The sequence below is a fragment of the Pholis gunnellus genome (genome assembly GCF_910591455.1).
Source record: "Pholis gunnellus genome assembly, chromosome: 17".
NCBI lineage: Eukaryota > Metazoa > Chordata > Actinopteri > Perciformes > Pholidae > Pholis > Pholis gunnellus.
Window position 1 is genome coordinate 10,716,750 of NC_136544.1, and position 140,041 is coordinate 10,856,790.

General features: G+C 42.4%; 15 protein-coding genes across 16 annotated transcripts; 7 read left to right on the forward strand and 8 right to left on the reverse strand.

Moving 5' to 3' along the window:
* Nucleotides 1–1,101: 1,101 nt before the first annotated feature.
* Nucleotides 1,102–5,933, forward strand: LOC306709552 (C-signal-like). The gene is made up of 6 exons (XM_079177732.1): nucleotides 1,102–1,261; nucleotides 4,117–4,171; nucleotides 4,339–4,526; nucleotides 4,612–4,773; nucleotides 4,892–5,002; nucleotides 5,765–5,933. The coding sequence occupies exons 1-6, from the start codon at nucleotides 1,118–1,120 to the stop codon at nucleotides 5,876–5,878; spliced, it is 774 nt and encodes a 257-aa protein (XP_079033858.1). The 5' UTR covers nucleotides 1,102–1,117; the 3' UTR covers nucleotides 5,879–5,933.
* Nucleotides 5,934–7,467: 1,534 nt separating this feature from the next.
* Nucleotides 7,468–11,406, forward strand: gipc1 (GIPC PDZ domain containing family, member 1). The gene is made up of 7 exons (XM_079178322.1): nucleotides 7,468–7,674; nucleotides 8,094–8,653; nucleotides 8,755–8,940; nucleotides 9,017–9,197; nucleotides 9,306–9,418; nucleotides 9,529–9,610; nucleotides 9,709–11,406. Exons 2-7 carry the CDS (start codon nucleotides 8,354–8,356, stop codon nucleotides 9,858–9,860), a joined length of 1,014 nt encoding a protein of 337 aa, XP_079034448.1. The 5' UTR covers nucleotides 7,468–7,674; nucleotides 8,094–8,353; the 3' UTR covers nucleotides 9,861–11,406.
* Nucleotides 11,407–12,048: 642 nt separating this feature from the next.
* Nucleotides 12,049–14,499, forward strand: LOC306709510 (E3 ubiquitin-protein ligase TRIM39-like; the record flags this gene model as incomplete). The annotated part of the gene is made up of 6 exons (XM_079177688.1): nucleotides 12,049–12,594; nucleotides 12,794–12,889; nucleotides 13,288–13,518; nucleotides 13,601–13,623; nucleotides 13,722–13,840; nucleotides 13,933–14,499. The coding sequence occupies 6 exons, from the start codon at nucleotides 12,049–12,051 to the stop codon at nucleotides 14,490–14,492; spliced, it is 1,575 nt and encodes a 524-aa protein (XP_079033814.1). The 3' UTR covers nucleotides 14,493–14,499.
* Nucleotides 14,500–14,623: 124 nt separating this feature from the next.
* Nucleotides 14,624–18,452, reverse strand: LOC306709517 (C-signal-like). The gene is made up of 6 exons (XM_079177696.1): nucleotides 18,288–18,452; nucleotides 16,347–16,401; nucleotides 15,992–16,179; nucleotides 15,745–15,906; nucleotides 15,516–15,626; nucleotides 14,624–14,799 (listed from the first exon to the last, which is right to left on the reverse strand). Exons 1-6 carry the CDS (start codon nucleotides 18,429–18,431, stop codon nucleotides 14,686–14,688), a joined length of 774 nt encoding a protein of 257 aa, XP_079033822.1. The 5' UTR covers nucleotides 18,432–18,452; the 3' UTR covers nucleotides 14,624–14,685.
* A 1,421-nt stretch (nucleotides 18,453–19,873) lies between these two features.
* On the reverse strand, nucleotides 19,874–22,273 carry LOC306709224 (C-signal-like; the record flags this gene model as incomplete). The annotated part of the gene is made up of 6 exons (XM_079177291.1): nucleotides 19,874–19,987; nucleotides 20,586–20,696; nucleotides 20,815–20,976; nucleotides 21,064–21,251; nucleotides 21,417–21,471; nucleotides 22,130–22,273. 6 exons carry the CDS (start codon nucleotides 22,271–22,273, stop codon nucleotides 19,874–19,876), a joined length of 774 nt encoding a protein of 257 aa, XP_079033417.1.
* Nucleotides 22,274–25,790: 3,517 nt separating this feature from the next.
* dnajb1a (DnaJ heat shock protein family (Hsp40) member B1a) lies at nucleotides 25,791–29,865 on the reverse strand. The gene is made up of 3 exons (XM_079177695.1): nucleotides 29,269–29,865; nucleotides 27,995–28,578; nucleotides 25,791–27,875 (listed from the first exon to the last, which is right to left on the reverse strand). Exons 1-3 carry the CDS (start codon nucleotides 29,477–29,479, stop codon nucleotides 27,645–27,647), a joined length of 1,026 nt encoding a protein of 341 aa, XP_079033821.1. The 5' UTR covers nucleotides 29,480–29,865; the 3' UTR covers nucleotides 25,791–27,644.
* Nucleotides 29,866–32,880: 3,015 nt separating this feature from the next.
* tecra (trans-2,3-enoyl-CoA reductase a) lies at nucleotides 32,881–39,067 on the forward strand. Of its 2 annotated transcripts, XM_079177694.1 has the most exons (12): nucleotides 32,881–33,012; nucleotides 33,110–33,505; nucleotides 34,309–34,360; nucleotides 34,472–34,516; nucleotides 34,643–34,746; nucleotides 36,088–36,203; nucleotides 36,425–36,530; nucleotides 36,670–36,742; nucleotides 36,836–36,879; nucleotides 36,986–37,043; nucleotides 37,156–37,244; nucleotides 37,766–39,067. In XM_079177694.1, the coding sequence occupies exons 2-12, from the start codon at nucleotides 33,338–33,340 to the stop codon at nucleotides 37,937–37,939; spliced, it is 1,029 nt and encodes a 342-aa protein (XP_079033820.1). In that variant the 5' UTR covers nucleotides 32,881–33,012; nucleotides 33,110–33,337; the 3' UTR covers nucleotides 37,940–39,067. The 2 variants fall into 2 exon arrangements, with proteins under 2 accessions (XP_079033820.1, XP_079033819.1); XM_079177693.1 differs by having other exon boundaries at nucleotides 32,925–33,505.
* Nucleotides 39,068–39,123: 56 nt separating this feature from the next.
* Nucleotides 39,124–46,509, reverse strand: samd1a (sterile alpha motif domain containing 1a). The gene is made up of 7 exons (XM_079177691.1): nucleotides 46,049–46,509; nucleotides 43,155–43,509; nucleotides 42,766–42,908; nucleotides 42,595–42,655; nucleotides 41,360–41,441; nucleotides 40,995–41,109; nucleotides 39,124–40,446 (listed from the first exon to the last, which is right to left on the reverse strand). Exons 1-7 carry the CDS (start codon nucleotides 46,409–46,411, stop codon nucleotides 40,300–40,302), a joined length of 1,266 nt encoding a protein of 421 aa, XP_079033817.1. The 5' UTR covers nucleotides 46,412–46,509; the 3' UTR covers nucleotides 39,124–40,299.
* Nucleotides 46,510–50,616: 4,107 nt separating this feature from the next.
* prkacaa (protein kinase, cAMP-dependent, catalytic, alpha-a) lies at nucleotides 50,617–63,887 on the reverse strand. The gene is made up of 10 exons (XM_079177692.1): nucleotides 63,120–63,887; nucleotides 55,360–55,421; nucleotides 54,789–54,917; nucleotides 54,049–54,147; nucleotides 53,861–53,943; nucleotides 53,649–53,775; nucleotides 53,305–53,400; nucleotides 53,031–53,153; nucleotides 51,958–52,122; nucleotides 50,617–50,966 (listed from the first exon to the last, which is right to left on the reverse strand). Exons 1-10 carry the CDS (start codon nucleotides 63,163–63,165, stop codon nucleotides 50,841–50,843), a joined length of 1,056 nt encoding a protein of 351 aa, XP_079033818.1. The 5' UTR covers nucleotides 63,166–63,887; the 3' UTR covers nucleotides 50,617–50,840.
* Nucleotides 63,888–64,630: 743 nt separating this feature from the next.
* asf1ba (anti-silencing function 1Ba histone chaperone) lies at nucleotides 64,631–68,876 on the reverse strand. Its single transcript, XM_079177697.1, has 4 exons — nucleotides 68,515–68,876; nucleotides 67,501–67,616; nucleotides 66,035–66,211; nucleotides 64,631–65,310 (listed from the first exon to the last, which is right to left on the reverse strand). The coding sequence occupies exons 1-4, from the start codon at nucleotides 68,621–68,623 to the stop codon at nucleotides 65,119–65,121; spliced, it is 594 nt and encodes a 197-aa protein (XP_079033823.1). The 5' UTR covers nucleotides 68,624–68,876; the 3' UTR covers nucleotides 64,631–65,118.
* Nucleotides 68,877–70,118: 1,242 nt separating this feature from the next.
* crb3a (crumbs homolog 3a) lies at nucleotides 70,119–74,035 on the forward strand. The gene is made up of 4 exons (XM_079177698.1): nucleotides 70,119–70,373; nucleotides 70,950–71,155; nucleotides 72,471–72,517; nucleotides 72,615–74,035. The coding sequence occupies exons 2-4, from the start codon at nucleotides 70,984–70,986 to the stop codon at nucleotides 72,822–72,824; spliced, it is 429 nt and encodes a 142-aa protein (XP_079033824.1). The 5' UTR covers nucleotides 70,119–70,373; nucleotides 70,950–70,983; the 3' UTR covers nucleotides 72,825–74,035.
* Nucleotides 74,036–74,412: 377 nt separating this feature from the next.
* Nucleotides 74,413–78,382, reverse strand: tubb4bl (tubulin, beta 4B class IVb-like). Its single transcript, XM_079177690.1, has 4 exons — nucleotides 77,053–78,382; nucleotides 76,156–76,264; nucleotides 75,866–75,976; nucleotides 74,413–75,778 (listed from the first exon to the last, which is right to left on the reverse strand). Exons 1-4 carry the CDS (start codon nucleotides 77,107–77,109, stop codon nucleotides 74,730–74,732), a joined length of 1,326 nt encoding a protein of 441 aa, XP_079033816.1. The 5' UTR covers nucleotides 77,110–78,382; the 3' UTR covers nucleotides 74,413–74,729.
* Nucleotides 78,383–78,563: 181 nt separating this feature from the next.
* Nucleotides 78,564–81,742, forward strand: LOC306709511 (zinc-binding protein A33). The gene is made up of 6 exons (XM_079177689.1): nucleotides 78,564–79,123; nucleotides 79,312–79,407; nucleotides 79,499–79,732; nucleotides 79,825–79,847; nucleotides 79,929–80,047; nucleotides 80,150–81,742. The coding sequence occupies exons 1-6, from the start codon at nucleotides 78,728–78,730 to the stop codon at nucleotides 80,686–80,688; spliced, it is 1,407 nt and encodes a 468-aa protein (XP_079033815.1). The 5' UTR covers nucleotides 78,564–78,727; the 3' UTR covers nucleotides 80,689–81,742.
* Nucleotides 81,743–81,877: 135 nt separating this feature from the next.
* On the reverse strand, nucleotides 81,878–82,846 carry LOC306709226 (G-protein coupled receptor 183; the record flags this gene model as incomplete). The annotated part of the gene is made up of 1 exon (XM_079177293.1): nucleotides 81,878–82,846. One exon carries the CDS (start codon nucleotides 82,844–82,846, stop codon nucleotides 81,878–81,880), a length of 969 nt encoding a protein of 322 aa, XP_079033419.1.
* Nucleotides 82,847–116,475: 33,629 nt separating this feature from the next.
* On the forward strand, nucleotides 116,476–125,204 carry gcgra (glucagon receptor a; the record flags this gene model as incomplete). The annotated part of the gene is made up of 13 exons (XM_079176792.1): nucleotides 116,476–116,529; nucleotides 117,012–117,108; nucleotides 118,093–118,200; nucleotides 118,341–118,435; nucleotides 118,551–118,645; nucleotides 119,303–119,492; nucleotides 120,883–121,042; nucleotides 121,202–121,262; nucleotides 121,811–121,880; nucleotides 123,545–123,633; nucleotides 123,737–123,881; nucleotides 124,703–124,744; nucleotides 124,839–125,204. The coding sequence occupies 13 exons, from the start codon at nucleotides 116,476–116,478 to the stop codon at nucleotides 125,202–125,204; spliced, it is 1,572 nt and encodes a 523-aa protein (XP_079032918.1).
* Nucleotides 125,205–140,041: the final 14,837 nt, after the last annotated feature.

Here is a 140,041-nt window from a genome sequence, read left to right on the forward strand (position 1 = left end):
GCAAGTTCACGTTGCTGAGCTATTTTTGCCACAATACTTGTGTATCACACTAAATGGCTCTAATTCCTTGAGCGTAATGTCCCCATGGCTCACCGAAGACCACACAACACCGCTTTACACAAACCTTTATCTTATCTCATCGTATCTGTATTTTTCCTATAGCAGCACAAGGATAGAAATAACTACAGATAAATAGAGAAAGTAGAAAAATAATAAGAGTTATATCTCTGACACTACCTTCCAGTTCCAGCCGGACCACAGAGCTGGCCCCCATTACCAGCCTCTGAAGTCTGCCGGACTTGCCCCCAAAGCAAGGACCAGTGCTCTGGATGCTTCAGACTGGCAGAAGATCTGTAGGAGTCTGTTGCACGCTGAAAGAGTCTCCTCAGGAAGAGCAGTCTGCTCTGTCCCTTCCCGAAGACGGCTTGTTGTGTCCAGTCGAGTTTTTTATTGATTTGGACCTAGACTCTCACAGTGCATGAGAGAGCCTTGTGGGTCAGGAAGGTGACACCAGCAGTTAGTTGATTCTGCTTGACATTAAACTTCCTATATATGTGGCTGAGTGGAGCGCAGGGCTGTCTTTCAATCAGAGGGTTGGCGGTTCAAACACCGGCGCCACTGGTTGCATGTCGATGTGTCCTTGAGCAAGTCACTTAACCCCAAAATTGCTCCCAAAATTGCATACAGCCTACGGTATGATAGCATCTGAATTGTAAGTCGCTTTGGATAAAAGTGTCAGCTAAAGTAATGTAATGTAAGTTTGTGTGGACAACATGGAGAGTTTGTCTTTAACTAGAAGTCAGGTCACTGGACCTTTATGTTCGACATCAGTCCTTTGCTCTTTGTGTTGCTTTGCTCTATTGTTCTCTGAGCTTTAAAAAAGCCAACATGAACGGGATTCCACCAATTTATGGCAAGGTGACATTCTCTCAGCTCTACACATTCCTGACTTAGTGAGTCACCTAGTGAGTCACCCAGTTTTTGTGTTGGGGCTGTTGGATAGTATACACACTTTTTTTGAGATGAGAATGTGGGTGTGGCCAGGCTAACGGCCAAACATTGAACAGATGCTTTCTGCAAGAGCTCAGACGGAGAATTGCAAACTAATGAAGAGGAGATGGCAGCTCAAGCAGTCAGCGTGCTTATCACAGGAGCCAACAGAGGCCTGGGCCTGGAAATGGTTAAGCAAATGGTTGAGGGCTCCTTTACAGTAGGAAAGCTGTTCGCCTGCTGCAGGGAACCAGGTGGACCCGGGGCTGAGGTGAGTCTTGTAGTGGGTTTTTTTTCCCTCGTTGATGATCAGATTCTTTATTTTATTTTTAATTTATTGGTTTATTTGATATGGGATGGTGCACATTAATAAAAACATTGCTGTACATTTGCCAGAGTTAGCCAAGAGGCTATTTTTCATCTGTAGTTCCAAGGCAGATGTTACAAAGTCAACCTAAAAACTGAATATAAGTAATATAAATCATAAATAAAGTATACATTTACAAAGTTATGCAATATATACCCTTTACAAAGTCTGCAGAAACAATGAAATAAGAATATTAATAGAAGTAGTATCATCATTTAGGAGACTCTTACATTGTGAAGTACTAATGCAACACAGAGGCTCTCAAATCAACACATACAAAGCCAATAAAATGAGGGATAACTATATTAAATAGAAACATGGACTACAGACAAGATTAAGCTGCATTGTTAGACACTAGAAAACATCCATGTCAGAAGCCCAAAACACAAAAGCATGCAGAGTATGTGAAATATATATGTCAGTCTGAGCTAAACAACAATAAAACACATTCAAGCAGGTCTTTGACTTCATGTCTCATGTTAAAACTCAATACCTAACTGCTGGCTCAGTAACTGTTATCTGGCTCCTGGTGAGACACCACAGGATCTCACTATGGAACTCAGTAACAAACACCCGCAGAACACAAGAGAGATTGGATTTTCTTTAGTTCACGCAGATCTTTTTGCATCACAAATACAAGTAAACCGAGCTGTCCGTAGTCAACTAACTTCACAATAGCACCGTACATTACTTTATACCTCCATTCTGCCCTCTGAACTTTCACTGAGACAAGGTGTACCTTGGACATAACAGAGGGGTTTTTGATTAACCACAGTCTCCTTCCAAACTCGTGTTGTCCTGATTTCGCCTCTGGCAGCACGTCATAGTGACCAGCGCTTGCTTTCCCCTCCGTTGGACAACCTGCATTACTTATTTATCTGCTTCACCCCCCTTCTATCTTCACCCGGGCTCCTAGCCCGCTATACTAGACTCCTTGTCTCTTCCTAATCAACTTTGCACTACCTGCGTGTCAACAATGGATACAAAGCTGAGGCGGCCTAAAGAGCACAAACACCCTGCCTCAGTGACGTGAATTACATATGACGATGATACGGGCCAATATCACAGTATGGATGTGAATATACATGGATACATTTGATTGATTTTACACAAATACAATTTTCTCCCACAGTCTTTACTTCCTCTTTGACTCATTGTGCTCTTCAACATACAACAGAACAGAAAAATAAATCAGAAAAAGGTTTGCAAACCACAATGTTGCGTGAGTTAGAAGAAGCAAGAGTCCTGCGTCGATGAAAGCAGTGGTGGAAGACGTATTCAGATATTTTGCTTCAAAAGAAGCAAAAGTGTAAAAATAAAGCGAAACTCCTATTTCTATCAAAACTTGCCAAAAGTATTCATGCAGAATGGATTTTTTCTGAATAATATAGTGAGTGATTCATTAATCTGTGCATGACTTTAGTTCTGCAGTTGGTAAAGCTGGCGCTAACTTTAAAGACTTTTATACAGTTTGATTGCTCAAACTATTATAATACATTGCATTGGTCCTGCCATCTGCAGAAGTTCTCTGATGACTCTGCAGTGGTCGGGTGTATAAGGGACGGACGGGAGGAGGAGTACAGGGCAGTAGTGGAGGACTTTGTGGAGTGGGCCGGTAGAAATCACCTGCTTCTGAACGTGGCCAAGACCAGAGAGATGGTGGTCGACTTCAGGAGGAAGACGACGGCGCCACAAAAGCTGAGAGTTCTGGGAGTGGATGTGGACATGGTGGAGGAGTACACGTTCCTGGATGTCTCCATCGACTGAACTGGAAGGCCAACATCAACGCTGTGTACAAGAAGGGGATGAGTCGACTCTTTTTCTTGTGGAAACTTCGATCCTTCAACGTGTGCAGCAAGATGTTGGAGATGTTCTATCAGTCTGTACTTCTCCGTAGTCTGCTGGGGGAGCAGCATTGGAGCCGGAGACACCAACAGACTAAACAAACTGGTTAAGAAGGCCGGCTCCATTATTGGCTGCAAACAAGACAATCTGGAACAGGTGGTGGAGAGGAGGACACTGAAGAATGTACAACAAATCACCTCAGGCCAGATCACTCACCGCTACACTGTTGTTGTTTGCTGTTGGTTGAGCTTTGCACTACTGTTTAGTTTACCTAGTTAATTTAATACTATTCTATTTCATTGTATATACCGTGCATTTTTATTGTTATTGTATCGTTATTTTCTTTATATTTAATATGTTCTACTCTGTTATTTTATTGTATAAATTGTGCATTTTTCATTTTTCATACTTCATATTTTATTTTTACTCTGTTACTTCGTTTGCTGAAGTATATCTTTGCTGCTGTAACAAACACATTTCCCCCTGGGAATGAATGAAGTATCTATCTATCTATCTATCTATCTATCTATCTATCTATCTATCTAATACATAATTATGTATTAGTTGATTTAGGTTTTCTATTCATTTAAATCTGCAAAGTAATGAGGTGCTGAAGTTAGCCAATAAATGTGGTGGCGTATAGAAAAATGGTAAAGTATCTCAGAACAGTACTCGAGTATGTGCATTTCATTATACTTCATGGTGCTTTTGTGTGATTCTTTGTGGATGAACTCAGTTTTACAGATCTGCAGATTAAATTGACTAATCGAGCAGTTGAAATGTTATTTGATTAAGAATTTCTTTGGTCGAGGACAGCTGAACTTTCCACCGCTGGATAAAGGGGAGTGCAAGTGATCAACAGTGTGTGGGATTCTCTGCTGAATTACAAACTTGTCTTTTCTGTATATTTTAAGGCCTTGCAAACACTGGCAAAGAAGCATCCTGACGTCATCGTTGTCGTCCGTCTGGGTACAAGCTCTCTCTTGTGTTACATTGGGTTGAACCCTCCGTCCTGCTCCCATGTTGTCCTGGCACGCACTGGCCTCGACTCTATGAACAGCTCACGGCTCTGATATTTATCTGACTATCTGCTATTGACCACCTCTGATGCTCCACTTTCTTTCTCTCTCTGTCAGATGTCACTGACCTTTGTAGCATTAAACACTGTGCGCAGCAGGTGGGCTCTGTGGTTGGGACGGGGGGTCTCAACCTGCTGATTAACAACGCAGGCATGCTGGTTAAAGCCACCTTGCAGGAAACCAGTTCTGAAGACATGCAGAACAGCTTCAGCACCAATGTCATTGGCCCTATGAACGTAATTAAAGTAAGGGAGAGGAAGACCTGACACAGAACTCAAACACTGTTCAAGTTTCCTCTTGCTGACTTTCTTGCTGGTGGTCATCATTTAGGAGTTCCTGCCTCACCTTCGTGCAGCAGCGAAGGCCAGTGGGATGCCAGGGATGTCCAGCAGGAAAGCAGCCGTCGTCAGCATCGCCTCATTTCTGGGTTCAATGGAAAATGTTAAACAGTCATATGTCCTATTCTCTGCCGTCTCCTACCGTGTCAGCAAAGTGAGTGACAACCTGTTAACACTGTGACCTGCTACTCAAAGGCTTCATCTTACATTTAAGTGCAGCTGTTTACCCATCACCTCAATTGCTTCATCCGTGCCCCATCTTCTCTCTTCAGGCAGGTTTGAATATGCTGACACTGTGTGCTAAAGAGGAGCTGAAGACGGATGAGATCCTGTTTTCTCTGATATACCCTGGCTGGGTGCGCACTGACATGGGTGGAGAGGAGGTGAGTGAGCAAGAAACAATGTCGAGGAAGCTCTGAATGACACTTTACTTTATTAAAGCTCAACATTAACATCACGCCATATGATTTCATATTTCACCCCCACTTTTGAGTGTTCGTGTAAAGAATGGTGCAATCTCTACTACAGTGTTGTTTTTTTGTTCAATCAATACATTCCAAGGATGAAAACTAAGCAGTTCTCATGGTGACAGATTGTTTTACAAAGAAGCTTCATTCACATTTCAAGATTTTGAAGAGTTTACACACTGATGCGTCTAATATCTGATACCACACTGAGCAAGCAAAACAATACCAAAGACGTCACACAAAGCTGAATTATCAAGTGAAACAGATACCTGGATGAGAAAGACTTAATAAGATGCTGCTCAATATTAGCAATCATAAATATGACAGAATCCGATTCATAAAACGTATTCATTTTAAAGATTCATCCTACACAGCACAGGCTTGTTTTATTCATGCGTTTCACTTCTTTAAAATTCATTTTAAGCTTAACAGATGTCCTGCATGCTTTCACTTGCCAACATAGAGTGACATCAAAATAAGATATGGATCAGATATGAAAGTTTCCCAGCCGGTCAGAATGAAAATGGCCGATTGAGTATGTTTTTTTTTAACAAAAGATTTGAACCACTTATAGGTAGAGTCCATAACTGGTCTGCGAGTAGAAACATTCGATTCTTAACTCAGAGGAGAGATGACCTGTGTTAGCCTTTGTGTTAACTGTGTGTTTCCGACCACCAGGGGGAGATCGATGCTCCGGAGAGTGTGAAGGGGATGCTCAGTGTGATGGCCTCCCTGACTGAGGAGCAGAACGGAGCCTTCCTGACCTACCAGGGCAGTACCCTCCCCTGGTAGCTTTAAAGCAACCACTTCATAAACTGCAGTCAATCACTAAATTAAAGTGAAATAAACCAATACTTGTGCTCATTACTTTGCCTACATCATGCTCATTTTACACATAAGCATGCACTTAGATGAGTTGATACACTCTTTGGTGATTTCTTGAATTTGAAATACGCTTTGAGTTTTCTTTTGTTGTTTTTTTAAATCACCATGAGGCACTGTTCCACACAGCCACCTTGGCGGGGCAGATCTTAAGCGGGTTGTGGTTGTTCCCGTTGATGTTGGCTCCAGGGCAGAAGAAGGGGTACATCTTCTCAGTGAAGAAGTCGGTAAAGGCGTAGATGGGCGTCATGCTGACAGGGTTGGAGAAGGTCACCTCTCCGGCGTCGTAGTCCAGCTGCACCCTGACTCAGGTCAGATCACCTTGAGGATGCAGCGGGGTGCTGGGCCTCGTCATGGCCGAGTACTCGCCCTCGCAGTGCAAAATCATCCAAAACCCGCCCTCAGGATAGTGCTGGGCGGTATACTGGTTTTAATTTCCCGTATGATGTGAATTTTTCACAAAGTCATACCGGTGCATAGCCGGAACAACTGCTGTCACTCTTCAAAAAGCAGTGGTAAACGTTATTCACAGCCAAAGCAGTTGGGGTAGGAGCTAGTTTTCTTATGTGTATTGAGAGGGACCCCTAGTCATGGTTTATAACTTTATAACAACAATTAATAACCCACAACTAACGCTCTTTAAAGAGTTCAAGTTAAATCAACTTCTTCTACTGTCAGGCTCATCACACGTGTCAACACTATAGCCTATAATATTCACCCAAAAAAGTAGCCTTAATTAATTATCTGCATGAATCACATGCAGATAATTCCAGTGTTTGAGCCAGTTTGCAGTTTATTCACAATCAGTTGTGGGGAATTGGCAGAAATACGACTTTATAACAATTATATATTATGTTGATTATTCAGGCAATTTTTTTTATTTATTTAATTTAGCTTTCAGTTAAATTCATCCCAGAAGCAAACACGTTTGAAAACGCGCGACCTTTACTTTGAAGGCGAACTGTCTCCGTTGCCGGTATAGCAAGACCTCCGGTTACAACCTTCATAATAAGACTTTTACAGTAGACAGCAGTGTAGTTATGCATCGAGACTACCAGAGGGCAGTGTATATTCACTACTACTACTATTTCTACTACGACTACTACCACTAGTACTGCTACCACTAGTACTACTACTACTACTAAAACAAGATAAACAAGACAAACTAAAACAAGACTCTATAAAGCACTAAAGCAGACACGTTCATGTCTCTAATGAAAATATAGGATTTGTGACTTTCACGCAACACCTGAGCCACCTCTCACACAAACACACGCATACAAAAGTGCCCTAAAACTACCCAGACATGCCTCGTATTCACCCCCTCTTTTGTGCTGAAGCACGTAGTACAGATGATATCTAAAATGCCTCTAATCAAGTTCAGAGTTGTTGGCCAAGTCATATTTACGACGTTGGAACAGTCGCTCAATTGGGAACGGTTGGCTTTACGAGGGAACCTGAAGGCGTCATTGTTCCACCCCTGCTGGGCTAAAGCTAAACCTACAGCAGAGCGTTCACAGGCTCGGTACTTGTTACAATCTGAGCCAACCTGTCAGGAGCAGAGCAGCAACACATACTGGACTTTCTCAGTTTGCAAAGCAAAACGTTTTTAATTTTAATTATTTTGGACAACTCACAGCAGTACCGTTAGCAGGCTAAGCTAGCAGGACGAGCTAACGACAGTTGGCTAAAACTCCTGCTCCCTGGTAAGAATGACCCGGCCTGCCATGTTTACTCCCTACTGTTCACATTTAGAGGAAAATAGTAAAGCTAGCTAACTAGCTCTCTCATCTCAGCTACTCAACCACGCCAGAAACCGCCACGCGTGTAATTTAGGGATTAACTAGTCACTGGTTTATAGCTGCCGTTTGTAGAAGTGACAGGCTAGGCTGCTAGCTACGTGAGAGTTGTCAGTGCTTGAAGATGTGTGGAAAATTTGCCTCACTAGCAGCTAACATTAGCTCTATTTGTTGTCCTGACTGTCCAAGCTAAGGTATAATTAGCCAGTGCTAATAGAAACCAACATTATAATGGTATTACTATTTCGAGGGGAAGTAATGACAGCATGTTTACACTACTTTGTTAAATGCATGAAAATGAGAGGATTTCTGTCTCTGTTTTCCAGTTGAGGACCACCCACTGCAGGCTGCTGGACGTGACAGATCCAGCTATGTAAACTGCTCTGATGTGTGGACTTCTATATCCATTCAGGGGCCTGGTTGAGACAGCTTTCAAGCTGGTCTGGAGGACCACACTATTACTGTGACATAAACATCCAACAGACCTGCAGCTAATTTGGCTGAACAGAGGTGTATGTTGGTCTGATCATAGCGTAAACCTCCCACCTCAGCAGCCTCCTCCCTCTGCTCCCCCTGTAGCACTACTATGCCTCTGGGTTTGGGAAGAAGGAAGAAGGCGTCCCCGTTGGTCGAGAACGAGGAAGCGGAGCCCATCCGCGCAGGTCTCAATGTGCCGGGTATGGATGGCCTAGATGGAGGTGTTGTTGGGCTGGGCGAAGGTGCCGCCTCTGAAGGTCTGCCTCCTCCGCCCAGCAGCATGCGACCTCGCCTCATCTTCCACACTCAGCTCGCCCACGGCAGCCCCACGGGCCGCATAGAGGGGTTCAGCAACGTGCGGGAGCTCTATGCCAAGATTGGCGAGGCCTTCGGGATACCGCCGGCCGAGGTGAGTCACTGCTGATTGTGAGGATAATTAGGTTTGCTTGAGTTTATCAGGGGGAGAAGGCATTGTTGTAAATCCTTCCTGTTTGTTGTGTCCCTCCACAGGTTATGTTTTGCACACTGAACACTCACAAGGTGGACATGGATAAACTGTTGGGAGGACAGATTGGACTAGAGGACTTTATTTTTGCCCACATCAAAGGCCAGCGAAAGGAAATAGAGGTGTATAAAGGGGAGGATGCACTAGGGTTGACGATCACTGATAACGGAGCTGGCTACGCTTTCATCAAGGTGAGAAATAGTAACATGGAGGGATAGCGTGACGAGCTGGAGAGCGGATTATTTATCTGAGTTTTGCTGTTTTCAGCGAATCCGCGAGGGGAGCGTCATTCACCAGATCCAGGTCATCAGCGTGGGTGATATGATCGAGTCGATCAACGGCCAACGCCTGATTGGGTGTCGACACTACGAGGTGGCCAAGATGCTGAAGGAGCTGCCCAAAGGGAAGGAGTTCGTCATCAAGCTGGTGGAGCCCCTCAAGGCCTTTGGTGGGTTTGGGAGAAGTTGTCTGATGTTCCATCGCAGATGTTGTATGAACAGCCACACATGCTCCTCAACAAAGTGCTTAGGGATCTCTGTTTTATCATTCTGCGTAGATATGATCAGCCAGCGGTCCGGAGGGTCCAGGTCGGCCTCGGGGGTTCAGCTGGGGACCGGCAGAGGAACTCTGCGGCTGCGCTCTAAAGGTCCTGCTACAGTGGAGGAGCTGGTGAGTGTTTTTATAACACCTGTGGACTGATAATGGCTGACTGTATTGTTTAGAAAGCTTAATCCTGTTGTGTTGCCCGAGTCTTCTCATTGAATCTTTTTTCACTCCAGCCCTCTGCGTTTGAGGAAAAGGCAATTGAGAAGGTGGATGACCTGCTTGAGAGCTACATGGGCATCAGAGACAGCGAGCTGGGTAAGTGTATGAATGTTGGCTCCACAGGCGTCAGAATTAAAACTTGTGGCTGTTTTCATGTTCACTACATCTTCTCTGCCCTTTCTCCGTCTCCTCAGCGGCTACCATGGTGGAGCTGGGAAAGGACAAGAAGAACCCGGATGAGTTTGCAGAGGCTTTAGATCAAACCCTCGGGGACTTTGCCTTCCCAGACGAATTTGTTTTTGACGTCTGGGGAGCCATCGGCGATGCGAAGGTCGGGCGAGTGTAACCTCTGACGCTGTCGGAGCAGAGCACCCACAACATTCAGCACTACTAGAAAACACAACACTACCGTCATGAGTTTGTTTTTATTCCAGTGTATACTCCTACTATTTTTTAATTTAGAGTCTTATCCTTTTTTGGGAGCCTCTGCCTAGACAAAGAGGACAACGGCAGTTAATGGGAGAAGAAGATGACTCGTGATGACTTCCCAAGTGCTTTTATTTGTCTTCCGGGCTTTTTCCAGAAACTACGAGCACGCTGATGAGCTTTCCCTTTGACCGCCTCACGTGAACCTGCATGTCATTGTTGTAGTTGTTGGCAGTGGAACAAGCGGAGCACAAGTCTCTAATATGGGAGTGATGAGAGACAACAAAAAGTAGATCTTTGATACTTGGCAAAAAAAAAAAAAATGTGATTTTTCCACATTGCACTGTGTTGCGTGAACAGAGATCGCACTGTACGTCACCTGGTGAGTGGCACAGTTACTGCACAAAACAAGGCATCGGCCTCCCTGAGTCCCAGAGACGTCCTGAACCACTCGCTGTTACTGTTATGGATCAGTTTTACAAGCATGTGCTGTTATGTTTTTATCTTCATAAGGAATTATGCTGGTTTTATGTCCTTTTTTTTTTTTTTGGGGTAAAAAAAAAAACTAGTATTTGCAAAACTCATAGTAACATGTAGCTTGCTGACTAAAAGATCAGTGGTGTTTATTCACCTTTAAAACACTCCACGCTGTAATGAGGTTAACGTTCATACATTTGACAGTGTTAGAGAAAATCTGTGTTAATTTACCTTTTTTTTTGAAGGTGAGGATGAGGAGCAGAGTGGTTCTCGGTTTGTCGACTTTTTTTTTCTTCTTTTTTTTTACAGCTAGTGTTTTTATATAAAGTGATGTGAAGTCTATTTTAAAACAGGGTTTGTGTAATGGCTGAAGAATTTGATCTTGTGTTGCAACTACTTTTATTTTGAAGCATTACAGAAGGCAGTATTAAAGAAGAGAGTAACGAGATGGAGTAAGTGTGTAAAAAGGAATCCGTTGAGAACAAAATGCCTTCATTTCTTCTCATTTCGTGCATTTTATACGTTTTAGTTTGATGTATGAATTCTGGCGCATGGTGCTGCAAAGTAAAGTATCCTGTCATTGGAGCAGAATGATACCAAACTACTTCCATCTCGTGTTGACTTGTGTTGTTCAAAGAGAGAGAAAAAACAGGCAATGCTGCACCCACTACTCAGCGTAGGTAAACACATGTCTTAAACGTTTTGCTGTTAACCTTTTTCAGTATATCCAAATGTATGAAGCTATTTTGTAGTCTTGTTTCATTCTTCAGAGGTGATGGATATCTACATGTAATGAAACTGATGCTAGAACACTGTAACACTGAGAAGAACACGTTATTTTGATGGCTTTGTATTACACTGTTGTCAATGTCCAATTATAATGCAATAATAACATCGACATGGCAGTTTCTCCTTCTGTTTGGTCATTCCTAAGCTCTGGTATGGTGTGTAAAACATGTGCGTATAGATCAGATTATCGAACACTGTTGGCTGCTTTTTGTGCTGTCTAAAGAGGAGAGACTAAGCTGTGGTGTTGTTTTTTTTTCCAACATTCACACAAAGCTCCCCCGGGGTGTGTTTGCTTCTTCTAACCGGTGTCCTCCTGAAATATATATGACATTTAACTAGAAATCACTTGGCGTGTCAGCAGGTCCTAAGAGGTAATGTAATAAGATACACCTTAGTGAACTTGATCATGCTGGCCACGCGCAGCGGGGTCACCTCCAGGCCTTTGTCCCGGTTCAACACTAAATACCGTAGATTATAAATGTAGTTTTGAGTTCTGTTTACTAAAATCACTTGTGTCCAACCATCATAACTTATACGCATGTTGTTCTTTTCACTAACAAAAAAAAAAAAAAGAGCACGTTCAGCAACATTCATGTTTAAAGAAAACATGCGCTTTTGACTCCGCTTGAGACTGCCCTGTTTCTGTTGTGGCTGAGAGAAGAGGGGTGGTTACGTGTCCTTTATTTACTACAAGTCAAGTAAACCTGTTCCTCGAGTCCCTGTTGATGTCTAACCGTGGTTGCTCATAAACAGTGTCCAGATTACTCTTTGGCTGCATTCAGAGAGGAGCACTTCTTCCTTGCAGCTGTAAAAACAGCCTCCCTGCCCAACAGGAACCAGCCATGGCGTTGCGCCCACGTGCGTCATCCCAGCCCGGAATACTTTCCTTCTTCCAGAGTCCCAAGGTAGCTTCAGCCCTTCGACCGCGGGCCGTATCCTCGCGCTCGGGCTCCGTGCTGGAGGAGGAGCTGTCTTGTCCCGTCTGCTGTGACATCTTCAAGGACCCCGTGGTGCTCAAGTGCAGCCACAGCTTCTGCCGATCCTGCCTGCAGCAGTTCTGGAACAAGAAGAAGGCCAGACGCGAGTGTCCCGTCTGCAGGAGGAAGTGCTCGCTGACGGAGCCCACGGTCAGCCTGGCGCTGAAGAACGTGGCCGACAGCTTCCTGAGGGAGCAGGACCGCAGGACGGCCACAGCCGGAGCAGGGGAAGGAGCCGGCGGGGCGGGGGAGCAAGAAGGGATGGTGGAGGTGAAGTGCGTCACACACGGGGAAGTTCTCAAGCTCTTCTGTCTGGACGACTTTGAAGCCCTCTGCTGTGTGTGTCACACCTCCAAGAAGCATCAGGGACACAGAGTGTGTCCTTTGGAGGAGGGAGCGCAGGACTTTAAGGTAATGTGTTCATGTTTAGCTGCAGTTTGTAATGTTTTTTTAAAAAGGACTACATGCTTCCAATCATTGGCGGAAACTCACTGAAGGGTTTAAGCATTGTAATCACCTTTGTCAGATTTCACTGCAGTGAACAGTAGTTTTTTTTCCTGACCTCCCTTCTGTGCAAAGTCAGAAACATTTGTTTTTTCCCCCCCTTCAGGCAGAGCTGAAGGAAGATCTGATTCCTCTGAAGAAACACCTGCGTGGCCTGTATGAAGCCAAGCAGGAGTGTGATGACACAACTGTGCACATCAAGGTATCAATACACCCGAGAGGACCAGCATACCCGCTGACATGACTGTGACTGAAGTTGACTGTTAGTGTGTACACATGTCAGCCGAGTAGTTTTAAATACCACACTTTTTCCAGGTCTTAAAGACACAAGTTCTAAATCAGGATTGTTTGATAAATTCAGAACTAAAGAAGCCTTACGATATAGTATATTTTACCATAGCTAGCACAGGTATAATATATATTACACTTTTATAGGAAACAAGATGCACATAGGCAAGTTAAATCTAACTAAAGGTAGTTATTTATTAGAGATGTAGATAAACAGAGGCTCACATAAGGTGAGATAAAACTAGTTGACTCTATCAGTCACATCGCTGTACATTCGCTGTATTTCTTGAGCCTTACTTCTGTGTGTGATAGAACCAGACTCAGGCCACAGAAAAGCAGATGAGAGAGGAGTTTGAGCAGCTGCGGGAGTTTCTGCAGAAGGAAGAGACGGCCCGACTGGCTGCCCTGCAGCAGGAGGACGAGGAGAAGAAGGAGCTGCTGAGGAAGAAGTCCGAGAGCATCACCAGAGGTATCCTCACCTTCTCGCACGCCGTCATAGCCATTGAGAATGAGATCGCTTCCAGTAATGCTCTCTTCCTTAAGGTAACTGTTTTGTAAAAGTTTCTCTGAATTCATCTAACCATGCAAACAGTTTGTAATACTCCCTTGTCCCTCTTGATTTCAGAATTATACCAACACAAAGAAAAGGTAACAGCTTAATTATCTTCTGCACCTGGCCTGTATACCAGATTAAGCTTTCTAGAGGTTCAGTATTGATAGATTCCTGTGTGTGATTCTTCTAACAGAGCACAGATCCCACAGACTGATCCAGAACAAGTGTCGGGAGCTCTTATAAATGTGGCCAAGCACGTCAGTTCCCTCAAGTACCATGTGTGGGAGAAGATGGCGGAGCTGGTTCAGTACAGTAAGAACATTTGGTGGCACGTTTAGTATCATTTAAATTTAATTAAAATTTCAACACAATCACCGTCTGTTTTTTGTTTCTTTCCCTTTCAGCACCCATCAGCTTGGACCCAAACACTGCCTACTCCTGGTTGTCCCTCTCTCCAGACCTGACCTGTGTCACCAACAGCGGATGCCTCCAGAAGCTCCCAGACAATCCTGAACGTTTTGGCCACTTTGTGTTCCTGCTCGGCTCAGAGGGCTTTACTTCGGGCCGCCACGCCTGGGAGGTGGAGGTGGGCGACAAGGCGGACTGGATGCTCGGAGTGGTCAAGGAGTCCATCGACAGGAAAGGCCGGATTTCTGGGTGTCCCGAGGGCGGGTTTTGGATGATCTCGCACTACGAGGGCGAGTACTCGGCCATGACGAGGCCCAGCACCCCGCTGCATCCTCAAGGTGGGCTGACCCGAGTCAGGGTGCAGCTGGACTACGACGCCGGAGAGGTGACCTTCACCAACCCTGTCAGTATGACGCCCATCTACGCCTTTACCGACTTCTTCACTGAGAAGATGTACCCCTTCTTCTGCCCTGGAGCCAACATCAACGGGAACAACCACAACCCGCTTAAGATCTGCCCCGCCAAGGTGGCTGTGTGGAACAGTGCCTCATGGTGATTTAAAAAAACAACAAAAGAAAACTCAAAGTGTATTTCAAATTCAAGAAATCACCAAAGAGTGTATCAACTCATCTAAGTGCATGCTTATGTGTAAAATGAGCATGATGTAGGCAAAGGAATGAGCACAAGTATTGGTTTATTTCACTTTAATTTAGTGATTGACTGCAGTTTATAAAGTGGTTGCTTTAAAGCTACCAGGGGAGGGTACTGCCCTGATAGGTCAGGAAGGCTCCGTTCTGCTCCTCAGTCAGGGAGGCCATCACACTGAGCATCCCCTTCACACTCTCCGGAGCATCGATCTCCCCCTGGTGGTCGGAAACACACAGTTAACACAAAGGCTAACACAGGTCATCTCTCCTCTGAGTTAAGAATCGAATGTTTCTACTCGCAGACCAGTTATGGACTCTACCTATAAGTGGTTCAAATCTTTTGTTAAAAAAAAACATACTCAATCGGCCATTTTCATTCTGACCGGCTGGGAAACTTTCATATCTGATCCATATATTATTTTGACGTCACTCTATGTTGGCAAGTGAAAGCATGCAGGACATCTGTAATCATGTGGGTTCACTCGAGGGACCATAAGATGTTGCCAATTTCTTTAAAGGCTTAAAATGAACTTTAAAGAAATGAAACACATGAATAAAACAAGCCTGTGCTGTGTAGGATGAATCTTTAAAATGAATACGTTTTATGAATCGGATTCTGTCATATTTATGATTGCTAATATTGAGCAGCATTAAGTCTTTCTCATCCAGGTATCTGTTTCACTTGATAATTCAGCTTTGTGTGACGTCTTTGGTATTGTTTTGCTTGCTCAGTGTGGTATCAGATATTAGACGCATCAGTGTGTAAACTCTTCAAAATCTTGAAATGTGAATGAAGCTATTTTGTAAAACAATCTGTCAACACTCAAAAGTGGGGGTGAAATATGAAATCATATGGCGTGATGTTAATATTAAGCTTTAATAAAGTAAAGTGTCATTCAGAGCTTCCTCGACATTGTTTCTTGCTCACTCACCTCCGCTCCACCCATGTCAGTGCGCACCCAGCCAGGGTGTATCAGAGAAAACAGGATCTCATCCGTCTTCAGCTCCTCTGCAGCACACAGTGTCAGCATATTCAAACCTGCCTGAAGAGAGAAGATGGGGCAGAGATGAAGCAATTGAGGTGATGGGTGAACAGCTGCACTTAAATGTAAGATGAAGCCTTTGAGTAGCAGGTCACAGTGTTAACAGGTTGTCACTCACTTTGCTGACGCGGTAGGAGACGCCAGGCATGTGGACATATGACTGTTTTACAGTTTCCATTGAAGCCAGAAATGAGGCGATGCTGACGACGGCTGCTTTCCTGCTGGACATCCCTGGCATCCCACTGGCCTTCACTGCTGCACGAAGGTGAGGCAGGAACTCCTAAATGATGACCACCAGCAAGAACGTCAGCAAGAGGAAACTTGAACAGTGTTTGAGTTCTGTGTCAGGTCTTCCTCTCCCTTACTTTAATGACGTTCATAGGGCCAATGACGTTGGTGTTGAAGCTGTTCTGCATGTCTTCAGTACTGGTTTCCTGCAAGGTGGCTTTAACCAGCATGCCTGCGTTGTTAATCAGCAGGTTGAGACCCCCCGTCCCAACCACAGAGCCCACCTGCTTCGCACAGTGTTTAATGCTACAAAGGTCAGTGACATCTGACAGAGAGAGAAAGAAAGTGGAGCATCAGAGGTGGTCAATAGCAGACAGTCAGATAAATATCAGAGCCGTGAGCTGTTCATAGAGTCGAGGCCAGTGCGTGCCAGGACAACATGGGAGCAGGACGGAGGGTTCAACCCAATGTAACACAAGAGAGAGCTTGTACCCAGACGGACGACAACGATGACGTCAGGATGCTTCTTTGCCAGTGTTTGCAAAGCCTTCAAATATACAGAGAAGACAAGTTAGTCAATTTAATCTGCAAAAAAAAAGTGTTTTGACAAAGAATCACTCAAAGGCACCACTTCAAATCTTGCTTCTTGAAAATAGGTCATTCAGCATGAAAAAAGCATAAAAACAAATAACAGTGAAGTATAATGAAATACATTTAGTCGAGTACTGTTCTGAGATACTTTACCATTTTTCTATACGCCACCACATGTATTTGCTAACTTCAGCTACTCGTTACTGTGCAGATTTAAATGAGTACAAAACCTAAATCAACCAATACATAATTATGTATTATAATAGGTTGAACTATCAAACAGTATAAAAGTCATTAAAGTCAGCGCCAGCTTTACCAACTGCAGAAATAAAGTCATGCACAGATTAATGAATCACTCACTATATTATTCAGAAAAAATCCATTCTGCATGAATACTTTTGGCAAGTTTTGATAGAAATAGGAGTTTCGCTTTATTTTTACACTTTTGCTTCTTTTGAAGCAAAATATCTGAATACGTCTTCCACCACTGCTTTCATCGACGCAGGACTCTTGCTTCTTCTAACTCACGCAACATTGTGGTTTGCAAACCTTTTTCAGATTTATTTTTCTGTTCTGTTGTATGTTGAAGAGCACAATGAGTCAAAGAGGAAGTAAAGACTGTGGGAGAAAATTGTATTTGTGTAAAATCAATCAAATGTATCCATGTATATTCACATCCATACTGTGATATTGGCCCGTATCATCGTCATATGTAATTCACGTCACTGATGCAGGGTGTTTGTGCTCTTTAGGCCGCCTCAGCTTTGTATCCATTGTTGACACGCAGGTAGTGCAAAGTTGATTAGGAAGAGACAAGGAGTCTAGTATAGCGGGCTGGGAGCCCGGGTGAAGATAGAAGGGGGGTGAAGCAGATAAATAAGTAATGCAGGTTGTCCAACGGAGGGGAAAGCAAGCGCTGGTCACTATGACGTGCTGCCAGAGGCGAAATCAGGACAAGACGAGTTTGGAAGGAGACTGTGGTTAATCAAAAACCCCTCTGTTATGTCCGAGGTACACCTTGTCTCAGTGAAAGTTCAGAGGGCAGAATGGAGGTATAAAGTAATGTACGGTGCTATTGTGAAGTTAGTTGACTCCAGACAGCTCGGTTTACTTGTATTTGTGATGCAAAAAGATCTGCGTGAACTAAAGAAAATCCAATCTCTCTTGTGTTCTGCGGGTGTTTGTTGCTGAGTTCCATAGTGAGATCCTGTGGTGTCTCACCAGGAGCCAGATAACAGTTACTGAGCCAGCAGTTAGGTATTGAGTTTTAACATGAGACATGAAGTCAAAGACCTGCTTGAATGCGTTTTATTGTTGTTTAGCTCAGACTGACATATATATTTCACATACTCTGCATGCTTTTGTGTTTTGGGCTTCTGACATGGATGTTTTCTAGTGTCTAACAATGCAGCTTAATCTTGTCTGTAGTCCATGTTTCTATTTAATATAGTTATCCCTCATTTTATTGGCTTTGTATGTGTTGATTTGAGAGCCTCTGTGTTGCATTAGTACTTCACAATGTAAGAGTCTCCTAAATGATGATACTACTTCTATTAATATTCTTATTTCATTGTTTCTGCAGACTTTGTAAAGGGTATATATTGCATAACTTTGTAAATGTATACTTTATTTATGATTTATATTACTTATATTCAGTTTTTAGGTTGACTTTGTAACATCTGCCTTGGAACTACAGATGAAAAATAGCCTCTTGGCTAACTCTGGCAAATTTACAGCAATGTTTTTATTAATGTGCACCATCCCATATCAAATAAACCAATAAATTAAAAATAAAATAAAGAATCTGATCATCGAGGGAAAAAAAACCACTACAAGACTCACCTCAGCCCCGGGTCCACCTGGTTCCCTGCAGCAGGCGAACAGCTTTCCTACTGTAAAGGAGCCCTCAACCATTTGCTTAACCATTTCCAGGCCCAGGCCTCTGTTGGCTCCTGTGATAAGCACGCTGACTGCTTGAGCTGCCATCTCCTCTTCATTAGTTTGCAATTCTCCGTCTGAGCTCTTGCAGAAAGCCTCTGTTTTATATTTGGTCGTTAGCCTGGCCACGCCTACATTCTCAGTTCACAAAGAGTGTGTATACTATCCAACAGCCCCCATACAAAAAGTAAGTGACTCACTAAGTCAGGAATGTCTAGAGCTCACGTACTGAAAGGATCTCGCCTTGGCATGGAAGAAAGACACTCCCAGAAGGAAAACAAAACGCATTTAAAAATATAAGCAAATGGTAACGGTGCCAAAGGTGTGTTCAAATGTACAAGATGAAGTGGAATGTCATTCATCTGGCTTCTTTAAAGCTCAGAGAACAATAGAGCAAAGCAACACAAAGAGCAAAGGAGTGATGTTGAACAGAACGGTCCAGTGAACTGACTTCTGACACACTCTCCATGTTGTCCACACAAACTTACCCAACAGTGTATACAGGAAGTTTCATGTCAAGCAGAATCAACTAACTGCTGGTGTCACCTTCCTGACCCACAAGGCCCTCTCAAGCACTGTGAGAGTAGTTCTTCGATTTCTCCAGCCCTGCTGAGGGGCCGTTCCCCTTTGTCAGAATTTCACTGCAGTGAAATTAAGAACAGTAGTTCTTCCGGACCTCCCTTCTGTGCAAAGTCAGAAATATGACTTTTTTGTAAACATGTCGGCCGAAGTGTTATAAAAAAACAAACACCCTCTTTGCCTTTTGGGTACAAGTTCTCTGATTGGGTCTTAAAGACACAAGTTCTGTTTTTTAAATCTTAATGTTTGATAAATTCAAAACTAAAGAAGCCCCATTATATAGTAAACTTTACCATAGCTAGCATAAGAATAATATATTTAAACTTTTATAGGAAACAAGAAGAGGAGCTTGAGCAGCTGCGGGAGTTTCTGCAGAAGGAAGAGACGGCCCGACTGGCTGCCCTGCAGCAGGAGGACGAGGAGAAGAAGGAGCTGCTGAGGAAGAAGTCCGAGAGCATCACCAGAGGTATCCTCACCTTCTCGCACGCCGTCATAGCCATTGAGAATGAGATCGCTTCCAGTAATGCTCTCTTCCTTAAGGTAACTGTTTTGTAAAAGTTTCTCTGAATTCATCTAACCATGCAAACAGTTTGTAATACTCCCTTGTCCCTCTTGATTTCAGAATTTCACAAAGAAAAGGTAACAGCTTAATTATCTTCTGCACCTGGCCTGTATACCAGATTAAGCTTTCTAGAGGTTCAGTATTGATAGATTCTTGTGTGTGATTCTTCTCACAGCGCACAGATCCCACAACTCAAATTCAAGAAATCACCAAAGAGTGTATCAACTCATCTAAGTGCATGCTTATGTGAAAAATGAGCATGATGTAGGCAAAGTAATGAGCACAAGTATTGGTTTATTTCACTTTAATTTAGTGATTGACTGCAGTTTATGAAGCGGTTGCGTTAAAGCTACCAGGGGATGGTACTGTCGTAATAGGTCAGGAAGGCTCCGTTCTGCTCCTCAGTCAGGGAGGCCAGCATGCTGATCATCGACTGCACATTCTCCGGAGCATCGACCTCTCCCTGGTGGTCGGAAACACAGTTAACACAAAGGCTCACACAGCTGAGTTAAGAATCTAATGTTTCTACTCACAAACCAGTTATGGACTCTACAAGTGGTTAAAATCTGTTCAAAAAAAAAAAGTCGGCCATTTTCATTCTGACCGGCTGGGAAACTTTCATATCTGATCCATATCTTATTTTGATGTCATTCTATGTTGGAAATTGAAAGCATGCAGGACATCTGTTGAGCTTAAAATGAACTTTAAAGAAGTGAAACGCATGAATAAAACAAGCCTGTGCTGTGTAGGATGAATCTTTAAAATGAATACATTTTATGAATCTGATTCTGTCATATTTATGATTGCTAATATTGAGCAGCATCTTATATGAATGAAGCTTCTTTGTAAAACAATCTGTCACCATGAGAACTGCCTAGTTTTCATCCGTGGAATGCATTGATTGAACAAAAGAACAACACTGTAGTAGAGATTGCACCATTCTTTACACGAACACTCAAAAATGAGGGTGAAATATGAAATCATATGGCATGATGTTAATGTTGAGCTTTAATAAAGTAAAGTGTCATTCAGAGCTTCCTCAAAATTGTTTGCCAACTCACCTCCGCTCCACCCATTTCAGTACGCACCCAGCCAGGGTGCATCAGAGAAAACAGGATCTCATCCTTCTGTAGCTCCTCTTTAGCACACAGTGTCAGCATATTCAAACCTGCCTGAAGAGAGAAGATGGGGCATGGATGAAGCAATTGAGGTGATGGGTGAACAGCTGCACTTAAATGTAAGATGAAGCCTTTGAGTAGCAGGTCACAGTGTTAACAGGTTGTCACTCACTTTGCTGACGCGGTAGGAGACGGCAGGGAATAGGCTATATGACTGTTGTACAGTTTCCATTGAACCCAGAAATGAGGAGATGTTGACGACGGCTGCTTTCCTGCTGGACATCCCTGGCATCCCACTGGCCTTCACTGCTGCACGAAGGTGAGGCAGGAACTCCTAAATGATGACCACCAGCAAGAAAGTCAGCAAGAGGAAACTTGAACAGTGTTTGAGTTCTGTGTGTCAGGTCTTCCTCTCCCTTACTTTAATTACGTTCATAGGGCCAATGACGTTGGTGCTGAAGCTGTTAAGCATGTCTTCAGTACTGGTTTCCTGCAAGGTGGCTTTAACCAGCATGGATGCGTTGTTAATCAGCAGGTTGAGACCCCCCGTCCCAACCACAGAGCCCACCTGCTGCGCACAGTGTTTAATGCTACAAGGTTTAGTGACATCTGACAGAGAGAGAAAGAAAGTGGAGCATCAGAGGTGGTCAATAGCAGACAGTCAGATAAATATCAGAGCCGTGAGCTGTTCATAGAGTCGAGGCCAGTGCGTGCCAGGACAACATGGGAGCAGGACGGAGGGTTCAACCCAATGTAACACAAGAGAGCTTGTACCCAGACGGAGGACAACAATGACGTCAGGATGCAGTTTTGCCAGTGCTTGCAAGGCCTTAAAAACATACAGAGAAGACAAGTCAGTCAATTTAATCTGCAAAAAAAGTTTTCACAAAGAATCACTCAAAGGCACCACTTCAAATCTTGTTTCTTGAAAATAGGTCATTCAGCATGAAAAAAAAAGCATAAAAACAAATAACCGTGAAGTATAATGAAATACATTTACTCGAGTACTGTTCTGAGATACTTTACCATTTTTCTATACGCCACCACATGTATTTGCTAACTTCAGCTACTCGTTACTGTGCAGATTTAAATGAATACAAAACCTAAATCAACCAATACATAATTATGTATTATAATAGGTTGAACTATCAAACAGTATAAAAGTCATTAAAGTCAGCGCCAGCTTTACCAACTGCAGAAATAAAGTCATGCACAGATTAATGAATCACTCACTATATTCAGAAAAGAATCAATTTTGCATGAATACTTTTGGCAATTTGATAGTAATAGGAGTTTTGCTTTATTTTTACACTTTTGCTTCTTCTACTGAAACAAAAGATCTGAATACCTCTTCCACCACGCTTTCATCTATGCAGGATTCTTGCTTCTTGTAAGTCATGCAATATTGTAGTTTGCGAACCTTTTTCTGATGTATTTTTCTGTTCTGTAGAAGAGCACAATGAGTCAAAGAGGATGTAAAGACTCACCTCAGCCCCGGGTTCCTCTGGTTCCCTGCAGCAGGCGAACAGCTTTCCTACTGTAAAGGTGCCCTCAACCATTCGCCTAACCATTTCCAGGCCCAGGCCTCTGTTGGATCCTGTGATAAGCACGCTGACTGGTTGAGCTGCCATCTCCTCTGCATTAGTTTGCAATTCTCTGTCTCAGCTCTTGCAGAAAGTCTCTCTTTAATATTTGTTTGTTAACATGGCCACGCCTACATTCTCAGATCACAAAGGCCAAATCCCAATGTCCCCCCTAAACACTAATTGACGTCACCTGGTAAGTGATTGAGTGTGAGAGACTGTGAGGGCTTGAGATGGTGAAAATAGGAATGGGACAGCACTTTGCTGCAACATATCACGTTTACCATGAAAACAACAAAAAATACGATGTATAATTGTAGGTATTTATTTTATACTTTGTACTCCCTGACTTTAACGTCTTCCAGGCTCTTTCCTTACAAGATGAGAGGTAATTTTATATAATCTATTTACTCATTTTTGTCAAAACAGCTTCAATGACAAAATCAAATATTTGATGAATAAATAAATAAATATCTTCTAATTTCATTTTTATTTTTTGTTTTATTTTTAACCCTTAATGTTTCTGAGTAAATGTATTATGACAGGCTGCACACACGTGATCCGTCCTCTTTGTTTACGTCTCCATGCGTCCACTGGTTACCCCGTGTTTAACGTCACATTGCAATGATTTGTGGGTAATTCCCTTAGACTAAATCAGCTGATTTACGGAAAGGGTTCATAACAGGGACGTGCGGTCAGGGGAGGCAGAGCCTCACCTGTCATCATGAAAAGTAAAAAACAAATGATAAAATAAAATAAATAATATTTCTCAACTGATCTGTGCTATAAATGTAATTTATGTATGATTTCAATCATTTTAAGCATTTTTGTAGTCAAAATCGCTGAATTTGCTCATGTCTTGTTCAAACAGAGAGGAGACACGCAAGGTGAGGCAGCGACAAGCTGTGCCTCAACTCAGATTGCGCAATCCCTAACAAACTGGGTTGAGCGCGTGCCTTTTGCTTTCTCATTGTTTGTCACAACTGTAATATTTGTTGACACTTGTATTATATGTCCCTTTTTTCCATAGAATAGGTCATGTATTTCACGTATGTGTAGAACATATTTAGTCTTGCTGATCTGACATTAACCTGCAGTGAAGAAGCACAGAGGGGAGGCAAACAGTACCTCTGCCTCAATGAAGGGGGCGTGCGAGAGCCCACGGGTCTTGTTCATGCGTGTAGTTCCGTTACTCTTCTTCTACACTTCTCTTCTTCTTCTTATATTTTGCTTTGACCGCAAATATTGAAGATTAAATATCTAAGCTTTAACAATCTAAAAAAACAGGGACATATGACCAAATCAACAGCAATTCAACGTCGGACAGGTAAAGTAACCTCATATGTGTTTGTTGTTCTCTTTATAAATCCGTGGTTGTTTCAGATTATCGCGGGATCTCGCGATTTTCGCGGGTGGCGCCCGCGAGCCCTCCGCTTCTGAAACACAGGTCGGTGGGGCAGGTCGCAGAACACACGCTGCTGGTTATGAACCCAGACATAACTGCGTTTAGTTTTCCGGGATATCCGGGACTTCCACAACACGTACTAAGCAGAAATAGAGGTTATTTTTTCCACGGTTGATGGCGGACAGTTGAACGGCTTTCAGGGCGATAAGCCACGCCCCCTCTCCGGGGCGTGCAGTGTGTGTATCACGGTATTCTTTAAGATTCTGCTGGTTTCACAGTATATCACGGTATTTTTTTTTTACTATGTTTTTATATAGGTTTATAGTGGCTTACCCTACAGTCAGAAGTACATAGAATATACAAATATTTTAATGTCAGCATGTATAAAGGCTTTGCTTACTAAAGGGTTTGCTCGTTTGTTCGTATAATGTTTGGCCTCGAATCCAGTGTTTCAATCATTGCTCTGAACCCGTCTTTCTTGACTGTCTGTAGCGGGACCATGTCCTTGCATAGATTGGTTGTTTTTGCGTTCGTAATGTCGCTCCGCCGCTTGATTTTCTTGTCGTATCCAGTGCCTCGAGCAAATGCCTCTTCCAGCAAGGTGTGACACTTCGTCTTCACTCTTGCTAACGTTACTGGTTGACGGCCTCGAATCCGACGGCACAGCTCCTCTCTTGGGCACAGACTGTATCGGTGCATCACCGGTCTGTCTTTGTTCATCATGCATCGCTCTTTTCTGTTCGTTTATGTAACGTTACGGTAGCGACGGAGCCTCTCCCGTCTGTTAACAGACTGTTGTGCTACCGGGCTAGCTAGCGAGCTCTACCCAGCATGCCGTTCGGAGGTGTAATTTTATAAATGTACAATTATTAATGTTACAAATTGTTTATTTGTCACAAACTGTTGTGTCGTGGTGTTTTGCCCTGTCAATGCTTTTGCTGGATTATCCATTTAAGGATTGATCCACACCTTAGGTCTTCTGAGCAGTCCACTACCTACCTAGGCTACTTGGTCATACCGCTTCCACCCATATAAAACACATGAAACCTCTGGAAAAACAACACATCTGCACACCCTTTCAGCTTGACAGATTCTTCTGCACAGCAGAGACATACAAACAAACAATCAATCTACCTCAGGGGTATGAAATTAATGTTAAACGAGGACCAGTTAAGAGAGAATTTCCTCACGCAAAAGTCCAGAACATCTCAATAATGTCTAACTTGTGCTATGATTTAGTCCCATGTACTGTACATATTAAAGTAGCCTAGCAGTTTTATTTACACAAAATGAAATGAATAAAAGTCTCTTTCATAAAAGGGTTTATGTGAAAATTCTGCCTTTGACAACTTTGTAATTAAAAGACTGTTGGGTCTAGTCTTACAATAAATACATTATTGCTATTGATATTCATACTGCTGGTGTAGAGCAGAAATCCGGGCACTATTAGGGCAATTAATACTATTAGTCCAACCTTTGAAATGCAAATCATGCCCTGGGTTTATGTAAATCGCTGAAAGAAGGTAAGCAGTAGATAGTTGCACATCACAACTGTCCTTGAAAGCCTTTCTAATTATAACCGGCTGCTTTCCTCTCTTCGGTTACTCATTTTTAGCTTTGACAGTTTTATATAAGATTGCTACCACAAGTTGTCCGGCCCACAATACACCGGCTCCAGTGACAAGTTGGCCAAAGACGCTCTATAGTTGGACGCAATAGTTGGTCATAGAAATAAAGAGCCGATGCAGTTGCACACCGTGACTACTAGAGGGCACGATATACACGGGACTGTTTGAACCACGATCACAAATGGAGCTTGAGAAGCTCACATTTCTATTTTGAGAATTATCAGGAAAAGTAGTTGTTCTTGAGAAAGAAAGTTCTCTTTTTGTACAACACAGGTAGAATGTTAAGAGTGTTTGTGTATTTATATATATATATATATATATATATATATATATATATATATATATATATATATATAATGATAAATGTTGAGGTTACACTACAGTAAATGGATTTTGTTGCATACGACAGTTGGACCTTAATTAACTTTGAATCTCACCTTTAAGCGCAACCTAAATTTCAGAAAGAAAAAAGAAAAATCTTTTACAAGATAAAGGTCCTCAATAACTCAAACACGTCGGACATGATTGAGTAGATATTTGCCAGTCTCTTTAATGTGGAAATGCAAATCATCACAGCATAGGAAGAATCTATTACAAATGTCATATTCGTAAAAGCTTTGTTGTTAAAAAATCAAAACATCTTGAATCTCAACCTGAGGCATTTCCACACAACATAAACAGGAAGTGAAACAAGATAATACTTTACACCCTTCTCCCTTAAAAAAGGAACAAGTTTGCATGACAAAAAAGAAACATATCTTTTCTTTCTTTTTTTTTAAACAAGAAAATGTTACACATTACAGAGATTACACATCTCTACATTTCATGTTAAACCACATGTTAGACAATTAAAACTCCAGCAGGAGCAGTCAAAAACCTAAAAGTACTTCAAATGTGAAAATGAACTAACTGACCTACGAGCTTCTATCATCACTATGGTCAAAAGGTGCACAAAGCTGAATATGAATACGAGTTTAATATACTTTTTAGGATTCTTATGAACTGTGGAACTACACATTTCCAGATGCTGTAATTGTGTCAGGTAAGAGCTATACGACAAAATAAACAAAAATATATTCTGTAGGCCGTTAAACTTTCTATGCAATATTGCCATGTTGGGCAAAGAAAACAACGTACTGGCTTTAAGCAGTCAAACGGACATAATAACAATAATAATAAGGAACTGGAATATACACTAAGTGTACATTAAGCACCCTGAAAAGGGTACGAATGCAGTAAATAGCTTTTGGTAGTTTGTAAGACACACACACACACAACAGGATACACTCATGCTCTCAACATACACATATATTATTATATGGGGACAATGATTTGGCACAGAAAGTCTTCCCACAGTTTATTTTACATAAGCTGTGTACTCTCAGATAAAACGGTGTCGTAAAAGTAAACATTTTGCAAGGTGTGCCGTCTCAAACCCACCAGGGATAAACCAATCTGAATGTGTCCTCTCAATTAAATAATGAACGATACAAAGTACTTATCAGTGCTCTCTTCCTAAATTAATAATCTGGAACTCGCAGGAATCATTCTTACGGAAAGTCACATAATCGTGACTTAATATTTCCTCTGAATTATAACTGGAGACGTTGTCATTATTTTTAGGCTTGTGCATATTGCAACGATATTCTTCTGGTCAGTTTATGAGATTGTGGCAGATAGCCGTGACTGAGAGTAGACAACTGAAACATGGACAAGGAAAGTATATTTAACGTTGATCAGTTCCTTCTGGCTGATGATGATCTGCTTCACCTCTCAGGATCTACACTGTAGAAGAATAATCACGTCCTGTCGAGTGATGTCGTAAAAACTACAATCAAGCATGCGTCACTGCACCTGAGGTATTGTTAGCTGGCTGCGTGCTCCCTTAAAGCACTCCCAAAAAAAAAAACTGCTGCTGCTGCGAAAACAAATCCCCAGTTACTATATTACATTTCTAAGAGAACCTAACAAAAACTCTGGCTCTCACGTATCATTATCTATATACACACTTCATACATTACACTATCTACTTTCCCTCCTTCAATCTGATATTCTAGCAGGCTGCTACTCGACACTGGTACTCACTCAGTTTCCAAGTCATCCAACGTACTAGATGTTGGGTAAGAAAAAGCGATTCGGTGTTCAGAAGCTAAAATTAAACTCAGCTGGAACCAAATGTGCCCTGAGCCTCAATTGCACAGAAGAGTCGCACAGAAGAGCGCGCCGCTGGAAGCGTTGAAGGTGAAGTGTGTAGGATTTGGCGGCATCTAGCGGTGAGATTGCAACCGACCAAGTGGCCCTATCTAGAGCCCCCCTAAAATGCTACACACTGTTCCTTTAACCTCTTTTTTTAAATTTATTTTTGAGGCAAACTTATCATTCCACGTCACGGTGGAAGGATCTGCTTGAGTGCATCTCGTGTACTTTGGCCCAGTTTGTCCGGAAATTTCACGGTGAAATCCAGGACCATGTCGCCCCTCTTCTCGGGGCACTTGGATATGGGGAGCCCTTCTCCCGAAATTCGCTTTTTCATTCCAGGTCTGACAACGTCTCTGGAGGTCACAGTGATGGTGCGGCCGTCTAGTGTCGGGGCGTTGACTGTGCATCCACACAACGCCTGGAGAGAGAGAGAGACAGACGGAGAGAGAGAATGGATGATCAACACCATCTTCACTCAAAGTATTATTGGAACGAGCTAGATTTAAAAGTCTGAGTAATATCACAGTGGTCACTTACTTCTCTGAGTGATATTTTTGCAGGATAGATGATATCCGAGCCCTCTCTTCTGAACACCGGGTGGGGTTTATCTTTAACCACAAACACCACGTCTGCAGGAATGTTGCTGGCGGTTTCATCGCCCTCCTTGGGGAAGGTGATTTTCGTCCCCTCCTTCCAGCCGCGCTTGATGTCGACCGTCAGAATCTTGTCTTCGTTGCGTATGGTGCAGCCGTCCGGGTTCAGTCTCTTGCGGGAGATCTTCATCTTTTTGGTGCACCCTGAGAAAACCTCCTCCAGGCTCACCTTCAGCTCGTGCATCACGGGCGGGTCCTTCTTCCTCTCGCGCGCTCTGTGAGGAACTCCTGGGTGGGATTTAAAGGACCTGGGAAACCCGCCCATGCCGCCCATTCTCCCCATGCCAAATGGCGCAAAGGGATCGTTGATGTCCATGTTTTCCTCGCCGTTCTGTGCAAAGAAATGATCGAAAGGGCTGCGGCCACCGAAGAACTCCGCAAACATCGCGTGAGGGTCTCCATGGAAGGTGTAGTTGTAGCTTTGACCGCTGTGTCCTCCACCTCCACCACCGGCTGAACCCTTCAATCCTACAGCAAGCATCAGAGCGCACAATGAAATACAACAGTAACAAGACATTGCATTGTTTCACAAAGTGTTTAAATGAGTCGACAGTGATCTGTTTTTGTCATCAGTCGAGTAAAAAGTACCCAAATTTCGCTGGTTTCAAGTTATAACTTTACAGGTACTAATATTAAATGTGCTTGACTGTGTTTATTTATGAGTTGCAAGACTAGTAATGACCTCACGCTGCAAGCAATGAAAGTGTATAGATATAGTCAGTGTTTTTGTTTTTCAACGCCAAAAAAGTCACAAGTCGGTCTCCGTCTTTGCCCATAATAATGTGAACAGTAACAGTGCAGCTTTAAGGCACAAATAAGTACATTTTTGAGATGTTTAAACCAGAATTATCATTCCGGTGACAGACAAACAGGACAGGCAACCCGTTGTTTCCAGTAGGTTCTCCGGCGACACCTATTGTAACGTGACACACACACACACACACACATACACGCCTCCTCATTGTTACTAGTTTAGAAATATGCTAAAAACAGCAATGACCGATTAGGAGGATGCATCAGCATCTAACATCAAGACTCAAAGTGCAAATGCATGGTTTGCTAAAGATTGTAACGTCACAAGTTGCGTGTAAAAGTAACTTTCGTGGCACAAACTACACCACAACATGCACGCTGTGCGGAGAGTTCAGTCAACGTTACCTTCTTCTCCGAAGCGATCATAGATGTCCTTCTTCTTGGCGTCACTGAGGACATCGTAGGCTTCAGCGATCTCTTTGAATTTATCTTCTGCTCCGGGAGACTTGTTTTTGTCGGGATGAAAGCGCAAGGCCTGCTTTCTGTATGCCTTTTTTACCTCTTCTTCGGAGGCACCTTTGGCTATTCCTAGCACTTTGTAGTAATCTTTACCCATGTCAAGAACCGGTCACTTCTTCTTCTCCCACTTTATAAAGACATAGTCATCGCAGAAGCCAACAACACATCCAGCATGTCCAGTGTGTGGGTCCAGCTAACGGGATCCACCGCAGCTGTCGCTGATGCGAACGATAGCTAGCTAGCTAACTGTCAAGGTTAGCTTCCTTTACTTGTCACCGTCCGTAAACAACTTCCTACTGTTCTCTGAGATGAGGACATAAAACGTAATTTAACTTAAGCTGCGCAACATACAACGACGAGTTCATACTCGAGTGGCCGTGTGTCGCCGCCAAGCTGGGAAACCCGTGCGAAGAAACTTCTGGAAGGTGCTGCTGCTGCTGCTGCTGCTGGTGTGTCACAACTACCGAGTCAAGAGGATTCCCTGCTAACAACTTCCGGTATAGGTTGAACCAAAAGTAGTGCAGTAGTGGTCAAGAAGTGGCCAGATCTATCTTTAAATTAAAGACTCAAACTATCTGAAAGACTTAGCAGCAGCGCATCGGGGGGAAACATGGTCCTGTTTGGATTGCTGCTATAAATTTGCTTTTTGCATCAATCATCGACCCTTTTAGTACTATTTTCATATTAGTACGCATGCGCAGGTGTCGTTCCTGCTGCTAAGGCTGTCCACACGTCAGGCTTCACATTATACACTGTAGGCTGAAATCAGTATAGTAATCATAGTGGAATGTAACTGAGTAGGCCTACATTTACTCAAGTACCTTACTTAAGTAAAATTCAGAGGTAAGCCCTCTTTATTTGAGTAACTGTATTTTATGCTACTTCATACTTCTACTTTGTAGATTCAGGTTATTGATAGACAATATAAATCAACTCATCAATTATAATATATTATTAAAGGTCAAGTTGCCCAGCAGTAGTGACAATTAGCTCTACCTTTACCAGCTGGGACATTAAAATGAAGTACATAATAATGCATCACTAATTATTATCCAGTAATATAATATATATATATATGCTCCATAATGGGCCATAGTGCATAATAAATACTTAATTACTACTACTATTACTTTTTTGATGCTAACACTTTTGTACTTTGGACTTTTAGTAAACAGATTATGTTTACACTGAGGTAGCCTATTGCTACCACTTCCACCACTGAGTAAGTTATAAATAGATAAAAGTAATTATAATGAGATCAACTTTATCTGCCAGGTACACTAAGTTGCCGATTTATTAGGTACACCGAGCAACATTTTGTATTCAAACACGCTAGCCCTGCAATAAATCCTACCTTCACGAAGGTTAGTTATTTTGTTATTTTATTTATTTAACCACCCCTGGACGAAACAGCTCTCGCAACTGCGTATATGTTGACACATACAAGTAATTTGACTCTTGTTTCCAGTGGCTCTCAGTACACATACAGAGTGACAAGAAGACGGACACTGGAAGAAATGTAGAACACACGTGCTTAACAAAAATGAGCAAACTTAAACATAAAAATATCACATTATGCTACATCAATGGACAACGACCACACAGTATTTACCTTCTACAAAGACTGTGAACTATATGTGCACGTTTGTGGAATGATTAGCGCTATATTATATATGTATATATATATGTATATTTTTGTAAGAGTGCATCGCAGTGCAACAGTTCATATGTATGTACAGAGGTAGTTCATGTGAACATGTTGAAGAAGAATACACAATCTGCTCAGTAGAGGGATTTCATGCGCATGTCAATGTCAGTGCGTATAAATAATTTGTGACTGCAGTGGAGTGGTTTGGTGTAGGGTTATTATTGCACAGGTGGCTAAATGAACTGTTCGTGGGTGTGTTGGCTTGTGGAAAGAGACTGCACATAGTTGTTAACTGGTTGTAAAGTGCTCTGTAGCGCCCACCAGAGGAGGCAAGTTGAAATAAATGATGTCAAGAGTGCCTGTGTGGGGTCTGTAATGATTAACAGCCTGTAGACTCAGGACATGTGCACGTGCTGGAGGGTTTGGCCAGTTGGCATCAATTATTTTCTTATATATCAGAACTACGGACTCTTAATATGTGCATATGTGAAAATCAAAAGCTGTCCTCACAGAGGTATACTCTCTTTTCTAGGACCAGTGTGTTCATAATGTACACACCTGGCTGTTACTGCGTCCACCAGCTGCAGACGCAACATTAAAAAAATATATTCCCGAAATCAAATTTAGAGATAGAATCCCGAAGATGGTGAGTTCAAAGACGTACATCCAAAATCGATCTCTTCCTGTCATGTCAAATCTTCAATTACACGAGGAATAAGGCTGCGGTTTGAAGAATGTGACAATGTTGCAACGAGAGAGTAAAAATGAGTGACACCGAGGACAAGTGATCCCATGGACTCCCACGTCACAGCATTCCTCTCACGTCAGAGTCGAGCGTTGGCGCCTTCGAAAAAAGAAGTCAGTCCAGTTCAGCATGTATTTGAGATGGGTTTCTTTCACCACATACACACTGCTGTCTTTCTCTTCATCGGTGTGAAAATGAATTAGGTTCATCACAGGTTGTTTTTTTTTTTTTTCCTCATGTGAGACTCAAAAACGGTCTTGGAATGCAAACAGTGATATGGCCGCCTGCTGCTGGCTTGGACTGCTCCTGCTGGTTTTAAATAGACCACAGAATATAGATATGCAGTTGACCCTGTGCGACGAAAGGCAACTTTGATCTTCTCCCAATCCGCATTTTACGTTACACTACATTACATTACAGTCATTTCACGGACGCTTTTATCCGAAGCGACTAACAATAAGTGTATTCAACATCGGTAGTCAAGAGAACTACTAGTCGCCAGAAGTCATAAGTGCATCTCCCTTTTTTCAAACAAGCATCTAAGAGCATAAACCAGAGCCGAAGTACAGTGCAGAAACAAACAAATACAGTCAGTGCTGAGTGGAAGGCTCAGGGTAGTAGGAGGTGAGTTTTCAGCCTGCGCCGAAAGATGGGCAGCGACTCCGCTGTCCTGACGTCAGTGGGGAGTTCATTCCACCACTGTGGGGGCCAGGACAGAAAACAGCCGTGACCGTGAAGCGTTTCCTTTGCCCTCCTCCCACCACGAACCTCCTTGGAAGTATTTTAGAAAACAATGCCGTTCATTCGGCTCGCAAACCTTGAACCGCACAGGCCTTGAAATAACCCTGGTCCGTCTTTGTCACGGAGGTCAGAAAGAGAAAAAGAATATCAGCCACACAGGTGGTCTGGGGGGGAGGGAGGAGTGTTGTCTTTCACCCCATGGTTTAGGCTTTTAATGGGGGGGGGGGGGGCTCGTCACTGTGCGACACAGCGAGGAGCAGAGCAGACAGGAGACGTGTCTTATAGGTCTAATGAGAGCGCATTGGCATCTGTCACTGGGTAGGGCTGTGTGTGGGCTGCCCAAGGTTACCAAGCTGGTGCAGAGCAAATCAGGCGATTTATATTTAGCCTTGCAAATGGCGCGCTATGGATTATGTCTTGGGGCTCTCCGGTTTCGTCTTCAGTGCGTTTTGTAGCGTGAAGGGGGGCTGTGGATCATGAAGAGGCTGCTATTCAGGTGAGGAGCAGGTTCATTTCATATTCTTGGACCAGCGCTCCTTCCACTTCTTCTCAATTTCTTCCCCTCTCGCTTGTCTCCACTCTGTCACATACAGACAGTCCATCTGGAGGGGAAACGTGTTTATGGTCTCACATGCTTCTTCCGGAGGTGGAGGGCTATTCAGAGAGTCCAAAAGGCACCAAAGAAGACTGACAGTTGGACTGACAGTTGTGTAAAGGGGGAGCAGCGAGTTGTTTCCCAGACCAGCAGAGGACAACCAGTGCGATTGGACATATCACAGATTACTTCAGCGGGCCGCTGAGGTTGGGGATTAAACAGTATCATGGATGTGCTCGCCTTAGAGGCGAAGAGTGTAAATGGAGCAGAAGCTGAGAAGAAGTCTTCATCGAGGCCAAAACCGAAACCTCCCAAAAAGGCCAAAAGGATTGTTTACTTTGAGGTGGAGATCGTGGACTTAAAGACTAAAGAGAAACTGCTGCTGCTGGATAAGGTGAGCGTTTGGACGATGGAGGGTTTCTGATTACACTCGCCTTTTATATTGAGCGTAATGATTTTTAGAAGGCTGATGATACTTGATTCAACCGGCGCATGATGATCACACATGTTTAAGTCCTTGAAGACAAACGGCACAAAGAGTGCTTGATATCTCGCATTGCCATCGATTTTAAGATCAATTGGTTCAGTTTATCGCCTCCCGGTGCGTTCCTTTTTAAAGTTCCGTAATTTAAACATCTCATGCCCGTTCTAAAAGTAGCACAGGCCGACTCTGTGATCACTTTGCAGGGAAGTCAGGGGAAACATGTTTGTTTTAGCTCAAGAACAACGGGGTCATCGCTGTGAGCTGCCGGGTAATTTGACACATGTTCGTCTGCTTCACAGTCGGCCCCGTCGAGTGCAGCCATTATCAGTTACGTTTCGGTTGTACTTAGGAGGTGAGAATTCACTCTTCATCTGACATGACTACAGCTACAGGCCTGTGCTGCGCCGGGCACAACAGGCAAGCAGGCACACACACATGATCAGTAGCTGATGTACACAAATGTGCAGCAAAAAAAAAACCACGAGGGATCACATTGCTCGTGAAAATGGCAAAATGCAAGTGTGACAAAATTCCAAAAGAAATGAAAACGTCTGCAGTAAAGACAGTCATACAGATCTGACTTTTGTATTTTTTTTTTGTATTCCATGTCTTGTAAATTGACTTTTAAATGTCAACATGGCAGCCTGCACACTATATGTTGCTGATAATACTACTATTTAAAGTAAGGGGTCATGTCTGTATTGTGATTGCAGGTGGAACCGACGGCCACTGTTTTGGATATCAAAGCTTTATTTCAGAAATCATGTAAGTAAGTTTAAGACAACTACATTTTCATTTACTATTTCTTCCAATGTTAATTCTTAAAAGATAATCTCTCGAGCATGCCCAGAGTAAAGTTCCTCTCCGTTTCGACAGATCCAAAGTGGTATCCAGCCAGACAATCCCTGCGTTTGGATCCAAGTGCGTCTGCTTTTTTTTTTTTTTTTTTTTTTTTTACAACAAATACTGCATTTATATTATTTGATAGGTGTTGTGACGAAGTTACGTGACGTTGTCTGGTCTTATCTCGGCTGTGGTGTTATTTAGAGGCAAAGTGTCTCAAGGATGAAGAAATTCTGCAGACGCTTCCTGTGGGAACCACAGCCAGCTTTTACTTCAGGGATCTAGGACCTCAGCTCACATGGGGAACGGTGAGTCCACACCTGCACGGAGATGTTTGCTTTTTTTAAGTCATGCATGTTACTTTAAGCACATTTTTTAACCGACTATACAACTTGTTTTAAGACTGATTCCCACCTTCCACCTTTCTTTGGTGTCTCGTGATAAAAAAAACCAACTTAAAAAGATTTGGAGTAATTCACTTTTGAGTACGGTTTGAAATAATCTGCCTGTTGCTAATTTCAAGGATGCTCCAGCATTGAAGATCTTATCCTCTGAACAGCAACCCTCTGAATGCAAGAATTGATTCAATTCACATCAAGTCTAAGTTTGCATGCTTGTCTTCTGGATTTGTATTTTGCGTGTGTGTGTGTGTGTGTGTGTCTCATGGAAAGATGCTTGCTCTGCGTAATAGTCTACAAATTGTTCACCATTTGGATTTAATAGGCTGAAACATGCAACACCTCTGGTATGGCCTTTTAAGATTATTGTACATGAAATATAAACACCCACTCTCTCACCCACTCAATAACTCATGAATACAAATATCAACCCGCAGTGACAGATAGAGGTGATTTCCTGTGGTTCGTTTTACGCTCACCTCCTGCACCGCCTGTCCTCTGTCCTAGGACATATAATCTCACAGCCCCATTTCTCCCAAAGGTGTTTATCCCCCTGACCTCCCACTCGCCTTTAACTGGGCCTCTTTACTCACCCTTGCCCACCAAGTCTCTACATTCCCTGTCCGAACCAACCCCGTCACAACGCCCTGCACCCTGCCAGGCTGCAGACCGATGCCACTGTGGGTGCAAGGAGCGTGAGGTGCCCCAGCAGAGATCACCAGTAGCCATTGGTCAGGCGCGTGCTGACTGAGCCAGGGCTCTGCTGGGCTCTGCTGGGCTCAGCTGGAGGTGCTGATTCAGGCATCGATTTCACTGTCAGCTGTGCTGCTACGCTTGATCATTTGTGGAAAGCTGGTATTACAAGCTGCCTTAGTGTCTCATTGGCTCCATGGGCGCATGTTGAACACTATTATTGTTACACTTGAATGGTTGTAGAACTAGACGGACTCTTTCTTGTTTTAAGATGGACTTGACAGGGTTATTAGAGGAGACAGAGCCATACCGGTGTCAGTTGCACGCTCTCCCTTTGGCAGAGGGTTTAGACTGACAAAGTGCTTCTCTAACAGCAAGGACATGTTCTATTTCTACTAGTTTGTGTGTTTTCTATGAGAGGAGTTGATCATTAGAGATCTCAATTGTAATGCTGTTCATGTGTTCATTCATGACTTTTGCATAGTTTTGCACTCCTTCGCATGCAAACCAGGAAAAACCAAAATGAAAGCATTTCTGTCTTTTCTTTGCCGACTTCAGGTGTTCCTGACAGAGTGTGTAGGCCCACTGATCATCTACTTAATGTTCTACTTCCACCTTCCCTTCATCTACTCTCCGAAATATGACTTCACCAGCAGCAAGCACTGGGTCGTACAGTGAGTGTCCGCTTTCCTATGTTTTTTCGGGGATCTGTTGCAATGTCCAGGCTTTGCACAGATGGGCCCCTTCAACATGGTAAACACTAGTGAAGCAATATTTCTGTGGTGACACTGAGTCAGGGCCAAGTGTAATGGACTGCAGCGAGGCAGTGCATTAATCACAGCTAAATATGCAAGTGAGTGTGTGTCTGTGTGTGTGTGTGTGTGTCCTGTTGCAGCTTGGCCTGCATATGTCACTCCTTTCACTACATCAAGAGGATCCTGGAGACACTGTTCGTCCATCGCATCTCCCATGGGACCATGCCGCTCAAAAACATATTTAAGGTGAGAGAGCTGCACAACTTTGATCTTTGAATATGATACGCGGTGCATTATTATTTTGTGCTGTGTTCTCATTCTCGGAAATGCGCGTGGAGCCTTATCTTGACAGTGTGACTTATTATAGTCCCTCTTTCTATTTCAGAACTGTGGCTATTACTGGTGCACTGCAGCTTGGATGGCGTACTACATTAACCACCCTCTCTATACCACACCCTGTAAGTGCAGACCACTGCAATTCTCACTTTAACTCATCAGTTGTGGTTGACTTTCATCTTAATCCCCTTTTTTTTTCTGTGACACATCGACAGATTACGGGCAGATGCAGGTGAACACAGGACTTTACATTTTCCTGGTAAGAGATCTGTATATTTGTGGCGCCGTGGAGGAATCTTCCAGACATTAAACCCGAACAATCTATTATGTAGATGATCATCTTTGGATTGTCTTTACTCCCGCAGTTCTGTCAAGTTGGGAATTTTTCCATCCATGTTGCTCTTCGTAACCTCAAACCACCAGGTGAGAATTTTCCAACAAGGCATATAGTGTTAGCAGTCTAATAAAAAAAAAAAAAAGCAGCCAACAGTGCGGGGCAATACAGTGCTTTAATTGTTTTTACCCATCATCTCAGGTTCAAAAACCAAGAAGATTCCTTACCCAACAAAAAATCCCTTCACATGGATGTTTTGGCTGGTGTCTTGTCCGAACTACACATATGAGGTAAGCAGATACGCAAGTCCACTCTTTCTCCAGATGGAAAAAGTTAAATACTGTCTGGAAAACACAAAAAGGAAATGTTATACTCCAAAGAATATAACTTTGGTAGATAGTCACTTGTTCAAATGGGGCCCTTCTTATTGTCCTACGACAGACAAGACAAGTTGTGAACTTTTCTTTTCATGTTAAATTATGTTTTCTCAGTGTTCTACTCCTTTATGAATAAGAATCCGTTTGTAAGAAGATTATGTCTTTCATCTCTGTTTGTCTCTTATCAATTTGGTTATTGTTTTGTAGCAAGTGACATCCCACATTTTAACACCGAAATACTGAAGGCTGAATGTTGTGTGCATGTTTGTGCAACACAGTAGCAGTAAACAGTACTTATGTTTCATCATTGCAACATGAGATGCACTCTTGCTGCCATCTACTGGTTACGTTCTACACATGTCTCATAAATCTCAATGCACTGTGTTTGTTTGTGTGTGTGTGTGTGTGTATGAATGCAAACTTCCTGCTCACAGGTGGGCTCCTGGATCGGCTTGACAGTGATGACGCAGTGTGTGCCCGTGGCTTTCTTCACCCTCGTGGCCTTCATCCAGATGACTGTGTGGGCCAAAGGCAAACACGGCAGCTACTTAAAGGAGTTCAGAGATTATCCGACCCTGCGCTCCTCCATACTCCCCTTCATCCTGTAGAGCCTGGCAGAGAAAACAACGTTTGATACCCACATCCATCTTTCTTTAAGGGCCTTTCCACACTGGATGTCAGAAAAGTGTGCGCTGAGGTCAACAGCATGGATGGATTCAGGTCGTGTGGACTCCATGTAGCATTTGTGTTACATGAAACTCCACAGCAAGGATTGTTGGACTGGTGAATGCAGGACCGTTAAGAGGCGGAGGAAGCGATCAGAGTGAAATACAGCAAAGTCTTAATACGTTGTATGTATATTTTGCTACTTTTGAAAAATACATATGCAACTATTTATTTTGCTTTACTGTTGCATTGAGAGTGCCGTTTAGTTTTTTTTTTTTTTAAATCACATCATTTTCATAGCTTTTGGCAACCTGATCAGTGGTTTCCCCACAGAGCTGTGCAACCGAGAGGCTAATCTGCATTGTCAAGCTAGTGTGCAGCCTGGAGCTCACGACTGTGTGGCCTCGTGCAGGGCTCTACTGATCCAAGTGACATTTACACTGCAGCCGTGATAGTGCTTTCTGGATTACAAATTGTCTGCCGAGTCCTACCAAGGGTGAGGAAAAATCTTTTCTTTTTGTCTGTACATGGATCAAAAGTGCATTTCTAGTATAGGAAAAACCAAATAAGTAAAAAAAACAAACACTGCAGACAGCATACACACGTACATGTCCTACCAAAGAATACCTCTTACTGTCACAAGATGATTATGGTGCAAAAAGCGAAAAAGAACAAGTGTCAAAACCATCCGCATAGTGTTACATATTTAGTATGTTTTTTTGTGCATTGTCAGCGTTGATTTTATTTGTGTACTAATCTGAAGAGTTGTGCAGATACAAACACAGACTGAAACTTTGTGGAATTGTGCTTTCCAGGATTGGATAAGGTTATAAGGAATACACGTGCAAGATTCTTTGCTCTTCCTTTTTCTCTGAATGTGCATTTCACAGAACGCTGCATCGACTGAACCTTCAAATTAAATACGTTTTATTTTATTTAACAAAATGTCCTGCTACAATTTTCTGTGTGAGGAGAGCATTCAGTGGCGAGCGGGACTTTTACCTGAAGTGAAAGGTTTGTTTACAATATTTGATTATAGGACGGAAGAGGGGCCCTCACACTCTGACCCACTGAAACAATTGTTTTTATGTTATTAACACAAGTTAAATAAACAGAAAATAAGTGACTGAACAGAGAGACATGAGCTTTATTTGTGACTCTGGAAGAAGTGTCAATATTACAGATAAAAGGGAGATACATTGGATGGTTGTAGACTACATCATATGGAATGTTACAATTCAAGAGGCTGGCTTACATTAAAAAGAGACACCGGACAAATGATGAATGGACGATAACATTAAATATTGCATTTGATCAAGATATCTGCTGTGTAAACAGACACTGAGCAGCTGTATTCAATTTAAAACTAAATATTCAGTATTACAATGACGTTTCCCAAAGTGTATTACTTTATTTTGCTTATTGTACGAAAGCAACTTCCATTAAGCTGCACATTTTCCTGGTCACGTCTATCTGCAATTGTTCCCCAAAATGCAACTGTGTTAAGTTGGACCACAGTCTAAATAAGATCAGAATAAAGAAAGCATCATATTGCCTTACCAGCAGGTAGCAGTGCATCATATTAGTGGTCTGTGTTACAGAGACACTGAAGACATAATCAAACATCAGCAGCTTCTGGTGGCATGATATGTCCGGAATCAGATATGTAGAATGTCTGACTTCCTCAGCACTTTGATGACATTTAATTAAAACGGAATAGAAGGAAAACTAACAACAGATGGGCTTTATGTTCATCTGTGTGATTTACAAAAAGAGGTTCTGGACTAACAGAAGGTACCGTAATTGAGCGAGCGAGGATGCAGGGAGACATTTTTAGAGCCACAGCCAAAACCGACATTTTCTGGTGGACCCCCAAAACTGTGAGAACACTTTTGCTGGCGGCACGACGCAGTGCAGCGGGTCTCGCTGGGTAAACTAGCTCCTAGGTGGTCCACTTGGTGCGAGGCCATCGGTCCCCTTTGGACGGCTGAATTATCCATATTTCACTCCGGCAGAAAGGTCACTGCTCCTCCGCTTAGAACGATCCTCTGAACGTACCAGTCCGGTCAATCGAACGGCACGTGGATGAAATGAAAACCAAGACCATGATGAGAGGTAGGATGACTGGTTTTTTTTCCAGTTTCTGGTCATTCTCACAGTGAAAGTGAATTCCACCACAGCTTTCCCACCCACACCCCCACTCACCCTCTACATACTCTGTATATGATGGTGGCGGGCAGGGTCTAGATGGGGCGGGGGGGGGTCAATGCAGCATTGTCTGTCTGTCATGTGAATCACCACTTCAGAGGTCCTCGTATTCCAGGAAGTGGGTCCTCTGAAGCACCTTCACGTGGCGCTCATAGATTTTGAGGGCAGGGCCGAGTCGGATAGACAAACCGGTCAACACGTCGCCCCGCTGCATCAGGAGGAGGGACTTCCCGTCTATTTCCTGTTGGGGAGAAGAGCTAGCGTCACTCACGGGGCTCAACATCTTTCGATGGAGCTAATGAATGTCATTTTTAACTGGCCACCAGGACTCACTGTGTGGAAAGTTAAATTAGCTACCAGAAACATGAACACAATGTCTCTTTTTACCAACATATTTCCATACCCTTTCCACTACTTTGTGGTAAATTCTCATGACATATATATTCTCTGAAACACATGAGTTGAAATTTAAGAATAAAAATCCACGTCAAATGTACCCCAGTGCGTCTCAACTAAAATAACTCAGTGGCGTAACTGATCTGCATGAACATGAAAGTTTTGGTTAACCAATATCTAGTTTAGCTCAATTAACATGCACTTTATTACACAGGTAATTGAGAAGCAAATTCCCCAAAATGATATTTTCAAATCAATGACTTTTCCAGGTTTTTCACCTTATGAACCCGGTTAATATTAACTGCCTCTAAACATGCAGTGGGTGACGGCACAAGTGTGGTTTTCAGTGTACACATAGCGCCTCCTGTGGCAGTCTGGAGGCGGTGCACTGACCTGTGTTCGGAAAGCCACGGCCTGCTCTGGAAAGCCTGCAGCTGAGAAGTAGCTGGCCACATCTGCCACAGTCCACAGCATTAAGTTCTGGCTCATCGTCTCCTTCTTCACAGAGCTGGAGGAGCATCGGATAGAAAGGAGTCAGAGACCACAGAGTGACTTTTCTCTGTTGTTGTTGTTCTTTTTTCAAGCCTTTAGGTGACTTTCTGTGTGAGTTTGTGCCTCAGAAATGTGTAAATAAAGATTCAAGACAATAACTGGGAAATAAAAGTCAACAGTGTATCAAACCGTTGTAGAACGGGAGAGGACAGGACTTTAGGAATTAGCTTAAATGTATTTCTAGCATTTTTAATAATGATACTCACATTTCATCCCCTTTATCGCCGTTCAGAAGACTGTCTTCGTCTGCTGTGAAGGAGGAAATATCGACGTTGTTCTTTAATGTACCTGTGAACAAAATGGAAGCAAACATTATTACAAATGTTCTACAAATGTTGACCCAATGAAACACTGATTTAATTAGATGACATTTTCCTCTAAATCATCTGCACTTGTTCATAACACATCAACAGGCATCATGTATCTTATTTATTGCCGTATCCTTGACACTCAAGAGTTGTGATCACATGGAAGCGATGCTCTTCGCATGGTACTAGTACGCTCCACCGAGGCCTCCGCTGCCACGGTACAGTATGTTTCCCCATTAGAGTTAGTTCACGGTTGAGCACAGTGAGGGCGCAGTGCATGGGTGTTGATACAGCACCCTTGCTGTGCAGTTACCAGCCCACTGTCACAAGATGCTGGCACGGGACTGTCTTCATGCACGACGATACATGACAGTGACGAAGCCCTCATTTATAGGCGAGTACTGCTCCTTCCAGCCAAAACCATTCCCGGGTAAAGTATACTGAGGCACTTAAGTATATTTATGTTATGGCCAATGTTAGGTATTGTTTTTAAAGGTCTCTTGGCAATGTCTCACTAAGGAGGGAAAATCTATAACCACTCTTGTATTAAAAGCCAGAAAGGCACATTTCTTAACAAATAATCAAACTCTTTCTTTATTGGGAATCAAGCCATGTGTCTCTACGGCGCTGGTTGGGAACACTATCCCGTGTTACTTACATACTAAAATAATTGTTACATTGCCTGGCTTACAAACACATATATAACATAAAATATAAATAAATTCTGAATTATTAAGAAGCATCTGTAAGCGCACGTTATTTCCCAAAACAGCTATTTAAGGACATTTGTATGACAGCTTTTAGAAGCCCTCTGCAGCTGTAGGCTTATTACACCGTCACATGGTCTGTATTTCAGAAGGACAGCATGTTTAGAGCAAAGTGAGCACCACCTGGATTGACAGGTAGTGGGACAAGTCTTGTGAAGCATTTCAAATGCTTGAGCTGGCCCGAAGGCAAACACAAGTGAAATAGGCCAAAAAGGGTAAACAGAATGGTATGTGAAACATAGGCTGTCATTACCTAACTCCTTTTAACATGTGTGTGTTTTCCCAAAATGAGAGAGCGGACTATAGTGATGAATTTGCTCTCACAGCAGCTTTAAAAGCAAAAGAACAGACACTCCTGCTACTCACAGTTGTCCGATGGCAAAGGCAGTCCCTGTGGTCGTCCTTCAGCTACATTCTTGCTTTCATCCTGTTGCCCAAACACAAAAATGAAACGTGAAAATGTCAGAGAAATTGATCAAGGAAGCAGGAGACGTACAGGTGCACGTGTGTCACAAAGGGGATGACGGGCGAATTTACCGGGCCTGCAGCATAGTCTGGTACCAACTGGTCAGACAGAAGCCCGCTATCCACCATCTTGCCTCCATCTTCTTTCTTCACCCGGGTCTTTAAAGTGCAGGGGCTGGTAGCTGCAGGGTGGATTGCTGGCTTCATGGCTGCCGCTAACAGAGAGGGAACCATCTACATGACATGCTGATATAATCCATACTGTCACACCGGACGTTATTCTTGGCAAACTCTCGTGCTAATCACAAACTACTGCAGCTTTTAACTGTTCATTGAACCTGAGTAAACCTGTCAAAATAAGCCGATGGATGCATTTCTACTGTCAACAACCATGCAACAATATTTGAGTCCTCCATTAGCGCTGGGTGTGCATATTAGTCTGTGTCTAGCAGGGTGAATACCTTTGTCTCTCTGCATTCCTGGGTGCTGGCGCTCCACTGGGCAGACAGCAGAGTGATAGGGCCAGTCATTGTGTGTGAGGGCTCTGGGGCTGGAGGGGGGCAAGGAGCTGGGCCTCTCACCACCAACCTTCTGGAAAGAGGCACAGTCCAGACGACCGGAGCCGGGGCCGCAGCCGGGGCCGTGCCGAGTGCCAGAGGGGGAGCAGGGGGCCGAGGCGGCTCGCACAGAGGCACAGTGCACGGCGGCGTCTTCGTACGTGCGGCCAGGAGAGGGTCCGTCCTGCCCGTCCCGGCTCTCATCAGCCCCTTCCTCGTCTGCATTACTGTCGGTGTCGATTACCATCGAGGTGTCCGCCTGTGGTGCAACAGAGAATTTCAATCCCTTTGTTTTCTACAACTGTAACCCCCCAACAAATGATATAATATTTAGAAAAATCTGAGGTGGGAGCAGAATAAACATAAATCGTGTGTTCTTTACTTGGATCAGTGGGGACAATTATCTCGAGGGGGTGGAACAGAGACATTTAACTCAGTGGACACTCAGCCATTATCAACTATTAAGTTCATTACTAGACAACTTAAAAAGCTGGTGAAGCCTGCAGTGTTGCAGGGGGGGGGGGGGGGGGGGGTTCATGACTGATCGATCGCCAGTTGTGGGCTGAAGCGTGTCACATGAAAGCACGCTCGTACAGATGTCGCAATGTGACCGCTGTGGTGGTAAATTATTGCATTTCAATGCTTTGTCCCTGTGCCACGGTGCCGCGCGTTCACGCCGCATGCTGGACCGCTTCGACCACAAGCCGCGTTTCCACGCAATCAAACATGTGAACGCGACGCTATGTGGCGGCATACAAGTAGTTGTCCGTTGTCGACGGCGCCCCGAGTGAAAAAAATGTACCTTGAGTGTGTGTGTCTGTGCGACTGCGTGTCTCAGACCACAGCAGTGAAGCACAAGAGCGCACTAAAGCCCGCCCCGCTCCTGAGAAAAAGAGAGCCGCTTGTACGGCATTCGCCCATCGCGCTGCATTTCACACACAAGTTTCACCGAGACACGGTCACGAAAAAACACCACGAATGACCCCGAGGAGCTCAAATCCTGCACGATTTGTTTCCCCTCTCGGCGCACGTAAAAACAGCCGACAGTGCTCGCGGCGTCCCGCTCTTTGCAGGCCTTTCTTGATTGATATTTCTAAAACGCACGGGGGAGTACAGAAGGGGGCCGATGGGAGGCGTTTGAGGTTTTCCTCAAATTCCCTCTAAAGTGCGCATGGAGTTACGAGCCGCGGCAAAGATCTCGCCATTGTGTCTGTAGTCTTTTTGACGGAGCAGAAACAGAGAGGAAAGAAAAAAACAAAAACCCGAGCTTTAACTCGACGGGCAGATCAACGGCCGCAGCGAGCATCAGGCGCCTCGTTCACCGGTCTACTTTGACTTTGCACCGGGTCAAAGATTTACAGCGCGAGCCACCGAAACACAGAGAGAGAGAGAGAGAGAGAGAGAGAGTAACGCAAATGAGTCCGTTATCGGACACGTCACTGTCTACATCTGACCCTCTCATATTCAAGTAAAAAAAATCTGGGTAACACGCCCCGAGAAGCCGCATGTTTCAAAGTAATCAAACGTATTCGTTTTTTTTTTTTTTTTTGTAGCGACACACAAGCCTTTCAGAGGACAAAGTAGATTTGATCTCGGCTTAACCCAAATCGGATAGATCGGGCATCCACCAGCTCGCGCCGGACGGACAGTTTTGCGGTCGCTTCACGTTAGTTCGGCTCTTTACATGTCTCATAACTTTGCAGTGACGTGGCTCGTCTTAAATAACAAATAGTTGCACCGGCACGGAGGAGTGATGCCATATCGCTGTTATGGGACGAGAGGCCACAACAACACCACCAAGCATTAGACGTGACCGGGCTGCTCGGCTGCGTGTCCGACAATGGATCTAGGGGTTCGACTTTTATGCACTGCGTCGGCAATCGTCCATCACTCGAAATATAGACGCAGTTTGCACAATCGGACTTGAATTTAGCTTTTAGAATGAGTAATTTGGCTCCGGTACTACTATAATGTGTTGCTAAAACATAGTGATGGGCATGTCTTAAAGTGCAGACGGAAGGGGTGACATGTCGTCATGGGCGGACATAATGTGTGTGTGAGGACTCGATCCAGAGACGCAGTGTTTAGCCTGTGATGGTCTCGTCAACAATGTCCCAGCGTCCCCCATCAGGCTACTACATCCGCGGTGTTTGAGACTTTTTTTCCCCCCTTCACCCACTCCCACATGTACAAGCCGGTGAGAAAGAAAACGTCAATTTCCAGCTCAGGCTTCCAAAATAAAACCCTCAACGGCAAAACGCGTATTCACACGCTCTTGTTTTGAAAGCAAAATTGTTCAACTTCCGGGCTACTTCGTCCCGTCTCTCGCTAGCTTGACAGAGTCCTCCTCCCCTCCGCTCAACGCCGACTTTGGGGCTCGAAAAGCGCTTTCTGCTGCCGATAATGGTGGCTCGGTTTGTTGCGGACGGGCGGGACGTTGCAACTTTTTCCTGTCTTCTATCTGTGCGGCTTGAAGTGCTTTTTCCAACCGGCACTATGTTAAATATACCACACTCCGACTAAACGCGCACCTTTTTTTTTTTTTTGCTCGTCTCCACCTCGGCAGCGCTCGAGCGAGGTCCAACCGCCGCTCCCCGTCTGCGGCAGTTTAGGGTGCACTTGCAAATCACTCCCCTCACCACTCCCCGTGTAGCGACACGAAATACGTGTTTTTAAAAAAAAACAATACAGCGTCCATGTCTTTTACCTCCACCTGTTAATTTGATAAGACATGCTATGACAATGAGATGAGAGTGGGCTCATTAAACATGCCTCTTCGCATCCCCCCCCCCACGTACCTCCAGATCCTCCTCGTCCTGGTCCACAGGACCGAACGCGCTGTCGCCGTTGCTCAAGTCGGAATGACTGGCTTCTTCCACCGCGCTCCTTCTCGCAGCCGTCGTTAACGTTACATCGTCCTTTTTTCTGCTTCTCCGCTGAACCTTGGCGGCGTTTCGGTATGAAATAGAGCCCTTGTAATTAACTTTTAGCACGGTTTGCTCCTGGATCAGTTTCTCCAGTTCTGCGCAGGTTCGGTCCGGCTCGGACCCGTGTCGCCTCCGGACCATTCGGCAAATCCTCTCTAAGTCCGGCCGAGCTTTTCGCGACCGCAGCGAGTCGATAGTGTCCAGGATCCACTCGCGGTACTTGGATTCAGACATCTTTCTTTGCTCGGTTGGTTCGCTTTTTCTTCTTTTTTTTTTTTTTCTTTACCTTGGTGCGTCAACCTTGTGCACGGTTGTTTTTCGTGAGCCGCGGTCCGAGTCCAACCGAGAAGCGGAAACCTCGCTGTACGCCTCCTGCGTTTGCGTGTGCGCTTAAGGTGGACCGACGGAGTTGCGGCGAAAAGTTTAACTCGCGAGGAGGTTTTAAGGTGGAATCTGCAGTCCTGAAAGGGAACGTGTGCGCGCGCACTCGGGCCCCATGTGCATCATAATGGGTGAAAAAAAAGGTGGCCATTTATTTCAAGAGTTGGAAGAGTGTGACACAGCTTTTGATGTAGTAACTGAAGCCAGTTCACATGTGGTCCACAAGCTCGATTTAAAGAACCAGAGGCTCATCTGGGAATGTAGGGCTCAATGTCAGAGATCAGCTTTGACTATGAAATAATTAAATAGACAAGGACACATTAATACATCTGTATGCAAAATAAAACATACTTTAATGAATCCATTAAAAAGAGTGATTTTAATTTTTTCAAAATTGTAATTAAAATCCGATTTACCCCTTTCCAATTAAAAGGTAAACTAATTAACTAAAACACTGATGTGGAACCTGCTGCCCCGCAAACACATATTTTGATAAGTTTCATGGACATGCTACAGCTATTGTGTATGAAAATTAGTTTTCTCATGCTGTCAAGTTAGATTATTTTAGTTCATATACATTTATAGATATACTCATTAGCACTTTTCCATTTTAAGTACTTGTCAATGTATTTCTTTAAATGTATAGTTTATTGCATCTTTCGTGGATTGATTCTCATTTGTGTGTCATTATTGTCCAATTGTCAGTTACTGCATATGACTTTCATCACTTTTCATTCTTTAGTGGATGCTGTTCTTTGATGGATGTATAAATTACAAGGTATTTTACTCCGTCTTTATTGCTTTCAAACCATCTGGAAGGCTCTTCACATATAGCTGATGCAGATGAACGCAATCCTAAAATAAAAAAAAAAGATCACATTGAGGGTGGGAATACATTTTGGAGAGGGCTGCTGAAAAGCAGGCTGGTAATTGATCCTGTACTGTGACAGGACGGACACAACACTGCATTATTCAATTGCACCTGCCGACCTCTGGAAACATTCGCAATAACAGACATGAGAGTTAACGTAGAGTCCACCCCCTCACCTACCAACAAGTGTGTTCCTCTGATCCACGAGAGCAGCCTGAAGCTGCACCTTTCTTGGAGACTTGCATGTTAAAAACATTGTTATTGTGCCAGTGTGCATGGCGAGGAACGACTATAATAGACATATAACCCCCAGACATATTAGTCTTAACAAGTAAAAGTTTATTGGAATGATACATTTTGCAAAATATTACTTTATGTATATTTTTTTTAACATACTCATTGTGTTCTAAGGGTATCTGTCAAGTTCTCCAGAGGGGAAAGATAGTTAAGACTGTCAAAGGCAAGGATATACAGTATTGTTTCCCAAAAGGTACAATAGACTACACAATCACTGTACCCAGGTCATGAGGAAAAGATTAATGTTCTGTTTTTGCTTTTTGTTTTTTGAAAATACAATTAGAAAATATGAACGCAAAACATCTCCGATGTAAAAAGTGTTATGTTTGAATGAAGAGTGTGTGTGAAAATAGAAGGCAAACACAAGAGAATAACTCATAATTAGCACAGAGCAGTCGATAGTGTTCAGCTGATAGAAGAGAATTAAAGACAATTAGACAAGAAGGTTTTGTGTGGGGAAACAAAAAAATAATTTAAGAACGGAAAAAGCATTGTGATGACCTCCGTGTCTGAAGTGGATCATGTGGCGTCGCCTTCAACACACACCAACTCTTGATTTAGTCAGAACATAAAGACCAAATATATTACATGTGCTCTCTTTTAAAAGGATTACATAGTGTCTTAAAAAGGTTCAAATAATTAGCACAAATCAATTAAATAGGAGATTTGAAAGGATGCGGCATGTGCTTCAGTATTTGCAAAAAAAAGAAAAAAAAAAAAAAGACCGCACAGGTTGGTTGGTGATCCACTGCATTGTTCAATGTGATGCTCAAACAAATGAAATAAAAAAAAGGTTAAAACAGCGATGAGACGGTCGGCAGTGGAAACTATGATTTCTCAAAAACACGTTTCAGGTCCGGGAGACGTCTTGCCCGTTGGGTTGCTTTACCACATGCAAGAGAAACATGTATCATTAAAAAATACACATCATGTTTCTCCCAACAGCATCGGACCCACCTCCATCAGACAATTCAAGACATTCAAAAGGTATCCTGTGTTTGATCGCAATTACATTAAGAGACAGCCAAAAGAAAAAACTACTCGAGCCTACCGAAATCATTTAAGGAGGTGAAAAACATTCTCAAAAAGATGTCATGGTACAAGACTTTATGACAAATCGATGCACATCTAACAATTCACAGAAGCTTTTCAGTGAGATGGACAAAGTCTAGCACCTAGGGCCTATGGAGGGGTGGGGGGTGGTGGTGGTGGTGGTGGGGGCAAACATCCTTCATCAAACCAAGTGTTCAGTCAACAAACCAGCAATGAGATTTGGTCTGCGATTGTCTTGCATCCACAGAAATAAACTTGGCAAAAGGGGACAGCTTTAGGATCGCTTCCTTAGTTTAATTTGTTACATAGAAAGCTGGAAAACGGAAAAAAAAGAAAGAAAAAAAAGAAAAAAGAAAAAAAACACTCCAATCTCAACAGTCCCAAAAAAAAAAAATTTGGTTGGACTGCAAATCTATCTGTAAGTGTTACATATACGGTATATACAAGAGAAAGAGGGGGAGAGGAAAAAAAAACAATCAAGGTGAGAAGCACAAGTTCAGTGACAATTATCAGCAAACTTTTGCTCTACAAACCGCCCAATGAACAAAGCCCAGGAGAACCTCGTGACACATTGAACCGGGTCTTGTTCCATCTTCACAACAGAGCAGCCGAGAGTCCGTTTCAGTAGCTAAGCATGTTATCCACGACCTCGGGTACCTCAGCACGAACAAAGCAGAAACGCTCCGCCAGCCTTCTTTTAAAATGGATATTGTACAAAAATAACATGCACATTTTGTTTGAAACGTTTTTGCTACCTTTTTTTTTTTTGCGTATTAAAATCCACCACCGTCATAGTTACATACAGAAAACTTTGCAATGTTCTCAGTTTGCAAATTTGGCAGAATTTATATATTTGTTTATTTATGAAATCTTAATTTCAGTTTCACACCTATGAGACAATCTTGAAAAAGATGTAAATGAGTTTTATATATGTATATTAATATATATATATATATATATATTAATATATATATATATATTTATATTTATATATATATTTATTAAATAAACAATAGTCAGGAGTGTGACCACATTGTTAGTTGCTGCTAAACCACAGCTTTTTAACCCACCCATGAGCACTAAATAACACACAAGCACAGAGATTGACATAAAGAGGACAAAATGATCACCAATAGGATTCTTAAAATGCTCTAATAAATTCAGCTAAGAGAAAGACAGACTTTAAATGCAAACCTCAGGGTTCACCATTTCTCACAGGTCCCCAAAAAAGGAGCAAGACGTGGATGAAGTTCACCATAAATCATTTTCACTCCGATCAAAAAGAGGTCACCACTGCTTCGGCTGCAGCGAGTGCATCACCCACCCAATAAGCATGCCACATTTAGCAGACAAAAGGCAGGTGCAGAGAGTTTTTCAAGCTTTAAACCAAAAACGGGCACAAGGGCTGATGCCACCGTCGCCAAAGCTCTGCACCAATGCTTTCGACACAGTTTTCCAACCAGTTGGCATCATGATAGGCACATCTGTTGGACTTGGTATTGCTTGGACAGATTCAGGATGGAGAGATGGAAGAAAGGGGTGGGACCAGGGTGACAAGATACAACGATCACTCTTTGAGAAGCTTGTAGAGAAGAACAAAAAAAAAAAAGGAGCCTAGCAGATTCAGTACCTTAACAGAAAAAAATCAATGCCTCAACCTGCAAAGACTGAAAACATGTCATTACACCATCAGAAAGATACAAGTATAGCTGGACAGCCACAACCTGTGCCTGTTCTCCTCGAGCCGCGCTCACAAACACAAGAGGGAGAAATTAAAATGAATCGGTAACAGTTGAGAAACCATCAGAAAAGGCAACACTGCTGGTTCTGTTGGATCTTTCTTCACTTTGCCTACCTTTCCATGGGGGGCGGGGCGGGGGGGGGGTTACATTGTTGTCGTCATTACAAATAAGCAAGTTAGCAGTCCACCCTAGCGCTTCCTTCCTTCCTCTCGACCCCCTTTTACTTTCTAAACCCCTGTCTCTCTCTCTCTCTCTCTCTCTCTCTCTCTCTCTCCCTCTCTCTCTCTCTCTCTCTTTCTCCGCTACTCGTGGTGGGAATCTAGAACTCAGCAAACTCCTTTGCACACTTCTCTGTGAAGGAGACTCTGATTTCCTCTTCCTCGTAGTCATCAAAGTTGCTCGTGTCACCGGGGCCTTTGCACTTAGGAATAAAGGGAGCTTCCACCTGAAACACACAAGACGATCCATCAGAATGATGCAGAGAACCAAAGCCATGGCAGGAACAACATAAACCTACAGGATGTCTCTGAATAGATCCCAGGTGAGGAAAGAGACAACTGAACGTAGATTTGTATTCGTTTAGAGTTGTACAAAGTAACTGATGAGTTTGGGAGTAAAAGGCGTTACGCAATCAAGAAATCATGTGTGAATACTTGGAAGACATACTGCAGGACTACTTTGGTGATCATGTGCTGTCATTCGCTTTCCCTCAAGCCAACTCATCCATTTCTAATTTAAGTGGTAATTTCCTAGATTTCCCAGAATTATTGAAAAACTGCATGAAAAAAAAAAAGTATGAACTTGCTGGAGTCATTGGTGTTCAACGCAGGCAGAGAAAAGAAATATCGACATGAAAAAATAAAAATGATTAAACCTGTGTGTTTTAAATCACACGTTATCATTGTGTTTATTCTACATATTGTGTCTATGGTCTGCATTTAACCTTTGTCTGCTCGCTGTCAGTGCTCATTACATGCCTGACTGCCCTGGTTGGTTTGGGGGGGGGGGGGGGGGGGGGGGTTCCCCTCTCTCTGCATCATTTTCCTGATGAGTCCAAGGTTAGGAAGGGTTTGTGAAACCCTTTGACAGCTGTGATTGAAATTTTATACAAATAAACCTGGGATTATGTGGACCAAAACATGGTCGGTTCCACTTCTGGTACGTTGCGGTGCTGCTGTAATTCCACTGAATCCACCAGCTTCTGTGTTCAGATAAGAAAGCTGGAACACGCGTTTTGTGCGTTTTAGACATTTCCCCACTAGTCTCCAATGCAATGTCATCGTGCAGAGGGAGCACAGATGGTGTGAAATTGCCCGTAGCCAGATGTAGACTAAAGACACTTCCACTGACCAAAGGCTCATTAACATTAAAGCCATCTTCCCTTGTCAGCATCACTTTGAGCACATTGCTGGTGTATAAAGGCTGGCCCCTCTCACCTTCCTCTGGTAGATGGCGATCCAATCGGTGGTGGCGAACCACTTGTGGCCCTTGATGTCGTTGACTCCGTTCCTGAGGTTGCCAAAGCGCTTGGTCAGGTCCACCTGCAGCAAATTTCTCAACAAATCCTTCAGGTCGGAGCTGAAGTGGGAGGGAAAGCGGACCTGCAAACAGCGAAAGCAGCTTGAGTGCGTGTTCTCAAACCCAACGTGTTATACCTCATGCTAGCATTTGTAAACACACTGCAGGACTCTGGCCTACCAATAAAGCTATTATTATTAATATTACCACGGTAGGTTAGCAAGCCTGTGAGTGGTGCGTAGTGCCCACTAGTGTGGAATTTGGATGCGACTGTCCTGGTTGTGGCACCTCTGCTTGTTTGCACTACTTCACTTTCCTTTGACCTCTCCAATGCGTTAGTCATGTTAGCCCACAGGGTCACTTAGCCTTCCACTGCTTGCTATCGCTTCCCCACCACCGTTGAGTAACGGCCGTGGACAAAAGCCAGAGGTGCAAAACTGGCCTGCCTGACGTTAGCTTCGATGCAAAAGTCAACAAGAGGCTTGTTGTGTTGTTGTGTTGCTCCAATGCCCTGGTGACTTGTTAAACTGTGTGACGTCAGTGTGTAGCTAATAAACTATGAAACAAATCTGTGACGCGTGTCAGTTATTTCTATGCGAATGTCCCCCCAAGAGAAACGGGTAAAGATTCTTCAGTAGAAATACATAAAGAGTATTTCACATACTCATATTTCACTGCAAAGGACAGAGAAACCAATAGTAAGAGGAACATGAGAATCAGGAGAATCCACTTGATACAGGAAGCAGAAGTTACATGATTGGACAATTAACCTTTGACTTTTAATCTTTACAATTTTAATCTTAAACTGCAAATGTGTCACACAACCACAACAACCCTCTTCATATAATTGGGAGTGATGAACTTTTTTCTTCCCACACCTGCCGAAAACAGCACTGGTGTGAATTAAGGATGTTTAAAATGCACCGCGTTGTGCTGGAACAATCAAACTACTTACAAAAATTATATTTTGGGTCGGCTTATCTCAACTCACCTTCCCTGATACAATCTTCTCGTAAATCTGAATAGGCTGGTCAGCAAAGAAGGGGGGGTAACCAGCAGCCATCTCGTATATCAGCACTCCCAGAGCCCACCAGTCCACTGCTTTATTGTAACCCTGGAAAACACGCAGGAAATAAAAAGGGCCGTCACATCCTGTCCTCAAACAAAAAGAGTGTTGACGGCGGACAGTAGACAATAAATTGCCCCGATGTTCGATGAGACTGGAGCGGCTTCCCTTAATGAAGTCCCGTGTCGAGAACGCCTACCTTACTGAGGATGATCTCTGGTGCCAGGTACTCCGGGGTGCCACAAAGCGTCCAGGTTCGGCCCTTCACCCTTTTCGCGAATCCAAAATCTGTTACCTGAGGAACAGAGTGCACAGCTCTGAGCACTGACCACACACACACACACACACACACACACACACACACACACACACACACACACACACACACACACACACACACACACACACACACACACACACACACACACACACACACACACACACACACACACACACACACACACACACACACACAGGAGCACGGAGACCAGTGCAACATAACCGTCGCTGATGGCTACTAGAACAAAAAGGTGCAATCCTTGCCTGTATGTAACCTTGTTGGTCGATGAGCAGGTTCTCCGGCTTCAGATCTCGGTAGATGAGATCCAGCGAGTGAAGGTATTCAAAGGTCAGTACAATCTGGGCCGCGTAGAAGCGGGCGTGTGGTTCACTGCAAAACACACAGCGGGCACAATATTTAAATCAAGCAGTGGTGCGTAGAAAAAATGTAGGGAGTGGCCTAAAAGTCAGCTCACCTGAATCTACCGATTCTCCTTAAGTGGGAGAACATTTCGCCGCCGGGTACATACTCCATTATCATATACAGGTTACTGTTGTCCTGGAGAGACACGAGCAAAAATCTTAATTTGGCGAGCAAAGCACGCACACAAGACATGAGGTGAACACGGCGAGAAGACAACCGGATTAACAGTTTAATGCACACCTTAAAAGAGTGCTCCAGCCGCACCAGAAAGGGAAAGCTGACCGCTTGCAGGATACGTTTCTCGTTCAGTGTGTGTTCAATCTGCTTCAGCTTCACTACCTAGGAGGGATCGGGACAAAACATCATTATAGAAACAACAAAAAGAGGATCACTACTTGTGCCAGCAGTCTTCTACCAACATTCTGACATCTTAACATTACTAAACTAACATTTGAACATCCCCATGCAAGACTTCATCTACGTCAGACACTACGTCTATAAAAACAGGCCGTCCTTCAGTGGGAATACACTGGACACTAGCTTCATGGCACTTTAGGACATTTGAACTTTTCTTTTTTAGAACAAAGTGATCTTCATGATATTTATAAGATCAGAAGATCCACTTGTAGCTTCTCCAGCGAGATGTCACAGATAAGAGAGATGACTGAAACCTTTCACTGGGGATGACTTACAATTTGTCCGATCGGTGGGTTAAATACACGTCTCGTTTCCTGAATGTTGCCACTTTGTGATCACCACTAGGCTGTATACTTGATAGTACATATGGGTTATTTGTGTCTCTCTGGTTTAAAGTGCTCATAAAAACACTCTTTCAGAGTGACTGTCAAAGTCCAGCTATACCTACTAATACAATTTCTTCAAAAACAACATCTATATCATGTCAGAAACAAAGGTTAAGCATTCACATGTATACTGTAAATGAGCATACTAGCTCTCTTGAAAGCCTAAAAGTACTGCACCTTCTGTTTGTCAAGTATTTTCATGGCAAAATGCTGGCCCGACTCTTTGTGTTTGACCAGCATGACTCGGCCAAACGAACCAGTGCCTAAGGTCTTCAAACGCTCAAAGTGGTCCAACGCAGCAGTTTGCTGAGGGGTAGAAGAGGAAGAGGTAAACAACAACAACAACAACAACAACAACAACAGCAACATACCATGAAAAGCCCTACTTTAGTTCACCGTTCCTCCTCAATAATACCTCCATTAACATGTGTCTGTAACAAATGATTACAAAAGAATTCCTGTTTTCATGTGAATCTACATAAGAGGTGCACAAACACAAACACAGGTGTTTCACATTAGCCCAGCAGAGGGTGCACTGCTCCTCTAAAATAAAGAGGAAATGATTTGCTCATGGGCAGAACTACTTCCACGAGTCGGAGTACGGAGGTCAAGCTGATTCAAGATGTATTATGAAATGCACTATCACACTAACAATACAAGCAAAACACGACACTGACGGAATCATAACAGAATGAAAGTGACGATGATTTCACAGGCAAAGGGAAGTAATTCTCGTTCACTCTCTCACCTGTGCTGGATTCTCCCATTTCTTCAGGAAATCTTCTTTGGCTTTGGCAAGAAACTCCTTCACTGTAATTAGGAAAACAGAGTGCGTATTCATTAGAGAGAGTCCATCGGTTTGTACGAGCTCAGACTTACAGGATTTTGAATAACACGTCACCACAACTAATCACCCATAGAGAAGAACATAACGCGTAGGTCTATGTGTGTGTGTGTGAGCGCAGAGAAGAACACGCAGGATGCATGAGGCTGAAGTAAACTCAGGCGAACGTTTCTCTAAACACATTCTGCTCACGGTAATAATAAACCAGTTTACCCACATAGAACACATCTCTACCAGTTAATTCAAAGTACAAGAACAAATACAAAAAGTGACGATTAGTTAAATAATTGGTTGTTGCTATACCTCGCCTAAATGATCACAAAAGCAGACAATTTGCTTTGAGAAGCCACATAAGAGATCCCCTTTATTAAAGCAAGGTGTGACAGGTAATTACAGGTTAAGGTGCACCTGACTGTGCAAGCTCCAACTGCTGCTGAGTCACTTTCCTTGACTTTGACGAATGAAAACAAAAGGACACACCACAACAACAACTCATGGCGGAGTTGAGTACAGCAACATTTAAAACAACAGAGTAGATCGGACGCAGCTGTAGCTGTTTCTGGTGCAGGTTTGCCTCAAAAGCAGAGTCTGTGGCAGCCAGGTACTAGTGATGGAGGAGGCGACCATGAGGCCTTAAGCTACAGGGTTCTTGGCTGAGATGGGAGACATCACGCACACAAAGGCTTCACGAGTCACAGCGGCAAAGAGAAAGCACATGACATTTGAGCTATAGAGTCTGCCAGGAGCCGTGTGAGAGCCTCTGAAACAAAGTGGAAGAAAAAAAAGGTTCCATGGTCTAAAACTAAATGCTATGTTCAGCGAGCCAAACACCGGACATCATCCCATCATCCCCAAAAAGAAAAAACAATTCATGGTGTTGCCACTGCATCGCGATGTGGGGATGCTTCTCTGCAGCAGACCAGGGACGGCTTGATAAAAAAAAAAAAAAAAAAAAAAAACACACACAGAAATCCTTCTAGAGACGAGATCACCAGCCTCAAACGTAAAGCCAACGCTACACAGGGATGACTCAAAAGAGTCGAGAGTTAGGAGACATTGCTGTTCAGTCATGGTGCCGGATGCAGCCACCGGCCCACACCACAGAACCCAGTGCTGCTGCACTACGGGCCAAAGTCGAATGTGCACACAGTTCTTTTCCAAGGAGGTATGGATCAATGCTAGGAGTGCAGTTTAACCTGATGCCACAATGCCTTTAGAAGTAACCTGCACCTGTTAAGACACGGCAATTAAAAACACACACTGAACAGTGTGAATACACACACACACACACACACACACACACACACACACACACGCGCACGCACGCGCACACGTTCCGCCGCTATAGACCGACAGACCCAGACCAGAGATCGACAGCTTGGCACACATACCTGACCATACATTTTCCTGCCCTTATCTTTATGGTGATGATCACGGTGCTCTGTGGGAACATGGAGATAACCAGTCCTTCCTCATTCCTCCCTTAGTATCTGTGTACTAGTTGTGAGGACACTAGCTGCCCGAGCAGATGATAGAGCACAGCCTCTTCTACTGGTATCCAGGAAACCAAATAGCTGAGGTTGTAATTTAAAATCTACTGTCGACAAAAAGGAAGATAGTTTTGATTTAGGGTCTTTGATTACTACAGTAAATATAAAGAAAGAGCACGACACGTGTTAAAAAGTTAATTTCCAACCCTGATGACATCAGTACTAATATAAAGTATTTATACTAATGTATTAACAACTGAAAAACAAACAAGCTATGTTAAGCTATTCAGGACGTGGATGTCCATCTGCCTCGATAAATCGATGCAAAACAAAAGCCAAGGTCACAGTTTAAAGTAAGGCAGACAGCTGTCAATACTGAACAAGCATAGTAATGTAATCAGCAACTTTTGGATATTAATATTTAAAACTAATGGGCTTTTGGACCTGTTTGAATGAGAAAACTGAGATAAATATCAAAAAACGTTGAAGAAAATTGCAACGATCTACATAGAAATTGTGCATCTCACACACACACACACACACACACACACACACACACACACACACACACTTGAAAAAGTACACGAAGGCTTAATCCTCCTCTCGCTAATGTGATTTCCTGCAAATTCCCCAAAGACCGGCAGCTCCAACAATAGGACGGGAGAAAGCCAGCAAGAGCGGCGGAGACCAAAGTTCGCGTAAACATGTTCGAGAGCACCGCTGCTCCCAGAGAGCTCTGAAGGCAGACCGGTCAACAAGGGAGAAAACATTTCCAGAGAAAGTTGCTCAACTCCCACTTCCGAGCAGATAAAGCCACGCATGGGGCTATTAGAGGCTCAGACCAAAGACGTGGGTGCTGCAAAAAGCAGCTGGGAGCCAACCGGCAAAAATCAACAGCTGTCTTGTGAGGAATGCTCTCAGGTGATCACCTCGGGCTCAACTCACCCCGTAACCCCCCAAAATGTCCTTACCATCCGGGATGTCTATGGGTACCTCTGGTGCTGCAGCATCTGCCGAGCGTGACCCCGATTCACTCGAGCGCGAGGATGACTCCCTCTTTCCTGCATGCCTTCTGGAGCTCTTCCTGTCACACATTAGCCCCCCCGCCCTGTTCTTCTTTCCTTGGCCCCTTTCCTCCGGAGTCACTGACTCATGACCTTTCCTTCCCCTCCGAGAGCACCCGGGTTCAGATGAGCAGCCCCGCTCATCCACAGAAACGGGGGTCAAGTGTCCTCACCAGCAAGGGGTGGGGGGGAGGGTGAGAGCGTCTTCAGTCTTTGCTGTGACCGTCACTTTGCTGGGGACCAAGTTCAGAGAGTAGCCTCCACATCCAGTGTGCAGTCAGACCAGCGCTGCTCCCGTTTCACACAGATCAATTGGACCCTTGCTTTGGTTTGTATCAATATTTATTCTGTACACAAAGTACTCTGCCGTTCCCTCCCATGTCACACACACACACACACACACACACACACACACACACACACACACACACAGGCTATATATATTGATCCAAACAGAGGCATAATCACCAGGGGGAGGAGCGTAAAACACTAGCTGGTACATTTATCCAACCCAGAGAGGAAGTCCTTTGGAAAACTAGGCCTAAGTGAAGAGCTTTGAGATGAGCGAGACACATCTAGATTCTAGAAACCTTCCCTAATTAGCAGAACCAATCAGATCTCACATTTGCCAGCTGATCGGGATGTTTTTTTTTTTTTTGCAAATCAGGAACACACAGACCAAAGTGAAACTTTAACTTTTTTTTTCCACCCTGCCCAAATGCAACAGAGAGTCCATGTAGTGCCAGTGCCGAATCAATTCTCCAAAAATCAATCCTGCATCTCTTCCCCTGGGCGTCGCTGGCCCACTCTGACGCAGGAACAGAGGGGTTATATTAGGGCGAGCGGACCGATATCTAACTGTGAAGCGTGCCAAACCGGGTCCCAGGCATCACCGGGCCTCGTTCAGAAAGCATGCGTCCCCCCCGTGTGGTGCACGAGAATAAAATCAGTCAGAGCGCAAACAGAGCTGCATGTGAACCTGGAAGGTGTTCTCATGTGTGTAGAAGGTGAGAAATCAATTAGTAGTCATCAGCGCAATACTGGCAACTTGCAGGAGGCGCATTAATTGTTAAGGCTAAAAGGCAAAATGTTGTCAAAAAAACAAACATTTTAAATTATATATTGCTTTGCTGCAGAGATGCCCTGACCTACACATCATATTCTACAGATTTAAAGGAAAAAATATATACCTTTTTTTTTAAATTCGCACTATAACCATTTAAATATGTTTTGCAATGACAATGAAACCATATCACAGCTGCAATATCGGCTTAAATTGATTTTTCTAAAGCTTTGATACCCGATTCACATGGATGTGAAGGCCAGGTAACGTAGGTGCATCCATCCGTCTCATTGTGTGTCTTACTTTTTGTTTTTATAGGTCACAGTGTATTTCATACATATACACAAAAAAAGTGAAGCTGTATGGTCGTGGCAAACTAAACTTGAGCAGGTTAAGTATTTAGTGTAGAGCCTGTTATCAAATTGTTATTTTAGTCATAAATAGTTGGTTATCTTTTAACGTCCTGTCCATAAGTTTCAATGGTGGGAGGCTAAAAGCTAACGGATATTTGTCACTGTGCGTCTACTTTGTTATGTGTTGTTTTAGAGTCAGATAGATAAGGCTTGATGCATGACACTATTGTGTGCTACAGCTTGATTTTCCCGCAGAGAACAAGAGATTTCAGTATCACCGGCTGTAAATGCAGCTGCAGCTTTACAAAGACAAGGACTACAACTACGCCCGTTGTTGCTGTGAGAATCCAAAAAGGAAACTACTGTTCCTTTACCGATCACTGAGCTCCATCCTCAACGTTTGCTCCTGTCGCTGCCGCTGCTGCTGCTGGATTTCTGCATCTCAGGATTGTTCCCTGGCAGTGTGTCAACTTGCCAACTCAGTGCTGTGAGCTTATCTGAGGTGGCTGATTGGCGCTTCAACAGTAAAGTCCACTGGTAATCAGTGCAGGGCTTGTGACAAAGCCCCTTTAAAACTGGAGACAGGAAGTGATGAGCGATCCCAAATACAGACCTGCCCCCTTTTTTTTTTTTTTTGATACACAAACCAGCTGCGTGCGGAGCAGGGGCAGGACGTGAGCCACGCGGCTATTTATAGATTAAGGGAGTTGCAATTTGACAGGGTGCCACCTCATTATACGAGGTGCAATTCAAAAAACACAAAAGATTCAACACAACAATCCCGTATGTCATAACACGGCATGTTAAGGAAGTGTGTGAAGTACATGAAGATATTTCCACGCCATGAAACACTCAGACAGATTTGAAAGAGCCCGACCAGTGAGAAAGACAATAACACAAGAGCTTTATACCCCCAAAAAATAAGGTACACGTCTGTTTGGATAGGTTCATTATTACACTGCGTATTAGTTTAAGGCGGATAGTGTTATGCTGTGCAGAACGGTGCCTGACAGACACTTCCACAGTAACTGGGAGATGCCTTCCTTTGAACTGTAACTGGGGAACAATAGGCCACAGAGAAGAGACAAACAACAGGCTGCTCTGTGTGTCTATTTGTATACAAGGCCAGTAGACACTCAACTCACCAGGGCATGATATGAATTTAGTAACAAAAAACAAAAAAACAGCTTGATTATCTCTGTTAAACGTATAAGATTGAGCTCAGCCTGTGACTGGCTAAGCTAGCGGGACAAAAAGCATGGACTACTACCTGACCCATGCTTCTGTCCAGCTCCAGAATGAAAACTCACACCAGCAGCAAGCCTCTAGCTCATCCTGTGGTTGGCCATGTCTGCCTTCCCCACCGCCCGTGTCCCCTAGACAGGGCCCGGCTCGGTGAAACAGCCTTCCTGCCAGCCTGTGAATGACAGACATCCCACAAGGCAGGAGGAAGCCCGCTGACAGCCAGTGCAGAGTCTCAAACCTGCAGTGTGTCCTGGAGGTTCTAACAAGCGGGGAAATCCAGAAAAATGTGAGACCAACAACGCCGTGAGGGCCAAAACGTCAAGCTGTCCCGGCTGGCTGTGTTTGGTTTATCAAGAGTAGTGGAGGCGATGAGCAAATGTGAAGAGCCTGGGCTGGACCTTCCTTGCTCCTTGACTTCCTGCTGCCGTTCACAGAGTGTCTATCCGCCCCGCTTCCTCCCGTGGGGCAGAAATCCGCTTTGTATACTAGCACTCTGCGCTCGTCTTCTCCAGCCTGGAAACTCCAGTGGAAAGAGACCCTGCGCACCACAACAAGCTCTCAGTCTCCACACGTTCTCTGTCTGTAGAAAGAAAAACAGGCTGCCATGTTGTCCTTCATATCTAGCTGCTCTGTGGAAAATGACGCCCCTCTGTGTGGGCTCTGGACCCCTGGTCTCCGGATATCAGGGTGGACCTGCAGTGATCAGGTTGATAAGGATGTGAAGCATGACATCTAAACAAATGTTCCAGTGTAGGAGTGTCTGCTTTGTCTTCTAACCTACTAATCCACCAATAGACATGACTTCTTGAGCATTAAAAACAAACAAACCTCTGTGCTACAACACCTGAGAGTCATGGGTCTTGTTACAAAAGGATTATCAGTGATGGGTTAGTCTTGCATAGCCAGTCCTATCTCCACAGCGCTGTGTCAGCGCTACACAAAGGTCTCGCTCCGCACATTATCATTCTGGGGGGGGTTCAGTGGCTTGTTTGTGATTGGTCTAAAAAGACATACAATGGTCTTGGGTGTCCTCGCGAAAATAGATAACGCAAACAGCGGAAGGGGAGGGGAACGCCGGCTGAAACGTAGCGACAGGCTTATACCCACAGTCTACATCCAGTGAGTCAGAATAGGGATGAGTTTACATTACAGAAGGACTGGAAGCCATTCTTCACACATACTCTCTACCAGCAACGAGGAGCCGACACTCATTTTGCAGATACCTGCTCTCAGACTTTGCACACTTGAGCGTTATTCATGGTGCCGTGGATAAAACCATAAAACGGTGTCCACGGCAGCCTTTTCTGAGGCCGGTGATCCCAAGGAAACCAAAACTATTTGAGTTAACAAGCGTTTAATAGGATTATCGGTGTCCCTAATTTAGCAGTTAAACTCTGAGGATCAATGTAAATAAGTGTCTTTTATTTTGCTAGCTTATACAAACGTGTTATTATAGTGGGGAAAAACTGATCCGACGTGTGAGAAGCTCATCAACATAATGAAAAGTTTTGGGAAACAACAGCCCAAAAAAAAAACAATTGGCATAAGCGGGGCATCTCTTCTTCACTGTCTTGCACACAAACACACGCGCACAGTGACGCATACAAGAGCCCTTGTTCTAAATGCTGCTCATCACATGATGTTCAAGAGACTCCTCAACTCCCAAGTTTTCTGCCTGGAGAGCATCACCCTCGTGCATCATATGACCCCGTCCTGGTGGCTTTTACCTTCTCCGATAACAACCAACTCCCCTCTACTCACTTACTGTCAGACGCAGCCTGTGGGACTCGATGCTCGGGTCCACGTTGCATTAAGATTCAACACAACACCTTCTAAAACATCCCAAAATATGTGCATCTCAAAACAAAGCTTTTTGTATACAGAGGAATAATTTGTTTTTACTTTATTAAAAGTGCACAGGAAAAACCTCACATGAGTGTTTATGTTTGCAATGTTGTTGTAGCATTTAACCTTATGAGAGTAGGGGAATGAAAACATCTGAAACAAAGGAACATGAGGAAACCTATGACTGTTGTATAAGGATGGTTGTTGTCATCCTCGCTGGCTCTTCTCAATATAACCTGAGGCTTTTAAATCACGAGCTTTCCCACCGAATCGGCAGCGAGAATGAATAACATCCTCTGCTGCTGAGATGAACACAGTGACACAGTACAACAGCTAGTTTGAAGAGTATATGTGGAGGTGAAAGGCAACTTTCATAGGGCTTCATCTTGAGTTGACAAACCAGCAAAGTTGAGCTAATTCTGCATATAAGAATAGGGTGTCAAAAGCACTATTACATGGGGTCAGTGTGTAGGGTCCCTTGGCCTTGCTGCAGTATACAGGTGACATGTTGGGAGTCTTTATATAGGTGCCATTATGGGAAACAGGAAATAGCAACATAGCATGACATGGCTAGCTGCTGTAGCTGCGGGTAAAGGGTACTCACCGCTCTCCATCTCGTTGCCCTTCTTTGCGGTGGGCGTGTTGCCCATGATAGCAGGCTGATGGTGGAGTCCCTGGGCTCAGACTGAGTCTTCCTTTACAAGTCGATGAGTGATGCTACACCGCTAACGCAGTCGCTGGGGCTCAATGACGCTGACAGCTAGCTGCTAGCTACCATTATTGACTACCGTGTGTAAATATATTTCCTCCAAATGCCCCTCCTCGAGGAGTTCGTAAAAACTCCCAACCAAGCGAGTATATACACACACAAGCCTGCAGCTAATACTGACGCTTCGGGTTAGCTAAGCTAGCTGCCTCTAGCAGAGATGGACCAGGGGATGTTAGCTTTGTAGCGTTAGCTTGTGGATTTACAAGCGAGCCCCGGTAACTCGGTAACCCGGTAACTCGGCTGTCCGTTATTTCCAGAGACTTGGTTTATCCAAAAGCCAGTCCGGCGCACGAGACAGATCGTCGAAAGCTGTTTTCTCCCTAACGTTCACGAACGAGCTAGCGTTAGCTCGTAGCGTTAGCTGTTAGCGTCCCTCGCTGTCTTCTCCTGGCCTGAACTAAACCAGGTGCTATCTCTGTGTCGGCAGGCCTTTTCACTTGAGACCTGGATAAAAGTGGTGTCCAGGTTATTCTTTGTTTCCGCTGTTGGTGATTTCAAACGGATCTCTCTCCATTCGTTTCTAAACCAGGCATCAAGTGCAACGGTTTCCTGGGACCGACCATCTGATAGTCGATTCCTAAGATCAACAGACCCCTTCCATTAATCTTCAGACCGCAAGGGAAACTCCAGTCATCCATCCACCGGGTCCCGCCTCCCACTGGCTCTGATTGGCTACACACACAGATCCTCACGCGACACAAGTCTCAATTGAAGCGCTGATTGGCTAAGCACCAACGCATCCAGACATTACATTGATGCAATTCGTCTGTCAAATTATTTAGTCCCGCCTCACAGACTTGCTAGTAGCCAATACGCCCATAACTGTAATTGTGTTTTTTTTTCATTTACTTTAAATTATCAGCTGTTTGTATTTATCAGGCTGAGTTTCGGTGCACGATACAAATAAAACGTTGTCGCATCTCGCGATCGCAATCTTATTTGCAGAGTAGTCTCTTCCAGAGCCAGGTCTGTAGCCTAGCCTCCCCTTTACCCGAGCGATCTGTGATTGGGTGTGACGTTAACACAGGCTATTTTTAGTAAAATGTGAAAATATAACAGGACACTCACAGTGATATTTGTGTTACATAGTTGGCAGTTTGTTGTCTTTAACCTTATCATGAAAAAAATAAAAGGGAATTGCTTGGTACATTCTTAACAAGGTGGACACGTACAAAAGTGGTTTGTATTTTGTTTCCTTGCTTCTGTGATCTCATTTGAAAAAAGACAAAATAAGACATGTAATAAGGAGGAACATAGTTGTCTCTATCACACAGACATTCACATGACTAATACAATGTTTTTTTTAATTTGGAACACACAGATGCAAACAAAACAAAACATGGAGAAAGCGATGGAGCCCATCCAAAACTCAACAATCTAAGTGGGAAAAGGTTTAAGTGCAAAATAAATTTGAACACAAATATGATGGCAGAATATCAAATTCCTGTACGGCAATATATTGCAGTGTATTTGCCTATTGCTTCAGTGATGAAATCCTCTTATATGAGTAAAAGTGAGTTCTGCACCAACGAAAGAAAGGAAGTTGAATCACACATCAGCTTGCTTTCAGTTCAGCTGCATCATTCCACAGTAACCTTTCTCCATTCCATGAGTTAAACTAGTTCGATATTGCTTTCATAGGTGTGAGATGCTTCTAATCTTCCTCGGAATCAAACACTTAACTGGAGTTCAAGATAAGAGTTCATTTCTCAGGTAAATAATGGCAGCTGTAAGGCAAAGATGTCTGTACATCCACACTAAAATGTCCAGAGGCGTTCTTCAAAAATGAAGGTTTCCTGCTGTGAGTTATCACATTTGGGGCTGGGGGTCGTCTCTATAAGCAGTCCATGGAGTTATCAGGTAGTATCCCTAAGGGCGGGGCCTTGCCTGGGAGACAAGACGGAGGAAGCATGGAGTTTGACGAGGGATCCACGTTTTCACAGTCCTCCATTCGCTCTGCACAGCCTTCCCAGTTTATATGGAACCTGGTCACTCGTGGGTTTGATGCCAGAATATTTCTCTGGAGCTGGAGGATGGAAAGATAGATAAATACTTTCAGTTATTTTTATAACATCTGAATATCAATGTGGTTTTTAAGTGTAAATAATGAGAGTTTAGACAATTTAACCATATCATCTAATTACATTACACAACTGTGACTAAGACAAATATAAAATGTCTGCGGACACATTTTACAACCAAAATGGAAACAATCGGTCCAAATTTGAAAAAAACCTTTTCCCCAGAGGGCTGATTAATTTTCCATTAGTTGCAGCTAATGAACATATTGCTAATATCTAGACTCAGGGCAAGAAGATAGTACAAAGGTGCCAAATGATATTCATCCAAAAATAATCAACAAACAACTACAGAAAGTTACTATCTGAATTCAGAACATCGTTCACAGAGTAGTTATATAACCACGGGAATTTGATAGGATTACATTTCATTGTTGAAGGACCAAACAATGTGTTCCAAAGTGCAACAGCTTTCATTCTGCAATGTTTCAGTGCACCGTGCTGCTATAAGACTACCACTGTTCTTGCTGTTTTCATGGTTAACACAAAGAAACTAACATTCTTCTTAGGTTTGAGTAGTGTATACAGTCTTTTGTGACGATTGTATTGTGTATTTTTGAGGCATCTTTCGTTGCAAAATTCCTTCAAACGTCTTCTTCAGCCTGACATCAGTAATCAAACATCAGTAATCAAAGTGTGAAATAAGCATTAGAAGTCAACCGTTCGTCTGACCTGTGTGTAGTCTGGCTTAATCGGTGGGTTTTCCCGAAGCTCTGGTTCTGTGTATTCATTGTTCACATAGTAACCGATGCGAATGAACTCCTGGCCGCGGTATGTGCAGGTAATCAGCACGACAGTCACACCGACAGCATCGCTCTCAGGAATCAATCCGGTGTTTGGGGCATCGGCCTGTCACAAGAAACACAAATATAAAGCAACTTTCATAAGCAACTGTTACAAGAAACACAACTATAAAGCAACTTTCATAAGCAACTGTTACAAGAAACACAAATATAAAGCAACTGTCGACTTGTCAAATGCTGATGGTGGCACCAGGGTCGTGAAATGATTAAACAAAACCAGTCAGTATGAAAGATAAGCTTGTAAAAATGCAGTCAGTCTATTTGGACTATTTGTCTATAAATAGATTATAACAGGGTTTGTTTACCAAAAGGGTCCGTACAGTACTTCCACAAAACATTGATGAATTAATAGCTACAGATAATGCAGTGAAATCAACGAGCAGAACAACATAATGCAAATTAAAGTTATATGCCATGTTGTTTAACGTAACATATTTTGACATGGCCGTAGTTTATTTTTTAACAATTATAAAATACTCAAAATATGTTTGCATAGACCCTATAATGTCTGGCTGATCCTGCACCGTAAAGATTTATGGTTTATGGTTCTGTATAACATTAATCAGACTTGAGACGATCCTGCTGAGCTACATGCTCAGACACGAGACTCTGTTAGTAGGCTATAAACATAAAGAATTACATAAAGAGTGGTTTTACTTCACTGAAACGGCTTTTGAAGAAATCTGATATTGATATTTGAGAGTTTCAAAAACCCAATAATGAAAGTTTCTTTACAGAACTCAATAGTTTTTGGTAAGGTTCCCTACATTTTTTTAAAACAATTTGACCAAGATGTGAACTGGGCAGAACATTATATAGTAAAAAAATAAACTTGTCTCTACTCTCTGGATGACAAAATTAAAAGGCAACACATTTTCAAATCACATCTTTGGCATTACCATAATTTCTTGTTGTTTATCAGTTGCCATATTTACTGATAAAGATACATCTGCAATGAGCTAATATAGACCAGAGGCTAATTCTCGTAGTCACTTTCTTTACATACAGCATCTCAACCAGTTTTATGGCCGGAAAAACAACCACCAGATGAACAGGTTGTGATGGGGAACTGCAGTATAGTCTCCTCGTTGTTGAACGATGTAAAAGTGTCTGTTTGTAATTTCTGATCATTCAACCTGATATGTGCACAATTAGAAAGCTATGCAGGAGAGGAAAAACAACTGTTTTTAAAAGGCGAGGATGCAAAGAGGATCTAATTGCCATCTCTGAAAAGTGTAATAACAAATTATTATGATGTTACTGTTCCCAGTATATACTATATGGCTAAAGCAAAACAAAGCACTATTTCAGTTAGTTTTCCGGAACCAAACACACCTGAAACACGAACATATGTCTCCCAGCAGGCACCGGGCCGACCAAGACGGAGTCGAGGATTTGGTCGTACTCTTCACTCTCCGCTGAGCCAACGTAGATGATCTTCCATTCCAGGTCTACAAAAAAGAAGAAGTTATGTTTCACTATTAAATGCTAATTTATAGTAGTGTGTAGTGAACGTAGTGTTGAGACAATTAGTTCATTTATCAGTTAGGTGATGAACAAAAGTTATTGATAACAGACTAATCATATTTGTCAATAATCTAGTAAAAATACTCACACTACCTGGATAAAGCTCATCAAATACAGTCAGTAGGTAAATGTTTTTCCGCATTTTTACAAATCATACCACAAGTGATTTTGCTTTCACTTTCCATAGCAAGAAATACAGATCAAAATATTCAAGGGAATGCATTACTTTTGCAAAGCTATTGTGTAACGTTATATTCAATATCCATTTAATGTATGACTAATAATCCACATGCTACCATGAACAATAAAGAACACAGCAAAAGTAATATACAAAGTACAATGTAATAGTGAATTGACACTCAAAAGGTTGCACTCACACCAATTGTTTGGACTAACGTTACGTGTGAAAGTAGAGTAACGAGAACACTGACTTCAACGTTACTCTCTACGTTTTCAACCCCCTAATGCTTATTGGTGGGATTTATATAACCCATAAAAAATGCCTAGTTTCAAAATACTAAATGAGAAACATTAAACGTTAGGAATGACGTGGAAGGCATACACTGAATGAACAACTTAAAGATGTGTCCACCACGAAGAACACATTCATTTAACCTGTGTAAAAGTACTTTGCTATCACCTTGTAACGTTGCGTTACTTTACACAAATTCCAACTTTGAGTTAAGTTAGCTAATGTAGCTAAACTGCGCACACAGCTATGGATAACGTTAGCTTTCAGCAATCTCTAGTGACGTTAAGCAAACAGAAGTAACGTTAGCAACACTCAGCTTTACTACGCTATTTTTACTTTACGTTACCTACCTTCGGGAAGGTCCTCCATACACTCAAATGTTATCTCGAACTGAAAAGGGTTTCCAAAGCGACTCGGGTTATCTAGGACAGCCACATTTAACACCTGTACCTTCGCCATTGTTGCCGAAGCGTTAAAAACGGGCTAACCAAAAACAACCGTTCAAACCAGACACCTGGGAATGCTTTAAAAAGCAAAAAAACAAGACGTTAACAGAGAGCGAGAGAGCGGTATTATGTATCGAACAACTCTGGTTTTACTTAACTTACGCCTTATTTATACACCTACATTTATAATACTACACTCTTAATTAAAGTTCAGTATAACTAGCGGACATTGAATCTGAGGATAAATATTATGCTCCCGCCGCTTTCACTGTCCAACTACCCAGGCTCCTTTGTGGCTACGGCAAGCGGGTAGGTACGCGAGTGGAAAAGGAGCCGCTTCCATAAGAGGAAAGGCAACCTGCCTCAATCGCCCCCTAGTGGCAGGGTAAATAAGCCTGGGCTGTAATTCTTTTTTACCAGACAATAAACGTAATTTTCTTCCTGACTTGCCAAAGTAGTAAATCGAGTTGGAAGCTTTGTACTGTAACCTCTTGATCTATCAACTCTCAAGTCAGTCAATATGTTGCAATATGTTGCTAGTGTTTGTTCAGTAAAATAAACGTTGTGTTTTCCCACCCAAGGAAAGGTGGACGACAGGCACAATACACAATACATCCTGATGCAAGGAGATACAACAGTGCTACAATACAACCTTGTTCTACTGAACAAAAATATAGCTTAAGCGTCGCAATTGTTATTACAAGACTATCACTTCAATTTCAGGCACATTTCATTGTACATGTGACGTACAAGAATGGCAAGCACACTACAAAAAAGTTCTGTTTTAACATGTAAACTGGTCCATACAAATAAATAAGTAAAAGGAAACAAGACAGAGGTCTACAACTTGTGCATATCTTTTATATGATAAAGGCATTTATCCTATTTGCAATGAAATAGCATTTTCATATTTTGATGATTTCTTATTGAATTTGATGATATTACTGAATAAAATATAAAACCAGGCCATATTTTCAACACTACATACCATCCGTCACCACCATCGGTTTTTTTCAATTAGGGTTATGTAATGATCTGCCTTCCACATAACTCTGTGAATAGAATACTGTAAATCACACAGAAAAAAAAAATATTATATTGCTAAAACAATGTATTAGATAGTAAATAGGAGTATTTTTTTTGTAGTATAGGAGTAATTTTCTACAGCAGTTCTCTGCTTTTCAAGAAACGCCTGACTTCTCTCACACACTGTCCAAATGAAAACTATTTGACCACCACAGATTAGGCTTGAAGCAGCCTACATTTCCTTTGCCCCTCTGAGTCTGAGAAGGGGAGATTAGGTGAGGATTAGAGTCCACTGGACCAGCTGGCCGCCGAATTCATACCTAAAATATCTCAGGAATGTCGATGTCCTTTCTGATGTCGGGTAACATGAAACCTGATGGAGGCGCTGTTTCATGCCACCACCAGCAGCCAGGTTGCAAGGTAAGAGCTGTGCACGGGAGTACAGTTAAACATTGTACTCCAGCAGGCTGGTGCAAGTGAGAGCAACCTGTCGTTTAGACTCTGAAAACGACAAAGCTCAGTTTAAATCAAGTAGTCTATCAGGAGCTTAACAGGCATAATGTGACATACATGTGATTAAAGTTATCTTTTAGATGATAACGGTATTTTGAGGAGGTTTTTTTTTTTAATGTCATCAGGAGGACTGCTCTGCTTCAGTGGGCTGAACCGGGTTTTTCTTCGACTTTGTTACAAAGGAGTATCTGTCCGCTCCGGTGCAGGTGGATAACTGCGCTCAGGTAATGTAACACGAAACTCAGCCATGTGACCAATGGCGATTTGAAGAGTAGACGAAACTAAAAAAAAAAAACTGCTTTACATAAAACACCAACGAGTAGCACAGTCGAGGATGTAGAGACGTATTGGATCCTCGCTGTTTCAGAAGCACGTCTTTTGTCTGGAGATGTTACCTCATTTTCATCGGACTAAAACATTTGTTGCCGTTTCATTTTTGACAAGGTGAGGCGGAAGCGAGGAATACACCTGCTCGATGTTTCCCGGTTTGCTTCGATCACCTGAAAACAACCCGATCAATGTTTTCCCTCTAACAGAGCTTGTGGGAAATTAACTTAACAACATATTGTATTTTATTATTACAAGTTATAATAATAATACTGCTGCAAATGAGAAGGGGTTGAACATTAAAGCGTTGTGTTCCTGTGGTCTGAGCAGGCTTAATGGTGATTCAACATCAGGCTGAATGTGTGACTCAGTGGCTGAATGGTGTTTCTGACTCAACGTCAGAATAAAGATTTAGAGTGTCAAATAAATACATGACATTTGTCTTTACATGTCCTACAATGATGTGTCCTCAGCTGTTCAAGATGGGCCAATAAATCCATGCAGTGAATGTTGGACCCAGTGAAATGGACCCGACCTGAGGCCCCAAAGCCCGAGTCTGCCCTCACTTTGCCGTGCTGGTCACGGGTAGAGATGGCAGCGTGTCCGGATGTGCTGGTCATGCCTGGAGTTTTGGTCAGGAGTGTTTTACTGCTGGTACTGAGCAGTAATCCTGTGTGGGGTGAGTCAGTAACCATCCCTTCATCCTCAGTACCACCACACCAATAATACTTCTGACCACACCTACAGCGTGCACACACACACACACACACACACACACACACACACACACACACACACACACACACACACACACACACACAAACATGAAATCATGCAATGATAAATAAAACAAAAATGAAACGGGACATTCCAGAGCAAATCTGAAATATGCACAGGCTTGTCATCATGTTGTAAGAACGTTTGACTGAGAACTGACTTAAGAAACACATTCTGCCATATGAGAAGAGTATATTTACATCAGGTTTCATCTTATCAATAACTAAACATACAACAGAATCCAATGTAACAATACATTCAGCCGCCGTGCTCAAAAGAGAAAGCTTTTGAGCACGGCGGCTCCTTCTTGTAACCCCTGCTTCTTGTTATCAAGTTGTACTTGTGTCCTTGCAACGTTTGCTATTTGCCCTGGTGAATGATTGACTCATAACATGGGCCAAAAACACAACTTTCTCAATATAACGATGTTCGGTGCCTTTTGTTATGGGTCGAAACAATCCAAAAACTAACAAGAAAACGGTACATTTTCATTCTTGTATCCATATTTTAAGGAAATGTGTCGTTTCACTCAGCTGACTGTGTAGCTGCAGCACCCTCTGCATGCCTGAGCTTCTCCTCCTCCTCATTCACTCCCCTGGTCAAGTAGTTACTTTTTAGTTTCGTGATGTCACTGGGTAATCACATGGCTGGTCATGGATAAAATGGCTGGGAACAGCAACAGACTTACGGGACATCTGGTGTGCAGCGTTTTGTGATTGTTGCCTTGAAAGTGTGCATACGGCTAATAGCAACTTCTGCTTTGCCGTTGGTTCCTCTTTTTCCTACTTGTGTCAAATAATGTTCCCAAGCTGGTTACCTACTGGCACCTCAGATTTGTATTAATGAAGACGTTTTTTTTGTTTAAACTGTATTCAATTTGAAATGTAAAAACAACAATTGGCAGTTTTAAGGAGGGTTATGAACTGGACTACTTCTTGACTGGGACCATTAATGTCCCAGAGTCTCTAGATTATTGGGAGAAACCAGATTACAGCAGTAGTTGGATACACATGCTGACATGCGGTGCCCTGGTTACTGAAAAAACAAAAGTGTACATCAAACAACTGGTCAAATAAGTCTCCTAGATTATTATTAGCTATTTAGTTAATAGGTTACCAGTTACCAGCAGTTAGGAAGCCCATACTGAAACATCTTGAGACTGTAAAGAGTTTGCATTGTTACTATAATTGTTTCTGACGTTTCTGCTATTTTCACAGGGAATTATACTATGCCTGCAAGTGACACCCGTTCTAATAACACTGCTGTGAGTAAATACCCTTCATCATGACCACTAAATGACACCAGAAAATGTTCCTTTCTATCACCAGATTGACCACTGTCCTGTAATTTTCCACTTGCAGGGAGCCAACATCGCAGCTATCGTGGCCCCCACGGTCACGCTGGGCTTTCTGGCCATAGTGTTGGCTGTGCTCGGCTGGCTCTTCTGCGTGGTGAAAAAGAGGAGACAGACTGAAGGGACGTATAGACCCAGTGCGGAGGAACAGTCCGGGGCACACGGCGTGGCGGCACCAGATGCTCTAAAGCTACCAAAGGAGGAAAGACTCATTTGAGATTTTGTGCTTTATGTTTTTAGAAAATCCCGTACGGACAAAGGCAGCAAGCTTTTGCATCGCATCGCTCCTGTGTGAGGAGGATCTCTCCCTTGAGCTGATCAATGAAAGAGAAACCTCCCAAGGTTTAAGAGAGGATAGATTTTATTTCAACAAGCACTGAATGGTTCCTGCATGGCACCATGGGAAAATGCACCTGGATGTCTGGATCTTGCCCGTTTTAAGAACAATTGAACATTTCAAGGAGGTTTTGAACATTTCCTCTGCACAAATGATGCTTCAGTATTTTATCACCACTAATAATTTTAGTTTAGAGATGTTTATCTTGTTTCAGTTGCCACTTACCATGTACCAGGACTTGAATTGATCCGGTCTATTATGAAACACTGTCACTGGCAAAATCAATACCAATCTTTTACCTCAAACTTATTTTTGTTTTTGCTACGGAGTGCTGATGAGTCCATTGCATCTTAAATCAAGACATGTTTGTTAGCCTAATAATGAGTGCAATTAAACATATTACAGTGCACAACTTGATTGATTTTATAAAGACAGATAGATGTACGTTAAAGATGAGGTTATACTGAGCAATTGTTTACACTTCAAGTACTCAAACTAATTTAAAAACACATTATTTAAAGATCATTTCATTAGTAGTGCATAATGTGACATAATAATCTAGATGTTTTACAATTACATGTTTATTTATGCTTTTGTCAAATAAATGTTTGAAAAATAATTGAGTAATGAAACTTCACAAAATCATTTAAAGCATCTCGCTCTAATTTAGAGTTTTCTTAAAAATACATGATGTTACTAAACGTATGATTATATTGACAGTATGTAATTCTATTAAAAATAAGATTTGGGTTTCAAGCAGGAGAACACTTAATAAACACATATTTGTCATATGCCAACTAATCTATTCATCAGGAAAATATGGGCAAGTCCATAACTTTGTACTTTGTAGTCTTTGGCTGATAAAAGAGTTTAGCAGATAAGGAGTCCTGGTAGTCAAGAGAGTGAAAAGTTCAGCTCAACAGAAGGAACTCACTGAAACAATGAGGCCATTGTTCGTCTCTATGGAATTTATTTTTTAATCTCTAATGTAATGAAAAACTGTAGATGGACTTTAATAATTTTATGTTCATGTATTTTTTTAAATCAAAAATATTTGGAAACTGAAGAAATTGTAGCCAAACTATTGACTTACTCACTATACACATATACACGTTGTTATTCTCATGATTAAAACAATGGAGAAAACTATCAAAATCCATATTCATTTGTACAGTCATGTAGTGTCATTAGCAAGTTATTAAATTGTTTTTTTTCATAAATTGTCCAACAGGAAAATGGTTTACAGGCTACTAAGCATTCAGTATTTAAAGAATCATTTGAAAAACAAAAACATTACAGACCCTATGAATCATGTTTTGACCCTCCTAGGGGGCCGGACCCTCAGGTTGAGAACTACTTCACTTGTCACCACGTTGCAGGACAGACACTGGAGTGCAGTAAGGCATGTAGTGATGTCAGATCACACATTATGTGAATCAAAAAAACTCAGAGGCAGTAAAAGTGGCCTTTTAATCAGATTTTATTCCCCCTCCAATCTCAAGGCTTCACAGTTCAAATCACTTCCACAAGGCAGTGACGGGACGGATGTAAGGATGCCAATAATTCAGTGCATTCACAACAAACAAAAACCTTTTAAACAAAAACGTGACTAGCATCAGTACAAATCTATGTCTAACACAAGAGCAACAGTGATCTAAATGCTGACAGTTTCTCATCCAGAGTGTGGCAGACTGTTTTAATTCATGATGGAGAGGGATGAAAGGGATGGAGTTGGGGGGGGATTGTCAAATTAAATGAGGTTTGGCAGCTGGCCAGGCTGAGGTTTTAGGCCACTTCCTCTTCCTCAAACTCGCCCTCCTCGGCGGTGGCGTCCTGGTACTGCTGGTACTCAGACACTAGGTCGTTCATGTTGCTTTCGGCCTCGGTGAACTCCATCTCATCCATGCCCTCACCGGTGTACCAGTGGAGGAAGGCCTTACGGCGGAACATGGCGGTGAACTGCTCGGAGATGCGCTTGAACAGCTCCTGGATGGCTGTGCTGTTGCCGATAAAAGTGGCGGCCATTTTGAGGCCACGGGGCGGGATGTCACAGACGGCGGTCTTCACGTTGTTCGGGATCCATTCAACGAAGTAGCTGCTGTTCTTGTTCTGCACGTTCAACATCTGCTCGTCTACCTCCTTCATGGACATGCGGCCCCTGAACACGGCCGCCACGGTGAGGTAGCGGCCGTGACGCGGGTCACAGGCAGCCATCATGTTCTTGGCGTCGAACATCTGCTGGGTGAGCTCGGGCACGGATAGGGCGCGGTACTGCTGGCTGCCTCTGCTGGTGAGAGGGGCAAAGCCTGGCATGAAGAAGTGCAGACGGGGGAAGGGCACCATGTTGACCGCTAGTTTACGGAGGTCGGCGTTGAGCTGGCCGGGGAAACGCAGACATGTGGTCACTCCGCTCATGGTGGCGGACACCAAATGGTTTAGGTCCCCATAGGTAGGGGTGGTGAGTTTAAGTGTGCGGAAGCAGATATCATAGAGGGCCTCATTGTCAATGCAGTAGGTCTCATCTGTGTTCTCTACCAGCTGGTGGACAGAGAGAGTGGCGTTGTAGGGCTCCACCACAGTGTCCGACACCTTGGGAGAAGGCACCACACTGAAAGTGTTCATGATGCGGTCGGGGTACTCCTCGCGGATCTTGCTGATGAGCAGAGTGCCCATGCCGGAGCCGGTGCCGCCACCCAGGGAGTGAGTGAGCTGGAAGCCCTGGAGGCAATCGCAGCTCTCGGCCTCTTTCCTCACGACATCCAGGACGGCGTCTACCAGCTCGGCTCCCTCCGTGTAGTGGCCCTTGGCCCAATTGTTTCCAGCTCCACTCTGACCTGTAGTCAACAGTATCACGGTTCATTGATGTAGCAAACACAAAGAAGCTATTTTCATGGATGTGACAACAGGTTCACATGGGTTACCGAAGACGAAGTTGTCGGGTCTGAAGATCTGCCCGAAGGGACCGGACCGGACTGAATCCATCGTACCGGGCTCCAGGTCCACCAGGATGGCTCGGGGCACATACTTTCCACCTGAAATCAAATAAATCGACAGCGTCATTTCTGGTAAATCTTATGAGCTTGTTGAGCATGATGCGTTTAATGTAAAACGCAGATGCAAATCACTTCTTATGGAGGCAGAGCTGGTTAGATGAGGGAAGAAGAGAGATAGTTCAGTTCACTCTGTTGTGTATTTTAGCGGATTCGCTTACCTGTGGCCTCATTGTAATAGACGCTGATTCTGTCTAGCTGCAGATCGCTGTCTCCGTGGTAGGCACCAGTGGGATCAATGCCATGCTCATCACTGATCACCTCCCAGAACTGAGACGGGGAAGGGCATGAGGGAAACACAGATATTAGAACAGGCCAAGATCTAAATTAAACAAATAACTGAATATAATGAAATTAGGTAACGGTACCCGGGTTCCCTGAAATGGCACACTAAGCTATTTTTAAACATGCAAAGCTGCAATGACTATATTACTCTAATTGAATGCAGGTCGGAGGAGCAGTCTTTTAGTCTAAGATGCAGACTAGACTGTCTCTGGAGTAATCAAGCAGATGGCAAACATGACAGTATATTCAATGATATAAGAACACACTGTACTATACAAGAATCCTAAAAATAAATATGTAATCATGTCAAATGAACAAAATAACATGAATTGGTGTGAAATCAGGCGTTTTATCACTGGAACTGGCTTGAAAAGAATTATAGGTCAAAATAGGTCATAAAGGATGAGGGGGGAGCCTGCTACTACAGCTACATAAGGTTACATTACTACTACCGTCAATGCTTCAATTGATTGCAACAATCGACAAAAATGTGTAAACGGCAAGCACAAATTGTTGCATGGAATTATTAATTTGTGAATTTGTTTGTCTGTTGCACAAATCAACGCAAAGCAATGCGTGCGCGAATCTTGAGTCCAATGTAAGCCCCGCAGAGAACATCAGTGACCGAATCAGCCGAACATTTCAGTCATAAAAATCAAGAGAGGACGTCGCATTGGGTTTATTCTAGAGAATTCTTGGAGGGGATTCTCGCCTGCACAAGTCTCACCACAATGACAAACCAAACAGAGAAACATGGGAAATCAGAGGAATACCTTAGCTCCGATCTGGTTGCCGCACTGACCGGCTTGCAAATGCACAATTTCGCGCATTTTTGGAACAAATGGATCCGAGGACAGTCGAGTAGATGGTCCACTGAGCAGCAAAGAGTCACAGGATGACGGTTCCTGCGGTCGATCGTCGGGGATTAGTGTGCGCCGCCTCTGAGACCGTCTGCTGGGCTGAAGCGGTGGTGCAACGTGACGTCATCGCCATGGTACCCAAAGACCGGAGGAGAGAGGGAGGGACCAAGACCCGTGGAAACGGCGGATAGGGTGCGAGGGGCTGCATCAGCCATCAATAAGATTCTCATTCTGCACTCACACCCCCTCCAAAAATACACACACACACACACACACACACACACACACACACACACACACAGGTCACACTGATGTGCAGTTTTGACAGTGTAGTCTATTGTTAAGACTGCGAGTTCATTAATGTTGAAGTTAAGACATAGTTAGCATAAATTAGCCATGGCTTGAAAGGACAAGGCCAGCAGCATTTAAAATATAGCAACTGGAGAATGAGGAATTCTTCTGAAAATATCAACTTGATATTATCTCAAGGTGGCATGAGGTTTGCATGTGCAGCCATTAGGGCCAAGAGCATCAGTACATTCCTTCTGATCGAAAGATGATGTGCTCTACTACTTTTAATTACAGTGGCTCTTTTTTTGTTTTACAATCACAATGAAACAAAGGCAAAAACAGCATTGACATTTATGATTACATAGGAGAAAACAAGTTAGAGGAATGGGCATATAAGATTAGTCATGTGCTTCCAATCCACACTCCTCGTTTTGTGCAAAAGTAAACTGTCTGCATTACACAAACCAAAAGGATATCTTCCAAAGTTACAGGCTATTCAGTACAAACTCCCCTATTGTTGTTACTTTCCCTCCAATGCAGCTCAAAAGGAAAAAAAGGAAAACAGTTGTGTTATAAAACACACTTCAACAAGTGTGAAGATATCCTTTAAGTCCTTCAGCCCGTTTTTAAAGTTGAAGAAGTTTGTATTATTTCAAATAACATGTCTTGTGGAGAATGCAGTATATTAACAAGACTTTTTGATAGGTTACTTATTAGTTCAATAAAAACCTGTTTCCTTCCGAGCTGGTTTAGCCAGTCTGAGTAAAAGATAGACGCCTTACTGTGAACACAGTTGAGCAACAATGCTGCTGTCACTAAACTCACTGATGTATGAAACGAGTTGCAGTATGTTGTTTTTACCTGACCACCCCCTGCTTCAATGAATAAGTATACGTTAAAAACACTTGCGAGTGTGCTGTCAACACCGGAACATTCACAAACACATCCTGAAATATGACATTCCAAACATGCAGTTACCAACCCGTTTTAAGCTGTCCAACAACTGGCCAATAGGGCTTTATTTCCTGTTTCCCAACACGGCTACATACAGTGTTGTTTCACAGTGCTGCATGATTTGAGTTACTCCCACAAAAGTCATGCACAGGAAAGCCAAGAGCATTTGCCACTTCATGTCAAGAACAATAGATAGACTGTTCGTGTTGCTCCGAGGCTTTCAGGAGACAAGTTTAGCTAGGCAGGGTAAATTATTTGTTGACAGAGAAATCATTAAGGACTTAAACTTGGGGACTTATGCTGTTTTGAACTTTGGATTTATTACATTGTTCATGGCAAGCTGATGATCATGTCAATCTCGGAGGAGGATCTCACATGCCCAATATGCTGTGACATCTTTACAGACCCTGTTTTGCTGTCATGTAGCCACAGCTTCTGCAGGAGCTGTCTGAAGCGCTGTTGGGAATCAGGCTTACGGGAGTGTTCAGTGTGCCGGAAAAGAGCCTCCAAGGCCAGTCCTCCCACCAATTTGGCTCTGAGAAATGTCTGTGAAGCTCTTTTGCTGGCCAGGAGGAGCTCAGCGCTGGTGGAAGAGAAGATGAACTGCAATCTGCACGGGGAGAAGTTAAAACTCTTCTGCCTGGTCGACAAACAGCCTATCTGTGTGGTGTGCCAGTCCTCCAAACTGCACAAGAGTCACGACTGCTCGCCTGTAGAAGAGGCAGTGCTGGACTGCAAGGTAAGGCAAATAATTATACGAGTGCGTTTCCCAACGGAGTATTCAAGGTGACGCCTAAAGCTAGAATGCTGCCCCACTAGTCTGTTCCGATAGTGATCCACAATCATATTTTTATCCAAAGCACTCAAAATACTGAAACATTATAAAGCTGTCTGATCTTTGCTGACTGAGGCCTGCTTGGTCTCCAGGATGAGCTCGCTTTATCCCTCAAGAACTTGCAAGATAAAGAGGACAGCCTCAAAAGAATCCACATGACCTCTGCAGACATGTTCGAGTACATCAAGGTAACTGTGATGAGACGACCGGAGTTTTGGTTATGAATTAAAAAAATGTAAAAATCTGCTCAAATAAACCATTTACAATAATCTCATTCAGAGTCAAGCACTGAAAACACAGAGGCTGATCAAGGGCCATTTTGAGCAGCTCCATCAAGTCCTCTACCAAGAGGAGTCAGCCAGAATAGCGGCTGTGAAGAAAGAGGAGGAAGAGAAGATTGCAGGAATGAAGGATAAGATTAAAGAACTTTCATCAGAAGTGCTGTCGCTCACAGAGACCATCTCAGTCATACAGGAGCAGCTGCAAGAAGACGACGACATGATCTTGTTGAAGGTTCGCACAGTCATGTACACATCAACTTTTTAATCATCGTTCCCAAAAGCTTCCCACCATGACTGTGTCTTTGTTTTTCTCCGATTTTCCAGAATTTCAAAGCCACTCAGGACAGGTAGGTCAACAAAGTTGTGGATTTACGCTCTGTGTGTTGATGATCACATATTCTCAGCGTAAGATATCCCTTCTATCACAGAGAAAAAAGCATAGCCCTGGGTTCAGACAACATGTCCGGGTTACTGATTGATGTGACCAAGCATCTCTGCAACCTCGAGTATAAAGTCTGGGAGAAAATGCTGGACCATATTGACTATAGTGAGTACATGTTATTATTTCTTCAGGTTCAGAGGCCGAAAGAGTAGAATTGCACAACCCTGTTGAACATATCAACCTTTCTGCTTGTATCCTGTCTTTTAGCTCCTGTGACTTTGGACCCAAACACAGCACACCCCTGCCTCGTCCTGTCTGACGACCTCACTTCCCTCCACTACTCAAAGCAGCACAGCCGCTGCCCTGACAACCCTGAACGCTTCCACATCAGCGCTGAAGTGGTAGGCATGGCGGCACTGGGCTCAGGAAGCCACCACTGGGTTGTGGAAACAGGAAGTAATCAGGACTGGCTCCTGGGCGTGGCTTCTTCTTCTGTGCAGAGGAACTCTGAGATCTCTGCTCGTCCCGAGAACGGCTTCTGGACTTTGTGTTTCCGGGACGGAGAGTTCAGGGCAATGACCTCGCCACCCACTGCACTTACAGTTACAGGAGTGCCCAAACAAGTCAAAGTGCAACTGGACTACAACAAAGGAACGGTGTCTTTCTTTGACCCTGCTGATGACACGCTCATTTATGCATTCGTACACACGTTCACAGAAACTTTACTTCCATATTTTTATACACAGAGCAGTCACCCATTGAGAATAATGCCAGAGAAGGTACTTGTCACAATGTTGCGTCAATGAGTGGATGAAGGATTTATTAATTATGTAGGAAATGATCCCAGTCCTATTTTGATGAATGCCAAAACATTTTGAATTGGGATTGGTGGGTTGACTGGCTGTAATGTTTGCAAAGTATTAGCCATCCAAGTCATTTTGCTGCTCCAAAAACATGTTTGTTACTTATTCGTCCTTAAAGAAATCTTCTGCTGAGCGCTAGATAAGAACATTAACACTCACATGTCTGTTCGACAAATCTACTTCTGGTTAGCAAACCTTAGCATAGCATAAATCCTGAACACAGGGGAGAACAGCTAGCCTGGCTCTTCCAGCATTAATTTAATCTTGTTTCTTTAATCTGTATAAAGTGTAAGTGTAAAACCTCGAGACAGAGCCAGGCTAGTGGTCAGTTTCCATACTTTGCGCCAAGCTAAGCTAAGCTAACCAGCTTTTGCTCCAACTATATTTACTGACATGAGTGGCATCAGTCTTCTCATCAAAAGGTCATGTACGCTGTACAGACAAACAGGTATGGGCAGTATTGAATTGACTTGACATCTAAATCAAAACATAGAAGTGCACTTCCCAAAATGTAGACTTATTCATTTAATGGCAGAAGTGTGAATATAAGTGGCTAAATAATATACATTGCTCACTGTGATGGAAGAGGGGTGAGCACATTTGCACAAATTTGTGTTTCAGAAAACCCCATCTTCGACAACAGAATTGGTACAAAAAGTATTCCTGTATTGGATGCTCTTGAATTCAAATGCAGTACTTTTAAACTCTAATACAGTGTATAGCCTTAGTGCTTGTTAAAACCTGTTAATTTAAAACCGGCAGAAATTGCCCAAAACTGGCTGCCCCAGATTTACACTGTACAGTTCAGTGTTTTGGTCTCTTTTGTACACATGATGGCGCCAAAGTCTAACACATATTTTGAAGGATTTCATCAGACTACTTTCAGTTGTTTGGATGAATTAATCTTCCTGAACATCATCAGTTTATAAAAATACTGAATTATATGGTGATTTTCCACTCATTGTTTTTATTTGGAAAATAATTAAATTAAAGACAAGTCACACAAAATGAAACATGAATTCACAGTTGTATTGTATCACGGTATTCAGTTTCTTCTCCCACAGCTCTTCTTTATAACACATGTTAAACTAAACATCTGCAAGGTTTAATATATGTATTAGGTCTTCTTAACTTAAGCAGATGGGTTTTGGGCAGGTGGGGTTGTGTTGTTCTCTGCAGAGACACAGTTGCAGCACTTCTTAACGCAGGTGTCTGAGAGGAAAGGCAGCTTCTCCAGGCGAGATAGATAAACAAGCGGCTGGGTCGTGCTGCTGATGTTGAGGAAAGCGAAGCCCACAGGCTGCACATAGCAGCGAAACACGTCAGGGGAGTAATAATCTTCAAAAGGAAACAGTGCTACAGGTGGAAGGTAGTTAAACACAATGATATAAAGGAGAGACAGCACCATCTTGAAGGCCTTCTTCTTCATGGGGTGCATCTCGTCTTTCCCTGCACCACGGGACTTCTTCAGGGCCCACAGGATGCACACGTTACACAACACCATCCAAATAAATGCTGCCAGGATCTCACAGGTGAACACCTTCTCGAAGTTGGGGAGGCCTCCCACCACTTTGGCTGCAGAGTAGGCAAAGGTGAGGCACAACACCAGCACTGAGAGGCTTAACCTGTACTTGATGGGTTTGAACTGCCCAAACATAATTGGAAAGAGCACAGCCACAAAGCGATCTAAGCAGATGCAGGAGAGAAACAGTGGCCCGCTCGTGTCTTTCACACCATAGGAAAACTTAAGTGCAGACCACACCTCTTTGCTCTGCCAGTAGTAAAGGTTAAGGAGGAGGAGGGGGGTCATGACACCAAAGTAGGAATCCATGAAAGCAAGGCAGCCCAAGAATAGGTCAGAGGTTGTGGGATTTTTGCGATTCTGGATGAGGATCGCAATGACAAGCAAGTTGGCTGGGATTCCCACGACTACGTTTATGCACTGCATGGTCAGGTCAAAGTGAATGCCTTCTACCAGACGTTCGCACCCGTCAAACACACTGAAGGGCTTTGCTGTGGCATTGATGTCAGCGGTAGTATTGAAAGGGAATGGCGTCGGGAGAGAGGTCAAGTTCAGTGGTGAAGATACGTTTCTCTCCATGATTCTGTTACGGCAAAATGACTCTGATGGGAGAAGAATAAGAAGGGTGGTGAGGGTTTAACATGTTCACTCACACAATTTCAAGGGGACGCAAACTTAATCTTGTTTTCTAGCTTCAGTACAAATGATTCGGTCTGTGTGTCACGTCTAACAGTGTTCATCAGAGTCCTTGTTTCTACTCTGCTGAGAAGTTTATTCTCAGTAGAGCTAAAGTAGCCCCAGAGTAAAGCGAGACGGTTCACAGAGAGCAACAAAAACACGTAACAAACACCGTCAGGGCTTCTCTTCAGGCTGTTATCTTGTTATTGTGTCTGTGTGGACCTTCCTCTGGGAAGAGTGGCTCCCTGGATGCAGGGACATCTAACTCACTTAAGGGACTAATATTAAAGGCCCCGCCCTTTCACAGCAGAATAAAAGGGCAGCTGATCCCAAATAAAAATGGTCAGGTTCATATTCCGCAAGTTGACAATTACTTACTGCCTTCACTTACTGTTAGTAAGGGAAGTGGACAATTTGGTAATTTCCTGGAGCCTGTTTTTGACATTTAGCTATTACTAAAGCGAATTTCTGACCTGCATGAATCAGAAGGAGAACACAACATCTGATCTTGGATAATATCTATTTCCATTTGATATTTAGGATTCAATTAACTATTAATATAAAAGGACACTGGAACACTCTCCAGTGGTGCGTATAAACCTCTCCCTCTTTCTCCATTTCCTGTCTCAAATGTATTAATGTTAGCAAAGGGGCACTGCTGCAGGAGGCAATATAGATCAGTCATGATCAGCCATTTGCATACATTTTCCTGTGAGTTCTTTTTTCTGTGCTGCAGCATTAATGTCAGCGGTCAGGCTGATTTGTCTAAGCTGCATGGGTCGATGTTTCAAGCTGAAAGTTAACTAGTCGTGCATGTTAAGTCATATCGAGCTCTGTATGAATACATTGTTAGCATGAAATGCATTCACAGTACAGGTTTGACACATGAGAGCAGATCAGAAAAGGACAAAAACGTTGGAAATAAATGTACTAATGTCTGGATTGATTGGAATAATAACTGGAGTCGGACACAAGAGAAACCATTCGAGAAGTCCTCGGCCTGGAGCTCAGTGTCTCAGTCTCTACAGGAGGACCACAAATGGAAGCTTTTTATAATGCAAACACTAAATGTGATTCTTTTCCCCCCTATGCTGCAGGATTATTGTCAGCAGTTCTGAGTCAGGCAGATTTGCATGAGTTTTCTTTTACATGCAGTTCACCTGCGCTCCCTCCACTCAATGGACTTATTGGAGCCAGAGGCTGCAAATGTTCCTTGTACAGCCATCAAGGGACCTATTTTGGTTTAATGTGGACCTTTGCTCCCTCAGTGGACGATGTTTCTCACCTCCGTCTGGTGACGGCTCCACCTCAGGCCACACACACACACTCCTGTGGGGCTAATCACACTGACGGAGGAGTGAAGCTCTTTGCCAAGATGATCGTCCCTAGAGAAGGCAGACTTAAATCAATTGTGTTTTTTTTCCAGGTATATCTACTGAAAATGTACTGAAAAATATTGTAAACACTAATAACAGGCAACAAATAACAAAAAATGATTCATCTGATTTTTTGCATGTACATGTAGTAGTTGGAGTAGTAAAAATACGGCTAAATTCAGCGTAAACATCTTTGCAGATTTTGTAAAAAAATGTAAAGAGTACATCGATGCTCTTATTCAAGATTTAAAATGCAACACTTTAACAGCTGCAGACACATTGAATACTGTAATTTTCTGTCAGTATAAGTGTTCCATGCATAAAGATCTTTGTTCAATGGGGAGAAAATATTTCCAGTCCTTGATTTTGAAGTTGCAAGGAGCAGAAAACCTACTTAGACTCATTCTAGCACAGTCTCAAAATGGAGTTAAACACTCTATTGATTGACATTAATCTGAATGAGATAAATACATTTTAGTAATCTCAGCAAATAATGTTAAACTGAAATCCAATAATAAAGCAGTCCTGCCTCTCTTTTAAGGTCATATATTGATTGAACTATGATTAGACACAAACTTTGTAAAGTAAATTTCAAAATCTAGTTAACCTGTGCAGCTTTTTAAAAGTGGTAAAAAGTGTATCGTTTTTACTTACCAGTGTGGAGTACTCTTCTGTGCCGTGTAGCGATGTTTGTAATTCAGGGGTGCATTTATAAGTTCTCTGACGTGTCGTGACTTTGATGCTCACCAGGAGGGGAGGATCTCCCGGAGTTTTTTTGAGGTGTTTAAAGAGTTGGAGAGTCTGCGAAATTGTGAGTTCCTTCTACCGTAACTTTGACTGACCCCAGGGCTTTGTGGAAGATGCAACAAACCTTGAGGCTTTCGGAAGACTGCGCCAACCGGTGTAAAGGCTGCTTGAACACATATAGTTATACTGAGCTTTTGACGACTGGTCTACTGAATTAAGGTTGTGGTTTTGTTTTTCTTTCATACTTTGTTTCTATTGAACTTTTTATCTTCTTATTCCTGTTCTGGATATTTCAAAGTTATCGGTCAGGTGTCCGTGAACTCTGTTCCTGTACGATTTTATATATATATATATATATATGATGTTCTGTTTTACATGTATCCGGGGCTATTCGAGAGAGGGTGTTAGAAGAATTAACGAATGAGCCCAGATAGTGATGACGATGGTTGATCTTGAGATTAACTATCTCACTGTGATAGGCAGTGCAGACAGATTTGGTTCAGTGTAGGAGGATGTTAGGCGTTTATTTGTGGCCTACGGATTGCCGGTTGAAGCAGCTCACAATTCGCAAGAGAGGGTGTTGAAAGAGTTGGAGAGTCTGCGAAATTGTGAGTTCCTTCTACCGTAACTTTGACTGACCCCAGGGCTTTGTGGATGATGCAACAAACCACCAGAGGTCATGAGGGAATAGCGACTCTTGCAGTTGAAACCTCTTCATTAAGAAGGCCCAATGTCCGCCTTAAAGCCTCAAGTCCTGAACCCTCAGGGTCTTAACCTCTTGGACCCGAGCGAGCCCCATTTGGGGTTTACGCGATTTTTAATCGAAGAGAGCGTCGTAGAAATTAAAGTTCTTAAAGACATTAAAAAAAGACATTACATTTTTTTTTTTTTTTTTTATCGAAAAAAGTCTCCTTAATGTAATCACGTTAACCATTTTACACACTACAAACACCATTATAAACTATTCTACTAACTAACTAAGAAGATTCGCCACAATATCGCCACAGCCGGCAAGACAACAACTCAGAGAATGCTTCGTGAATCTCGGGCATAGCATCTTACCCGGCAAATCACACCGCTAACAACATTAGCATTCCACACAGAGTTCAACGGTAGCTTCCAAATTACTCTCCGTCAAAGCGTTCAGGAGTTACAGCCAACAAGCCACAGAAAGCACAACTCCCACACTGCGAAAATATTATAACTGTATCATACCTTGAGACGGTTTTGAGGGCCAAAACGGTGAAATCCGCAATTATTCCTTATTAGTAATGTGTTCGTCTGCTCAGTAGGTACGTCTGGAACTTAAAATGGAGTTTCTCCATTCATCTGAGCCAAAATGGTGGTCAGAATGCCGGCGGCGAATCATACAGGGGCTTGGGGCTTGGGGGCTGACCGCTGCACGGTTTTGGAGTTTTATTGGCTCAAACTTCTGTCAATCACTTCATGAAACACACGAGTGTGTTCGTTTTGAGCACCTGGATCTAATGAGATGTCACATGACAAGATCCACCAACCACAGGCTGAGCAAGGGCTCCAGACAAACAGACAGAGACATCCAGGAGAGATATGACACGTCAAAATGGGTCAAAATGGGTCAAAATGGGTCAGAATGGGTCAGAATTATGCCAAAATGATGCCAAACAGCTCTGTTAGGATAGATTGTACAATATGAGTGACAAATAAAGTGAAATATATAATTATAAAGTATATAAAATGAGAATTTCGCATGTTTTTTTTAAGATAAACACCTATAATTGGGGTTTGCTTCACTTTATTTACACCAAATCTTTTTGTGAGGTTCCTGCACCCTTTGTGCTATGAATTGGGAATGTTTTTAGGCTAGCCAGGGCCTTATTTAATAAATTACAGTGCTTTTTCTTCAGACGAACTTGGGAATTTTCCCTGTTTGCTGTGTTCAGTCTTCAGCTACTATTAACCAGTAACATATACACAATATTTACTCATCTCATCAAATCTCACAATCCCTAGTGTTATTCAAGCATCAACATTTTTAAAATAGACCTTGTAGTTACAGAATTGTAGTCTCTTTTGTATGGGTTACAATTTTCGAGAAAAGGCCTAAAAAAAGGCTTAGGGTCCAAAAGGTTAACTGACGTCACCTGGTAAATGGTGAGCGCGAGAGGCTGCAAGGGCTTGATATGGTATAAATATCTGCAGCGACATACCGCGTTACCTTGATGACACCAAAACACGTTTTGTATAAATCTGGGGTTTTATTTTTACTCTCCGATTTGAACATTTTCCAGGCTCTTGCCTTACATGACGAGAGGTAATTGTCAAATATATTGTTTTGTTTTTTGTCAAAAAAGCTAAACATGCAAAATTAAAAGAATTTGTTGAATAAACCAGGTGTGCAATACAGCCTATGCTTGCAGCAGCTATGAATAGAAAACAAAGGGGGCGTGCCTCTGGTATTCAAATGTTGACATACTTGTAGCCAACCACCGGTGCACAAGAACAATATCAACAGCCTATGAGAACATGTCAATGGTGTTTAATTTATTAATCTTTCTTCATTTTCATCACTGATGCAAACAAAAAGGCATCGACGCTCTGTCTCATGAAGCCAGTAAAGACTTCCTCTGAAGTGTTCATCACTTAACTGGAGGTGAGACTGTAAGCCTGTGTGTGAGTATGTGACAGAGTGCATTAGGATTGATGGTTTTACAAGGTGGTTAATTACATTTCAAGCCTTTATAGGCGAGTGGAACCCAATGTTCTGTTCCCTGTGAACACAAGACAAAAGCCCGATTGATCCATTGTTTAATTGACGTCTGAATCACCAGACAGAAAGAGAGAACAGGAAAGTGTCAGTTGTTTTACCTCTTTTTGATCAAGAGGGGCAGTAGTGGTCTGCACTTCATACGAGATATTCAATTCCAACCTGGTTTCACCAGCAGAACTTGAAGCTTTTGCAGACATCAGTGTGGCCAGGGAAAGTAGAAAGGAAAATACATCTATTGGAGAATGGATATGAATCACATAAGAGAAAACACAACATAACATCCAATCTTGGATACATCTACTTCCATTTGATATTTAGGATTCAATCAACTATTAATATAAAAAGGAATTGGAACACAGGATATATTCTGGCCTGCTCCAGTGGTTCGTATAATCATAATGGAGTTAAGTCACGTCTTGCATAAACACATTGTAAAATCATGCGGTTAGGAAACCTCTCCCTCCTTCTCCATTTCCTGTCTCAAATGTATTAATGTTTGCAAAGGGCACTGCTGCAGGAGGCAGTATACATCAGTCATGGTGAGACATTTGCATATATTTCCCTGATGTCGGTCAAGAAGCCAAAAGCAAAATTGTCATTTTTGACACTGTACAGAATACGCCGGCACAGACTGGATCACCACATCATGACATTTTTAGTTCAGACATAGAAGAGATCATGAAATAACATCCACTAAAATGCAAAAATAATGCTAATCATTTAGAGGATGAAGATTTCAGCGAGAACCACTTGATCCTAGAGTCTATACTTAACGCACCAGTCTCAAAGGGCAAAAGACCACAGCACCTAACCAGTTTAAAAGCTAATTAAAAAAAGAAATCTCTCATAGACACTATCAACACTATAATCAAGAAGACACTTAGGCTTGTGGCAGTACTAATTATCCTCAATTATCAGAGGAGGAATGGAAAACAAGTCAGTGTCCTACTGTAGAGAGGAGGGGAAGAGTCCAAGGCCAAAGATCAGCAATAACACATGTTGGTTGCTTCCTCAGTCCATTAGCTTTCTGACGTCACTTGATGTCAGTCCTCTGAGCCATACCATGGACCAGGCTGGCAACATGCCTCAGCCTCAAGGAAGCACAACTCTAGCCTAACTCACAACTAGCCTTAACCCAACTAAATGGAACAGGGCCACAATTCATGAATGTTATTAATTCCACCTGTTTTTTACCCTGCAATGACGTGTCAGTATGGCTTCTGTGAAAAGGGCCTATTGGCTCACAGCAAAAGTGTTGTAGAGTATGTGGCTCATCCATGCAGCTAAAATCTGTTGCCCAGTGTTTATTGACACCCCAAAGACAGAACAACAGAAGACATCTGGAAGATAAATGATCCCATATGGTCAGATCTAAACACCAAACATCGGGCCTCATTTGCCAAACTTTAAGAACAGACTTAGGAAGATATTGCTGAGTGACGCCCAAAGTCACACAGCTCTTCTGTGTTTTTCAGCCCCTTCTCTGCCGCCCTCTGTACTGGTTTTGAGAGATGGATTTGGCTGCACCAGAATTCTATGTGCGTCATGGCAGAAAAGAGAAAGCCAGCTGGAATTAGAAACAGGGCTGAAAGTTTTCTGTAAAAGCACACACCCTGGAGAAACTGTCATCAATCACAAATCTTGCTGCTCGAGACGTGTGGAACGTGAATGACCGAAGCAGAGAGAGAACAGAAACAGGGAGACCTTCTTTTTAAAATATAGGTCCAGCAATTGATCCCAGGGCAGCAGTTAGAGCTTAACATTTAGTTTATGTTTCATCATCGTATGTTTAACAGATTGTCTCAAAATCAGTGCGGCTGTCACTTTAATTTCAATACTCATAAGAATTTTAGCATTAGCTGCATCTGCTAAGCTTCAGAGGTCATTTGGGTGAGCAGCTACTGAGCTTCCTCCTTTTAATGGGATTTTTTGACGTAAACATATACAGAGGAACTGACTGTGTGGCGTGTAGCCAAAATAGGAAGATTGGGCCAGCTTTCCACCCATTATTACAATTATGGCTCTCTAAATATGCAGTAATTACCATAATTATGGCTTTTAGTTAGCCTTTAGCTTACTAACTAACAAACAAACAAACAAACAAACCCAGAGTTTCATTTAGCAATCACTTCTTAATGGATTTAATTATGGAATCAAACAACAGGATGTCATTAAGAATTAAGTTTCTAAAATGCACAAAGAGCAAGAAGACTGTCATAACAACAAGATATTAATCGAAGCTTAATCCAGTTAGCCATCCATGTCAGACAAATATAGACAAGCACAGTCTTGTTAAATTAAAGAAGAACAATTTCAAGAAAGAAAAAGCATTTGAGAAAGACGAGCCTTTTTCAGGATGATTTACAGCTTTGTGCTGCCAGTGGCTCTTTGAAGAATTTAGAGAACACAACAAATAAAATAGCTTTTGGAGGGCAGCATTGTTCAGATATGCCCTAAACGTACCATCAGAGCTGTGTGGCATCAAACTGCAGTCAGGTTATGTAATAGGAATTGTGTTTGAGTACTTAATTTATTTGGCAGCATCAACTTGTTTTGAAAGAAGGAGTTAATTGCTTAATTATGCAATTCATTATCAGTGTCCCACATTTCAATTAGTTTGTGCCTTCATTCTTCACTTTTCATACATAATTACGTTCTCAGTAATCACAGGGCCTGTTAAGTTAAGCAGTGGCTCAACATGGTAGCAGTGGTTTACCTTTCATGAACACAAATGTGCTAATCCATGCGAGACTCTAATTATTATCTATGATCAACCAGTCCGGCTCTCTATCGCTCTCTTTTGAATTTACACCAACACATTGGGATTATAGAGTAACAACACATCAACTCTTGATGTGTTGTTTAGATATTTTAGATGCATCTTTGAACTGCATTCAGCTGGAGCTGTCTAGAAAACACAACACTGAGTATAATGGAAGTAAATTATTGAAAATATAAAACAAGGGTTATTGTTTATTTTGAAATATCTTGCATGGTTTGCTAAGTTTATCTTCCAAAACCGAAATGATTTGTTTTAGTTTTCATAAAACCACTGCAACCGAAACACTACAGAATGAATATGATACAAACCATGCATGAATACTGTAGTATCACTCACATATATACACCTGGAATATATCAAAGGACCAAGTGCATTTTTAAACTCAATGTGGCTGTTAATGTTTAATATTTCGAAAAGTACATCACCTGATTTAAGTTTAGTTAAATCATTTGTAGATAATTCCTTTGCAGTTGTCTGCAGTGGACTTTGAGATGTTTTTGGAAGACTCAATGATTGACTCATGGGAGCTTTTGATTATAATTAAAGAACAATGTTGTTGTCAGAAAGAGCAAGGGCAAATCTTACTGGGCTGCCCTTTCTCTGTGTTTGTATTATCCACTGCTGAAGTCTTTGAGGAGAGATTTGACTTCTTCTGTCATGTGAACCCTGCAGGATGTGAGAGCGAGTTGGCAAAGCTTTAAGTTTACAGCATGAAGGAGGAGCAAGGGGGAGTAAAAGATAGGAGGAGGGAGATAACAAATGGCTATTTTTACATTCAGGGACATGGTCCAACTCTGTGACAGGAGCTGCTGGGCTCTATTGTACCCCTTTAGTCCAAAGGAATAAACACCTGCCGCTGTTCTCAGAATAATTATACACACTGTTTGGGCTGCCCTGTCAGGGAGCGCAGAGCTTTTCAAGAAGCCCTATTTCTTTAGACCCCATAGTGAAGGTTATTCCAAAAGATGCTCTGCGATGCAACGGAGCCTTAAAATGGAAACTGAAAGAGGATTTTTTTTACATGCACTTTGTTTGATCTGAAAGTAGATTAAATTAACTTTAAAGGCTCGCAAAATACATTTTCTAATCTAGAGCGATGTGATCATACATGAACATTTCTTCTTGTTGTTCTGTTTATGTATTGTCTCTTGTCTTGTTATTAAAAAAAACAAAGCAGTTTTGTTCATCATATATGACAGAATTCTACTAAGTGAAGCTCATTGATGATATGTTACCATAGACTGTGTATAAGAAGTGGACATAGTCACAGTGACGTCACCCATTTGTTTGTGGACTGCCGTTTTGAAGTCTTGATTTTGCCATTTTGTCCGTTGCCATTTTGGTTTATGCAACCAGAAGTGACACAAGAGGGTGGAGCTAAGTACAACACAACGCTGAATAAGACATTTTTAGTCAACAAAATGTTTTTCCTGAAGTATCCTGTAGTTTCATTCAACCCTATGGAAGGAGAATTGACGTCTGATAGGAAGTGCAGTGGCCTCCCCCGGGGGGATCACGATCCGGCCAGCTGGCTGTCAGAGGTAGCAGGGTGAGAACAAAGCCGAGAGTCTTTGAGCATGACTGTACATCTATCAGCTCCTCTCTCAACACCCTGCCATTACTGCTGATGGAGATCTGGCCGACGAACACTCAGGCCATCAGCACGTAAATGCTTGAGTGGAAACATATGCATGATTGGCTGTTCATTCGTTGCCTTGTTTGGGAATGAATGCACGTTGTCATCACATATTGCTCAGCCACTCACATCACCTACCTTTTTGCTATTACAGTTGCTCAACTACTTCCACTACGAACTATCTTTCTTTTCACGTCGAACTGTTCAGTTAGTTAATTTGGTTTGTTGTTTATTTGGTTTGTTGTTTATTTCTTCTGAATCAGTGAGAATGTTCAAAAGCAAAGGAAATATGTCTTTAAACGTATCTCAAACAGGATATTGTCTTAATGCTGTATCATGCAAAGCGTCGGTCTTATTACCAATATTGTTTTATACAATGGGACATTTTTGAAAAAAAGAAATTCAATTATTTAATCTGACATACACATTTTTAATGCTCTATATAAACAATCATGTTTGCTTGCTAGTGTGAATTTTGTTATCATATATAATATTTTATGAGCTCTAGAAAAAGTACCACGTTGTCCCTTAAGTGACTTAGCCTTTGTGCTCAAACATTGACAAAGCCCTAATTGATGCTCCCTCTATTAAAACCCTGAAATACTTGCATGGAAGATAATGTGGTGAATAATGAGGAAGTGAAGCATGAAGCATCTATAGTCAGGTATTCACTGGTGCATGATTTGACCCATATTTACTGAATGTAGAGTAATTGCCTCTAAATTACCTGGAATTCTGCACTGTTATATTACGAAGAAAAACAAGTCATTATGTCAAATGCCTCCATTCAGAAACAAATCTAGATGTTTGTATGTTGCTGCGCACTGATCTCATTGTCTCGCATGGAAAGTATGACCTGCCTAATGCCAGTTGAATGGCTCAAAGAGCGTGACCAGAGTCTGAAAACAAGCTCGTCTCTGAGGGACCAGAGGCTCGGCCACAGCTAACCCAAACACACAACACACTGCTGAGTACTGCACCACCACCTGTCTATTCCTACAGCCAGTGTCCTCATCGCCGAGAGTTCCCAACAGTTTTCATGGAAATAAATAATGTGTACAGACTTGTTTTTTTTTTCAAACCTTGTCTGAACACATGTTTATCTCTGCTGCTGTGTAACCCACAGCAGAAATTTGCATAAGCTATTTATTCTGATGCAAACAAACACCTTGACAACATGGGACGATATTATCTTTTTCATGTGACTCCAACAGTCGCTGTTGCAGCCACATGAAACCTGCTCCGCACTGCTCTGTTATCCCGGCTGCTGAGTTTGTTTTTCTGAACTGTTCCAAAACCAGAAAGCCATATAATTATCTCAACTATACATCCCGTGTTTACATTGCCTTTTTTGCAACGGGAATAATCTCTCTCTTCAAACATCAACAGATAACAGATGCATGTGCTGTAATGTGGCTAGTTAGTGGGCAGAAAATGTGGAGATAGCAGCCTGCAGAGACATTAGAAAAAGAAAAAGATAGAGAGTTATCTTTCTGTATGTGTGTCTTATGCATTAGGAGCCATATTTTAATGTGTCTCATTTTTTATATCAATTCAGCTGTGTGCCTCGCTGTGTTGGCATTGTCCCACTGGCTCCCTCTGTTGGATGGCCAGGGGACGGCTGCCCAGACCCCCATACACACACACACACACACACACACACACACACACACACACAAACACACACACACACACAGTCATTTGTTTAATACTGTATGGCTTTTGCTATTTCCAATTTTTTTCATTTGTGCCCCAGAGGGTCAATTTTAAAGAATTGTTGGTAATTCCATTTGTTGGTATTAATTTAATTTATTCATTTATTTCTCTTTCTATAGATTGCCTGTAAAAAAGATACGGGCCAAAAGGCCTTTGCTGTCTAGAATCAAATAGAGCCTATAAATGTGCCCGGAGGCTAATTCAGATGCTGTTATTCACAATCTCTCAGGAGTTGGGGGACATCTGTCCAGCTCTTTGCTTCAGCTCTGCGGAATTTATTGACACACGCGGAAGGTCTTTGAACCCTGTTTAGGGCCAATGTTCATGTAAAAACAGTTTCTGTGTGTGTGTGTGTGTGTGTGTGTGTTGTTGTGCTCTGGGATTTACTGCAACAGCATGCAGCCATATGCCTTCTATACCTTATTTGCGATATGCAGTCAGTGAACTGCAAGGCAAGGTTATTTAGTTGGGTAAAGTACCAAAAAATCCTCAGACTATATCTGTTGATATATACTGTAAGGCTCTATAGTGAAAAGCTGTAAGATTTCCTGAATAAGTCTTGAAATGCCGATGGTATTCGATGCATTTCTAGTAGCGCTCTCTCAGTCTGATCCTTTGTGAACACATCCATCTGAACCTATAGTACAACACAGTCCACAGTTCTTGTGGATTCTCTTCTTAAAACATAAATCAAGATTCAGTCTGGGATGAATATCACTAAGGAACACATTGATTAGTTCAACTTGGCATTTCAGTGGAGACCACACCAAATTCAACCCAGTTTGCAGTGAAGAACTATTCCTGCCCCAAAGCCCCTTAATACAGTAAAAGCCTCAATCAGACGGATTGCTGTGTCTGTGAACTCATTCAAAAATCAGCTCAAGACACACCTGTTCAGACTGGGGTTTGGGTAACAACTCACGTCCTATAGGCCTGCTTTTAAACCATGTTTTACGTTTGTACTTTCTGTTTTTTGTGCATTCCTAATGTAAATTATTGGCCCTTATATGGTCACATTGTGCTTTTTTATGTTTGTAATTCTGCTCATGTTTAGCACTTTGTGACTAATGTCTGTAAAAAGCGTTTTATAAATACATTTTACTTACTTACTTAGTGAAAGGATAACATCCAGAATACATATTTAGGTGTTTATTTAATTACACTTCGTCTATTTGCGTCTGTTTAGATTTTTTCCGAAATTCATTAAAAGTTAGCATGAAATAAAACCTAATTTGTACATATATTTTTTATGGCTGTTGACAATATTTTGGTTATGAAAATGTAATCAAATTAGCATTTATTTAAAAATATGAGACCCAATTAGCATATTCAAAGCTACATTTTCATACAACTTGTAATCGCCAATGATGTAGGTAATCAATTAAGAAAGTGTCATGGTGATTCAAGCTTGTAGCCTACTATTTTTTACTGGGTGTAGTCCAGCAAATCGTGTTGCTTTCAACAAACCATGATGGTTAGAAATCTGTCAATTTATGATAAACACACACACACGCACACACACACATGACGTCCCTGGTCTTGGGTCTGGTGTAACCCCCCCATCCCTGTTACATCACACGGTAGGAGCGCAAGTTAGCAGCGGTGCGACTCGCGCTCATTCAGACCCCGGTGCCAACTGCGACCAGAGCTCAAACGTTACTCTTTTTAAATTTAATTTGATTTCAACCCTTTTGTTTAAAACGCCAAAAAACAGTTAACGGTATTTACTGTCGCTGACAGGACAGAGGACTTCTTCCCAACGTGAAGCTGAACGCACGCGGTAGTTTATTTAGAAAGTTGGATTACAGCGGAGTCACTTGAACTGGGAGGAAATATTGTCCGCCAGATGCTGCCCAGAAGATGAGCAGTACAGATTGGGGACATCAGCGGAATCCCGTGCTGTCAACGGTAATTTGTTTTCCAATTATTGAATCTGATGATATTTCCACGTGTGCTTCAAGTGAACTGAAATATGACTTTAAAACTGATTATGGGCTGTAGAAAACCTCGCGATAAAACTGCTTCTTCATAGGGAAATTGTAAACATGTTTGTTTCGAAGTGCGATTAAAACGATTTATTGAGTGCAGTAGAGACGTTTTTGGTCACTTAATAGGCTTGGGATTTTTTTTTTCTTCACATGTTGAGACATAGTTTAATTTCTGGAATCAGAATTCCAGCAGCTGCAGTTAGTGTCACTTATCGCTACTGTTCAAACAGTCTGTCAAACCCACACGTTCAGTTGAGTGTATGTCAAAGATATCTACAATAATGCACTGTTACCTATGTTAACATCACATTGACTGTTTATGGGCTTCAGCAGCCATGAAACACAACTGCACCGTCTCTTAACTATTTTAATTAGAAAAATCAGTTTGTGCTGAATAAATGAAATATGTTATGTCATTATAAAATGTACAATGCAGCTGCTTCATGAGGCGCAAAAATGAATCAGGCTGCAGGGATGAACACACTTAGAATATTACAATGAAGGGAAATACTATGATGCAGGATGCAACTTTAAAGTAATTTGGATGCTGTAAATTGTGGTTGTTGCATTTTATTCTGTGGTAAGGTGTTTCTGTTATTGTGTCCACCCCATGTACTGTACAATGAAAGCTATTTTGCGCTCTGCAGACCACATCAGCTCAGTCAAATAAATCCAAGTTCAAGACAAACAAATTAAGATTTTTAATAACTAATTGAGTTATTCTGACCTCCTTGTGCAATATATTGTATTTCTTGCACAGAATTATGAAACACATTAAAGCCTCAAACAACTGAGGACGTGTAGGAGCTCAAGACCTTCAACAAATATTTAACACAACATGTTTACATTTCTTATTTATACATTTCTTTCACAAAGGACGTTGCTATTCTAAGGCACATTAACCATGGGCATCCTGTGCTGTACATGGCTGTACCAGGCAGAATAAACACATTAGTGCTTCTCTGTGTACACTTCGTGTACATTATGTACACTGAATACATAAAAAATAATTGTTATGGGAGTCAAACGTCTGGGAGTGATTTTGATCCTAATTAGAGCCACTTAGGCAGCATCGCAGAAAGGGAGAGAACAGCATGTCTCAGTCCCCTGTGTAACTTGTATTCCACCTCACAGGGTGAGCTAATACGTATACCTATTGTTAGGTAAACACCTCTCACACCCCAACGCATCTGTTGCAGTGATATGCACGCCTCTTGCTGAAGCATCAGCCCCTGTGCATACAGATGCACCTCTTGAATGAGTGATGGCTCGCGCTGTATGGTGTCTTTAATGGTAATCTACAAACGTTAGTGGATGGTACAGGTGCTTCAACGCATACAAAATACACATCAGCGCAGTTTTGTGATGCATAAAGGAATCCTCCACTCTCTAAGTGCTACTTTAATCAGCAAGGTGAACTTTCCTCAGTCGTGAGTTCCATTTTGCATGTGGATGAATACGTGCTGATTCGGGGTCAGGGGTTGTTCATTTGTTCATTTGACCCTCATATACATGCAGCACAATGTGCATTCGAAAAGCTCGCCAGCTAAATGACTGAGAATGTGACGTGGCGCAAGGGGCTAAGACTGATAGCAGTGAGTGCTTTCTGACCGTTTCACCCTTTAGAGAGCTGTATCTCTTTCTCACAGAGTGTATGTGAGAAAAGATGCGTTGATATTCAAATGAGTGCACTCTCCTTGCTCACTCTGTCCGTGTAATTTTGCGCCTGAAGGAAAACGGCATCGGTATCAGACAGTGTGATCTCAGCTGTGATTTGTCATCAAGGTGCGAATGCTTTTATGTGGTAGGAGAACTATTTCTGTTGAGAATTTCTGACTACAAAATACGGAATATATATATATAGATATACACATACACTGCTGATAATTAATGCTGTGGATGTTTGCTTTGTTAGAGTGAGGTGTTGTGGTCTTAAAGAGCCACAGAGATGAGTAATTACAGTTGGTCACAGTTGACTTACATCCCGTTAATTGCATATGATGACGGGGCAAGGAACAGTCTATTCGTCAAAGTGAGTCATTAAGTCTTACATCGAGCCTTCAAGGCACATTTATTCAGGACTTTGTCAAGAAAGGAATGTTCAAATCTTAAAGAATCACAGTAGAATCAAGAAAATGGCACTTTTATAAACATCTTGAAAGAAAGTGATTTGTATTGAAGTCAGGTGACATAGTCGTACCCAGGTGGTAGATGTGTACCTAACAAACTTTTATAACCGATTAAGGGACTGCATGAAAATGACTGCAGGGGTGAGGGAGGGCTAATTGATGTGCTTCACTTCCCAGGCTTATTTAAGTTTTCCATTGACTCTTTGAATCAAAAATAATATAACCGGGTTAAAAGAGCAGTGTGTAGGATTTAGTGGCATCTACTTTTATGTAACCAATTAAATCTTAACTTTACATACACTCGTTTATAGAAGACACATATAAGAAACGATGGGGAGGCATCCAGATCGAGGTCAAACACATACACTATATCACAGCGCTGTCTGCAGAGCACTTTAGGGCTTTCGTTGTCCACAAACCTGTGCTTGTCCTGCACGTCTTTGATCTGTAAGTCGCTGAGTCGAGCACTCAGGCTGCAGAGACAAGAGTTATCCCGTCTGTGAACATTGAGCTTTGTGGCTGCTGGAGAAATATGGTGAGAGACGTCCAGTGAGGAATAAATCAAAGATGGGGAGGAGGACACATGACAGAGATCAATGAATCTCTGAACTTGAGTGCATAGTACATCTTTACCAGTGATAGCCACTTAGAAACGTCTTGTCCAACACTTTGAAATGGATTCGGTCGGTCCATGAAGGTGGATTGCACAAGATGATTGGCATCCTTCAAGATTGGGGTTAAAGAGAGGCGAACGCTTAAGAAGGGAAGAGAGAAGACGTATCTCTAACGTCTCGCTGCCTGTTGTGGTAATGTGGAGAGAAACACAATGGCTCTTTTTGGGTTTTTTTCTGTGCTCCATTCTGAGAAAGAATGAGATAGAAAGAAATTGCAGTTGCAATTACAAAAGATACAGAGGATCACGACATCCTCAGCTGGATGATGGCCTGTGGTGGACAGGTGTGACGGGTGTGTCAGCAGCCATCGAGTGACAATGGACGTCCTGTGCTGCTCTACAGGCTGCGGTACGAGTGGACCCCTGCGACGGACCCAGGAGGGCTAATAATAGCTTCCACTACAAAGAGCTGTCACTCTGGATTGTAACAGAGTGGCGATAAGACCCCCGCTGGGCTTCACTTAGCCATGTGTGCCACTCAGCTCATAACACCCATGTGCCTCTGTAAACACACCCAGACTGTATGTGTGCACATAGGTACATGAGAATCAAATAATAACATTCAGCGACATGCACAGAAGTCATCACCTCAGAGATGATGCATGCACCTTTTTTTTCACTTGTATTTTATACAGTTCTTGAATCAAATGATATTGGTCAAAACAATTAAAGTCACTTTTAGAGTAGACTTAATTTACCATTGATTGAAAAAAAAAACCCAATATGTGCACACTTTCTTTCCTTCACACTCTCATACAGACACACTCATGCACTGTACATGTTCATGTACAGTGTCTAAATACACAATCGAGCGGGAAGGATCAGAACCATTCCCTTCCTGTTAGTGTCAGGAAACATCTACCGCTTACTGAATAGAAATCGACTCCCATGTTGCTTGGGGCCACGATTTGATGGGCGATTTTGGTGTCCAACTTCCAGGCACGTGCTGGGTTAAACAGATAAGTTAAGAGTTTATTAAATCACACACACAACAATGAGCCAGTACTGTCACTTCCTCTATTGAAACCTCTTCTTGTAAGGAGCTCTTTACCTCTAGGGAGGAAATCAAATTACTTATTTGTTTTTTATAGAGCAATAAACAGATGCACTTGCTATTGCAACAGAAAAACACTTGAGATAGTGGAGGACGCACACAGTGGTTAGCTAACGCCATTGTTGTTTTTTTTTAAAAGGGATGTTTTTTATTGCGATACATCAGAATAGACATGTCACACAGGTCACGGCGCAGAGTGGGCTGTGCTCTGAGCTGTGCCCTGGCTCTCAGGTCTCTGGTCAGCGTCTGTTGCCTTTCATTCTCAGAAATCAGATATACAGTGCAACACATTCCATCACTTACTTTGGTCTGGGTGGCTGCCAACGGCTTACCTTCCTGCCCCTTGTGAACACATCCAGACAATGTTTGGATGCTGCTGGCTCTAAAGTGGAAAAAAAACCGACAAGATTAATCAAACGGACTGAGTCATACGTCCCCGCATGGCGGACAGCTCCAATTGTTTCTGCAGCGCCGCTCAAAAAGGAATCAGCACTTGAGCGTTTTGTCCACAAAAAGGAGCTAAACATTTTTTTTTAACTTGTAATTTACATATTTGTGTTTGTAAGTGTGTGTGTTTTACCACAGTCAGAAAACATTGTGTCATCCCTTTTTCCACTTCCACACAAACTGAACATAAGAAACCTATTTAATATCATAAACAAAGTGCAGTTCTCTGGAGAAAACTATTGCATCGATTCATTCCTGGTTTTTGTAATTGGTTTCTTTTTCAGCCTTACAGCATAAAGAGTCACCACATTCCCTTTGGCTACCAGCCACTGACACATTTAAATCCTGCCTTCACTCAATCAGTTCCAGAAAATCCCACAAAGAAATAGTTTGAGGATTATAGCGTCCCAGTATGTGTGCGAGGTTCACTGTAGTTAGAGCTGGCACAGTTAATGGAAGTAGAGAGATTCATTTATCCACTATTTTAAATCAATACTTGCTCGCTGTTAATGTTGCCATTCATAATGGCTCATTGGCTCATTCTTTAAAGGGAAGTCCTGTTTGTTCATGAGCTGTTGCAGAAAAAGCGTTTGTGCAGTTTCCCGCATTTCGAGTATGATTATTACATGAGCACGATATCGGTTCAGACATTGCGACATACAGTTTGTATTATTTATTACAAACTGTATTCCCCAGATGGATGTATGTAGATATAGACAAAATGACACTGCAGCTGTTTTGCATAACTTTTCAAAATGAGAGCAAAACTATTTTTTTGACATATTTGTTGAAACAGGTGTTTCCATGGTCAGGTTAGACTGACATTTGAGGGCGTTGCTGGGAGATGCCGTGGCTGCATCGCCTCGTGGTCTTGTATAAGCAGCAAACGCTGATGCAAGATGTTTTTTAACAAGCTCACATAGCGTTGGTTATATAGCATTTGGCAGGACGCGTAGCGCTAATAACAGCCAAAGGGACGTTTTCACACAGAGGAACAAACAGCGTGCTCAAATCACAGATGGTCATAACAGCAAACAGCAACAGCTAACAGCACCAGCTGGTTCACTGTGCGTCTGCTTGAACTTTAGGGGTTTTATGAACTATTTTTAGTGCCCGCCTACGCAGACATTAGACTTATCAAATTACAGTTCCAGCATTGTCAGCCAGAGCAAAGATAATTCACGCCCACCTACCGATTTCTTAGGATTTTCTTATTTTCTTAATTTCAGTTTGACTTTAAATGTTAATATGCAACTCTATTTTGGGGTTGGCAGATCACACAGCGCTGTTAAGAGCGAGACTTTATTTCAGGCGTTATAGGACATCGTGCTCCAAAGTCTGTGTTGCTTAATTTGGTATGAAATGTATGTTTGAAACAAAACATTGGCTTTCTTATGGGTGACCTCAAACTAGCCAGTTAGGATTGCATGATAAAAACAGCAACTTATAAATTAATTAGGACATATTGTAAGTATCTCGAAGTCCCACATTTTAAACACGTCAACACGTTTGATTATGTAAAACGAGCAAAGTACAGTGTTGAGAGTGGAGAGCCAGAGGTATTTGATACTTTAACTCAATGCATGTGGACCAATAATAATTTAGTGCTCCCTCCCATATGTTAACACTTAACATACTTGGGTCTCTGGTAAATTTCACTCCACAGACATTCAACCTGCCCATTGCAGTCAATCAAAGATAATGTTTTGTCGATGGACTGAGTTATCTACTTCATACTCTGGAGTTCGCGACTGGATTTATCTCAGAGGACTCTGATAAATCATGTTGGCCTGAGAGCAGCCAGTGGGTTGTGATGCTGGAGACGCATCACTTCTGCCGTCTTGTGCTCTGAGATGAATCACACAATCAGGCTCAATGTGGCTTATGTGTTTACTCACTAATGACCAAACTACACGCTCGAGTGTTGACTGAACAAGGCACGGGACTGTTCCCGGGTCATTGTTGGTCAAGTTGGGGATCAGATTTGAGAGTTTGAAAGGGGGCAATTGTGTTCATATCACGGCTCACTTAACCTGCCAGTCTTGTGGGAAGTAAAATACCTCTTCGGTGTACGCGTAAACATTTCCATGCAGGGTGAGAACAGAGCATAGAGATTTAACGCGGGATAATCAATACCAGCAGAGGAAGATAAAAGAGCACAAAAAGGTTTTGCTTTTCTCTGAACTGCTTTGTAAACCCCGGAGGAGGGAACGGTATTGAGCCATATTCTGTTTGCTCAGATCCACACTGTTAGGCTCTAAAAATAACCCCTCCTCTCTCACAACTTGTGTGTGGGTCGAGGGTCAAGTGTAGCTGCTTTTTGCTCCCCAACATGGCCTATTATCACAGTACAGAGCACAAACAACAGTCGCTTTATCTCATCAACTGCTCAACTGGAAACGGTTGCAACTATGCCTTAGCCATGGGCTTTGGGTCGCACGCCGTACACACGACAACTTCTCCTCCAGCCACAAACAAATTATCTCTATCTTATTATAGAGTGAACCTTTTCTTTTTTAACTTTTCTACGCTGACTTTTGTGATTTTTTTTTGTGTGAAATTACGACATAAGATCGTTGATAGTGTGACTTAAATATCAGGTGCTTCTGTCGCACATTTGGATGTGTCTAATCCTTCATCAAGCATATAAAAATACTCATCTTTCACGAGGCTTCACAGGAATAAAAACACTCAAACAAGAGTGAAAGGAAATAAAAGCAACAATGACAAATATATCTAAAAATATAAAGTAAATTGTTTTCAGATTATAGTGATTTACATTAATAATACAGAGAAAGAGCTGATTTAAACTGATTTTATGTCCCCGGGCATATAAGTAGTTGTGTTTCCATCTGAGCGGCTTAAAAGAAGCAAATCACGGTGGTTTGCTGTAAATTAGGTCCTCATGCGATAAACACAGCTCAGGAAAAGCTTCCGGTGAAATAAAAAAGAAATAACACAAACAGAAAGTAGCTGCTGATTATATCCGTTGAGTCGGAAAGAAAGCAATCTTTTAACTCCTCGTGTTTTTGGCTCCAAATGTATTTTAAAAATCAAACTGTCGCACAGAAAATAACATTTGAAAAACAAAAACAAATGGTCTGACAAGGGTAATTGCTGCCTAGTTTGGGGGCTGTGACTGCAAAGGTCTGATCACAACTGTGATCTACAAACAACCACAATAGTAGTGAAGTGAAGCTTATTACTCACGCAGCATATTTCTTGTCTAAAAAGGCCAAACAACCCTTCCACTAAACCACTGCTCATGAAATGGAGCATGACTTTAGACTATTTATTATAGGTTTTGCTTCCAACTGAGCTCCAGAGCGTCATATGGCCAAGAGACCTCGACCAGAAAATGTGCCAGTATAAAATGATGAAACCACAGGAGGAGTCTTGGCTTACTTTTCCTCCAGCTTTGAGGAGAAGACGTGTTTGAAAATACACATGAGCTTTGCATATAGTCGCAGGAGTCGCGTGTTTGCATTTCAAGATAAAAGTGTATATGAGCACAGTTCACACACTGTGAGCTATGCAGCATACAGTATTCACAGGAGTGGAGATTATTCCCACTAGTGGGAGAGATTTCTTTTTGAAACTCAGGTTCACAACACTGTATAATAAAATGTAGAATTATGCTCTACAGGCATGTAATAAGAATATATAGAGGATATACAACCTTTTGTTTTATTGATAATGACACATGTTATATGACATTAAATGATGCTGTTAATGAAACTCTTCTTTTTTAAATTGCCTGATGTGATATAAAAAAACGTTAACAACTTTAAAGTTTAAAATGTCAAACAACACAACACCTTCAGTAGACTTAGAGTAAATGTAAAAGTTATTCCAAACATCCGTAAGTGATTTCAGTAGTCAACACAGCTGCAGTGCTGCTTATAATTAGTGCTGCGACAGGTAAACAGTTTGGAATGAGGGCTGGATGTAAATGAAGGGATTAAAACTGCAGACAGTTACAGATTAAAGTCTTCCAGAGGAGAGTGTTTTCGGCTGGTAACTTTCGATGAATAAGGCTTTTCTCTTCACTTTTCCTTGGCGGTGATTGTTTGTCAGAGTTGAAGAACAACATGTCCGCCTGCATGCGTCACCGAAGAGACTGCTGATGTCAGTGTGTTTTTGAGCTTGAAGGGCGGGACGCGGGCTTCCACATGCTGTGTGTACACAGTGGGAGACATTGGCCTCCATCACACACACACACACACACACACACACACACACACACACACACACACACACACACACACACACACACACACACACACACACACCTTACTAAGGGCTGTCAAAAAAACACCGGAAACACCCACTAGCTGTAGTGCTTGTTTTAGTGGCTGTACAAAAGCATCTCGTACTGAAATATTGTTTTGGCTCATAAAAAATTATATAATTTATTCATGTCTCTGCCAGTACCCTGCCAGCCATATTATGCTATTTGCTGCACATTATAATCTACTGTGTGTGATCATCAAATGGATTATTTTAGATATTCATCTACAGTATTAAGTTATCTAAGAAATACATGTTGATGCCACACCCTGCTCCGAACATTTTCTGTGGAAAAACAAGACTAAAGGTTGTGTGATGGTCGAATATAAGTAGTTCAAGTTGGAATGAACTACTTCTTTGTCCAACCTCCTCAGAAATCAGAAGTTGTTATAGTTGTTTCAAACAGCCACACTCATCTTAGTTTAGCATGTTAGCATGCTAACTTTTGCGAGCATAAAAGTCAAAGTTCAGCTGAGACTGATGGTGTCATTGGGTTTGCAGGTATTTAATCAGAAATCAAAATGTTGGGCAAATTTAAATTGTGACCACCAACGTGATTACAGTTCATCGTGAGGGTGACATAAATATCTTTATCAAATTTCACGGCTATCCATCCAATAGATGTTGAGACATTTCATTCGAAAATACAAATACAAACATTGCGGTAGAGGAAAGGTCAGGGGATCACCAAATTCAGCCTCTGGGGACCATGAATCCCATTTTATGTCAATCTATCCTTAGAGCCATGGTCAAACAAAAACAGTTTGTGATGGTTTTTGCATTAAAAATAGAGTAAGAAATAATATTATAACTGTGCATGTTCTTTCTGCATGGGACCAACTCCAAGCAGTGAAAAACTTCACTTTGAATTACATAATAGATCATTTGATTAATTGCCATCATATATTTTATATTATATAAAATGTGGTCTCTATTGAGTCTGAACACACCTGGTGAGGATTTATATGCAAGACAGAGATAATTCATGACCCATCTCACCTGACTATAGCTGCACGGTGATTCATGCCTGTCGTCTCTGCAGCTCTTTCCTGTCAAACCTCCTCCAAAGAGCTGCCGTTAGCTAGATGTTAACTAAACACATCAAATATTCATTGCATACCAGCAGCTTCTATGGAGTATTATTCATGCTCTCCACAGGCCTGTGTTCAACTACTGAGGGTTCTTTTAAGAGCTCAAATCATATGAGCAAGCGGAAGATGGACAGATTTAAATTCAATCCACCTCTCTTTGGATGACCTTTCATAGCATGTTTGGTTATCATCACCCAGAGAAGCTGTATAAATCCACAGCAGTGAGGCGTGCTGAAAGTTTTCCTCTGTGTGACTCTTCTTGTCTTTGTCAGAGCCAGTTTGAGTTGTGGCACGATGGCTGATTACATTACCTGCACTACAGAACCACCTACATGTTTTCAACAGGCGTGTACTGTTTTATGTTGTACTGCTCTAATTCATCCAGGGCTCATCAATTCTTCATTTTGACAATTTGTATCTAACATTTCTCCGATTGATTTAAAAAAGAAGATATACGCAGAACGTTTCAAGACAATCAAATGCATACATTTGGTAAATGTTTTAATTTGTGCAGCACATTTTTTTGTTTTGATAATCAGATTTTGACCCATTTTTGCTTCATTGATTTTTCTCTTATTTCTTTGATATCCTAAAGCAAATAGTGTTGAACATCTTAGACTTAGTTTGGTATTCATTTTTAATCCTAACTAAAGGTGAATTAATAGTAGGTCGACATACATTTTTTTGATTGTCTATGAAAGTAAACTAATTGGATTTTGGACTAAATGATTAATCAATAATAAAACACTAATGGTTCTAAGTATAGTATAGGTCCTATACTACAGTTTATATTTATAGTTACATATTTTAGTGACATTACTGTATTATAGAAGCACACAAACCCCCAGATGGAATGCATAGACCTTAGGAGGAACATAGTTGACCTATATTACATCCACATCTAGCTGCTCTCCTTCCCTCGCTCACTCTGCTGCTCGCTGTTGTGTGAGATGTTAATATCTCGTTTGCGTCGCACCACTTTTTCTCATGAATGACTTTTGCTCCTGCGCAATTCATGTCTCTTCTGTTATGGGAGGCAGGATGCTTGCAACTTGTACGTTATGTTACGATGTGCAGACCTGTGAAATGATCAAGCTGTATGTATTATTAAATTACTGATGATGTACAGTCCACGTTCATGGATGCGCTCTCTGTTTGGCTTTTTACTGCATCGGATTTGTGCTCGTAGATAACGTCTGTTCCAGCGACCCGGACTGTTGGTGTGGTTAATTCATTCATAAGTTTGGTCACTTGCAACAAGTGAACCTTTAGCTCTTCATGGGAGAACACATGGCACTTAAGGGCTATTTAGGCATCTCTGCAGCTCAGAACATAACTTAAACGTAAGCATAGCTGCCTAACAGAGATGGCTCTTTAAGATTAAATACACTGAGGCACCTTTGATTTCTTTATTTCTAACAAGCAGCTGGAGACAACAACAAAATAACTTAGTATGCATGGGAAAAAAAACACACCAACCAGACACCTCTGGCGAGCCGAAATTATTTTGGGAGCATTACAGAGCACTTGAGGCGAAAGTTTACATAATGATGGCTTTAAGCATCTACTGTAAGTGTGTGTTTGGGTGGGTGGGTGAGTGAGAGCGAGTGGCAGAGCACAATGTGTGTATATCTGAGAAGATGGATAAGTCGTTTTTGCTTTTCTCCGCCAAGAGGTTGTGAGGAATTGAGTTCATTTAGATTGAGGGTGATACGGATGCTAAGAAGGGGAAATGGAGCGGGATAACACAGATGAGGAATACCAGCGATAAAGAAGAGGAGGGGCGCGGGAGCCGAGTGAAATGCTGAGAAATCACCAGAATCTACTTTATGTTTCTTTAGTGGGAGAAATAAATCCAGTTCAGAAGGCAATTCATTATCACCATCTAGAGCCACAAAGTGCTCATATTAATATATATCTCTGCATCAAAGCAATTTGTCATCCAGTGAAACGATCTTATAGCGATAAAGTTCTAATCATCAGACTGAGGCTACACACACTCGTTAGTGGCACACATTCATTGTTTGTTATGGTCTCCTCAGAGGACTTGGTGATTGTAAAAACACAAAACAATACCAGCCTTATCCTCTCTGTTACAGTAGTGCAACAGACATCCACTTGGTTAATGCTTGTACGTCTACCGTTTAAAAGCTTCTGTGGCGTAAAGTCTCTCTTTCCTCCTGAAATGAGAGGAGATGTGTAGTTTGTTTTTACAAAAACAACAACTGGTAGAAATGAGAAGAAACCTATGAAGCCGTTATCTGCGCTGGCGTTATGGTTTACTTGGCCTTTTTGTTTTTAACCTGATCTGATGGTGTTGAAGATGTGAAGTGCACCAACCAATAATTACCTCTTTTCAAATGTTCCAAGTCTGTGTTTCCATTAAGTAGTCTCTGACCTCTTCCTCTGCAGCTTCTCCTTTTGTACGTTATTTTTGGAGCTGTGCTGCTTTGCTGAATACGGTTTTAGAGATTTGGTGTATCTATGTATGGTATCAATGCAGTTCTGCCACTATCTATGACAAACCGAGTGTTTGATCAATTCCAGGCTTGTGGCGGAGTGACAGAGCTGCATGGAGAAGCTCGGGGGGATTACTGCACATAAACACTGCCTGCCAGCATCCATAAGAGCTGGACGTACAATAGAGCCGCGTGGATACACACTTAGGGATCACCCAGGTCTATTTGGAGTTACCTCATAAACATTTAACATTACAGAGGGCATTGAGGGGCTTTTGCGAGTTCCTCCTCTGAACATATCAAACATTTAAAACCAGAGTTTTTTAATGCGTGAATAGAGTACAAATACCTCTGGTACAAAAGAGGAATATCTCTGAATGTGGCGACATTGGAAGGAAGTCACGTAAGATACTGTACATCCTTTGTGTCTTCCTTCTGTCTTTATACGTCTCCTCTCTATTGTTGGTTTTGTTCTGGAACCTCATTTCTGTTCAAGGTCTTTCTGAAAAATCCCATCCGTCGATCGTAGAGTACACGCATCATCTACCAGGAGCGGTCTCATTAGTGTCCTCATGGCTGCTGAAAGTGTTGATTGTGTCTCTTTGAAGTCTTCAGATCTGCTTTGTGACTCTGCCAAGTCGTGTTCTACTCTCGGGGGACAAACTGGGTTCAGAGACAGTGAAAGGCATGTTTCTTTTCTTTACAATCTGTATTTGTTTATTTCCCTGAACAGACCCAGTCCCCATCGGACTTAATTATGCAGGTTTATCATGTGGTTCTGATAACAGGGTTTGTTTGTCAAACAGCGGCCCCTGTCCCTGAACTCAGCGATGTTGTACAGTGTCAGAGCATCATAAGAAAGACGTGTTTGAAGAGAAAGGCAGCCCAGGATTTTCGTTTTAGTCATAACTCCGATTTTTACAGTGGTGGAATAAAAGCAGTATCATTAATCACTCAGCTGTTGGAACATTTATCAAGCAACATCGTTCACATCACAAAACGAACAGTTTTCGTAATGCTAATTTGCAAGTGTTGACAGGTGAAATGTCTGTGTTCGCTTCGCTTCTTGCTCGCTTTGTTTACACAAAATCTCAGTTAATTGGTGCGAATGTTTCCTGGAGATGTACTACTGTGACACTGCAGTCTCTTAATAAAGCACATTCTAACTATAGTTGTTATCATGTAGTTTACATAATAATCTTGCATTATATTTTATAAAAACATCAAATGTGTATGTTTAAGTTGCTCAAACACTCAAAATTGCTTTTGAGCAGATAACTTTGACTCCTGCTATGCTGAGTTACCGGTTAATGAGTCGCACTGGTATCATCCATCAATGCAGCGTTTTTGTCTTCCTTCATTAGAGTGTTACAAGCACCTTTCAGTGTGATTCTGGTTCTTCTTTTATTATTTCTACATTGTAAAGACTATACATATGTATTGACACATGCGTAAACAGTGATGCCAGTGGCTGAGGCCCGCTGTGTGGGCCAGCTTTGTTCATTTTGTTTACTTGTGTAATGGAAACAGTTGGAACAACTTGTGATGAAAAGCACTAAACAGTTTGTCTAACCTCATGAATAAATATCAACCGAAATAAGCAGCTGAGGGCAGATTATGTTAAATTTTGAGGGAGGATCACAATTCCTTCTCATTCTTGGACTAGCACATCATTTTCTCAACGTAAGTGATCAAATATGTGGGTAACAAACTGTACGTAGTTAACAGTATGGCCATAACACAAGAGGATTGACAGAAACATGTCGTTTTGATAGCTACAAGACAAACAAATTATAATCTTTGACAACAAAATTCCACTGCGATAGGTTTTATTGTTACAGTTACCAAAATACTCTCTGGGCAACAACCGTGACAGAAATGCCAATTTGCCAGCACAAATCCCCGCTTTCTGTCATGATCAGTGACTGAGTAGCAAGGATGAAGTCATTGTATTTAATGCGTTTGCGACTCTACCATTCACATTTTTGATTATTTATTAATTTAAATAACAAACAAGCTGCCGCATCGTTCAGTTTTCAATCAGTGGCACTTTTTTGTTTCCCGGTTGAAAGTCTCCCCTCTCGTCTGACATAAGTAATCTGTTTATCCTGCGTCACTAGCTCTGTCCACTGCATATTCATGTGGATGCCTTTAGTTCATATACACAGCAAACATATACACCAATATATCTGCAATAAGCTAATATCAGCCAAGATGTGTTTTAAGACAATTGATCCGTCCCTTTCTTTCATCTTCAAAAAGTCCAACGTGGGTTCCTCCTCTGCAGTGATAATTACTACAAATAGATCGACTCGGTTTATGAAACTGTAGAAACAGTGTAGGATGGTGAACATAGTAACTGATAATAAAAGGCTCCCTGTAGGGCTGTTGTTGCTTCACAGCAGGCACAGATCAAAAGGTCAAACACACCTCATAAAAGAGTGTATGAAACAGCATCCAACACTTCCCACACACCCGTAAAAAATCCCCGTACACACTCACTCTGACACAATAAAAAGGTACATCTCAAATGTTATCCAACCGTTTGTCATTGTCTCCCGCCCACATGTATCATGTATCAGATGCGACCTCTGAATCGGTGAATTTTGACAGTAGCCTGCACACAGAAGAGGCATTGAGCATCCAGCTGCTGGGTCACTGGAGCCGCGATGTGACGCAGATGAGTCGCACTCTGTTGCTTCACAATGTAACAGGGTCAGTGACAAACGTTTTGAGCAGTTCAGAGGTTAGCCACACAACGCAGCTGAAGCCATGTGTGCTGTTATGGCTTCACACTATCTCTTCCATATCTCGCACACACCATCGTTCCCGTCGTGCTTTGGCGTGAGAAAGACACAATAACGTCTTACTCCAGTCCATGTTTAATGATGAAAATAGTTTGGGTGTTGGTCAATGAAAAGATCCTTTATTAGGGTATACATACTGTATGTTTTTCTCTCAATGAAACGTCTTTGGAGGCTGAGGAGACAGATGATGAACAATCAGATACTCGTGTTCCTACTGTGTCTTACTATTAACAATTAGTGATTCACTGTATTTGTGCAATACAATTATGCTGTCTGTATATATAATATGTTTTAGTTCTAGTTATATTTTAGTTATTGCGAATTTTTTACTTAGTATTCTTACTGTTTATTACTTATTTATAATTTATATAATTTATATTGTTTTGATCTTGTTTTTTACTCTGTATCTTGTTTGCACTATCCTCTACGCTGCTGTGATCCTGTGAATTTCTCTGTAAACACAAAGCACATTTTAAGCACATCTAATGACTATTTGCATAATCGAGTGACAACTGTTGATGTGAGTGTGGAGTGCTGACACATTCCACTTACATATTCAGTGAAGTACAATGTCCCGTTGACTTTTGAGCACATTTCTAAAATGCATTCATGTAAGAGCAGCTTGGGCCCAGTTGTGGAATATTTTAGGAAGGCTATAAAAAAGGAACACTTCAGCAAACACTTTCACTAAAATGATCATGTTCACTGAGCTAAGGAAAAGGTATATAATGTAGAACAACGAGCAAAACTTTACATTTTCCAGAGCGTTTACACCCCCTAACAGACGTGCCAACTGAATCCTTCAGACAGACTACCAGCAACGTGGTTGTTAACAAGCGAAGAACATGTTTCTTTAAGGATAATCAATCACAGGCACGACCTGGAGACTTGGTGAGACATTGCTGCCTCTTGGCAGCAGTTCCTCAGAATCGAAGATCAATCAAAGTAGCAGTTTCTTTTCTCAATTCAAATAGAATCACAGATATTCACGAGTCAGACTTGGAGAAACCCTTTGCATAGAGGACACAACATGCGTTGGGATGATGCAGAAGGCGGCTGCTCTCAGTGTTTGTGCACGTTTGAGACATTGACACTAGCACACGCTGCAGAAAAAACGTTTTTTTGTTGCTAATAGAGTTTAATAAGCAGCTGAGGGAAAGCTTCCTCTTTGTTTATTGTAATTGTTATATTTACAGCTGAAGGAAAGCTTCCATGGGAGAACTGAGATTCTTTTGGGGTTTTTTGGTAACATATTTGGTGTGATGCTGTAACTGCAAATCAAACCACCGATCCAATTTTATTTGTTATTTGCTGATGTGTCTTTTGGTAATAAGTAGAACATCAACAGGAAGCTTTCGTCTGGATGAATTTCCTGTTGGGACACAGTGATCTGGTCTGTAACTTTGTTCTGGCCGTGTCCTCCTAAAAAAACACTTTGACACTTTCTGAAAATTGCTATTGGCAATGTATCGTGTATATCTGCTCAGAATGGGTGCCCATTACATTGAAAATATAAAATACATCTGAAATCAGATCAAAAAGCTGGCTCCATTCTGTACATGCAACAATAGGCAGGTTCTCTGGGGTTTTTCAAAATAATTTGTGGGGAATGTCTGAAATCCCTTAATGACGTAAAAGTTGACAGGCCAGGCAAAAAAACAAACAAACAGCTGAAATGCAAACAATAGCTCATCCATTTAGATGTGATCTATGATGTGTTAATGGTTGCGCAACAGCTCACATAGAAAAAGAGACTTTCTACTGCATAGAAAACACGCATACCAGCGGTTTTACCGTCAAATAGCTGAGGTTTACTCAGAAACGGATAAGAGTGCTATTCACTTGAAGTGGTGCACCGTCTTCTCTGCAGCAGCCAAGTCGCAGAACATAACATCATGATGCTCGGTCTCCACTGAACTATACTTCACCCTATTATCAGATAGTGAGGCTCTCATTCAGCACGGTTTATGCTCAGTGTAACATCTGCAGCCCTAAGGTATGAGCGGCTTATTTGGAGTTGCGCTGCATCTTCTCGGTTGATGCCTCCGTGAGATATTTCAGAAACAAAGCTACATTAGTGAATGTTGTGATAAAAAATGCACCAAGGCCTCATTCAAGGCAAGGGAAGTTGTGTAAGATGGGTGATTTCCCCCTCACTGTCTCTAGCACCTCTGCGTTAGGAAATCTGCACGGTAGATTGTTGCTTGGGGACATTTTGTGAACCAGGACAGTTATTGTGTTTTCCGAGAGGTTTGTTTTTAATACTTGCTGCTCCCCCTCAACCTGCAATCATGCACGCATCCTCTCCTTTTGTAATTGTATTTGTTAGACAGTGTAATCAAATGAAAGGTAAGTACTCTTGAACAAACAACAGTAAATGTTAGTGGCCATTGTATTGAGCCATCCAACATGCACTTGAACAAAGAGCAGTTTTTATGTTGTTTGGGACATTCAGGGAATTTGCGTCATTCATTTGAGATCGTCAGTGTACTTTTTACTCAAATAGAAATAAATGACGAGGCATTATTCAAACAAATAGCTGTCTCTCCATGGAATCAAAAGGAGCAAAGGGCATTTTGTATTTCAGTTCAAATTGGGGGAAAAAAAGAGCATGACGTCATTTTTTACACGTCCCCAAGCAGAGGTGGAACATTTTGGCTTGGTAACTCAAAAGAAACAGGTCCAAACTGCCTGACAGGTCCCTCTGGCTCTGCCGTCTAGCTCTCAGCTGCCACCTCTTAAATCAGATGTGCAACAATAGCGATAAGAGCTCCAGGTTATTTCCTGGAACAGGCAGCTAGCGTTGCTAAACAACACATGTTCTAGAGGACCTCCATTGGTCTGGATCCATAGCGGGCCGAGCGAATCACAGCTTAGTGGGAGCCCAGAGGCTTAGCTCTCGCAGGATATCATAACCGCAGGATATACGAGCTTAACTAGCCTCACACCTTTAAGCCCATTAGTTCCACTCCAGCTCTAATCTCGATAAAAAATATTCGGCACATAGCAAAATGTTGGTATCGCAAGCGCTTCTGGTTTCCACTTGTAGTCTGGCTCTCAGAGGACCAATAATGTTTGAGCGTGTTTTGGTTGCGTGCAGTTAAACGGTCAATGTGGAGAGCAAAAGAGGCCCAAATGTAATATCATCAACCCCATCAGCTATTGTCTGACGACGATTTAGCTTTTTATTAGCACGGCTAATTGGCTACTTGTGAAACAATCCGGTCGTAGGCGTCATCTCGCAACTCCAACTCCAGTCTTGCGTCTCAAGTTGCTAATCCGACTGTAAACAATGACGGGCGGAACACAGGAACCCCAGAAATATAGTCCGTGTCGCCCCCCCCCCAAGGCTAAATCGCCATCAGACCGATTGCTCCAGCTCCCACCAAATGGGTGACGTGCTTCCCATCGTCCTGCATCAAACGCATCCAAGCTGACAATGTATGTGACAATTCTGCACAAATAATGCACGAGAGACGTGCGAGCATATGTCCTCGGGGTGTATCTTTAAAATTCCTCTCATGTTCTGGCTTTTTGTTGTTTTCTTTTAGCATGGTCACTTTAAGGAAAGCCTCATTTTGTGTTCAGCTTTGGGGCATCTGAAAAAAACGCGAAGACATGAATGAGTCAAAGCAGAAAACGTCCACATTTGTTACCTGAGACGTGAACATTTGTAGGATGGTAAGAGAAAGACCTTTGGTGTAAAGGCTAAGGAGTAAGATGAAACAGAGAGGGGTCTTCAGTGTTAGTCACCTAATTGTAGCACATGCTTCACTTTAAGAGATATTGTTTTTCATATAAAAAGAATGTATTATGTGGGATCTTCACCAATGTGTAATGGTCAGTGTTACGAGCTTAAGGACATAAAAATGGGCACAGAAAAAAAGGTTTCCTTTTTCCCTGCCTTGCTCTCTTACTTTGACATAACCTCTCGCTGTCTCTCTTTCGTCATCCCTCCTGCAGGACTGAGTTTGGTTAATCATTGCTCCTACTTGATGCTACGTTGCAGAAAGTGGTGCAGGTGGACTGGTGGTTTTGGAAATAAGCTTCTAGATGTGTTTGTGTGAATAGAGAGCGAGAGAGAGAGAGAGAGAGAGAGAGAGAGAGAGGAGGGGCAACCCATGGAAAACCTTCACTCACTGGCGTAACACTCGTGCCGTAAGCAGCAGCAGCATGTGCTCACCCACATGTGTGTCAGCCTCTCTACTGTACCCTCAACACATGCTGACATATCCTGCACTATAAGAACTCACTCTTACCGTAGAGATGTTTGGTTAAGCAGAGCATAATGCCCGGTCCGGTGGGGTTTGACATAGTTTTCTCTCATGCCATTAGTGTAAATAATGAAGAAGATGTGCCTTTACTTCCTAATGAGCCGTAGCAGATCCTGGAGTTTTTTAATCAAAGCCGACATCTCATACCGGAGAGTCTGGTATTGCTGTAAAACTCAGTACATTAAGGGTAATAGCGTTTGAAACTGTTGTTGTGACTTCAACATGTCTGATGGCGTTAAGGGCAGGAGAGACAGTGCTGTGATCTCAGCTGGACGGGTGCTGACCTGATGTCAGACCAGACAAGAGTAGCTCTGACCCCTGAGGCGCCCGGGGCAATCAGTCAGTCTGGACTACAGCTAATGCTAACTGCATCCTGTGGTCATTATACTGAAAAGGCCATTTCGAAAGCATGGCTCTTTGATTTAGATATTATCTAAAGTCTGACTCCCAGTAGAGCTTTGTAATATATAGGCGGGACATTTACATTGCGACTGGAAGCGCTCAGTGGCTCGTTCGATCCAGACTTCAGCCGCTTGTTGACATTCAGTCAAAACGCAGACTAACAGACTCTGATTTGAACTGAGGCTTACTTTGAGCACATTACACATCACATACTGTCCATCTGTCATGACACATTGTGCTCTTATCACTTGAGCAAACACACCCCCGGTAAAAAGAAATGACAAACACATCAACATGAGCCCCCGCTCCTCGCTGCCACGAGACTAGAACAGAATGGAATTTGAAACGTTTTAGCCAAAAATGTTTCCATGGTCAAGGTGTTTTTTGCAGAAACGTTTCAGATTTCGTTCCGTTCTCCGGCTTCAAACAAAATCTCTCGGGGGGAGTTTGAGGCGTCAATCGATACACAGGTGAGTGACCTCTGGCACACGCTGACACACGCTCGATCAAACACTGTCAGGCTTTAAGATGAAGGTGGACGGCAGCCGACTGTGACTTCCAGCATGGGTGCAGCTCTGCTGAGCTACAGCTGTCTTATTGATGGGACAAACAGCATTTTGGCCACGTGTTTGATGTTCTGGACATGTCTCGTTCCGATAAGTCCACTTCGCTAACCGTGGCTTAATTATTGCTGTAATTGTGACCCAACCTTTTCCTGTTTTGGTCCTCTTGTTTCTCGCGGCCAAGTTGAGCCGAGCTAATAAGTGGTGTGTTTGCAATGAGCTTTGATGGATTGCGTGTCTCTGTGTCATCCAGGCAGTGTGGCGTGCGTAGATAAGCCCCCTTATGAGGTGAAAACCCGTCCCCGTCCTGCAGTATCCCCTCCCAGCACCAACAGCAGGAATAAGGGATGTCACGGCTGTTCCTCTTTTCGGCAATGCTGATTGTCTCCTGCAGCATTGAGGTAAGTCCCGAGAGCGCGCACGCACACACACACACACACACACACACATACAGATTTATCCCAGAAGTAAACAGCATCCACATAAGTCTGTGAACTGCCATTAGACATTGGCCTTTACAGTGTGGGGGTGGGTGTTGTTTCTTTACAGTCGTGGTGTGGAAGCCTAAACAAACTGTCTGTCCTTGTTGATTTTAATCACATGAGTGTTACAGTGTGTAGATCAGCCCGTCCATACAGGAGCACAAGACCCCCCATGCGGACAACACATTCGAGTGGGACAAGGTGTCTTGAGAATGGGTTGTTTACAGCTACTGTATATATGAAGTGAAGTGAATGTACCTGCTTTGTCTTCATGGTTTGTGTGGAGCCCACATTCTCAGCACGTTTCTTGCCCAATTGCCTCACACGACATCAATACAGAATAACAGGCCTTCCTCGTGTAACGGGACTGTTTTGTTGGGTGTGCACCACCGTTTCCTCAGGTGTCTCCTGCTGCTTCTCTGGATAAGCTGAAGGAGAGTTGGAAGTTGTACATGGAGGAGTGTGATCGCAACAACAGTCGAGAGCCGCCAAGCACCGGTGAGCTAAAAATACTGTAATTCATTTTTAACGTTTAAACCTGCAACAACTGATTACTTGGGGTCTGCAGAAACAAGCCGTAAACACAATACTGGCATATTATCATATTCTACAGTTGATATGGCAAACATTTTAGCCTACAGTTGTCTATTTACACATCCAGCAGATTTGGAGCAATACATAAACATTCATTTGGAGTAGCGTGTCTGGCCACTTGATGAATTAAAGTCCAACATTTACTCTACTTTTTAGAGCAAAAAATAGTTGCTTTAACAACACTGGCACCCCATCACCAATCAATCATATTTGTAGGTTTTAAGGTTCTTATACAAATGATAAACTACGATTCTACCTTCATCATCTTTGGTGCTCTGACAACATTTCTGAAAAGGTAAATACGAAAGACATTTCATTTTTTATATATAAACAGCATGTACCATCACCTTGTGATGCAGTGTAAACTACCTGATGCAGTAGAGCTGGTAATGGTTAGGTTGCGGTCACCGGACGGAGCGGCGGCTAATTTCCGCTCCCTGCTCAAACCATTGAATAATCACTCTGCTTGCAGCGGCTCCCAGTTTTCTATTTGCTGCACCACACGCTCTGCTTTTTGGCTGCAGCTCACTCCATCAACAGCGTTTAACTACATGCCCTTCAGTTGCATTATAGTCTGTGAGCTTGTGGAATGGCGATGGAGAACAGCGATGCTCCAACTTTCAAAAAGGCCGCTTCCCACACTTCACATGAAATCACATATCCGTGGCACTCATACACCGGTCCTGTCACCCCATGAGTGTGACAGCGAAGTAGCAGGAGCTGATTGTCCACCTTTCTATACACTAAGAGCCGGTACTGTTTACATCCTGCGTTGAGAAGATGAAAGGTGTGTTAAAGCAGAAGGTCATTGATGGAGGACTTCACGCTGAAGTCAAGATGAAAGACCAAGATGTGTACAGATGTTGGTTTGTTTGTTTTTATTCCCAGGCGTCGTGTGCAACAGGGAATTTGACAATTACGCCTGTTGGCCTGATGGACTCCCCAACACCACCGTCAGTGTGTCGTGTCCTTGGTATTTGCCGTGGCACCACAAAGGTAAGAGACGCGAGGGTCAGCGGATACACGCTGTACTGTCATGTTACTGCAGAGTACTTTGAAATATCCTGCCGAGAAAGACAGGTGTCCGTGATGACTGGACTTGACTTGAAGCTGTGTCTGTCTGTGTTTGTGCTTAGTTCAACACGGCATGGTGTATCAGGAGTGTGACGCAAACGGCCAGTGGGTGACCATGAAGAATACCAGCGAGTGTGACTCTAATGATCCAAGTCTGGTAAGAAATATCTCTCTTGCGTTAGACAGGTGCAATGTTACTGTTAAAACTGAAAATTACCCTCTAAAATAAAGAAAACAAAAGTCTATGTGTTCGTCTGCATTTTAATTTGCAGCAGTACTATGGCCATATTCGGATCATGTACACTGTGGGCTATTCCTTATCACTGGTGGCTTTGGTGTTGGCGCTTGGCATCCTCATATTTTTCAGGTAATAAGGATTTTTGGTTGGACTAATTTCTAAGAAATGGAGTAAAATATCAGGAAATAATTAGATATAGTTGATCTGCATCAAACACAACAAGGAGTGGAACAATTACATTTAAAGGAGTAGGTGGAAATCTTGGGAAATGCACTTCTTCGCTCTCTGGCGGAGAGTTGGATGATAAACACAAGGGTTCAGCCAGCAATCGGTTAGCTTAGCTTACACCGGAAACAGCTAGCCTGGCTCTCTCCAAAGCTAACAAAATCTACCTAGCAGCACCTCTAAAGCTCACCAAGCAACACCTTATATCAAAGTGTAAAATTGCAATTTGCTATTTACTATTTCTTGGCTCCGACACTTCCTGGAATCTCTGCTGTTTCCCTAGCAACAGCTCTCAGCCAAGAAATAGTCCTGACACAAAACACGTGAAAATGTTCACGCTTTTGTGTGAAACAAACAAGATGCAGCCTTGAAGGTGCTGCTGGTAGGCTAAGCTAACCAGCTGCAGATTTATATTTGAAATCGTCATCCAACACAGGGTGATAAAGTAAATTACCATATATCCCTACATCTCAAAGTATTGCTTGAAATAGAAAGCTGTGTTGTAATTCAGTTGATCTTGGAATGATTAGGGTGAAAGCATTAAAGCCTCTCATTCATCAGGAAACTCCACTGCATGAGGAACAACATCCACATGAATCTGTTTGCCTCCTTCATCCTGCGAGCGCTGTCTATCCTCATCAAAGACGCGCTGATGGAGGCCAACGTCACGTCGCAGGACCTCAGCAGTGACCAGGAGCAGGGATTCCCCCGGGCATCTATGCCTCCAGTGGAGCTGCTGGTCAACAATGAGGTCAGTAGTGATCCAAAAAGTAGTCATAAAGGGGAGTGTTTTACAGACTTATGTACTTTGTCTTTGTTTTTGCAAAGGGGGGGGGGGGGGGGGGGGGGTATGAGTCTTTTTTTGGGAGAGTTGAGAAGGGTATTTTTTTTTTAACACTCCAAATGTCACGGTGCAGGGGGCAGGACAGGCAGGGAGGCCCAGAATGCAGAGACTGACAGACTCAGTGATGATATTTAAATAGCCCAAAAAGCTTCCCGATTCACACAGGCAGGTAAGTAAAGCTGGCAGGGGCAGGCAAAGGAAAACCCCCCTTACAGCAACGAAAGACAACCCGACAAAGAACAAAAGGAACTGAGGTGGAATAGTGACATTAACAAGGGAAGTGAGCTCAGCTGAGCAGAAGGTGAGGTGAATGCAGGACTCATGAGGAACAAGTGAAACTGATCAGGGCGGAAAACTCACAAAAGACGGGATGTAAATCCAAACACGACAGACTAAACAAAATAGAAAGACAGTTTGTGCGTTCCAATACCCACACTAGAGTATGCCAGAAAAAGATTTAGTGTGTCCCTATACATAGTATGTCAAACGCAGTTTGACAAAAATACTAGAATGTACCACTGCATTCGGTCACATTTTGCAGAATGCAAGCAAGCTGTTTCTTTTTGTCCCAATTGAATGCATACTGCATGCAACAGTACGTACTTTGTAAGGTAAGCTGCAGTGTGTACTAAAAGTAAAAAGGAAAAGCATGTGATTTGGAACTCAAATTTATTTGAGATATTATGGGGAGAGTTTTTCAAGTATAATAATTTACCCTTCCTTCTCACTCCAGTCATTTTCATACGGTCCCTAAGAATTCGGGACATTGCCAAACAGAACAAAACCATAAAGCTCTCAACGCTGCACAATGCTGCAAATTTATGTTTTAAATACTTTATATCTGGGCCAAGGTCTGCCTCAAAGCATGCATTTTTACGCTGATGACTTAATAATGTACATAATAATACTACATAAGGTCCAACATGGCCTGGCTTTGTGCAGCCATAATTATGACCTGTACAACAGTACTCGTAAGATAAATATGTAAAGTAAAAATAGTGGTGTGTACTGTATAGAAAGTGATAATGGCATTCTTGTGAAAGGGTAATGGTCACTATAAGCATAATTGAAGCAGCACATTATTCATAAAAGGGGGGAGACAGCTGGCTAAAGTGGCTGCTGTTGTACAATCTCATGGCTGTCGGCACAAAGTCTGAGTCCTGATCGGCAGAAGGGGCTCCCATCTGCCGCAGCACTGATCTCACCATTCACATCACTCTTCCTCAAAAGTGTTTATCATCAGCAACCGCTTGATGTTGTGTTGGTTTGTGGAATAAACCTCGCTGCTGTCTTGCAGACAGCGGTTAACTGTCGCATCGCGATGGTGATGATGCAGTACAGTATCATGGCCAACAGCTACTGGCTGCTGGTGGAAGGCATCTACCTCCACAACCTGCTGGTCATCACCGTGTTCACCGAGAGGAACTACTTCAAAATCTACCTGTGCATTGGCTGGGGTGAGCAAGGTTATGCATTATGTGCCGAGTGGCACTTTTTGCATGAAAGGAAATGAAATGAGAGCAGATGAATTAAATGTGTGATTGAATGTAAAAGGCTGAAACGCTGGTGGACAAAAGTGACTGCTTTGCATTTAGACGGCTCTCATTTCTTTACAGGCACGCCGTTAATATTCCTCGTGCCCTGGATGATAGCTAAACACCTTTATGAAAATCAAGAGTAAGTTTCCTCTCTCTCTCTATTCACTAACGTCTTCCATCTGTAGCTGCTTTCGGACATTGCCAAACAGTTTACATTTGAGCTCACATGTGTTGACAGAACCTCATATCTGAAAAACATCTGGCCGGTGGTCTTTCTCTTAAACATATGATTGTTGATACTCACCAGGTTGCGGACAATTTAACGCTGAATTACCACACGAGGAGCTGGCTGCACCTAAACTTTTCACAGAAGCACTTTTTGTGTCAGAACAGCGGTGTTGGCATGTTTTTAATATTTCATGTACCCACACTTAGGATCTGGAGTGCACTCTTAAGCAGCAAATGGGGGTGAAAGGGATCTTAAAGCTGCACATTCTAAACCGCTGACACAGTGTGATGTTATGTCAAGTTTTAAAATCCCATCATGGTGCCGTCACATTTCATCAGCAGCTTTCTGAGTTGTAAAACAGTGTAGTGACACGTGTTTCAGAGTGAGCCATGTTTGACAGCATGCGAGGTGTTCCTGGTTTCCTACACTGATTTTTCTTTTGTGATTTTCTTTTTCAGGTGCTGGGGACAAAATATAAACATGAATTACTGGTGGATCATCCGTTCCCCGATACTGCTGGCAGTTGTGGTAATTTCCCCTTGCTTGCTCTCACTCTGTTGCAGAACAGTTAAACATTACGTTCCCTCCTTTCTCATTAGGATATGCCGTTTCCTAAACATTTGAATCCAAAGTGCCACATTAGTTGTTTATTCATTTTTGCATTGACAAATAAAGTGCACACACTCTAAAATCCTTCATATTTACCATGCACTCCAGCGTTTCCACTTTTTCCATTCATACACTATTCAATATTTAACACTTCATTTATTCATGAAATGTAAAAGGCTGTCTATGCTTTAGGCCAAACATCTGGAAAACATCTTACGAGACAAATGTTTTTGGATTAAAGAAGAGCACACCTTTATTGAAGGTGTGCTCTGCAAAGGTCAGTTCTTAACTTTTATACAAGTCAGATTTGTCATTACTCTAACGTCAGGCCAGTTACACAGACATCCCGGCATTTTCCATGCATTAATCTTCCTGCTAAGTGGCCTGTATCTCACAGGAATTCCTGTGTTTGAGTTGTCACAGGGACGGGAGGGCTGCTTCCCATTCCAGTGTTTCCCTCTTTACCCTGATCCCACCATGTTCAAGGTGCACATCAGTAGAAAACTACACTCACGTGTATGCCTCTGCAAGAACATGTGATTTTGTTATTGTGAGGCGGTTTGGAGGGGCGGGTCAAACAAACACGGGACTTTGGTCCAGGAGATCTCAGATGAAACTAAAAGTGCACGTTGACACATCACTCGTTAGTTACGCGAGTCGTTCGTCCCTCTGTAGTGATGTGAGTCATTAGTCAGTCAAGATAACATCAACCACGCTCTTTTCCTGAGCCGGAGGGGTTTTGTTGCCTCAACCTAACTCCCTGAAAAGACGTCAGTTTACTTTGAAAAGACGCTGTGCATGTAACTAGTGCAAACTGACATGCCCTCCCCGACACGTCCAAAACTGACGCTGGAGAGGGTACGTAGATGAAGCTTAGGGCCACAAACCAAGCGACGGCATTTGACGAGTTAGATACTGCACGCATTGCAGCGTATGCATATAAAGTATATATAGTGGTTAAATCAACAGCATGCTTATTATTTTGAGGAGGAGGAAATGGAGAAAGCTGCGTACCATCTAACACAAAACTTTCAAAGTGGTACGTATTTTAAATTTATATAATTTTTACATTCCAGCCTTTTACTGAACAAATAACGGGAAAAAACTGTTGCTTTGACATATGACTGCACTGTATGTACATTATGTCCTTTCACTTCCTTCGTTCGGGCATCTGCAAATTACCAGTAACATCTTAATCGTAAAGGTCACATCATGAGTGATTTTCATTAGAGGAACTCCTGCCGTTTCTTGAAATGTCAGCTGCACTCTAATACCAATAGTGGAATGTGCAAAACATCACAACATTTTTTAGTGATTTATCCTTGAAGATAGTTGTGGTTTTACCTGCAAAAATTTTGAATAGTTCTCATTAGAAATACTTTGTTGTATGTACAGTATAGTATGTGGATTATGCTTTGTTTCTGGAGAAACACATTGCTGTTGAATTGCAGTCAAAACTGTACACCTCCAATGATTTTGCAGCCGATTTTTCAGCGAGACAATGTTTCAAAACCTTTGCACATAAAACCTTTATCATGCAATTAAACAGTTACTATAAACACCGGTGTCTCCGTCTTTTACAGATCAACTTCCTTATCTTTATCCACATCATCAAAATTCTTGTGTCAAAACTTCGAGCGCACCAAATGAGATACACCGATTACAAATTCAGGTGAGTTCAAACGTCAAAACATTTTATTTATCGTTTTGTTCTTTACATCACCCAATTCCCTCCACTTATTCTGTCCTTCCTCTCTCTTTCCCGTCCATCTCAGGTTGGCTAAGTCGACTCTAACCCTGATCCCTCTGCTGGGCATCCATCAGGTGGTCTTCATCTTTGTCACGGACGAGTCCACAAAGGCCACCATCGGACTGCGTCTCACCAAGCTCTTCAGCGACCTCTTCTTCTCCTCCTTCCAGGTTAGACTTGAACCAAAGCCTCAACAGTCAACAGTCAGCTTAGATCAGGGGTTTCGAGTGAGAGTTGAGACATTGATGAGGCATTTTATGGTTAATAATTTCCTTTCTGTACCGAGTCAAAAAATAAAAGAGAAAGCAACAATGTGTTCTGGGGAGGGATGTGAGATGAAGGGGTAAGACATGGCAAAACAGGAAGTTCAAAGCATGGCCATTGTTCTCCAGCTTGAATCAATCTTAACAAGATGAATTAGAAAATTACATTTATCTCCTGATCAAATAAAAATCTCATAATTCATTCTAACCCAAATTAACAGTAACAATTCATGCTTTCATCTTGTCTAGGTGTCATTCCAGATGAGTTGTTTTCAGCGATACAGATGTTGCTTCATGTCTGGGTTTGCCTTTCCCCAGACAATTGAGAAGTGCTGTATTCACTCATCTGTCAGGAGGATTGACATTAACATAATGAGCTGTCTGTGCTGCTACATGGCTGCGGCACACAGCGACACAGTGACAGTGACCTTTTCGATACGGGGACACAGAAGACGTGTGTCAAATATAGACACGGGAAACGCCTTGATTAAGAAAGCAACAGCGAGAGACCATAAGACAACAGGAGATACTGTGACATACATGGGATTGCACTCCGTAGTTTTGTCATAAAGCAACACATTTGCAACTGCCCCATTTAACCAAAAAAAGAAAAAAAAGGTGCATGCATTGATGCACAGCAACACATTGGATTGTCAACCAATACTGAGTTAGTTCCTCATTAACTCATGACAGCTACAATATTCACTCACATTATTTTGTCTCCACAGGGTCTCTTGGTGGCCATCTTGTACTGCTTCGTCAACAAAGAAGTGAGTCTCCTCATTTGTGTGACAAAAACCAAAAATGACTTTTCACCCGTTATCGCATTAATAACATCCGCTTTTGTCTCCGTCCTCTCCTCAGGTGCAGTCAGAGATCCTGAAGAAGTGGAAGCGCTGGAAGCTGGGGAGGAACATCGAGGAGGAGTACCGCCACACCTACAGCAATACCCCCAACACCAAGACAGCTAGCCTGTTGAACCACGTCTCCCGACTGCCTCATCTCCCAGACATCGCCAAAACCTCGTCCCCGGTCTGCAGCCCTGAGGAGACGCACATGCTTGTGGCCGGATGCCACAACGGTGCGGTCAGCAGTAAGGGGGCAAGTCGGTGCGCCTCACCCATTCACGAGGGAACCACCAGCAGCTGCACGCTACTGGAGGACATCAGCCTTACGGACAAGGTGCAGTGTTACGAGGGTCAGAGAGAGAACGTGGAGAGCCACCTTTGAGAGGAGCTGTGAACAAGAACATGATGAGGAATGTTGGAGGGCCTTGAGCTCTCATCTGGCACTGACATACTGCCCTGGGTGGTTGTGAAGAGCTGGGCTGACTCATCCGTCAAAGCGGTCTTAGTCCAGAGACCGATGTCACCTGAAGGCCAAGTGGCACTCGGCCCTCTCCGCAGCCTGAGAACGGAGAATAATACGGCAGACTCCCACGCTGAGAAGTCTAATGTGATGTGAGCCTCGTGAATGGATTTCTGTAGATGTTTTGTCGGACAGCGAAATGAACTGCTGCATGTTGAACAATGCAGCATCTCAAGGCAGATAAGCCATGCAAAATAATAATAAAAAAAAAAAGAAAAACCTGAAACCTCAAATTGCAACAAAACAAGACAACAACAACAAAAAAAAAAACAGGGTCATTGCTTGAGCCTCTACTTTACTGTGTGCTGTGTATCAAATGTGTGTGTTTGCGGTACTGGAGGTTTAAGACAAACTGGATATTGAACTGCCTACACAAAAAAAAAAGACCAAAACCACGTAGATGGTAGGGAACAGAGGCTTTTCTATTTCCTTTGCTCCTATATCTGTAAATGGTTTCTTGTCTATACTGACTTTGATGAAAATGTACAGAAAAGAAGAAACGTTCTGCTGGCTGTGTCTCATACAGTAAGGTGACCACAGTGCTGCTCAAGCAGCCCCATTCAGGGGACATTGGCAGCTGCTCTCATGGGGACATTCCTGGCCTATATATTGACATTAAAAGAGGTAAAGAGAAGGGGTGAATTATAAATAACTTAAAATGATCATCGTTTGACTAGGTGTTTTACAATTAAAATGTGTCTTTTATACCTTGGATACTGCCGAGTCTACAGTTGTGACTGTGTTTATGTGCCAGGTGTGATTACAAGGGGAACAGTTGCAGTTCTGTGCCATTACATGTGTTTTCCTTTCCCCCCTTGCTGTCAAGATGTTGTCTGATTCACACACCCTGGCGTACTATATGAAGCTCTACACAGTAGCCCACTCAACAATTGAGATGACAGCTGATAGGAGAAAGCGTGCACTCGGATCAAGGATAAAAATACACAGCAAATAGACATGACCTGTAAAAAAAATGACCACACATGCATAAAGTATGAATCAAACACTGGGACTCAAAGTAACATGTCAACTCTGGCACAAAGGTGGTTTTTTAAAAGTCTCAATATAGGTTTAAGCAGTGCCGTCCCATCAGTATTTACATTGTGCAAATGCCAGCAAATCAGAAAGCCTGTGTTAGTGACGCATCCAGTACAGTGTTTAATATTCAGACTAATCCTGTCTGACACTTAGAACAAAACTCTGTCCCCTGAAAGCAGAACAAAACCTCTAATGACAATGAAAGCCAAATTAGCAGCGGTACATTTGCTTCTGATTATGTTGCATTGATTTTTAAAGAAAGGACGCCTCCTACAGAATGTTAATCTTTGAGTTGCTAAACCTTTTGCCAGAACTAACTCAACTTGACTGTGTATGTATGACTATTTGCACAACGTTAATTTATAATTGGTAAACTGTGTGTGTGTGTATATATATGTGTGTGTTAAACAGGTGATTTATTTGATTGCTGTCAATATTGAATTTGCCTATTTGTGTATATTTTTTCAGGTGAGTATGAATGGGTGTGGCTTCAGTATTCCAGATTTGTGGATGTTGGATGAATCATCGGCTGCAGCGATAGGTTGATATGAACCAGTACCACTGGGTTCACACGGCGCACAGAGGTGGTTATGAGTCCCACTCTAGCATATACAGTATGGCACCACATGACATTCCCAGAAGTCATGCCTATATAGAGGCATAAGGAGGACACAGCTCTGTATTTCATTATGGAAGCTACTCTGCAGTGTCATTTTGTAGTTTCACAGCTAAATTAGAGCACGACAGCAGCATGTTTGTCATCCAGATAACAGCTCTGTGCATTTACACTTCAGCCAGGAGCAGGCGTTGAGTCTGTTAAAAAAAAAGGGGGAAAAAAAGAGGCTATTTTTCATCAACGTCTGCTGAGCATTGTGATAGAGCAGGTACTGTAGATATCCAATTCTCAGAACTGAGCTGGGAGCATGATGCACACACTGGCGCTGCTGTTGCCCGAGGGTGAATTTACAGTGTTTTTCTCGTTTTCCAGGGCGAGAGAAATGCTCGGATACTGACACAGTAACAAAGGAATGTCGTGCACCTTGAGTGAAATTGTATTCAGTAGAGTATATATATATATATATATATATATATATATATATATATATATATACGTATGGTCAAAGTATATTGCTAATTTTATTTCAAACTAATACATGTATTTTAAGCTGTGACCATCACTATGTATGTTTTTGAAGCCAGCAGCTTGGGTCACTCCCCTTTCTGGACCAAAGTGGTTCGGTCTGAATGTATTCTATAGGAGCCCAGATCACAATGCTGCCCTTTATGTTCTCTTAAAAGGTGGTTATGTACAGTACATTCGCTGTGAGGAACTAATCAGTAAAAACTGACTGTGTTTGCTGTTCCATCATATATTGTGTCTGCTTTTATATTTGTCCAAATGGTAAAAGAATAAATTACAATGTATGTGAAAGAGTATTTTAACTTGACCGTGTCTTTTCTATTGGTGCACATGCATGATGTTTAAATAAAAGAAGAGAAAGCATGTGCCGATCGACTTTCTTGGCCTGTTGGTGATGTTAGCTGCAGAGGCCAGACGGCTCTAGACGAATTTGCTTAGTGGCGGAGAGTTAAATGAGAAGATAGATTCCACGGTTGCGTCGGTATGCTAGAGCGGTTTCCCTTCCAACAGCTAGCCAGGCTCTGTCCAACAAGCCAATTTACCATTTTACATGAGCTTATCTGCTTGACTATTTCCAGCCCAGTCGCCAGAATACAAAAATAAATGTAGGCATTCTACATTTCTGCAAACCATGGGATATATTGAATACAGGATGTTGTTTATCAGCATCCATTATTGTCCTCGTGGAGTGAGAAGTTCCAGTGGTGGAAACGGCATCTTTTCTCTGCACTAGATAATGTACAAGGGTCAAAGAATGTAGTGTTTATGTTTTCTCCCCGAGGCCTGTGAACTGGGCTTGTGTCCCGATTCTCCCTGACAGGCTTTCAGGGCGACCGCTCGGCTCCCGTGCGGTCATCACTTTAGCAGGATCTTAGCGTGGCACCGCTGGAGGCGCACAGTGCACGGAGGCTTTGTGGATAAATATTTAACATCCATATATCTCATTATGTCATGAAGCTACTTAAATTCTATATGTCTTAATGCAGCGCACGCACATATTACAGTGTTTTGGTTTGAGACATACTTCTACTAATGTACATACAGTATATTATAAACTATATTCATGCAGATATATCAGGGCTCTCAGATTATTTCTGGTGTCTAAATTGGTAAAAAAGTATTTCTCAATCTGTCACAGAGAGCACAAAGTGAATACAATTTCTTCAAGTCAAAATGTATTTTCTTCTTGTTTGGAAACAATCACAGAAAACTATTAAATACTTTAGGTGCTTATCTTTGCTTACTCGGTTTAACTATTGATCCCTTTCAACTCCATGCAGCCTCTTTTACTGTTGTCTAAATCAACCTCACCAAGCAGCGCCCATTTATGACCCACACAGAGAGCGAGCATGGTCACTGTCGGTGTCTGGAGCAGATCATGCACACATCGTTTCTAAGGGTAGCCAGTGTGTACATTATAACATTTACTTAACCTCTTGACTTATTGTAAACTCACATGAAAACAGTCGGAAAATCAAGAAATAGAACCATCCATTTGTATACATGCATACATATATATATATATATATATATATATATATATATATATATATATATATATATATATATATATATTTATATAAATAAATAAATATGTCCTTCGAGTTACCATGTCCTTGAGTACGTTAATGTGTGTCGAGTTTCCCTAAAAAGACGATTGATGATATCTATTTATCCAAATTGGACCAATAATCAAACAATTCAATGCAGACAGTACATACAGTGTGTAGGCTGATTCATGTTAAATGAATATATGTGACTATATGAAGATGTCAATTCAAAGTTATTGCCTCTATTAAATAGACCGTGATGGTAAATGGACTTGTATAGCGCCTTTCTTCTGACCACTCAAAGCGCTTTAACACTACATGTCATTCACCCATTCATTGAAGAAGCTACCATGCAAAGTGCCACTTGAACCAACTAATCATTCACACTCAATCACGCACCAACGGCAAAGCCTTCAGGAGCAACTTGGGCTTAAGTGTCTTGCCATCAACACGGACTGGGAGAGCGGGGGATCGAACCGCCGATCTTCTGAGCCACAGTCGTAGTCACCATGCCAATCAGCAAACAAGGTCAGACACATTGCCACTCGGCCAGCAGATTTAAATATTCTCCCCCTCAGAACTACAAATGTTTGCCACAAATGTTTTTGTCTCGGCCGCTGAAAGCGTGGCACAACTTACACACAAACGTATTCCTCGGATAAATTAGCATAATATACTAATGTAGAAGAGAGACAAGAGGCGAGAGACCAGATTCATTGATTGGATTAATGTCCGAGCCTCATCAGTCAGGTTGTTAGAGCTCATTAGCTGTGTTTGAGAGGTCGTGTTATCGTGCTTCTCAAGCAGAGCAGAGTCCCCTGGGCACACACACTGTGGGTGGAAGCAACCCAATCTACCATAGCTACTACATCCGCATGTAATATGAAGAAGACTCTCTCAGAGATCCCCCTCCCCACGGCCTGATAGTCTGTCAACAGCCCCTGCATGGCCTGTTCTCAAGCATGCCAAATTAAATCAACTAAATGTGCAATCGCATTATCGCCCATCAAACACAGAATAAGTTGAATAAATTCAATATCTCCGACAGCGTGGTGTGCTTGGAGCGGAGGCACTGAGGCAGAGTGACTGACGTGGCTCGGGGTAAATTCACAGGTTAGGATGGGAGTCTGATAGCAAAACGCTTCTCTCAGAGGAAGATTTAAAAGAACAGCTTTCAGTGCACCATTCGTGCTCAGCAGTACGGATACAATTGCCAAGGAAACAAAAAGCAGTTGCTGCCAGCCCACGGTAGAAATGGCAATTCAAAATTTCCCTTTAAAAGGAATAATATGACATTTGCTTAATGGCGGAGAGTTAAATGAGAAGATCGATACTACGGTTGCGTCGGTATGTTAGAGCTGTTTCCCTTTGTCTCGAGATAAACAGGGCCCATTATACATCGGGATGTCTGCTTGACTTGACTTGCTCTGACTGAAAGCAAAAAGTATCAGCCGTCTAAAAACGTCCAGACTCAACACTCAACCTTTCAATCATAAATCAAGCGGTCGCGTCAGTTTAACAGTAAGAAACGCTTTCGTCTACTCTGCTCGATTATCGTTTCTAGAGGAAAGTTGAATAAAAAAAAATGAAATACAGCCGCACTCTTAACAATGTACTCAAATCAGATTGACAGTAATTGTATAGAGGGCAAAACTCCATCAACACTTGAGGTAGCCTATAGATGAAGGTATTACATCATCAGAAATCCCTGCTCTGCTTTTACCGAAAAGCAATTTAACACATGCTATAAATGGTTCCTTCAATCCTTCATCCTGCTATTACTTCAAGACATTTCTGTCATTTTCTTCAATTATGTGTTCTAACATCTGGCCATGCATAATTTGACTGATGAAAAATAGATGTTAATGATTAGGATTCTGAGCGTATCAAGTCTGACATTTAGCAGTTTTTATTGCGATACAGTCAGACGTTTTTTAATGTGGTATAGTATCAGTGCATATGTTTTAGCTGTGGTGGACCAGAGATTTGATTTGAATCAGCCTGACATTTTAAACAAAACAACAACAAAAACAGCCCAAACACTCTCTGACCAATGGAAAGACAACATGGAAGATGTGTGCAGACAGGTAGGGAAATCCTGAATTGCCCAAGAACAAAACGTGTTTTAGGTTGAAGCTACAACGTGTGTGCACAGTTTCAAGTGACAATAAGGCTTCCTGATACTGCGAGGGAACCCTTCACTGTGGCCTGACAGTAACTAATGTCATCCTCTCTTTCTCAGTAAACAACTTCACATCTGCTGCGTTTCAATCGGAGTCAAAGCAGCAACAAGGAGTCAGATTTGTCCATGCCGAGTCTCAAAAGGCGAGATCAGGTAAAGGAGGAATGATTCCATGTTTTCCTTCTTCACCAACACAACATTATCTCAACTTATTTTCCCTATCTGACTTTCCTGGTTGGATGATTGGAAGCCACAAGACGGATACGAGATCTAAATTCAATGCATCATTTATTTTATTCCACACTATGCATGTGGGTACTTCATGCATTTCATTGGAGCAAAACACTCCATAAATCTCTGGTTCAGAAAAACACATGACCCAGCTTTTCATCACATTTCAACTTAACACGGATTTGTGGGTAGTTATTATTATTACATGCTGTACTCGGAAATACGAAACCTTGCTGCTATAAATTCGAAATTATGGTGTATGGACAACATCCCAAAGAGTTTTTCATGGTTTCTCTGGAAAAATGACAGTAGCCACCGCCTGGAGTTTTCTTAAGAGGCACTTACCACCTCAGTGCAGGCAGTGCCAGTGAAACTAAGCAGTGTCTATAAGACGTGTGCAGTTTATTTAATCTGTCCTGACCTTTTCTAGTAGAAGTGACCAAAAGGAGCCAAATGAGTCAGAGTGTGGAGTTGGGGTGAAAAGGTTTATTTTTGGCTTACAGGAGGTAATCTTTCCACTTAGCTCCCAGAGGCTACAGGTTACGTTTTGAGAAAAAACTGTTACTCCTGCGCTACCTCAGCAGCCTACACATGCAGACATATAACATTTGACTGTTTGTGGAGTTTATCTTTTGACCTGCTGTAACTCAGTGATGAACGAAACACAAAAAAAACACTTACCCGATTGAAAAGCATCGTTGAAAGACATCTGATTTTTTCAAAGCTGGAAGTACCCTTTTAAAAAGACACATTCATCTCTATTAAAGTAGGAACCATTAGGTGGTTTTTCAGAGAAACGTTGAGAGTTTCTTTGAAAAACCACCATTCATGAGAGGCTGAACAAATATGAGGACTCCAAATGAGGATAAAAGCTTGTCAAACATGTCATTTTGATGCAGACAAGGGTGAGGATGTAATTGAAATGAGAGAAAAAGCAATTAGTAGTAATTAAATGGATTATTTAATTAACTCACTCTTCACAGATCTATTAAACTGTCCGTCTTTTATTACAGCGTGGTTGTGTGCCGTTACAATCTTCCCTTAATACACTTACATGCCACTTTTTTGTTCGTTACGGTTAAAAATAAAATATGTATTATTTTATCACTATGTACAACTAACAATACAGTTGTGACAATTTCCAGGTGAAACTTGAGCTTGTTATGCCAAAGTCGTCTATGTAAATAATGAACAGGGGCCCTACAGTACAGATGCTCTCTTACAGTCAGCCTGCAACTCATGACGCTCACACCATAATAAAGTGACATCATCCTAATTGTTAAGTATTGAATTTCAGCTGTATCATAACTCATCACAATGAAAGATTACATCATTAATTGGATTGGATGTGAAGTGCACGTCATTATAAGATAAAACCCCCAAAATTGAGCAACAACGCCCCGGCTCGAATGGATTTTCCAGCCTACTGAAATCGATAAGCCTTGTGACCAAAGAGTGTACAGCTTGACATCCGTTTGACCTCCTTAATGGGACTATGACCTTCTTATTACAGTGTCACATCTGTGGATACACCCCCCGCCTCGCCTGGAGGACCAAATGTAACTTCCTGCTCACGGTTTCATGGCCTCCTTGATGGTCTTGCTGAAGAGTTAGCGAGAACATACATGTCATTTCCATCTGGCCTTAAAGTACTTATCGAGACTGTTGAGCGAGAGGCAACATTAGCATCACGCTGCTCTGCTTCAGGATGCAGCTTCACACCGTGGAGACAAGTCCAGTGCGCAGAAGCTACAGAGGAGATTAAAGCCATCTGTTTGGCTCTCTGCACGTTCATTTACCCAGCAGCCCGGTGAGTGAATTTCTGATGCAACACTAAACCCCACCTGGTAGGAGACGTAAACACAGAAACTAACAAGTTAATGATACCTGTTGGGAGTTGGACTGTCTGCTCATACAAAGCAGGTGGATTTCAGCTAAATACATAAACTTGCCTTCTTTGAATTCACGTCTGCTCATTAATCCGCGCCAGATGTACCACGAGAACATTAAATCCTCGGTGCCGGAGGCTGCTCTGGGTAAGTGGAGTGTTGCAGACAGCTATAGATTGGTCACTCGCAGGTGTTGTACTGCAATCAGATGCTTCATTAGTGTCCAGTCAATCAGGGTTCTGCTCTATTGAGTGGCAGTCACAGATGAGGTAATTCAGGATGGGGAGAAGCAAAAGGGAAATGGGGAAGAGTTCACCGAGTAAACTCTTTATTTAAAGTGGAAAAAGTTGAACTTGCTGCAGGGCTTCTACAACTCCTAAAGGAGTAAATTATTTGTGAATGGCAGACCTCTAAATCAAAGGCCAAAGCTGTCTCAGCTCCTCAAGTTGATTGAAACATCTCATGGTTGGCCTTTACAGGTTATTGCTTCATCATTCCTGATATGGATGCATGGTTCAAATGTTTTATCCGAAGAGGGGAATCAAAAGTTCTGTGAAAAGTCTCTCTTTTCATAGGCATGAATGCAGGAAGTAGGCTGTAAAGCAGTGGTCCCCAAACTACGGCCCGCGGGCCGGATGCGGCCCGCCTCCACATTTAGTCCGGCCCCCTGAACAATACCAGAGACGCATTATGATTTTTTTTCAGTCTGCACAATTAATCGAATTTTAATCGCGATCACGATTTTGGCTGCCACGATTAAATGAGCATGATCGTCTGCGATATTAACGTTTAAAATACGTGCTCTGCTACATATCAAATCAAACGCTTCCTGAATCAGCCAACCACCAGGTGGCGAACGAGATGAGAGCTGTCATGCGCGCACCCTGTAGAAGTAGAAGAGTAGAAGAAGTAGAAGAGCCGAGAGACGGGAGCTTGAAGGACGAGTACTTGTGCTTAATTTATTTACACGCCGGCATGTCATGTCTGTCACTACATGGTCGCGCGTTTTCAATTCCCCTGCTCTCTGTATCGCGCACGGCGGTGTTCCGCCCCGATCCGCGCGCACGTAGCACCCCCCCCCCCCCCATAATCGGGCCCTAGGTCAAACGATATGTTCAGTGATGTGGCCCTCACAGGAAAAAGTTTGGGGACCCCTGCTGTAAAGAATTGACCAAAAAAACCTGTAAAGCAAACTGTAACACACACACACACACACACACACACACACACACACACACACACACATTTAACACAATGTGTTCATCATGGGGGGTCCTAAAGTAAAAAATAAAAACAGGACTTACAATCAGAGGGAGGAGATGAGTGCCTCAGTGTCTGACCAAGGAGTCACTTAGCAGTTACCATCACCACGGCAGCATTTGAGTGCTGCTAGCCTGACACAGGTGAGTGAGATGAGCCAATTAGTGCAGTTTGACACACACACACACACGACATTTTAAAGCAAAGGGCATTTTCCTATCATACCCTCAGACATCAGACTATTCATTCTACTTCAGCAGTTTTTCATGCATTTTCCACATTTCTTAAACACAATTGGTATCATTAAACTTTTCAATGACAACCATTCCTGCCACTTTACCTTTCTTCCTACACATTCAAGCAAGCAATTCGATTCGACGTCAGCTTTTCAGCATCCGCCATTCACTTTACAATTTCGTGAGAAATTGATGTTTGGAGTTCTTTGTAATCTATTTAGCACAAGAGCCCTTATAACAAAACAAGCCATTACCCCCTCTCCACAAAGCCACATCCTCTGACCACAGACTTCCCTCTCACTGTGCAGCCTCTCTGTGCCGTCCCATTTGCAGTCCGCCTACAAGCCTCTGTTAATCGAAGGAATAAGAAACGTGTCTGCTTATCTGAGACGTTCACAGTTTTATCCCACCTGCAGCTTCAGCTGGATACATCAGCACTTCACTTTCTATCAACCATAACTGCTCTGCCCGTTATCACACAGAATGAACACTGGAGTGCTATCAGCTGCTCCTCAACAGTGATGTATGCCATTAGTGTGGTAATAGCATGTCCATGTTGGGAAAAAATAAATAAAATGTAAATGTGAGTCTATACATTTTCTAAGCCACATGGATGGCAATGGTTACTGTATATTGTTTGTGTTTTTTTGTTATTTGCATGTCTTTTAGCATTTTGCTTATGTTACAACAGCACATTTTCAAAAGTGTTCAGCCAAGCAGCTCCGTACAAAGTGGTAGAACGATCGACATTACCATCCATGAAGCGATAACTATCAAGGCTAAAGTTCTGATGGATGGGATCCATTGTTGTTCTTGGTATATTGACTATAGTACCCTAATTGTATATTGCAGTATGTTTCAAGAGTACTTACAGAAAGCTAAAAGATGACCTGTGTAGCCTTTAACGCCAAGAGTACCGAGTAAGTGGGGAAGTCAGCATAATGAGCGAAGAGAAAACAGCTGTGAACCTCCAGCAGCACATCTCTTACAGCACATCCTGAGTACCACATCTTTTGTTAATGACCTTTCATCCAACATAAGCTTGAAGAGTAAAGCCGAGCCACACAGTGCCTGCAGCCAGAAAGTGAATGTGTCTGAGAGTGGGGAAAAAGCTGAGCGTGTCTCTTGAAAGGGATGTAGTGGTTTTTGCCTAAACGGTACATCTAGTCTCCTTGTTGATTACGTCATCCACATCTATTTATTTGCTGCACCAGCGGACTTTCGGAGGTGTTAGTCAATCGTCGACAGGCTTCCTTGGCGATGAACAAGCTACCGAGACCAGAAGTCCCTTTTTGTCCGGGATTGTCCTGGTTTCAGGCTTGAGTCCCGTCAAATATTTGTAAAACCGAAAACATTTTCACCACAATCAAAATAATAATAAACTTGTTTTTCATACCAAGACGCCCGGATAGCAACAGCGTGTGCATGAACGTGCAGTACACTTAAAAACACTAAAAAACATGATCCCCCTGGAACAAGCAAATCACACTACGTCTCCACTGTTTCTTTATACTGGACTCACCAATGACACAATACAGGAAAAGTCAATTCACCATCAAGCAGTGCTGGCAAGCACTCACATGTTGCTTTTGAATGCTTTTGACTTCAGCATGTGTCGTAAACTATAGCAGCCACCTGGAGGCTGTATTTATTATTTTCAAAAAAGGTTCTGTTTGACCTATTAATAACTAAAACTGTTTATTTTATTGAGAGAGTCCACTCTAGAGAACTTGTACTTTGTTATATGATGTCAATCTCACCCTTTTGGTGTACCCACTGACCCAAACCTGCATGAATTGCTTTTTTGGCCATTTGAAGGCATCCGAACACTACATGCCAAAATTCATCACATTCACACACACACACACACACACACACACACACACACACACACACACGCACGCACGCACGCACGCACGCACGCACGCACGCACGCACGCACGCACACACACATTCACAGTGCCCTTCCGCGCCCCGAGACAACAGGTGTGAACATGTCAAGCTCCATTTTATTTATTCATTGCCACATTTATTTGCATGTCCGGTTATGGGGCTAAAAATAAAAACAGTTGCTCCCACCACTCGTGGCTAAAAATAAAAAGTACTCTCTTTAGAATTCATTGCACTGATTCAGTTTTAGTTCCTTCATCGTGAAGCCGTTACCTGGCTGACATACAGGCCAAATAATGTGCAAATCACATTAAAAGTTATCTTGAAATAAATGCGTGCTGTATAATTTGATTAATCAAAACTAACTGGAGTGTCCCGTCAGCTTGAAAGAAGTCCCTGCTGTGACAGAGGCTTTCATCAGCAGGCAGTGTAAGAGCCATGGGAACCAGGGCCACTGTAATGGAAACGCTCCGATGCAGTGCGACCACTTGATAGCAGACAGAATTAGGCCACTGTTTATGCCTTCCTCCCGCTTGGTTATCTTTGGGTACCTCTATCCCTGTATGGCATTAATGTTCTGCCCCGAGGTCAAGTGTTTTCCAATCTGCTCTGTTTTGAGGTGATGGAGCATCCCAAGAGCCTCACAGACATATAGCAGCACATTATCACATTGAGTATCAGCTAGTTCGCCTCAGGAAGAGGAAAGCTAGTTTGCCTTGCAGATTTACATTCCAGATGCCCAGTTCCTTAGACATGTGATTTAAAAACAAAAGTCCTCCAGCCATTTGCTCTGCTCACAACTTGCACTTATATATCCTTAATATGAAATGGTAATAAAGTAAATAGGACTATTTTAAAAAGTGGCCTTTCTAACACAAACATGTCTGCATCGCTCTCATTCTTGTGCCGTTAAAGCTTAACAGGCATAGCCACAGTAACTAGGGGGAGTAGCATGACTGATGAGGAACATTCATGAAGAGTAAATGCAGTGTATCCAAATTATAGAGTTCAGCTGTATTAAAGTTTGACAACGTGATGTCAATTACTCCTTAAAATGGCTTCAGGGAGTCCTGCTGTTGAATGTGCTCAATGATCCCAAACTTACCAAATGTAGTGAGCCTCATTAAAGTTACGAGTGGGTAGATAGCCCACCATTGTCAGAGCTCGCAGATATTAAGGATAAACCATTGTCTCATTTTCTCAAAAGTCATTATTGCTTTTTAATATAGCAGGAAAAAAATGCATCAGGAAGCTGGATTGCAATACAAGGAAATTAAATTTCAAGCTACTGAGTGGTTAGGAACAATAATGGGGTGGATGTGTGTGGGGGGGGGCTTAAAGTTGGGTTGAGGGGGGACAAAAAAAAGGCCTTAATAATATAAAAAAGGCAAAGGTGCTCGTATGTAAGAAAAATCTGGAAGTTAATTAGTCAGATTCTCAGTTTGCACATTATCATCCCCTCAAGGATGGAACCGTCTTGCATGGTAAAATATCCATCAAGCACAGCAAACATATGCTTATTTGTTCATTCTACAATCAAATGGCTATTTACGCTGCTCAAATGTCAGAATTTAAGAGTTTGATTTTAGAGTTACACGTTTAATCAGGACACTCACAATATTACCCCAAACACTGCTTTACACCTCTGCAGTTGTTTTTCTCAGAGATTAATCGTCAGCGTTGCAACATCAGCCCTTCCTGTTGTTCTCTCTGTGAATTTTCAGTTTCATTCAGCTCAGAGTGCTGCAGCCACTTCTGCTACAATGCTTTGTGATTTCTTTTATTTTCAAAAGCACCCGACTGCTGTTTTGTGAGCAAAATAACTGGAGCATAAATGTGAAGTATCAGAAAACTGATCTGTAATTTGAAAAAAAAAGGGGGTAACAAACATTTGCAATGAACCAAACCACTGTTGCTATAAGACCAATTGATTTTGTTCTGTCATAAGGTGAGTTATGGGATATGATACAGCACATGCATGCATCAAATCAAAGAAACAATTTATGTATCGAAAGAACATCAGATTGTGGCTCCGTCTACTTTTCTGTCCGGGTCTCTGCATCTTCTTAATCTGCTTTATAGTGTCAGTTCCCAGGAATCCTCATCAACAAAAACATCACAAAAACCACCATTTCCTCAGACTCCGTGGTTTCATATTGCCCAGAAAGCTGAACATGTAACTGTCGTTGAAATAGCTCACAGCCGTGACAGTTTGACTCGCCAGCTCGGAGGTTGTGAAGCACGTGGAGGTATTGTGGTGATTAGAAATAGATTGGAGGAAGAAGGCGGAAAGGAGTTATCTTTGGAAGGCAGGCTGCATCAATTCAGCGCCACCATAGGAAACGGTGTGTGGTTCACACCTCACTGCAGACTGAGTGGTATCAGGTGAGCAGTCCGGGAAGTGTGGAGTGGAAAAGGAGAGCAGGATAATAAGGCAGCTGATCAAACATGTCCAGTGGGAAGAGAAGAGGACGGGAGTACAAACAGTTGCTGTCATGGTTGGGTCTGACTGCCAATCCACTGCTTCAACATCTGTCGGCTACTGGCCACTGTGACCATGACCACAAATAACAACCGGGATTTATTTGATTAACCCCTCTGAGTAGGTTCACGGACATCCATCTCTGTAGCTATAGCTAGAAGTATAGATTCCTCCTTTTTCTGTGTCATTAATAATACACAGTTAATTTGGCTCCATATCATTGATCAAAACATCATCAGGAATGAGCAAATTCTTCATGACGCTCAAGGATTATCCAACTATTTAAAAACCTTAATTAAGAACTGTGTTTGAATTACAAATGTGCTCACTCAGTACATTGAATGTACATTTTCAGACGGGTGAAGCTGTCCAAAATGGATTGCGATAGACAGCACTATTTCTAGTGAAATATTACACACAGTGCTGGCATAAATATTCCACAATGCAAAGCAGTTACAACGTTCATAACAGACAATGGAAAGCTGTAACGTCAATTACCTTCCATTGTAAGTGTGAGATTCCACTTTGCTAGCGGAAATATAGTGATGTATTTTTCAAAGTTCAGACTTAGATTCTCTAAAATGATCACTTAAAAGATACAAATACACAAAAGTATGTTGAAGGATGGTACATAATGAGTATGTAGTGCACAGTATGTGATTTTAGAGGCAGCCATACTGCTCTGACAGCCCTATCGGCTGACATCATTTTACAAATCACTGTTAAAAAAAATAAATAAAATCAGCTGTACTGTGGATGTGACAAAGCTCTGGTTAGGTTTAGGCACAAAAACGAGCCTA

Coding starts and splice junctions, on each gene's coding strand:
- LOC306709552 (XM_079177732.1), top strand. CDS start 1,118: ATGGCAGCTCAAGCAGTCAGCGTGCTTATCACAGGAGCCAACAGAGGC. Junction 1,262..4,116: donor CAGGTGGACCCGGGGCTGAG/GTGAGTCTTGTA, acceptor GTATATTTTAAG/GCCTTGCAAACACTGGCAAA. Junction 5,003..5,764: donor CTGACATGGGTGGAGAGGAG/GTGAGTGAGCAA, acceptor TCCGACCACCAG/GGGGAGATCGATGCTCCGGA.
- gipc1 (XM_079178322.1), top strand. CDS start 8,354: ATGCCTCTGGGTTTGGGAAGAAGGAAGAAGGCGTCCCCGTTGGTCGAG. Junction 8,941..9,016: donor CTGGCTACGCTTTCATCAAG/GTGAGAAATAGT, acceptor TGCTGTTTTCAG/CGAATCCGCGAGGGGAGCGT. Junction 9,198..9,305: donor GGAGCCCCTCAAGGCCTTTG/GTGGGTTTGGGA, acceptor CATTCTGCGTAG/ATATGATCAGCCAGCGGTCC.
- LOC306709517 (XM_079177696.1), bottom strand. CDS start 18,431: ATGGCAGCTCAAGCAGTCAGCGTGCTTATCACAGGAGCCAACAGAGGC. Junction 15,627..15,744: donor TCTCCTACCGCGTCAGCAAA/GTGAGTGACAAC, acceptor TTCTCTCTTCAG/GCAGGTTTGAATATGCTGAC. Junction 14,800..15,515: donor CTGACATGGGTGGAGCGGAG/GTGAGTGAGCAA, acceptor TCCGACCACCAG/GGGGAGATCGATGCTCCGGA.
- dnajb1a (XM_079177695.1), bottom strand. CDS start 29,479: ATGGGTAAAGATTACTACAAAGTGCTAGGAATAGCCAAAGGTGCCTCC. Junction 28,579..29,268: donor TGATCGCTTCGGAGAAGAAG/GTAACGTTGACT, acceptor TGCTTGCTGTAG/GATTGAAGGGTTCAGCCGGT. Junction 27,876..27,994: donor CAAAAATATCACTCAGAGAA/GTAAGTGACCAC, acceptor CTCTCTCTCCAG/GCGTTGTGTGGATGCACAGT.
- tecra (XM_079177694.1), top strand. CDS start 33,338: ATGGATGTGCTCGCCTTAGAGGCGAAGAGTGTAAATGGAGCAGAAGCT. Junction 34,361..34,471: donor AGCTTTATTTCAGAAATCAT/GTAAGTAAGTTT, acceptor CCGTTTCGACAG/ATCCAAAGTGGTATCCAGCC. Junction 36,204..36,424: donor AGCAAGCACTGGGTCGTACA/GTGAGTGTCCGC, acceptor GTCCTGTTGCAG/CTTGGCCTGCATATGTCACT.
- samd1a (XM_079177691.1), bottom strand. CDS start 46,411: ATGTCTGAATCCAAGTACCGCGAGTGGATCCTGGACACTATCGACTCG. Junction 42,909..43,154: donor AGGAATGCAGAGAGACAAAG/GTATTCACCCTG, acceptor CCTCTCTGTTAG/CGGCAGCCATGAAGCCAGCA. Junction 42,656..42,765: donor CAGACTATGCTGCAGGCCCG/GTAAATTCGCCC, acceptor TTTGGGCAACAG/GATGAAAGCAAGAATGTAGC.
- prkacaa (XM_079177692.1), bottom strand. CDS start 63,165: ATGGGCAACACGCCCACCGCAAAGAAGGGCAACGAGATGGAGAGCG. Junction 54,918..55,359: donor AATGGGAGAATCCAGCACAG/GTGAGAGAGTGA, acceptor TCTACCCCTCAG/CAAACTGCTGCGTTGGACCA. Junction 53,776..53,860: donor AGGAGAATCGGTAGATTCAG/GTGAGCTGACTT, acceptor TGTGTTTTGCAG/TGAACCACACGCCCGCTTCT.
- asf1ba (XM_079177697.1), bottom strand. CDS start 68,623: ATGGCGAAGGTACAGGTGTTAAATGTGGCTGTCCTAGATAACCCGAGT. Junction 66,212..67,500: donor GACATATGTTCGTGTTTCAG/GTGTGTTTGGTT, acceptor TTCTTGTGACAG/GCCGATGCCCCAAACACCGG. Junction 65,311..66,034: donor TTAAGCCAGACTACACACAG/GTCAGACGAACG, acceptor TCCATCCTCCAG/CTCCAGAGAAATATTCTGGC.
- crb3a (XM_079177698.1), top strand. CDS start 70,984: ATGTTGGACCCAGTGAAATGGACCCGACCTGAGGCCCCAAAGCCCGAG. Junction 71,156..72,470: donor GAGCAGTAATCCTGTGTGGG/GTGAGTCAGTAA, acceptor CTATTTTCACAG/GGAATTATACTATGCCTGCA. Junction 72,518..72,614: donor CCCGTTCTAATAACACTGCT/GTGAGTAAATAC, acceptor TTCCACTTGCAG/GGAGCCAACATCGCAGCTAT.
- tubb4bl (XM_079177690.1), bottom strand. CDS start 77,109: ATGCGCGAAATTGTGCATTTGCAAGCCGGTCAGTGCGGCAACCAGATC. Junction 75,977..76,155: donor CTATTACAATGAGGCCACAG/GTAAGCGAATCC, acceptor ATTTGATTTCAG/GTGGAAAGTATGTGCCCCGA. Junction 75,779..75,865: donor ACCCGACAACTTCGTCTTCG/GTAACCCATGTG, acceptor TGTTGACTACAG/GTCAGAGTGGAGCTGGAAAC.
- LOC306709511 (XM_079177689.1), top strand. CDS start 78,728: ATGATCATGTCAATCTCGGAGGAGGATCTCACATGCCCAATATGCTGT. Junction 79,124..79,311: donor AGGCAGTGCTGGACTGCAAG/GTAAGGCAAATA, acceptor CTTGGTCTCCAG/GATGAGCTCGCTTTATCCCT. Junction 80,048..80,149: donor GCTGGACCATATTGACTATA/GTGAGTACATGT, acceptor CCTGTCTTTTAG/CTCCTGTGACTTTGGACCCA.